This window comes from Colossoma macropomum, unplaced genomic scaffold, assembly GCF_904425465.1.
Source record: "Colossoma macropomum unplaced genomic scaffold, Colossoma_macropomum, whole genome shotgun sequence".
In the NCBI taxonomy this organism is placed as follows: Eukaryota; Metazoa; Chordata; class Actinopteri; order Characiformes; family Serrasalmidae; genus Colossoma; species Colossoma macropomum.
In genome coordinates this window covers 18,907,046-19,028,214 of record NW_023494790.1, presented here as the reverse complement: position 1 = coordinate 19,028,214, position 121,169 = coordinate 18,907,046, and the positions used below count along the sequence as shown (strand labels likewise).

At 38.6% G+C, this 121,169-nt stretch overlaps 9 protein-coding genes across 17 annotated transcripts; 4 read left to right on the top strand and 5 right to left on the bottom strand.

Moving 5' to 3' along the window:
• Positions 1–8,896: 8,896 nt before the first annotated feature.
• ascc1 (activating signal cointegrator 1 complex subunit 1) lies at positions 8,897–21,685 on the bottom strand. The gene is made up of 10 exons (XM_036572458.1): positions 20,269–21,685; positions 18,713–18,844; positions 18,512–18,611; positions 18,271–18,368; positions 17,805–17,983; positions 16,545–16,678; positions 15,136–15,255; positions 13,596–13,720; positions 11,377–11,450; positions 8,897–9,308 (listed from the first exon to the last, which is right to left on the bottom strand). Exons 2-10 carry the CDS (start codon positions 18,828–18,830, stop codon positions 9,192–9,194), a joined length of 1,065 nt encoding a protein of 354 aa, XP_036428351.1. The 5' UTR covers positions 18,831–18,844; positions 20,269–21,685; the 3' UTR covers positions 8,897–9,191.
• Positions 20,111–24,877, top strand: anapc16 (anaphase promoting complex subunit 16). The gene is made up of 4 exons (XM_036572459.1): positions 20,111–20,419; positions 21,681–21,852; positions 22,889–22,963; positions 24,526–24,877. The coding sequence occupies exons 2-4, from the start codon at positions 21,711–21,713 to the stop codon at positions 24,633–24,635; spliced, it is 327 nt and encodes a 108-aa protein (XP_036428352.1). The 5' UTR covers positions 20,111–20,419; positions 21,681–21,710; the 3' UTR covers positions 24,636–24,877.
• A 5,667-nt stretch (positions 24,878–30,544) lies between these two features.
• On the top strand, positions 30,545–32,872 carry ddit4 (DNA-damage-inducible transcript 4). The gene is made up of 3 exons (XM_036572457.1): positions 30,545–30,696; positions 31,080–31,279; positions 31,692–32,872. The coding sequence occupies exons 2-3, from the start codon at positions 31,135–31,137 to the stop codon at positions 32,180–32,182; spliced, it is 636 nt and encodes a 211-aa protein (XP_036428350.1). The 5' UTR covers positions 30,545–30,696; positions 31,080–31,134; the 3' UTR covers positions 32,183–32,872.
• Positions 32,873–34,064: 1,192 nt separating this feature from the next.
• On the bottom strand, positions 34,065–51,288 carry dnajb12b (DnaJ heat shock protein family (Hsp40) member B12b). The gene is made up of 9 exons (XM_036572456.1): positions 51,085–51,288; positions 48,876–49,041; positions 47,633–47,778; positions 45,854–46,027; positions 44,936–45,006; positions 42,955–43,064; positions 39,138–39,310; positions 36,709–36,855; positions 34,065–35,185 (listed from the first exon to the last, which is right to left on the bottom strand). Exons 1-8 carry the CDS (start codon positions 51,215–51,217, stop codon positions 36,734–36,736), a joined length of 1,095 nt encoding a protein of 364 aa, XP_036428349.1. The 5' UTR covers positions 51,218–51,288; the 3' UTR covers positions 34,065–35,185; positions 36,709–36,733.
• A 313-nt stretch (positions 51,289–51,601) lies between these two features.
• On the bottom strand, positions 51,602–57,818 carry LOC118809295 (cytochrome b-245 chaperone 1 homolog). Of its 3 annotated transcripts, none has more exons than XM_036572455.1 (7): positions 57,728–57,818; positions 56,047–56,134; positions 55,912–55,953; positions 55,744–55,817; positions 55,556–55,652; positions 55,293–55,437; positions 51,602–53,866 (listed from the first exon to the last, which is right to left on the bottom strand). In XM_036572455.1, the coding sequence occupies exons 2-7, from the start codon at positions 56,132–56,134 to the stop codon at positions 53,680–53,682; spliced, it is 633 nt and encodes a 210-aa protein (XP_036428348.1). In that variant the 5' UTR covers positions 57,728–57,818; the 3' UTR covers positions 51,602–53,679. The 3 variants fall into 3 exon arrangements, with proteins under 3 accessions (XP_036428348.1, XP_036428346.1, XP_036428347.1); XM_036572453.1 differs by having other exon boundaries at positions 57,656–57,774; XM_036572454.1 differs by lacking the exon at positions 57,728–57,818 and adding an exon at positions 56,608–56,769.
• narf (nuclear prelamin A recognition factor) lies at positions 56,836–67,208 on the top strand. The gene is made up of 12 exons (XM_036572451.1): positions 56,836–57,366; positions 59,298–59,368; positions 59,560–59,625; positions 59,866–60,003; positions 60,423–60,555; positions 60,828–60,962; positions 61,948–62,066; positions 62,377–62,506; positions 64,085–64,157; positions 64,657–64,794; positions 64,933–65,090; positions 66,451–67,208. The coding sequence occupies exons 2-12, from the start codon at positions 59,312–59,314 to the stop codon at positions 66,699–66,701; spliced, it is 1,398 nt and encodes a 465-aa protein (XP_036428344.1). The 5' UTR covers positions 56,836–57,366; positions 59,298–59,311; the 3' UTR covers positions 66,702–67,208.
• Positions 67,209–68,613: 1,405 nt separating this feature from the next.
• On the top strand, positions 68,614–93,934 carry slc9a3r1a (SLC9A3 regulator 1a). Its single transcript, XM_036572450.1, has 6 exons — positions 68,614–69,302; positions 80,832–81,002; positions 84,501–84,654; positions 86,855–86,901; positions 89,940–90,056; positions 92,502–93,934. Exons 1-6 carry the CDS (start codon positions 68,850–68,852, stop codon positions 92,661–92,663), a joined length of 1,104 nt encoding a protein of 367 aa, XP_036428343.1. The 5' UTR covers positions 68,614–68,849; the 3' UTR covers positions 92,664–93,934.
• Positions 93,935–95,421: 1,487 nt separating this feature from the next.
• Positions 95,422–108,325, bottom strand: mbtd1 (mbt domain containing 1). 2 transcript variants are annotated; one of them, XM_036572448.1, is made up of 17 exons: positions 108,127–108,325; positions 106,919–107,117; positions 106,016–106,149; positions 105,733–105,847; positions 105,127–105,209; positions 104,876–104,993; positions 104,637–104,771; positions 104,451–104,539; positions 103,966–104,200; positions 101,677–101,732; positions 101,477–101,581; positions 101,214–101,361; positions 101,039–101,121; positions 100,604–100,838; positions 100,185–100,256; positions 99,398–99,565; positions 95,422–97,610 (listed from the first exon to the last, which is right to left on the bottom strand). In XM_036572448.1, exons 1-17 carry the CDS (start codon positions 108,145–108,147, stop codon positions 97,492–97,494), a joined length of 2,115 nt encoding a protein of 704 aa, XP_036428341.1. In that variant the 5' UTR covers positions 108,148–108,325; the 3' UTR covers positions 95,422–97,491. The 2 variants fall into 2 exon arrangements, with proteins under 2 accessions (XP_036428341.1, XP_036428342.1); XM_036572449.1 differs by lacking the exon at positions 99,398–99,565.
• A 1,087-nt stretch (positions 108,326–109,412) lies between these two features.
• On the bottom strand, positions 109,413–120,611 carry tdrkh (tudor and KH domain containing). 6 transcript variants are annotated; one of them, XM_036572443.1, is made up of 15 exons: positions 120,501–120,611; positions 119,342–119,434; positions 118,478–118,635; positions 118,180–118,271; positions 116,766–116,958; positions 116,472–116,611; positions 115,894–116,203; positions 115,088–115,254; positions 114,791–114,966; positions 114,639–114,703; positions 114,381–114,532; positions 114,154–114,264; positions 113,116–113,170; positions 109,996–110,084; positions 109,413–109,850 (listed from the first exon to the last, which is right to left on the bottom strand). In XM_036572443.1, the coding sequence occupies exons 2-14, from the start codon at positions 119,404–119,406 to the stop codon at positions 110,029–110,031; spliced, it is 1,740 nt and encodes a 579-aa protein (XP_036428336.1). In that variant the 5' UTR covers positions 119,407–119,434; positions 120,501–120,611; the 3' UTR covers positions 109,413–109,850; positions 109,996–110,028. The 6 variants fall into 6 exon arrangements, with proteins under 6 accessions (XP_036428336.1, XP_036428335.1, XP_036428339.1 ...); XM_036572442.1 differs by having other exon boundaries at positions 120,497–120,604; XM_036572446.1 differs by lacking the exon at positions 119,342–119,434.
• Between the last annotated feature and the right edge of the window lie 558 nt (positions 120,612–121,169).

Sequence of the window (121,169 nt, the reverse complement as noted above, 5' to 3'; positions counted from 1 at the left end):
CATATCCAAGAGATTAAGCTAATGTGTGAGGAGTTTGAGCATATGAAGCTTCAGCGCTTGGCTTCTATAATCCAGATTATACTGTTACATCCTCTTTCCTAATGTATAAACGTGTGTGTGCTAGGGATGGCTGTGCATAAATCAGGCATGAGCCCCTACAGTCCAGTAGCCTAAGGATTCTCTCTAGAGTCTCACACATGCTACTGCTTAATCTAATCCTAAAGAAAGCAATATCAGTGCAATCATATCCTTCTTCTTTATCGACCCATGATCAATATGCAGCCTATCCGATAAATTTACATTTAAACTCCAGGGCCAGTTTTCCAGACTCTAATTAAGTTGTGAGGCTAAATTGCACTGTCAGCATTCTCTACTGAAAATCCTTGCAGTCTAGGAAAGTGGTATCCAGTCTCAGCTCTGAAGGGTCAGTAAGAGCCCAGGTTTCTGTATCAGAAAACCTATTTATTGTTTAATCAGTTGAGTTAGTGTTTCATAAGGCCAAAATCTTGGCCTCAGACAGAATGATTAGGCTAGTCATTGGTCTAGAACTAATCTATGACCAGAGAACCAGCCTCAAAGCATATAAATTGCAATGCTAATATGCTAGCAGGGGTGCCTCTGATGAACAAGCCAACTGGTTGAATTTAACATACAGCTAATGCCACTTTGGCCAGTGGAACTCAGTGCTGTCTTAAGTTGAGCCAAATGGTAGCTCACTACCTTCTACTTCCCAACCAATAGTATTACGTGAATGTTCCACATGCATCATGAACAATAATAAGAATTAATAAATAAACTAGCAGTACAGGTCTTCATCACAAAGATTATTCACTCTGAACAGGCAAGAATTCAAGTAAGCCACTGCTGCCATGCTGCAGACACTGAAGGATGGGTATTAGTGAGAAAGAAAAAAAAAACACATGAATGTTCTCATTATAGTCACATCTCATGGCCATGCTATGCATCCGATTTAGGACCACATGAGAAAGTGGCTCAGATCTACTTAAAAAAAACAAGTATTATGTTCACACAGCTCTAAAAACTCTGCGTCACATTAAGGAAAAAAATCTGATTTGCGCCACTTGAACCTGGGAATATTAACATAGCCACAAAGTCTGGGACATTAAAATAAACTGACCATTTTCACTTGTTTTGCAAGAAATAAGAATGGGCTCAGTGCATATTGAGGATATATGAAGGAATGATATAAATTACCCACTCAAATGTGACTTTAAGTCAAACAATCAATATCATCTACATATGGATTGTATAATTAAGACAGTCAATCAATTAAACATATCTTTTTTCAAGATCACTGACAGCAAATCAACCAAAGCTTCATAAATATTCATCAGAACACAGTAATGATCCTTCTAAATCCAAAGATACTGAGACATAAACCTGAAACAGCCATTAGAAGGGTAAAACACTTAAAAACGCAAAACGCATTTTCTACAGCAAAAAATCTATTTAAGTGCCAAATGAGGTTTATAAATAAGTGACAGTTTGTGAGAGTAATCAGGAAATGAAAGAACATGAGAACATTTCGGTCTTGAAGCTGCATTGTTGTAACCACAAGGTACCAGCAGGAGCTTGAGAAGATGGTGCTTGAAATCTTGAATGAATAATTCATGAAAAACAAGGGAAACAATCAGCTGAACCAAAGCTGACTGTGTTCTGTACATATAGTCAGTACATTTAGTTGGTACATTTACTGATTTACAAAGGTTCATACCTTTGTGACTGGTTTCCTGCATATAGAACATGCTTAGAATTTTGAAGATTGTTAGTTTCTTATTGGTAATCTTCCATAAGGGTCCTGTTTAGTTCAGGATCAGTATTTGAAAAACTGTCCCCTAGAGCTGTTTGTTTTGGGTAAAGTTTGCAACACACAGGAAATACGTTTGTCAAAAATATCCAGATGCCCCTTCTAATTAGTAGCAGTACTAATTACAGCAGTAATATTATACAGCAGTAACTGACAAAGGCATTGAATTGTGCCTGAACAGCTGGTATAATCTCCACAGAGAAGAACTGCCAGAGAATGGAATGCACTGGGATGCACTGGAGCAGCTGCACATGAATCTAAGGTCACCATTCCCAGTGCCAAGGGTCAGCTACAGTGGTATAAAGCCCCCAGCATTGTACTGTGGAGCAGTGGAATTGTGTTCTCTGGAGTGATAAACCACCATCCAATACCTATGGGAGCTGGAGAGGTGTATGTGATCCAAAACTAACCATCAAACATCAGTACTTGACTTCACTAATGCTCATTTGGCTGAATGCAATCAAATCCTCACAGCAATGTTCCAACATCTAGTGTAAAGTCTTTCCAGGAGATTAAGACTGTTACCACAACAAAGGGGGGAACAAACTCCCTTTGATTTCAGAAGAAATGTTGGATGAGCAGATGTCTCCAAACTTTTGGACATATAATGTATGTTAACTGAATCAACTACTACAGTCCCTTTAAAATTCTTAAATTCTTCTACAGTCGCAATGTTTAGCATTCAGCACACTCAACTGGTTCACCTATGACCCAGCAGAACACTGCAGGGAGCCTGGATTACGATTACAATAAGACATCAGAAATGCTCAGTGAGATTTGAAGAACTATGGCTCTTGTGAATGAGGCTTGAATGAACATGTAGATGAGGAGTAATTGATGGTGAAGGGTTGTGGGAGAGGAGCAGTACAGAGCAGGTGTTTCTGAGCAGAATATGCCTCTGGCTTTAACACTGTAGCTTATACTCATTTATTGAGTGGGCTGAGCACAGCACAGACTGCGTTACAGATAAAGCCATATCGCCTCTTCTTCACACAATAAAGCAGTTAAGCTGGCTACAAGCATTATCTATCTGAGTGTGTATTTGTGAGCTAATGTCCCTTAAAACATGTTGTGGTTAAATGATATTCATAATATGATCATTAATTATCACTTTTTACTGCAGCAGTAACACAAAGTATAATGTGTAAGTCCAGCATGTGGAGAGGCAGGTATAACTTTTAGCAGGACAGCAGTTAAATGTATGAATAAAATATAAGCCGGTCATTCTCCCCTCTCCAGTTTATATTCATCCTGGTCTCTCTGACAGCTGTCATTCATGAGAGCTGAAGCAGGACGTTATGCGAGGTCAGCAGCGGCCAGGCGCTGACAGCAGCTCTCGCCCCCGTCAGCTCCAGCTGCCTTTGGAACTGTCAGCACAGAGAGGACCAGCAGAATGCTCTGAATCTTTTTTAATCAGCCTGAACACTAACACTAAGAAGGCAAGCTAACAATATAGTTTGAAGCCTTATGAGAGTTAAGCTGGAATTAATTACTATCGGAAGCAGCTTTAAAAATGCAGTAATTCATCCACATGTTCCACTTGTGTAAGTATTACTAGTATTACATGTAGTGTTATTACTGATACATGTGGTAAGTACCATGTAATTACATGGTTAATCACAAGGACAACAATACAAATAGCTAGTACATGGTGCATTAGAGAGCTCAAGTATCCACATGATTGTTGTCACAGTGAACAAATTGGATCTGCAGTTGCATCTACTCTATTATTACAGAAAATGTTTCCATACTAAAATGTCAAAACATCACCTCATCTTAGGTTTGACAGCTAAGACCCTCCGGTTAGTCTTATTACACACTTGCATAACTAAAACACAACTCAGCCAGTTTACATTGCTTTCATTATAATTATAGAACAATACGCCTTAGGATGTCGTATGCCTGGAATTTTATGGGGTTAAAGGGTTAAATCATTGAAATGATCATTATCATTTATCATTAGGTCAAAAATTGAGGAGGACTGATGAACATACAGTGTTTTACACTCACATGAAACACTAGGAGGATTTTTTTTATTATTTTAAATGAAAATGGAGCATTAAGGTGCATTCATATAGAGAAACAGGTAATTATTTAGACCAGAGGCGATCAGTCCTGGTCCTGGAGATCCACTATCATGGAGAGTTCAGATCCAACACCCCTGTGTCTGATTTTCAGATGCCTATTAATTGGATGGTGTTATATAAGGGCTGGAGCTAAACTCTGCAGGCTGGTAGATCTCCAGGAACAAGACTGGGTACCCTTAAAAGATAAGGATTATAAAAAGATTCAGTTACTTGATTTCAACAACAATGGCAATTCAAGTCATGTTAAAAACTGTACTGCTTTTCAGGTATTTTGAAATATTTCTTTAAAATAACCTATTGCTTATCATACCAATGTCAACGAGTATGAAATTTGGCAAGCATCTCCTTTTAAGATCCTGCCTTAACAGTAATTATAAATAGAGGCCATTCTAAAAACTCACTTGTCATTTGTGTTCTATCTGCTGAAAGGCAAGGCCTATGCTGGCGCCATAAGACACACAGTGCTCGGACCCCTATGATCACCACTTGTGATGTAATTTGCACAAAACAAAAACGAAGTGGTACCTGACTGTCTTGGTTGCAAACAATGGTAATTTACTACATACTAGTCTTTTGCACCCACCACTCTAAAGCTATTGAAAAGACTAACTGCTCAAGAAACTTCCATTGCACAGAAGAGGTTTCATTTAGCAGTAGCATTAAAGCACTGATTACCAGTAACTCTAGCTAAGTTAATATTATCCAGCAGCACTCCTGAATCTCTTTCAATCTACACAATTCAAGTGATTATCATAGTCACCTTTCAAATCCAGGATTTTCAATGAAATGCGTTTACCAATGATGTGACTGGAGGTGGCTAGTGTCGGGAAGGGGGCCACTTAAGGGGCCAATCAGATTTCTCCTAGGGCCATTGCCCCTATGGCCTTGCCCACAGATCCACCCTTGGCTTCATGTCAGGCCACAGTTTTCAGTTGAGGTTAGAAAACTGAGATGGTCACTGCAAAAACTGTTATGAATGTTATGGTGAGTGAGCCATTTTTGTGGATCTGGAGGAATGGTCTGAATCACTACTGGAAGTGTTTACAGCCATTCAATGATTTATAAAGATAGACAACCATTTATCCTGTTTCATTTATTTATTCTCTAACCTTCCCTGCATTAACAACAGAGTTAAGCAGTTTATCATAGATTTATACTAGATCTAGATTTATACTATACTAGATTTATACTAGATCTTTTTTGCTATTTATCCAGCTGACAACAAAGACATTTTTATGGCTGTTTTTTCTTTTTACCAAAGATGTTAATAACTCTGTAGGACACTGTATTTATGCACATTTTTTTAAAACAATATCAGGAGCCACTTCACAAGTATGTAAGTGTTCCCTCATCATCCATCAGCAATAACAATAGGCACAGCTCTCTTCACACTCTCAGTCAATGTATTCCAACCTTCCTGGCAACATTCAGTGAGACAAACTCAGACAACAGTCTCAGAATAAGCAGCACTTTGAATAAAAATGAGAAACTAAGCATAGAATAGAATAGAATAGAATAGAAACAGCAGACCAATCAAGGCAGGTAATTGTCAAACACATTAAAACACACAATCCATCACACATCAATCACAATCAACAATAGGGAGATTCCATTTGGCCGTTGGTGCACTAAAACATCACCCTGAGGAGAGAGGCCCAAACTCTTCATAAGATGGAACAAATGGCCGTAGATTGACAACTTAAGTCCCAAAAAAAGAATGACTAAAACAGCTTTATGTTGAGAACCTGCCTGAGTTCAGCAAAGCATAGCAATGAATTCATATCTTGAACACAGATTTGAAGAGGGCCATTGATAAGAACACAACCAAACAGCTGGAGACCCATAGCAAGAGACTCAAGCATAGAAGAGAGATAAGACCACATCTCAGACAGAGTATTAGGAAATTAGATTAAATTAAATGACATTAAACTAGATTAAAAGTTAGTCAAGCCTCCCTTATCTCTTGCAAAGCAACACCTCCTCCAGCTCCCTGAGCTTTGAGCTGTGCACAGATGTTTGCAAAGCTGCATCTCTGTCTCAGGAGAAGAGTGAACCTGAGAGGCTTTTCCTCTGATCTCAGAAGTCACATGACAGCACTAAAGCTCCTGCTGGACTAGAAGACCTGACGAGGCTCCTTACAGTACTGATCACTATTTCTGGAGATTACTGCATGTATTGATTAATTTAAATGGCTTAGCCCTCATGTATATTTACTGCGTTTGTGCTGATCTCTTCAATTCTGTGTGGTCACAGTGTAAGTGGACCACTAATGTGCCAATAGATCATCAGCCAACGTGAAGAAATCTATAGTAAGCAGAGGGGGTGGCTGATATTACAATATTATCATAATACATTATTTGACAATACATTTTTCTAGGCATGTTATGGGCGCCATTAGTACTTCTAGAACATTAAACAACTGTATTTTCTAGAGGAGGGTCTATTGGGGCCCTGCTTAATTGGGTGTAGTCCAGTGTAGTAGGTGAAGCGCTTATTGCACTCTTGGTTTTATTAGCATTTTTAAAACGTGACCCTTTGGGGTGCTGCATTCCAACTTATCAAACCAAACGAAATACTGTAATACTTATAATACATAGTGAATGTCAGATATCATGATATATTTTGCCATATTAGGCAGATGGCTTGAGAATCCTCAGCAGTAGCATTCAAGCTAACAGTCCTGATGTCTTCAGTTTGCCAAACGAGCAGAAACCTAAGGCTTCCCAAGCAGCAAAAGAAAATCATGTCATGTCTCCTCCTACGCGACACCAACAACATGCAAGCTACAATATTAAACCTCAAACGTGGAACAGGAACGACCCAAGCTACTATTTGAACAGAAGCACAGAAACAGGGTTTTTTTTTTCGTGTTCAGTTTGCAGCAGCACAAGTGACTAGGCCTACAGCAAAGAGAGCTCATTAATCACGGCCTATTGGAGGAGACGCAAGATCAGACTGAATCCTCTTGGGGTGGGTGCTTCAGCCTTGGGAGGAAGAGAGCTGACTAATTAACCAGAGAGAGAGAGGGAGAGCGAGAGAGAGAGAGAGAGAGAGAGAGATGAAAGAGATTAAAAAGAGATGGAAGGCAGCAAACAGCACAAATGCCAAATGTCAGTTTAGTATATCTGAATTTGAAAGACATTATTATTTTGAGGACACAGAAGGAAGCAAGATCACAGAGCCAAAACTAGAAGATCGATTCCAAAAAGTTTAACATAGCCTAAAATGTCTGGTACAAAAAAAACAAACAAAAAACAAACAAACAAACAAACAAACAAAAAACCCAAACAAAAGTCCAAACATATCTTAACACCCCAACTAATTAGTGAATTCAGCTGCTTTAAGTGCAGCCATTGCTGACACAGGTGTTCTACTGTGTACACAGCTTGTATAACCTCAGAGGAAAAGCATTGTCAGTAGAATGGGATACTCTGGAGAAGCTGCATTTGAATCTAAGGTCATTATGCCCAAAGCCAAGCACCAGCTAGAGGGGTATAAAGCCCCTCCCACCCCACAGTATTTAGCTATTGAGCAGTGGCCTGTGCTCTCTGGAGTGATGGAGCACCATTGAACACCTTTGGGATGAGTTGGATTGGCGGTTGTATTCGAAGCTAATCATCCAACATCAGTACCTGGTCTCACAATGCTCTTGTGGCTGAATACAATCAAATCCTCACAGCAATGTTCCAACATCTAGTGTAAAGCAAAGAGTAAAGGCTGTTACTGCAGCAAATGGGGACAAACTCCCTACTAATACTCTTGATTCTGAAGAATCTTTGTATGAGCAGGTGTCTACAAACTTTTGGACATAGAAGGTATTTAACAATTTATATTCCCTGATTCACTTTGAGACACATAAATAACATCCTGTTAGCCTTGCTTTGCTTGTTGGTAATCAATTCAAACTCTGTCATTTTTGAATAGTGAGCTAGCATGAGCTTAACATTCTGTACTGTAATGTTTGCAGCACATTCTTGATTGATTTTGAGAGAGAGAGAGAGAGAGAGAGAGAGAGAGAGAGAGAGAGAGAGAGAGAGAGAGACCAGTACAAGATATACAGCCAACATGAAAAAGCACTGTCATGTCTTGATTCCACACTTGTACTACAGGCTCATGTGAGTGATGGGATGCAGTAAATAATGGAAGAACTGACAATGAGTTCTAGGAAAGATAGTAAGGTCATGCACTTTCTCACTGTCCACACAAATATGCCTTGTCCTTTTAAACACACACTAGACCTGACCAAGTGTATCAAAGGCCATATTATAAAAGTGTTTGTGCTAAACACCAAATAATGACAGCGCTTAAAACAACCAGTCCTGATTAATGCCAGTGCTAATACTTTCTGCAACATCTGCTTCATCTTCATCCTGCAATACAGAAGGCCAAAAATAGCTAATTTAACAAAACCAAAAACACAAATAAAGGTGAGCTGATTTAGCAGAATAGCACTGTGTAATAAGCCTCTAGACTCCACTAGCTATAGGATAATATTACTCCTGGTACAGACACCGGAGTGCTATTCCAGTGGTGATTCTCTTCTCTCTTACTGGACGGAGAAACTCTGGCTGAAATTACTCCCATCTGACACACAGTGAGCCATTTAAGACACAGCCTCTATCTCTCTCCTTAGTTTATCCATCTCTCTTTAAATTGCACAATGTTGCACAATGTTAGTTTTAAGCTCAATGAGGCCCCCTGCTGGCCACTAGCTTTCTTCCAGACATTTGTTCCTGCTTTGGCCTCCTTCAACACACTGAGTGTATCCATCTACTAAGTAGATGCTCACTCTTCATGACTAATTACATCTTAACCATTTCATTATGTAGAAATTTTGAAAAATCCCCTTTTAAGTCCTTGGGCTAAGGAAACACCTTTCTTCTCTATGCTGGTCAGAAGAACACTGGAGGTTTCTTGACACAGGCTTGTAAGGAAAACTCAAAACAAAATAAGGTGCATTTTTGCACAATACCAAAAAGGAAATAAGCACTGAAGATAGGATGATGAGGTTTTTTAATGTAATAACATTATATTGTTACTGATAGCATGCGACTCTAGTCTGCTACAGACACATCAGATATAAATGGTAAATTATCAGAAGAGACAAGTTTTTTTTCTCTCACTGATACCATGACTGTAACTCAGAGAAACATGTGCTTACTCTCCAGGCTTCCAAATCCCACAACAGTGGGAAATAAACTTCGTAATAAAAAAGACTCAGTATGAGTTTATCTTATTCCATAAGCATCTGTTTGCATTTGTACAGGGGCAGCAGGTCAGGAGAAGGTGACATGTCCAGCTGAACAGTAGTATCCTGTACAATCAGAGGAGAACCTCTGAGATAACTGCACAGAGTCCAACTTGCACGCTCCAAAATAAAATTCTCCAAACATCTGTGAGTGAGACATAGAGAGAGAGAGAGAGAGAGAGAGAGAGGAGAGAAAGAGAAAGAGAAAGAGAAAGAGAGAAAGCAAGAGAGAGAGATCAAGTATCACATTAAAACCAGGGACATAGGATGATAGAACATTTACTCACTAACAAACTCTGGCAACATGCAAGAATGTCTGCTGTGAATACTGGGCAGAACTTCTGTATCATGTAAGACAACAGATACAGCTTACTGCTTATACACAAACTCATATCTCAAAAATAAAGGATCAGTTTCAGGGTCCTGTACACACACACACACACACACACACAAAAAAAATGAATGCATGTTTGTGTTCTCTTTCCATGAATTTATACAAATTCCTCCCTCCAAAATCTGATTTAACTAGTCAAGTGATATTGACTAAATTCAATCTACTTTTATTCACCCTACAGTGCAAAGTGGATCTGAGAAAACTTAATTACAGGTTTCTGGAAAGGACGTCATACATCAAATTTTTAATAACTACGAACTGTGAGAGCACTGAATGGTAGTTTAACACTATGTGCTTGTTGAGCCCCGCAAAAAACAACTTGTAATTCTTTTATCGCCAGCAGGGGGCATTAGATGCAAATTAACCTGAAGTGTTTATCAGGAAGGTATTGCTAGTGACATTTTTCACCTAAAAGTACTGTAATACGCTTTTCAGTATGGAAAGGGAATAAAAGGTTAGAAGGCTGCTCTCAGTTTTAAGTGATCAGAATCTATAAAGTACACCAACCTGCAGAATTAAGTTGACTCTTATCTATCACACCACTGTATCTAACTAATCACTTTCTTCATAAGCTTCAGAATATTCAAGACAAGTCACGATAAAAAACGAGCACACTCAGTCAGCCTTGTTTAAACAGATTATGGTGACGCAGACAGCAAATATCAAACAGACAGAAAACGCCAGCTTTCTCTGTATGAGTGAGAGTGGACACTGCAGCATAATGCCTCTTGCTCAGTGAACAGTGTGCTCCTTTTATCTACAGTTATACTACACATTAAAGGCTTACACTGGCTGTGTAAAAACAGAAACTATATTTTTGGTGTTGTCTTGTTATACAGGTTAAAATCATGCAATCAAGTTTTTACAATATTTTGTTGTTTATTAAAGCAGGATAAGGAGGCTTACATAATCATGTAATCTGCCAGCTATGTTGACAATTAATTGAGTGACAGAGTTTTTAAAAAAAAGGTCAAACAACAAAAAATAGACTTGAATGAATAACAAACTATACATGGCCCTTTAAAAAAAATCTTTATTGGACAAACAAACAAGGACGCCTTTAAATTGCACTTAAGATACTGATATTTGATTCTCAACTACCTGCCAATAACAAGTCCCAATACTAAAAATCCCAAAGACTAGATAGTGGCCTAGAAATTCTGATATTTATACCATGCCACTTTTTTTAAATATTGTATTTTGGTAAAAGTAGAGTTCTGCGTTACAAATAAAACATATTGAGCATGAATGAAATGCATTTACCAGTTGGACAACCTCATATTTGAAGCTATGAAAAGTCACTGAGCTTTTCGACATGGTTTATCTTTAAATGCTTATTTAAATTTGATGTATTGAAAATCTTGCCAGTCATGCCTGATTCCAGATATTGCAATGAGAGTTTTTACTATTGCTTGTCTCAAGCATGAAATAATTCCACATCACTGACATGTTTGCCTTAGCTTCATCTACTGGCGCTCATGCAAGCATCAGTAGCTGGTGAGCATGACAGAAATTGCTTAGTATCAGTATTCTCAATTGCTGATACTGATACTGTATTTAAATGCCAATATCCGGGCCAATACAGATATGGTAAAGGTACAACACTGGGAGAAAAATTCATATAAATCTGTGTGCCTATTAGTCTCGGTTTCTCAGAATGTAAAATAAGCATTTTCATTACGCCAACTGCCAACTAATCACTGCTGATTCATTGAGAAGGAAATTTTAATCAATGTATCTTTTTTTAATTGGGTTTAACTAATTTATTTTGACAGCCATACTATTATTTGAGGGGAAAAGTTTAGCTATCAGTTCTCACCTCCAAAATATTTCTGGCATCAAAAGCTTCTCGATCCTTCATATTCTGCCTTCCTGGGCCTCCTTTATCCTCCACTGAGAAACAGAAAGACAAGCATCAGAGAACAGCAGAAACACATACTTCTGTTAAAGCATGTCACATTTCACATCGCTCCATAACCAAATAAACACATTTCTCTCTGTTTGTGTGTAATGTGTGGCACTGGAAGGCTTGGGAAGGTGAATGGATAACTGGGGTTATTGAGCTCTGTCAAACTGAAAACAGCACTGTTTCTCCTTAATGTCAACACAGATGCAGCCACCACAACAACAAATGAACAAAGCAAGCCTCTTGTTGAAACGGAGCCCTACGTCGCAGCCGGTAAACACGACCTGGCTTCCTTTAGAAAGCAACGTGGCTGTTAGAGCGCTACTGCGGCGCTGGCCACCTTCCACTCACAGCAGCTCAATGAGTTCTTTGTTACCGGAGCTGAAAAACACCCTGCACTGCTCACAAAAACACTTACTCACTCACTAACACACACACATACTCTCACCAAGCCAGCAGAATCAGGCAGGATTGCAGGCAAGAGCTCAGTATCACCACTGCAGCCACTGATACAGTCATAATTTTAAAGAATGTGGCTTTGCTGTCACTGCAGGTTACCTCTTCACTGTGGCATTTGGGTGACAGCTATTAGATTTAGGACTGCTGACAGCTCTTAAGTGCAGAGTGAGGTCACATATAGCTTCGTTGTTTTACTGCTGGATTCAACAAACCTGCTACAAAGGCAATTATTTCTTTAAAAAATAGACAGCCTTTTAAGCTCTCAAAACATGCCAGCTTAGTTTTAAACCAAGCTAATTAAAGTGGATGTATGAGTTTTAGGATGGCTATATGAGATTAGCTGGTGTGATTTACAGGTTGTGTAATGTAGGGAATATCTGGCAGCGAAGAGGAACACACTGTCCATCCACCATGACCACACACATCTAATATCAGCTGCTTGTGAAAAAAACAAGTGGCCAACTCCAAGTCTATTGAGGTCCTGTCTGCTCGGTCAGGAAAACTTGCTGTGCTCCTTCAGCAACACCTTTAAAGTGCTCAGATCATGAACAAGTTTCAAAAATATTAATTTAATAACACAGTTTGATGTAGTAAGTAAAATATATGAATTCTGTCAGTTTGAAATCATTATTCGTTCCTCAACTATATAATGGTCCTTTCAGAAATATTGGCCTTATGCCAAATAGGGCTATTTAGACTCAGCCTTCCTTGTTACAACACAAGTGCTTGGTTAAAAGACGTTAATTCCCCAAAATCACTTTAATTAGAAACCCATGGAATTAGGATGCTATCATGATCGTGGTTCTCTACATTTAACAACTCTAAATTTCACTTAAGTACTAAATGAAAACTACTTGTTTCAAAATATTATTCAATTTTGTTGTTGTTCTATTTGTTTTGGATATAAATTGATACATATGTATTAAAATAATATTTATACTTGTCTTAGTAACAACTTTGAAACTTTTAAGCATAAGCCTTACATAAAAATACCTTCAGGAAACTCAAGCATACAATCAAGTGTGGTAGTGTATATCTGCCTATTCAACCTATAGCAATTTAGCTCCGTCCATTCACAATGATGTTATAAAGAGTGTTCCAGCACAGACTGCTTTTTGATGGAGGCGCAATAACAGAGCAGCCTATCAAACGAGGTCTTTTACATATCAGTGTCAAAGGCATAGCTACAAACAGCATGTTTAACTGTAAGAAATAAAGACAGTTCGGAAAATGGTTATGTAGAAATTAAAATTGTTTGGTTATGATACATGAAACCTCAAAAATGTGACGTGGACATCAAGACGGATGAAGGCCTTACTAATGTCTTCACTGAAGTAGTGATCTAGCTCTATCTTTCCATGTACTGACATTAGTGCCACAGGTGCAATAAAAAATGTAAATGCAGCTATAAAAACTCCAGTGAGGTTGATTTTGACATTCCATGCACTGCAGAGACAAAGATCACAAAAACTCTGAACAGATAACTAATCTTGAGTTATATCATGCATGTGTGCCCTACTTTGGTGTGCCCTTGAAAGGAATGCCAAGTACCAGTGAAGGAACACTGAGAACATATTCTGATTCACAAACAGAACATGCGGTACGCTGTGGTGAAGGACAAACACTCTGATGATTAGACATGCTGAGTTAATGTGGGTATCGTGCACACATACCTGAAGGATCCTTTCTGAACAGTGTGTTCATGACAGTGGCGTGAAGCTTCACTCTGTCCCACTCTTTCACCATCAGCCCTGCTGCTACAAAACTCTCCACCAGCCTGTCTGCTATCTGCTGCAATCTGTACACACAGATTCATGAATGTACATGCAAGCAGCTATGTGTATATCAGAAATGCACAATCGAAACTGGCAAAGATCGGAATCAGCAGGTTTTTGCAAAAAAACACAAAATTGGATATTGGTCAGTTTATTGCTTTTATTTTGGCAGATCTGTGTTTCAGTTTTATGATGTAAATAATGTGGGGCCGGTATGTGCACTCACACTGTATCTGAATGCTGCTGCTACACCTGTACCAGAATGTTGAAGCATAATTATGTATGACTCATTTTGCTAAATAACCTGTTTCCAAATACTTTTGATGTAGCACTTTATTAGATTCATGTTAATTAAAGCAAATTATTTAAAATTGAAAAATATAAATATAAATAATTGCATACTTTATATTGCATGCTTGTCTAATGAATTTTATGCATTCATTTGTGCCCACAGTGTTAACTTAAAATAAAAAAAAAGGCTAATAAAAATCAATTGTGGATTGTGGATGGCCGATTACTGGAATCGTCTATAAACATTTATGATCAGTGCGTCCCTAGCATAACTGTTACATACATAACTGTTTTTCCTAGAATTACATACATAGTAATATACATAGCAAATAATATACATAGTAATATACATTTTGGTCAAATGTATATATTTCATTGATGCTAAAAATTAAAAACACATATTTAACTCTCATTTATTTTTCTGCTCGCGCAGACAGTTCTAATGGCATGATCAACAGCTATGTTTCCATCGATGCAAACTGCAATCAATAAAATGAAAAAGTGCAAAAAATGTTTGCGGTTTTGCTGCCCAGCTGCGTGTTTCCCTCAAACTGACCTTTAGCGATAAAAATTATTTACCTAATGATGTCATTTCCTGCAAAAAACTGACCGCATAAGTTTAGGCTTAAGTTATGTTTGACATGTTTCCTCTCTAATGTTATATATGCAGCAATTTGTGTACCTTTGGTTTCCTTGACATCCCTAAAACCAGCATTCCCTTTAAAAACACTGTCATCTCCTCCTCTATTTAGCTATAAGTCTGCGCCATGCTGTTTGTGTTTGTTTATGTTTGTTGTAAAAGGCACATGAGGGACACATGATGCTAAATCTATGTGTAAATGTGTTACTCCCCCCCCCCAAAGAAGTGCCCAACGTAGGTTTTCATAGCATTTGATGTCAACAAATTTATCCACTAAATTTCTTTAAAACATCTTTTGTAAAAAAAAAAACATTGGATGGAAACATAGCTATAGTGAAGTTTACCAGTGAAAAAGAAGAATGTGATACAAAAAAAAACTCCTCCACTAAAGTTTTTTTTTTAAAGACTTACCAGTTATTTGTTAGTTGTTAGCCTCTTTTCACAGCATAGTAAAGCATTAGAAGCAGCATTTGGAGACTTATGTAATTAACTGGCTATGTTTCTTACCTATCAGAGGCGTCCTGAGTGATGACCTTAGCGTACAAGACATCCACCATGGAGGGGTCATCGTTCATGTACTCAATCCCTCTTACCTCCAGAGCTAAGGGCTTCCCTTCTGTTACATCCCTGCACAAACACAGCACAAAAAGATGATTAATGTTTTTATAAAAAGATATTTTGCATCAACAAACACATTATATAGTCAAAAGTATTCAGATATCCCATCTAATTAAGAAATTCAGCTACTTTAACCTGCGACCTTTGCTGATGCAGGCATTCAACTGTGCATACATAGCTGGTATAACCTCTATTGAAAAACATCACCAATACCCTGTAGCAGCCACACGTGAGCCTAAGGTCACCATGCCAAATGACAAAATTGAATGCTTTTGTGGCTGAATGCAATCAAATCCTCACAACAATGTTGTAACATTTAGTGTAAAGCCCTCTCAGACGAGTAGAGGCTGTTACTACAGCAAAGCGAGAAACAAACTCCTTATTGACACCCTTGATTCTAAGTGAAAATAAGTTGACACACTTTCTACAGGGAACAAACTTAAATATGACACTGCAAATTTTAGAGAACAATGTCTATTTATTTGAGGTTAATTTATCATACAAAATAACATAAATACAAAATGTTTCATAACTTTTAATTTCATGTTTTATTTTTACCCAATATGTTAAATTCACCAAATCAACAGTAGTGCACTAAAAGTAGTGCAGAAGTGTGTTCTCTGTAGAGGAGGTGTATTTAAAATTCACAAATCCAAAAATCATTTGACCAGGGGTCCCCAAACTTTGTCATGGTCAGTTTCCTGGACAGTGATTAGGTTTTACCTGTTTCAGTGGAGAATCTCCTTTCAGGATGCTGTTTAGTAGGCCTTATCCCTGTCTGGAAAGCTTACCAATAGTGTATTAATTCTTACACATAACCTTAGAAATATTAACTTCCTACACCTGAGCTTTCAAGGCTATCAGTTATGACATGACACTGATTTTTTTTTTAGCAGGGCTTCAGTCTTATCACTTACAACATCGAAATATCAAAAATGGCAATGTTAGATAGTGAAAAACTATTTTCATCACTGAATATTAACACACAAACCCAATTATCCCTCTGCAAGTGATCATGTAAATAATGCAAGTAAATTACTGGTAGGAGGAAATTCTCATCCCAGCACAGATGCCAACCACTCTCTATGTGGACAGATTAAGGCATAATTACAAATGTTTCATTCTTTTATAACAGAGCTGTCTAAAATCTGTCAAGTAAATATTAAAGAGGTCCAGATGTGAAAAAATATGTAATTCTTTTCTAACACAAGAAGAGAATTCCCCACTGACAGTGTAACTTGGCTCACAACTAGACACAGTCAATGTTTATGAAACCAGACTGTGTCTCAGACACTCACCTGATAAAGCCCTGACACTGCTGCAGCAGCTCACATGCTCGCATCACTTCCTGTTCATTCAGCAGGGCAATAGTTCCTATGGTGAGGTGCAGTTTAGCTGGGTTTTGAAAGATGCTCTCATCCACTCCCAAATCCTGCAGAGAACATACAGATGCACCAAGTGAAAAAAGCTCACACTAGCGATAAAAGAGGAACATGCACATTTCAAAAAAACAGTCTTTAAAATTCATATAACATACATTCAGAATGACCTTTAACTCATGGTCTTGTCTGAAGTCTGTTAGCAAAAAGATAACAGTAATATTTTTTGTTTTGTACAAACAATACACTTCTTCACAGCATGTTCTGCTGGTGTTTTGTATGCTCTGACAAAGGAGCAGCATTATACTAAGGCCTTTTCACCATATTCCAGTTCCTCATGTACATGTTGGAAGCACATACTCTATAGTCACTACATGAGGTATAATATTAATTCTAATTAATAAATAAATAAATTAACTACAATATTAATATCATTCCTCTTCAGAAAACACACTTCTATTCATTTAATGCAATTTATCTGCAGAATTTAACATATTGTTTATATTTGTATACAATATATAAAATACATTGTACATATTACGTATTGTTTGTAACACTGTTATATTTAGCATAGTTTGCATTTTATTTTTTTCCAATATGTTAAACCCAACAAATACATAGAAACTGTGCACTACAATTTGCAGGAGGAAAAAAGGACAACACTGTTGAAAATGTAGGCTATAATTAAAACCGAAGTTTTTGCAATTTGAAAATTGCACCCTTTCAAACTGCAATTTTGATTTGGAAATGATAAATTAATAAATAATTAACCGATTCATCTTTTAGCCCTAGATGTAACGATTCACAAAATTCATAATTATTTAATACAATACAGTGGTGTCTCCATTCAATACCTTTTTCGATACAACAAATAAACAGTGGCTGAAAATGTGTCCTTACGCAAATGTGTCCCAATTTAACACTCCAGCCACAAGCTAATATGTTAGCCCAAAGCTAATACACTAGACACAAGCTGGTCATGATACAGTGATAAGATACAATTCAATATGCTGTGATATAATTCAATACAATATAATGCTGTATTGTTATAACCCTATTGTGAGCGCATATTCTATATTCAGCATGATATTAATTCATCAGTAAAATCTGAATAATAATTTGTGATACCACTGTTCAAAATTTTACCACAGCTTTCTTAAGTAGAGTCTGCCGGCCCACCTGAGAACAGTGCTCCAGTACTTCCTCCTTAAAGCGCTGGAACCCCTCCTGGACCTGGGGGTGGTTAAGCGCGAAGGACAGGAAATGGGTGAATGGTTGCTTCCTGCGGAAACTCTCTATCAAAACCTCTACACGAGTAACGGCTGATGCCACTGCAGACTTCTGAGGTCCTGTGATCACTGCAAAACCACAGAAAACACAGATGCACCTCCGTCTGTGCACACAGAACAAGAAGAGAACATACTGTACAAACCACTAACCAGATGTTCTTCACCACATGACAGTACAACACTCAAATATAACCGCACTGCTGCGTATGTGCAAACATCGAAATGAACATTGTGTGATGACAACAAGCCGAGTCCGGATGTATTTCTCCATGCTACATCTTGTTATGAACCTGAAAAGATTAATTTTAAATTTTAGCTTTAATGGAAGAATAAAACAGCACACAAAAATCTCTGACCTATCTGTCCCTCCACTCCTTGTTTGGGAATACTGATTGAAGTTTTGGTTTCTGATTCAAGCCGTTTCCGCGTCTCTCCTTTCTTTCCAATGATGTACCTTTGAAAATAGGAAATCAATGTGCAGAATAAATCATCTAAATGTGTGATACACCTGTCATTATGAAGAATGAACAAATTGTTCATTGGTAAAAATTGGAGACATTTCAACATGACATTAAAACACAGTCAATATTTACTGACTTGTAAAGAACACTTGGGACATCTATGGCACAACGAAAACCCTTTTCGGTCTGTTCAATATTAACACCGTCACAAGGTTCATCCATGCACTGATCTGCGACTGTAAAAACAGAAGAATCAGGATTAAGGTGCACCACTTGAAACAATGTTGTGCAAAGACTAATAGTTGTTGTAATGTAGCCATTTTGGGGGCTAGCAAACCTGGTCCAGAGTATGAGAAATCCTCCTCCTCTTCATCTTCATAATGTTCCTCTTTAACAGGATTTTTCCTGTAAATTCTCCCATTGATGTTAATAAGTGCAGGCCGCAAAATATCCATAATTATCTAGATCTCTTGAAAGAGAATAAAAGTCAATATAACATTATGTTAGTAATTATTCTCAACAACCTTGAACATAAATATTGGATAAATGGGAAAAGCACCATCAGCAGATACTTCCAAGTAGTATTAAGTCAAGTTTGGGAGATCTTGAACCACTCGTTAAGTTTAAGTATGAAGGGCAAATCAAGGACTCTCTTCAAGCCCCATCATATACATTTCATGCTGATTTTGAGGGATGTTGATCATCACTAACTTTCTAGAAGGTTTAGTTACAGCCAAGATTCAGCTGTCAAGCAGGTGCCACAAGGCTAAAGATCTGCAATTTGACACTTGTTGGAACTCATTTATTCACCGATTATTAAACAAGAGTTCAACTTTTTTTTAAAAGGTTCTACAAAATTATATCACTAAAATGTAGACAAAGTCATTCAGAGTGATCCGATGTGTAGCTCCATTCTAGAGAAACTCACCAATTCATAATTGTTTACAACATTAATGATGAGAACTAGACACCCAAAGTGTTTAATGCCTCAAAAATCTACCTCACAGAAAGTCACTACATGAAATGGTTAAGAATATCTTGCCTGATGCCCGAGACAGTGTTTTATTATAGTTCTATGCTTTTGGCCCAAAATGTATTTCTAATGTACATACAGGGCAGGTACATGCAGTGTTATCACTATTTTACTGTTATTGATATTACATATAGAAACATGTTCCGTGTTAAATGTTAAGTGGCTAATGTTTAAATATTTAGTGGGTAAATATTCTCTTAAAAATGTAAAAGTAACTGTATTCTGAATACTGTCTTTTCAAAATGTAACTTAAACTGAACACAGATACTTAGTGTCTGTATTCTGAATATGTTTTCCCAATAATTGTATTCTGTTACATCCCAACCCCGCTGACAGCTAAACAGCTGCAAACCACCAGTGATGCACCACCATCTCTGTAGGTAAAATGATGTACCCCATGATATGAATCCCTCTTTAGGCTCTCTACACACCTGGGATGTAAAGTTACATTACCAAAGCGTTTTTGGTCACATCTGATCGTAACAGCCTGTTCCTTCCACAGCTCCAATAACATAAACATTAGATTCTGCTGGTGTCTTGTGTCTTAAGTGACAACCAGGAATAAAGTGTCCACAGGTGTTAAAAAGCGTTTCTGTCCATGTAGCTAGTGGCTGTAAACGACTTCAAACGTCGTGACTTAGTAGCTGTAGTTCTCTCTGAATATCAGTTACTGAAACACAGCACCAGAACTCTGGCTAATATATCAGAACCACAGCCGAAGCAGGCGCACAACGCAGCCGTGCCAACATTTAAGCCACAGTAACATCGAGCTCTGCATGTTTTAAGTAAAGTAAGTTTAGGTAAACACGGTTTAGGCAACGCAAACGAGAAATACAACTTTAAACGTTAACGTTAAATACCTTCCGCAAGTTCACGACTGGAGCTGCTACGTCCGTTTGTTTACCGGATGTCCTCCACATCAGTAGATGGCGCTGAGTGGCTGAGTGTCTATTTTTAAAGAGCGTACTGAAATCATACGAGGTGAAGGACCAGCAGTTCGCAGCTGATAAGGTACAGTTTTAAAAATATACCGCCTAATATTTTAATGACATGCTTCTTATTGTTGTCTGTGGGTGAGCGGTGGTCCGATGTCTCATAAATAGAGAGCGAGTAATGATAAAATCAGCTGTAAAGTGGTGCTCTGGCCTGATTAGCTTTAGCTGCGTGCTTAGCTTGTCACAAAAGAGTTAAGCTAGCTAGGTAAGCAAATATATTCCCACCTGAGCAGCCCATTCTGATGAAGATTTGAGTCGAAATGTTAGTGAACTGCAGCAGATTTGTTTCCTGTTGCGGTAGTAACGTTTCTGAGTGGTAAAGGACCCGCTATGGTTACACTATATTTGCCAAAGTTTGTAAATAACACTTTAGTTAACGAATGTTGCTACTTTAAGGTGCACCCGTTGCTAACACAGGCGTTTAACTGCGTGTATAATCGCTGTAAAAATGAATGTGATGTAAATATTGTTTTTAAAAGTTAAAAAAAAGTTATTTAAAGTTTTCGTGACAAATTACATCACTATAGCAATATGCCTTTTTGAGTATATCGTTGATAACGTCAGTACTTAAAATTCACGTCCCAATAGCATATTTGATTAAAAAGAGAGCCTAATTAGACGTGTTTAATTAGATTTAGTGTAGTGCGTGAAATGCTATGTAAATAATTTGATTCAGAATTTGTGATGAGATTTTAAAAATGTGTCACTATTTATTCTGTTCTAACTTATCAGATGTACGAAAAAGAAATATTGTGACATATCTTGTATCGTTAAAAAAACCTCTCGAAGTATTGTGATATTATATCTTGCCGTATTGCCCACCTCTACTCCGGAGCAGTCGCTTGAGGGATGCAAGACCCCCCAGCATTTGGCTGTGGGACGGTGCATCTGTGAGTACCTTTAGAATGGGCTGGAGTGGCATTTGTGATCCAGAGCTAATCATCCAACAACACTACCTGATCTCACTAATGTTCTTGTGGCTAAATGCAATCAAATCCTCATAACAACATTCTGGCATCTAGTGTAAAGCCGTCCCAGATGAGTAGAGGCTATTACTGCTGTAATGGGGTGGGCAACTAGATGTTTACAAATTGTTGCAAAACATGAACTGTCTGTGCAAGTACACCATGTCGTGCCAGTAAGAGTCTCTGGGCAATACTCCTGACACTCCATATGTCTGCCTCTGTAACATGAGTAAATTGTAAGTCGCTCTGGATAAGAGCATCTGCCAAATGCATAAATGTATATGACAAACTAATGTGAACATTGTTTTAAAGCTCCTGTGTGCAGACACAGCTCAAGGCCAAATGGCCGCCTCATCTTCATCCTCCTCAGCAGGAGGCGTGAGCGGCAGCTCTGTTACCGGATCTGGCTTCAGCGCCTCAGAGCTCATTCCTCCAAGAAAAGTCCTCTACACGTACCCTAAAGGAGCCGGAGAGATGATGGAAGGTCTGTAAAATGTCACTTCTGTTGTATTTTGTTCTAATCAGAGAACTGAGACACACCAACACCTCAGGACAGGAATGATAAACGGTCACTGAATTGAGATGACCAATGTGAGTTCTTAACGTAAATTGGATAGAGGAGTCCAAAGCCATCCTTCAGTTGCTTTCAGTGAAATAATGACTCTTCACAGATATACTTACATAATTATACTAATATCCAATGTGCTTGTGAAGGTAGTAATGAAGTTACATTTTCAGACAGTAAGTCATTGATAAACTGCAGTAGTAATTCTTAAAATATATTATGAAAATATCCACTCCATTATATAAAAGGGTATTGCAAGGTCTGGGCTGACGGAAGTGTCACTGGGCGCCTAAATAGCTGCTGTCCTTTTGTTTTTGACTCCATTATGCGTCCGGGCGTCTGGGTCATTTGCCCACATGGGGACGTGCATTTCCACCAGCCTGCACCCTGCTTTGCGTGCCCACAGACGGACGGCTCTTGCCAGCCTTTGGCCTCCAGAAAGAACAGGAGCCATTAATGAGGATTTAAACCCATCTGTCCCCTAGTCCCAGTTCCGCCACCCCATTCAGCACATGCTCCAGTTAATGTGCTTAGCTGAGTGTGGGCTTGGAAACAGTGGGGGGTACACACAAAGAGAACACAGCAGAGAGACAAATAATGATCGATCACTACTTTTGTTGGACGTTGTCATGTTTTGTTGGCTGTTTGAGATGTTGAATGACTTATGTTTGATGGCTGGTGCTGTTTGGCCCGTCTCCACACTTTCCTGTCTGATTTTGGCACTGATTTCCGTTCAGTGATTGTTAGGTAATGTTTTTCCACTGTTTTTCATTGATAATTAAGCTGTTTTTGAGTGCAATAACACATCCTACCCATCCCAGTATGCAAACACAGGCTATTAGAGCACATACAGAGTCCTTTCAGATTATCTGTTCTATGTACAGTGTGTTCTTTAAGTGTGTATTTTACATCGATGTCTGCTATAAATCATAAAGTTTTGCTCTTTACTTTTCAGATGGCTCAGACAGATTTCTGTGTGAATCGGTATTCAGTTACCAAGTGGCATCAACTTTAAAACAAGTGAAGCATGGTAAGAGACACTGTTTCTCTGCATTTTCAAACACCTATAATATTTTTAAGAACTTTAAATAGATTTTCTGATTATTATGCCATTATTGACATTGCAAATGCCACCTTTGGGACTAACGGATTCCTCATTTTGATCATACTTGGTCAGTGTGTGCTGATGAGTAAGGCTACACTGCTATGAAGAAGTTTTTGCCCCTCCTGATTTCTTCTGTTTTTGCATATTTGTCACACTTACAGGCTTCAGATCTTCACGAAGATTTTAATATAAGACTAAGACAACCTGAACACACACAAATACAGTTTTTAAATGATAGTTTTATTCATTGAAGGAAAAAGTTATCCAACACCAGTTGGGAAAAAAGTAATTGCCCCCTTAGTTATTCAGTCATCCAAATGAACTACATATAGTAGATGATTGGGATCAATCAAACTAGATATGCCCAGGTTTGATTACGATTCTCGATATGATTCTCACACCTCTTTTATTTATATATTTCTTTAAAATATATCTATAGTTGAAACATCAGTCTGGAAATAGTTACAAAGGCATTTCTAAGGCTCTGGGACTCCATCAAACCACAGTAAGAGCCATTATCTCCAAACGGAGAAAACTTGGAACAGTAGCAGATCTTCACAGAAATGGCCAGCCTACCAAATGTCCTCCAAGAGGAAGGTGACAACCAGGAAGTCACAAATGAAACCAGACAAACATCTAAGATACTGCAGGCCTCACTCACCTCAGATAAGCTCAGCATTCATGATTTCACCGTTAGAAAGAGACTGGGCAAAAATGGTATCCATGGTAGTGCAGCAAAGAGAAAGCCACTCTTAAACAAGAGAAACATGACGCCTCGTCTCACATTTCATAAAAAAACATCTTGGTGACCCCCAGGCTTTTTATAATTGTGTTCTCTGGACTGATGAGTCAAAAATAGAACTTTCCTGGAGGATGTTTGGCCATCAGTCTGTGATCTGAAGCTCGAGTGCAATTGGTTTATGCAGCAACACAACGATCTGAAGCACAAGAGCAAGTCCACCTCTGAAATGGCCCAAAAGAAACAAAATTAGGGTTTGGAGTGGCCTAGTCAAAAGTCCTGATTCAAACACCACTGAGATTAAGTGGCAGGACCTTAAATGGGTGATTCATGCTTGAAAGCCCTCCAGTGTGGCTGAATTAAAGCAGTTCTGCAAAGAAGAGTGGTCCAAAAATCTTTCACAGTGATGTGAAAGAATGATCTCTAGTTAGGAAGCGTTCTGTTGCAGTTGTTGCTGCCTAAAGGTGGCACAGCCAGTTAAGTTTAGTGGGGCAATTACTTCTTCACATGGCATGACAAGACTTCCATAAATGAAAGGATCATTTAAAAAACTGTGCTTTGTGTACTCAGGTTGCCTTTGTCTTGTATTACTTTTTGTATGATGATCTGAAACCATTTAGTGTGACAAATATACAAAAATAGAGGAAATCAGGAAATACTTTTTCACAGCACTGTAACTGAGAAACAACATTGTTACTGTAAGCTGCTTTATGAATTCTGAATAAGCTGTGCTCTCATGCTTTTTCAGATCAGCAAGTATCTCGTATGGAGAAACTGGCCAGCCTGGTGGAGGAGTTGGAAGCCGACGAGTGGAAATATAAACCTATTGAACAGTTACTTGGCTTCACTACTTCATAACTAAATGCATATCCAAGCTTGTGTGAATTTGTCTGTTGTATTTTTATTTAATTTTTTTTTTACTTAAGCAAATTCAGAAAGCTTTTCATACCTTGTGTTTATACACATTTTTCACTTTTCAATTCAACATAGTACTGTAGCTATGCTGTGTATAACTATGGTCTTAAATTACACAGACAAATTTTTAATACAGTAAATGTAATTATGGAAATAAAGTTTTAATCTAACTTATATGATCAAAATGAGATCTGAGAGAAAAGTTATTCCATTGGTGTTTTCGAGGGGTGGGAAATACTTGAATAATGGTATTTTATCACTGTATGTATCACAAGTGTTATTTTAGAAGATTAGAACTTTAAGTATTATTGAAACTGAATACTTTTAGTTTTACATAATTACATTTCCAAGAAAAAAAACCCTACATACTTTTTTGCTCCTTACATTTTAACATAGACCTTCAAAGTACTTGTTACAAATGACAAAGGCCAGGCAGTTTCCCTCTTTACATCTTGCTAATCAGTCAGGTTTTTGCACATTTTAATTCATTGGGCCTCATTCACCAATATCTTCCTATGTTTTTTTTATTTGTTTTTGAAAAATAAAAAGTCTATGTCAGATTCATGATATGTTCTTAAACCTCAGAATTGTTGGCACCTATATGCTCTTAAGTGTGCGTAGATTCTGTTCTTACCTAAGAACAAATATCAAATAAGGAAACATTGGTGAATGTCAGAATCTTTGTGAAAACTGTAGGTTTTAAGAAGAAATTTATTCTTAAGAACAGTTGGTGAATGAGGCCCATTGATTTTATTAAACATCCAACCAAATTCATATTAAATGGAACAATCCACAACTATGTTCATTTGTTTTTGTGCTCAAACTAGTATGACTGATTAGTCTTCACACCACGCATCACCAAACAATGAACTTTAATATGTTTCCTTTTATGTACTATGTAAGTATTTACTTTAACTCAAGTATATTTTTGGCTGCATACTTCCCCTTTTAATAGAGTAAGATTTTGACATAGCACTCATACTTGAACTACAGTTTCTCTGTACTTTCTCCTCCTTTGGTATTTTCATCTATTTCAAAGAATAGGCTGATCTGGCTGCCAGATCTGCAGTTGTACCCTTTTCTCTAACATTTAATTTCAGGTTTTATTTCCAAGCCTGTATCATATCCTTCAGTTTTCTGCTGTGTCTCAAAGATCCAGTCTTGTTTAATTTATCAAATTCAAAGGACTCTTTTTACAACTTTTGGAACATCATTCCTTTGTTTAACCGAATGCAGTGTTGGTTTATCTGGGATACATATTTAGAACTTCCATTCAAAAGCCTCTCAACCAAATGCACCAGTTTGTTTTTGTCTTTAGTCTGTTGTGCAGCCTGCAGCGTCTAGCTTTAATATGCGTGGATGTAGGACAGAAAGGCTGGGCTTTGTTTTTCCACACGCCTGCACAGTCGCTATTAATTTTAGCGCTGCGGACTGTGAGCTTCTCCTCCCCCTCAATGAGAGAGAGAGAGAGAGCTCACAGCAGTGACTGAAGAAACAGGAGAAGACAAAGCAGGAGAGGGGGGTTGAGGGGAGATAGTAAAGAAAAGCAACATTCTTTGTCCTGAGCTGAACATGGTGACAGACATCACTAGATGATTCTGTTCAAAACAAACTCTCAGCACACAAACATCCTCAGACCTGCCACGGAGGGCTTCATCTTTATCAAGCATTCGAGGAAAAATTCATTCAAAGTCCTCCAGTGACTCTTGTGTAGGCTGTTTGGTTATGAGTGTTCTTCTCTGAGAGGAAAACACACTGACCCCTGTTTACAAGCCACTCCCTCCCTGAAACTTGGCATATGTGCTCTGTGGGCCGGCACGCTCCGATGGATGTTTTGCATCTGATTGAAAGCAGGATGAATGTACAGAATGTACTGTTCTGCTCTCTGAGCGATTGTCCACTCTGTGTTCCATAAAGGGGCGTAACCGTCCCAACAAAGTGAACTGCTGGGTCCTAAAGAATCCTGTTGCCCTGCTAATCCATCTACATGACTTGCTCACACTAAAGCCCTTTTTCAAGCATCTTATGAGTGTGCCACTTTGAAAAATGCCATCTGAAATAGTAATGTGCATTAATATGTATTTGTTCATTTTGGCCTAACATTTATTATTTTTAATGGTGAACTTTATGGGCTGGTTTGTTCACTGCAAAGATAAGCCTAGTCTAAAAAGCAGTTTTTAAATGAAAATCACCAATAATCATTTGAACAGCTGCTGATCGAGGCTTCATCTGAGTTTGTGTTGTATTCAGCAAGTGAAAGCAGATGCAGAACATACAGCATATACATCGAAGGCATACTGTATGGTATGAACATGGACAAAGAACACGTGCCATTGTTTTTTTCCCCCTCAATCCCTCACAGAGAACAGTTTGTCCAGCACTCACGTGTACTCTCAACACATCTGTGCAATCTGGCTACCTGCCAAAAAACTTCTGTGAGTTAATGCATATATAAGGATGTATGCATGCATTTGGCAAGCTGAGTGAAGTAACTCTCAGAGCTGCTCATATCTACAAGAACTTTCTTGGGCTTATTAACAAGCTTAATGTCTGTATGCATTATTTTACACTTTATCCTTTATGGGAACATTATTTTCCATTTTTACACAACAGTTTAACATGTTAAATGTGTGTCTGTTGTATTTTTTTTTGTCTAAATGGCTGAAATGTTTTAAAATCTGGTGTATGATATAACACAGAAATAAAGGGTTCAGGTACAAAACGTGAGGGCATAATAACTATAATAACAGACACACTGACACCCTAGACTAAAGTCTCAGTGGCTGTGTAATGTCCCTGTGGTCTGCTGGCGTGTTTAGTGTTGTTAACGAATAAACATTCATACACTTTCTACTACTACTTTATAGTTTTATAGGTGTTTATGTACCAGACGAGTCCTTTTAATTGCAACCTGGTCATTTGAGGACAGCAACAGATGAGGAGAACATTGTTTAACTATGCTTACACACACACACACACACACACACACACACACACACACACACACACATGTATATATACATATTACAAAGACAGTACCGAGCATTTAGACTCCTGAAAAAATTTAAGTTAAAAAGCTGTTTATCTGGTCAGTAAGCATTAGTTTGCTCACAGAACTCTAATATTACAATGAATAGAAATAACATTAATACAATAAGTGGTAGTTTCATGTATGTCAGTGTGTTTGTTTAAACATGTCCAGACCTCTCATTGAGCAAGCCCAGTATTAATTGTGATTATCATCCTTTGCCCGGTTTGACTAAATAATACTTCATTGTTATATCAGGTGTGCAGGTGATGGAATCTAACAAATCTGTGCGGGGGGGGTAAATGCGGGGACATCTGGAACCAAACTTTGGTTCTCAAATTAGCTCACAAAATACTCTGAAACAAAAAAGGTTACTTTTTGCTGTATTTATGATAGTTTGCATGATTCTACTGATACATGTGAGTTGTACAAGCTATAAGACTTACTGCAAAGATCAATGGTTTAAATAATATGTTTTATATTCACATAACTACATCAGAACATAAGGTGCCAATGACAAATTGATTAAAACTCAATACAATACAAATACAATAACCTTTAAAAATAAAGGTGGCAAAAAGAGCTCTTTGGAGCAATATTGTAGAAGGACCACTTTTGGTTGCCTAAGGAACCTTTAAATGGACAGTTCTTTAAAGAACCAGTTTAGTAAATGAGATTTAAGACTATGGAATTTGAAGAACGTCCACATAGTGTAAAGTTTCTATAGAACAATTTTTCCTAGAACCACATCTACATCTATTTTATTTATAAGAGCGTATGTGCAAACAACTATTCTTCATATGTGATTACTTGTATAACTCATTTTACTTTTTGCACCAGAGAAATCTGAATCGATCCTGCACGCCTCCAGCAACTGCAGGTCACTTATCTCAGGACTAGGCTTTCATCAGGAAGAACCGTATTTCTTGTAATGTCATCAGATGAACTGTGCTAGAATGCTAATCTATTTAGGACCATGCAATATTGCATCATGCTGCACACTGACACAAGAGGCGCTATACCCTGTCAAGTCAATGCAGAGTCCAACTCCTTTCATTCACTATTTGAAACATGTTGCAAGTACACTGAAAGTTACTACAAATGCAGTGGGCATTAAAGCCCCTTGTTTCATGGGTAAACTATAATAAAATTCAGGTGCTGGAGAAGCCGATACCTTAAGAGCAGGAATGGGTGATTCATGCCCAGTAACGTTTCATTGCATCACAGCCTGCTGTCTACAGTGCTGCTCCTTATTCTGCCTTTACAGCTTGTAGCTCCTCAGCCTGCAAGAATAACACAGTGAATTGTAATACATCTTAGGGCAGCACACAAAATTGTTTTTCTACTGTCCCTAAGATGACTTTTTATTGCTCTTATAAAAGTTACTGTTGTGTATGTAGAACTAACTTTATATCAGTGAAGTGAAAATTGCATGAGCTCCACTTATCACACTGATACACTGTTTTCTGTACTGTTAGGGCAGACAGGCTTGACCAGGCTGTAATTTGTGAGCTGTTGTATTGTCCATGCTGTTCCCTCCACCCATCCTCTTCCACCCTGTCTAGGGCAGAGGCCAAACAGCTCTCCCAAGTTATCTTGAAAAGGCCAACTGTGGTCTGTAGTATATATATGAATAAAAGTCTTCTAATTTATCTTTAAAAACTTGTTTCTTTTCCCTTTAGATATACAGTCACTAATTATTTCTCAATACAAATGCATTTTTAAGGATTTTATGTTTCACACATTCATACTACATTAAAACACACATAAAAAGGATTCTACCAAAAAGGTTGTATTCTATCAATTACTTTATCTATTATGTTACTGAACCCTTGAAGAACCATTTTTTAGGGTGAGTTTGTCCTATTTTGATCACATCTTTAACTATTAGAGGATAAAATAACACAAACCAAATGCCAAAAGACAAATATGTTGTCATATTACTGTTGTGTTAGCAAATTTTTTTTGTGGCCTATACATATGCAACCACAGCCACCACACAGTGATGGGTAGCAACTTTTTTGATGGATTATCATTTTTTTGATACATTTTCAAATCTTCTACTTCTACAGTGTATTTGTGAGTAATCTACTTTTTACTGGGTTGCATTTTAATCATTAACATCTACAAATTCCATTTTTGTGTTTATTTTCATATGTTGTGCTGCTTTGCTGTTGCTCACACCTCTTACTTTTAAGATTTTAGACCAAATTATTTCAAAAGGAGAATAATACAGCCTATCAGATTTCAGTTATGCTGAGATGTACTCCAAAAGTTTCAGTGCAGTTCAACAGGAAACGCTTTGAAGAGTTTTTGACTTGCCTTCTACTCAAATTGTGTTGGAAAGCTATTTTACTTCTAAGTGACTCAGTAACTGTACTTTTACTTGACTTACTGTGCCCACCTCTACTTCTTGTTCTCGTTTAGCCTACGCTTATGCAAATGTATACAAGATATTACATATAAACCAGCATATAAATGCTAGTGCCCTAATCAGTGTTACACCGATGAAGCACTAATGTCCACCCAAATGGTCTACGAACCTGCAGGACGTGAGATTTTGCCCCAACTTGTCCCGCAGTGAGACAAAAGGCTTCGGGGCTGTTTTTCATCTGCTCAGCTCACAGCCTGATGTTACCGGGCAGAGTGGAACGCTCGAGACGTGAGCTGAACGCTGATTGGCTGCTGAGTCTTCGCGAAGCCAGGCAGGCTCGGCTCTGGATCTGAAAGCTGATTGGTTGCCGGGTTGCCGAGGGGGGCGTGTACAGCTGCAGCTGGTGCGGAGCTATTTAAACAGCTTTGTTCGGATTCATGACATCAGTCTGTGGAGCAGGAACAGACGGGGAGGCGCAGACTGAAACAGCACTGAAAACCGCTCCTTTGTTACTTTCAGCACTTTGTTTTTTAAGGAGCATTAGCTGTATTATCCACAGCACTTTATTGGCATCGACAACGTACCTTAAGGACTCCATTTTGGTAAGTGTTGGACTTCAAAGCGGCTGTTTTTAATCATTTTAAACACTGGTTTTCTTTGTATTCATTCTGAGTTGTTGGTTATTCCGGGTAGTTAACGTTAACTTGCTAGTTTCAGCAAAATACACACCGCCTACAGCTTACCTCTTACTTAGTGTTGTAATTGTTGGTGTTTCCTGCAGAAAAAAACGAGCAAGACAGAAAAACAAGTGTAGTCACTCTCAGTTCTTTGTGTGCAGGCGTTATGCGTTACAGCTGGCTAACAGTTAACTACGGTTTCTCCGGCACTGTAGCTAACCCTATAAAGTTCTTTCCTGTTGGCTTAACAGCACTGCCTTTGTTCTGATCATCATATCAACCACTTTTGTATTTCTTTTCTCCTGCAGAAGTTGAAACAGACTTCAATTTCGAGTGAAGAAGCAAGTCTTGCCGGATAGAGCCATGCATAAAGAGCGAAGTGCTGGTGTTTGTGCAAGTGAGGCCTCAGCCAAGCGCCTGTCCTGGAGCTCCCTGGTGCAGAAACTGAGCCACAGCCTGGACTCCGACTCCGAGGGCAACAGCATTAGAGACGATGTGTCGGACTCTGGTACGTATCTCAGCTTTGTTTGTGACTGAAACTGAAATAATGTCCTCATGCAATGGGCTTTTAACAAGCTATAGAGGTGGATGGAGTAGCCAGATACATTTAAGTTAACATCAGTAAAATTACTAGAGTAGAAGTTTAAAAAAGCATCAAACTAAGACAAAAACCTATTTAAACATGAGCGAAAGGTACCAGGTTAAAGAACTTCCAGATTCTGAGTTGACCTACAGTAGAGCTTAGTACATCCAGCCCATCAGCATTGGAGCCTAGGTTTGTTACGTTACTTCTTGCTTTGGGATTACTTTGGTCCAAAATACAATGAGAATTAGTAACTAAATGTAACTGATGCAATAAATGTGAATTGATTTTTCTTCACAAATGTCTTGCAGAACTAACGGCTCATTTTCTCTTTCAGGTTCAATATCTCTGCCAGACTTGTCCACCCTTGATGGTGATATGTTTTATGACCCAATGGAAGAGAGCCTCTGTAAGGAAGTGGTGCAGCTGATTGCCCGCAGCCTGACTGAAGCAAAAGACTGCACTCTCCACTGCTCCAAGCTGCTCATCCCTGAGAAACTTCTGGAGCACATCGGCCAGGAGCTAGTACATTTGGCCGCGAGTGAGCCGTGTGGCCTGCGGGGGGCGCTGATTGACTTATGTGTGGAGCAGGGGGACACCTACAAGTGTGCTGGGCAGATAGCGGCCGACCCTTACCTTGTGCCCACCTTTCAGCTCACACTTGTACTCAGACTGGAGTCGGGAGGCATTTGGCCTAAAATCCAAGGCCTGTTTGCTACCAAGTCTTCAGCTCCAGTTGTGAAACATGCCCTGAAACTAAGCACTGGCTTCAGGGTGATCAAGAGGAAACTCTATAGCTCTGAGGAGCTGCTTATTGAAGAATGTTGAACACAAAAGACAAACTCTGTCTCCTCTTCCTCCAGCGGCTGTCTTATTCTCGGTGAAACTTGTCACTTTTTGGTGATCCAAGATGTTGCCAGCTGAGGACTTAAGTGACTGCCTTTTGATAACTGACTGCCAGAGGCAATAAACCTTGTATTCTGTAATGAAGTTGTATTACAATAGTGAAGATATTACCTGACAGCAGATCTCCATATCCTGTCATCACCAAGGTGTTTTATACAAAAGAACTTGAGTACACTGTTTGTCAAATTGACAAACATGCCTGTATTCAACGATTGCTGTATGTACAAGTTATGGATTACTGCATTCATATGTTGCACTTCTTTTAGGCAGTTTTCTAACCTGACAGGTGCTGTTCTGTTGACTGCTTTGAAATGTTTACCTCAGTTTCTGCGGAAACCTGCTGTGGCAGCTATTTTGTCTTGGAAACTTGATTTACTTGTTTCGTGGAAGATTGTTTTTAACGTTTTATTTAGTAAGTGCCATTTTGTGAACAGATGTTTTGGCCTTCAGTTAAAAAGGACCCATGCCTTTTTTTTATTTTTTTGCATATTTTTTATTTTTCCATGCATATTTTCCTGTGCATAATTATTTATTTGATATTCAAATACTCTGTTACATTTTGTACGTTCATTTAAGAAAATACAGAAAATAAATTTATTTTTGAAGAAATGCCTTAGTTGTGATGTGCTTTGTGTGTGAGGTGGTGGGGGGGGGTTAAATTCTGTTTTGAGACTTAAAATATGCATATGGCTAAGAACTCGGTTAATTAAGAGTCAATTAAGAGCTCAGCTGCATGCAAAACTACTACTTGGCCAGATTTGTGCAGAAAAGGTTGCCTACTTTAGTGAGAAGTATATAAGCTGAATTTGTTTCATTATGACCTTCACTATCAGAGTGAAGTTGGTATGAAAAATGGGATTGGTCAAAGTTAATTCTAGTTGTAATGGGAAGGCTTATAAAGATGAGACAGAGCTCTGAAACTCCACCCAAACTGCCCTCTGCCATAATATAATAGTTTAGAAGTACAATGAATCCCACCAAACTGTCTTGACATGATTTCAAAGCTTAAGACTTGTGGACTCTAACTTTTAAAATAAAAATGAAAACAAAAGAACCATACTTTCAAAAGCTATTTCAGGAACGGAAAGTAACTGTTTTATGGAACCCCTTTTTAAACCTTTATTTTTAGGAGTGAAGTAACCTTTTAGCCTGTCCATGATAGCTGTATCTTAGTTATGAACACTCTTGATCGGGCCATTCAGTGACCTACATGTTTGAAGACTGATGTTAATACATGGTTATCCATGCATTCATGGCACTTCATTGCTTCTTAAGCCTCTCCAGCATGCCTTTAATTATGTGGTCACAGAAGGAAATGCAAACACCACTCCATTACATAGAATGAACCAAAGTAACATATAAACTTCTCAAAATTAGTTAAACATACTCTGTTCAAAATAGATAAAAGGGTAAAAATTCTTAGAAGTGTAAAATAATGTATTCATGTGCTCTGATGAACTGCTACTTTGGTTTGTAAGGTTTTACCAATGTTGAAGGAGGAAAGAAAAAGAGAAAATAAGCAGCGTATTCATTAGAAGTGCAGATCCAGCAGAGACCAGTTCTAGTGAGCTGTGACTATCAGCACACATGAGCTGTTTGAACTACAGGCTGAGGATGAACGTGAGCCTCAGCATGTTTTAGCTTTCACTGGGAATGTAAACGCCTGCCAAAATCCGACAGCTAACATGACTCACGCACAGACATACGCAAACACACACTCTCACTCACACTGCTGCCTTTCCTGAAATATGCACACACACACGCTTCTTCGGTACAAACACAAAAAACACACTCACTCAAGCAGTGAAGAGTGGCACGTAGGATTTTTATTGTTTCTATTGTCCAGAGCAGAAACATTGCAATGTGACTCTCTTTGCCAGCAATGCAACAATTTCATAGGAGCTGAAAATATAAAACTTTATATTTTAAAAAAAGTCCAGATCTTTCAATAAATACTACCTAACTTTATACAGCAGCCAGCTTAAAAGGGAATTCCACCAATTTCTGCATAAATCAATCGTTGAGTCATTTAGAGTGATTTGATGTGAAAAGATTATAGAGAAAGCTACTGACGTATATTTCTTAAACATTGGTGATAGGTACCAGGGGATCACTATGTCTACAATGCAAATATAGCCATTTTATTTACTATTCAAAATGATAAGTGAACCTACATGTAGCTTTAGCTTTATATGTAATGTTGATGGTGGTAAAATAGTGGTAAATCTGAAAAAGTATTTTTCCTTCTCCGTACCCTGCATGTACCTCTCCAAACAATTCTGACTCTGTCAGAAGTCTCTCCAGAACAGAGCATTTCACATCAAACCACTCTGAATGAATTTTGTTTACTAGAATCATTTACTTGTGCAGAACTTTTGAAAAACTGGTGGAATTCCCCTTTAAATTTTAGTGTCCAAGATAAAAGTATGGAGTGCAAATCTTCATTAATTAAAGCTTAATAAATATATGTAACCTAATCAATAAAACCCCTGCATAGATAAATCTCAGATGTACAATTATAAATTAATACAAAGTGACTTTAGATCTACAATAAACATTCAAAAACTACCAACTACCAAACTACAGGAAAAAAAAACAAGATCTATGATAAACTGACCTGAAATGAAGATATGTAGTTTCATTCATCTGGGTAATAAACAGATAATCATTATTTCTTAACTGTTTGAATCCTTCTCTCGAGGTGTAGCTCAGGTCAAGGGAGCGGTCAGCTAGGGGGAAGATCCTCAGCCTTATATGACCATTACAGCAAGATAGCAACAGATCATCTCTAACTAACACTCACTCAGACACACACACACACATACACGCACACATACAATCAGTAGTCAGTCTGAAGTCTTTCCTTTGGCTGATTTTCTGCCACTGTTCCTTTTGCCATCTCCAAAGGGAAGATTCTTCTTAAATCTTTAAAAACAAAATAGATTCAAAGTTAAAATATGATCCAGATGGTCAGACATAATAAAATCCTGAAAACAGACATAAAAATGGCACACAAAAATGATTTTTAAATTACAGCTAAAAATAACATAAGAGAAGTGATTGCGCACATGGTCTCAGATGTCGAGAGAGTGATCATGACGGTGTGCCTGTTGGGGCTGCACATTTGTCTCACACTGACATGGGACAGGTGTAGATCATATAGTAACTGGGTCAAGCATTTCAGACCATTGAAAACACAGTTTAAAGGAGACTGTGAAAGAGGATACAGGACACAGAGGAAAGCAAAGAGACAGAGACTCTCAGCACTTGCTTGGTGCTGCTGGCTTTCTGTTTGCTCTCCTTTTGCTCGCTGAGGGCCGTTTTATTGAGCACTAAGTGTTTTAAGTGCTAAATAAACATGCTGTACACCTGGGCTTCTGTGCCCATGTCTCTATGGTTCATTTCCCTTGCCTTGAGTATATGCTCTACAATTGTAGCCATGATAATGCTATTGCAGAAAAAAACAGTTAAAGTCAATGTGAATCAGGAATGATTACGTATTTTCCTTTTCTAATTTAGCCATTTTTTGCTTGATAATAGTTGGTTAATATTATTTTTCCCGCCCACTGGTGTATTGTAATGCAATCAAAACTAAAACGCTGTTTTCAAGGTGAGCAAAAGTCCATTTTTTAATGGAAGTTTATGGAAAAACATTAATTTTGTCTTGTAACCTTTTTCTGCAGGCATCCTAGTAAGTATTCCTCTGGCAGAATACAATTCAACTTTGTATTTATAATTAATATAATCAAATAAAATTTTCCCCTGTATCTATGTTATCAGATTAAAAAGTACACTGTTGTCTCTTTGTGTGTAAAATGTTGTAATTATGTGTTGAGCTGCTAGCGAGCAATGATGGGTCAAAGTGGAGGAGTCAGAACCCTCTGCTGTGAAAATAATTCACACCTCCCCACAGAGTCAGATACCATGTGTAACTGCCCCAATAAAAATATTGAGACATATTCCATCAACATTATTGAAGGGAAAAAAAAATGCATCTATAGTTCAAATGAGGAACCTCTACCGAAACAGGAGGAAAGTGTACTTTATGGCTTCTGTGAAAAGGGGTTAAATGATCATCATTTTCTTGCATCAAAGGCAAACTTATCAGAGAATCTTTACCGTACAATCTGTCCCTGAAAAACCGCACATGGTACAGCAAACCTTCCTTTGCAGCACATGTAAACATAAAAGATATCTCACAGTCTGCCTCAGAATCTGGCCCGTATTTTACTGCCATTGTGTACAGTGCGACATGTAATAATCTTGCATCGTTATTACACAGTGTGCAGTGGGCTTTACTCAAACCACTGTAGCACCAACTTGCTGGTTAAAATATAGCTTAAATACCCTCTCCCATCAGACACTGAAGATTCAGCTAGAGTGATTTTTGTCTTTTGCTGACCAGACCCCTGATCAGCAAAAGACAAACTCAACCCTTATGCCCCCACCTGTTCTCGCAGCGATGGCATCAGTTTATCCATGGACAGAAGCCTGCATTTCCGATAGTCTGGAGCAGCTGGGAGTGTCCATCCTCTGAGCTCTGTGGTACAGGTCACTGTCCCCAAAATACCGCGCACGGTACAGCAAACCTTCCTCTGCAAACATACACACCACATGATATTCAATGCAAATAAACCATTGTTTACAACACATGGCAATGTCTCAGTAGAAAATAAAGTAAAAATCATATCTAGTATGGCAAACAGAAAAAACAGAATCCTCTATGCAGAGATCATAACCATACACACTGCACAATCCCATCATATTACATATGGATAATTCAATTACTTTGACACTAGGCTGAACTAAGAGGTGATAAAATGTTTACTCAGCTACAGAGCAAATATACACTGCTCTCATCAATACAGATAGAACAAGGCTGATAAGTGGCTCTTCTCTCAACGTAGATTTAGGGAAATGAAGACACTAGGCGTCTGCATCGTGCTTGTGTTGTAAGCCCGACTTTTTGATGAATAATTTGCTGAAGCAAATAAGTGACGCAAATTGCGAACCAAAGGAAGTGAATTAAGAGACACAGAGAGTAACCAGCTTGAACTAGCTCTAATGAATCACCAAAAGAATGACATGCCTACTGGAAATTACCAAGAACCCAGACGACACAACTGAAGGAAATGTTTCATGGTTTCTTTGCCTAGAGGAGCAGACAGCTGAATACTGATTATGCTGAGTCAAGGAACTACCTGCAATTCATATCCATATCACTATCAGATCTTTCTTGCGCAGTTATTCTGCTGAACCTGAACCTGTGGAAATGAAATGCATCTTAAGCAACCCGTAACACTACACTAGTAATCTAGGAGCTGTCAATGTGCTCATTTCACTCCCAGTTTAAGATGTTAAGCTGGTTAAGGCCAGTGTTCCAGGCTCAGACACTACTTGAATTCAACTTACAATGAGGGGATAGCAGAGCACAATCTAATGCATTTTGCTTTTTGCAAAAATAATTTAAAAGTATTCTACAAATTAATAATAAGATTTATTTTTACACAAGCAACCTAAACATCTCTGTTACAAATGAAAACATAAATTTTGTTTCCAGCACCTACCATTTATGAACAATTTAGCTGTTAGGCAGGTTTAAATGTTACAACTAATCCCAGAGACGGGGTAAATAGTAACAGATTGAGGGGCTGTCACAGCTGATAATATGAGTAATTCACAAGGGTCTGTTGCTCAAAGCAGATAAGCTTTCCAACCTAAATATATAAAAATATCTGCATCATGATTAATGTGGCAAATTTATTTTTGACCACAAAGTAGAACAGCAAATTTCAGCACAACAAAATTGAAATATATTTTATTTTACTTTACATCCATCAGTGTGTTTCTGATAAATCTGTGTGTAAAAAAACTACTAAACAATGGACTGTTTTACTGTTACTGAATTTATGTAGGAGGATACAGACTCCTCTCATGGCTTTCTGTAGGAGGCTTAGTTGTAACACTACTTTACAACTCCCAGTGCTGTGTGAAGGCTGCATTTTACCCTGGCTAGCTCTCACTCTGAGTTGTTCACATGCTTCAGAATAGAGCTATGTTACAGCTACGAAGAAGGAGATTAAAACAATGTAGTTGTGAATTGTGTGACTTAAAACTTGTGATAAAAAAGTAACTTTTATGGTCTGCAGATATATCTGTCTGTTTGCTGTAAAACTAGTAGATAATGTTGCTTTGAGAATATGAGAAGAAGACTAAAAGCACATTTTACTTAAATCTGTTTAACTACATAAAAATCCATGTACAGTTTACATAGCATTAGTTTGTGCTCTGCTCTTCCGTACACTGTGAATACTGTCTAAAATCCTTTTAGCATTTCTGCACAAATTATCCTAAGAGATGAATCTATAAGCCATCTCTGTGAAACACAATATTAAAACCTCTACTAATGCTATCAGAAGATTACATTTAATTTAGACTTAGAAACAACTTTCCACTAGTCTGCACTAGAAGTATTAGATACGACTTAAACATTAAGGAACAAACAACTAAATCTACTTTAGGGCAAATGCATCTGATGTAAATATACATAGATACAACATTTTCTAGTTAGGAGAATATTGAGTTGAGTGGACTTCAGCATCTTTCAAGTCATGCTGTACTTTCCAATGCATCAGCTGTAGGTTTTGTAAGAGGTGGTGTTGAGCCCTAATGACCAGGATCAGCCCCTATCATAAGATTTGGACATTATGCAAGCAAGAGGTCAAAGTTCTGAATTGAAACCGCAACAGGCAACACTTGGCCCTTCATCGGCTATTAAGTTTAATCAATAAATTGTAACTGTTCATTAAGCGTAAGTGTGCAGGTTTACTGAGCAGTGAGCTGGCATGCAGTGATATGCTGTGGAAGTGGATCATACTCTGCTGTTTCTCTCTCCAGCAGTTGTTTCGCAGAGCGGAGACGTAGTTGTCCTCCACGTTACGCTCCACCTGCCTCAGACTCACGCCGCTGTATTCTTGACTGAAGCGCTCGTTCACGTAGTATGGCACACGCAGCGTCTCCGTCAAACGCTTCTGTGTGTGACCAGCAGACCTGCACACCAAAGCAATGCACCAGAGTCTGTGTGAGAGGGCGTGTATCGACAAGTGACTAATGTATGAGTAAAGCTGTGTTGTGACAGAAGTCTCAATTCCTAGGTAGTTTCTAGGTAACAGGAAATTTGTTCTACCAAACTGAAGTCTACTAAACTTAATTTGGTAGATTATCATTATAATCATGATTTCTTTAAACTACATTTTTATTGCTTTCTTCTTTCAGTGTTTTTGCCCTCTTATGCTGTTTTTATTTATTTTTTCCACGTTTGGCCCAAAAAAATATTTGGACATTAGTGCCATAGCTAAAAATACATTAAGTTAATAGTGCTATATAAATAAAGCTTATTAAGTTTGTAAGGTTGATTAGCAGAGATGTAATGTTTTAAGATTTACTGCTCTCAGTCAAAATGTTTCCAGTGAATCAGATTCAATAATTAAGGTCTGTACAGAAGCCCAAACACCAACTTTCTCGTTTTTGCTGTTGTATTGAGAACATCCACAATAAGAACGACCAGCTAAATAAACCAGAGCGAACAGGGAGAGAACATTCTAAACAATAAACACATTCATGGCACACAAGCCAAATGTTGGTGTTTGTTTGGTGATCAGGGTGCTCTGGCCTTAAAACAGCATCAGATCTACATGGAAAGTGGGCCAGGAACTGTTCAGAGCATATCAGTGAGACAGACAGTGAATAACTGCCAGAGTAGTGGACAAAAAAGACAGATATATAAATAACTAAAGTCTCTGCACATTTTCTCATCCAACACGTGATAAGCAGTCAGGGTCAAAGGGAGGAGTGCACAGGTCATCAAGTCATACTGTGATCCAACTTTGGCCATTTTAAGCAAGATTTCTCTCTTTCACCATCACTATCACTATCACGCTCCACAGAGTGAAGAGTGGTGGAGATGGCCTGACTGAGGAATTATAGTGTGAGGTCCCACTGAAGTCCACTCTTAAAATGATAAGTCAGAGAAAGTTCAGGGGTCAATACCTTTCCATGGCTGTCAGTACAGACCCACATGACATGAAGCACTGCAAAGATAAAGCAATGTCCTAAGACAGGGGTTAAAGGTTTCTTTATGTGGACAATACTTCATTCCCTGATGTGATTGTATATGATCATCGGCATTAAAAGAATATTCCACAATTGTTCACTCCAATCTGCTGGGTACTGTAGTGTACAGTCAGTTACTAAAGGTACCAATTTTAACACACTTTCCGGTGCTTAGAACAGAACAGAAAACCTGTTGACTCAAAAAACATTTTCAATAGAATCCATTGGGCAGTTGCTGGATTCCACCAGTAAATCTTTATTTGAAACACATTTTTGTACACCGCTTTCATTAATTCTTCAGCCAAAAGTATTTATAAAGTTCAATAGACTTAATAAGAACAGCTCTGGTAAGACACTCTGTCATGTCTATTTAATCTCAAAAGGGAATTTCATCATTTTTTTTCCCAAAAATTTCTTCAGAATTCAATTGTTGACATATTAAAGTCACATGACTCTTTTTCTTTTTCTTTTATAGTGGTGGTGATAGGAACCAGGGGTCACAATGTATACAATGCAGTTATAGCCACTTAAACTGCTATTCAAAATGACCCAGTGAACTTACACGTCTTCTGAGTTTTCGCATGTAATGTTAATCATTGTAAAACAGTGGTCAATCAAAAAGAAAAAAGTATATGCCTTAGAGCACATTGCATGTAGCTCTCCAACCTGAAAGGATTTTGAAAAAAAATATTTTAGGCCAAAGGTCATCAAGAAACTTATTTGTAACCATTTCATTTAATAATAACTTTCTGTGGGGGACCTTTACAGGCATTAACTGCTGCAAACATCTGGTTTATATCACCACTGCTGTGAACTCTGACTACTTAAGTTTCTTTAGAATGAAGCATTTCATATCAAACCTTTCTACCGACTTTATATAAATCTTAATTACACAGACATTTTGAAAAATTCCCCACTCAAAATTCAAATTCCCTATTCCCTATTTTTCATTTCAGTTCAAAAGGTTTTCAGTCCTTTTCTAAGCACAGGTGTGGCAAATGTGTCAAAATTACAGTAATCAGAGTATGATATAGATTTGGCATATACAGATTACACTGCAAAAGCCTGCAATATTTGTTTGACTGTATTTGAAGCTTACAGTCTGCTTCTAAAATCACCAATATCTCCCACTACAACTGTAATGAGTAGCAGATAGAAAAGGTATAATGTGCGCATCAGTCCTCAATCTATCCTCATGTTCATCAGAAAGAGTGTAAGAATATATTTGCTAAAGGTCACAGCCTGCGGGGTATCAATAGGCTTTGCTTAGCACTTCACATCCTACAGATTAGATCCTACTAGGTGCTGTATGTGAGCAGCAGGCCTGGTCGGCTCTGCTCTAGCTGGAACAGGATGGTCACTGGCTAAATGAGATTAGCTATTGATTAGCAGGTTTGATGAGAATGGCATCAGCACACAAACCCTGAACTGACCGATAGCACCATACATCCACACAACCTTCACGTCCACACAGGCCTTACCACAGCTCCATGGAGTGAACAGGCAGGATCAATGAGTCTCAAGCTAATAGCTCAATCCTGCTGTACAATCCCCTGTGGAGTAGTTAGGGATGATTTCACCCCATTGCTCATACTTTTCTACTCTGGCTGAGAGCTCCTGTTATTTCTCTTGCTTTTTTACTTCTCAGCTTTCCAAGAAATAAGGTTGGCTAAAACAGAGCCAAACCAGCTGGACAACTTGCGACTGAATTAACGTATTCACATAAAGAGTGAGTGAGTGAGTATGTACATTTTTGTGAGTGACAGTAAGTGTGAGTCTGTGTGATTGTATGCAAATGGGGTTCGGTGTGAATGGCCAAACAGTAATATAAATATGCTGAGCACTAAAATAAACAGAAAATAAAGACATGAATAGGGTCTACAAAGAAGGTTGCAAGTGGACAGTATAATGGTAATAATAAATACTGTGGTAGTTTAAAACAATGACAGTAGAAAATTTGCATGAATAGAGTCGTAGCCAGAGATGAAAATCCAACCTGCGTTCCCATCTAAAAAATTAATCACCCTCTCATCGCTTCACTTCTTCGGCGCTGAGCCATCATGATCTAAACTTGTTTCAGTGATGTTTCCGTTATCCAGAACTGAACCTCTTTGATGGAACTGCTATCATGTTAGCTAAGCTAATGCTACCCAGCTCCTCTCTCCTAGTTAGCAGTTCCAATTTAGAAATTGTTCTTATATAAATGTCTTGACATTTATTAAATGATGGATTGAAAACCATGAACTGAATTTGGTGCAAATGAACTGAACTTATTTTAATTGTTTTCACTTTTGAAATGCAGGATGAGATGGCACAAAAGCAATGTAAAAGTTTTTGGGTTGCTTATGGCGGTGTTATGCATTTTACATTGTTTTTACACCATATACTGTAATAATATTTGGAGATGGGCTGAAGGTGGAAAAGGTGGATACCTCACAACATTGGCTGCTAGCATACAGACATTTTATATCAAACGATTTTAGAAGTATAATTAAACCTGTGGACTGAATGGAGTTGGTGGACTGTGTGTGTGTGTGTGTGTGTGTGTGTGTGTGTATGTGTGTGTGTGTGTGTGCACTTACGGTGTGAAGCTAAGGCTGTACGGAGGGTTCGTCACCATCATCTGGCTGAGAGCTGACACAATAACAAGTATAAGGATGGGCATGAGCTGGACAAAGAGAGCCAAGCCACCCTGTAATAAACCACATACACACACATACTTTTACTTGTGGAACCTCATTCTTAGTGCAACTAAATCTCTCTCACTCTAAACTTGAACCCCAGCATGACTTAGAGTCCAACTCTGACCTTTATGCTGACCCAGATCATAATCTTAAAACCTTAATGTGTATCACAATCTACCCAAAACCATAACTTTAGTCCCATACCCTTAACCATAACCAAAGACCCCAAAACAAATGTCTGAGCTTTAGTTTTGAAGACATAAAAAAGCTCAAATAAAAGAACTGAAAACTACACAAACTTTACACATCATCAAAATAATTCAGTTTAAATGAGAAACTCAGAATGGCGAAATGACAGGATACAAACCCACAAAGTGGAAAAATTCTATTTATTCACAAATATTCCTATCTTGAATAGCTGGCAAATTCCAAAAGTTGAATGCTAAAGTGTTTTTATCATCCCATTCATTAATTGTTAAGAAAGGACATGCATGCACAGTTGTATGCAAACGTTTTAAACACACCTGGGTCAAATTACAAGTTTTGTTGATTTTTTGAGCAAAAATATGTGCACATCCTCTACAGGGAACAGATGTAAATATGACATTTTCCTGCAAATCTGAATGCACAATCTTTTGGGGAAAAAAAACAAAACAATATAAAACGTGCCATAACACACAGGGCACATTTTTTAGTTTTCATTTAGAAAGTCAACAAAACATGTAATTTTACCAAGGTCGGCCAAACTTTTGCATACGACTTCGTATGTAACTGAGAGAGAACATGACTCTATTAAATCTTCATACACAACTTGGTTTAGTGGATCAGGCCTCCACAGCTCACTGCTGCCCTCTACAGTTAGACACCTGCCAAAATCCTGCTGCACGTTATGAAACAACACCTACAAATCCCGTTGATAATAATATTAAGAATGTCTCAAACAAATCCCACAATGCCCTAAATAGCCTGAACAAAAACATCAAGAGTGTACCTGAATTCTAAGAACCAGTGAAAAGCAGAGTTTTGGATTGCGTGCAAAAAAAACCTGTTGTGGTTTTGAAAAGAACAGCTTGTGGTATTTACAAATTATGTTGTGATTCCTAAGCATTTATACAAAATTCCTGTAAGTCTGGAACACTAGCCATGTTTTGAAATAAGCTGGGAGGTCTGAGGACTTTGCCATTGCAGTTTAGTAATTAACCAGGAAAAGCATCTGAGAGGGGCAAAAGTTACCACATTTTAAGCAAAGACTGCTAACAATTCTACCCACTGATCTTCTTTTACATAGTAATCAGATGTTTTAAACCAATTTTATCTTCTTTTATCCTACAGTAACAATCAAGTATAAATTATTTTTAATGAATATTAATTCCTCACATAAATATGTACTGAACTGTGCAAAAGCCTTAAGCAGCCAAGAAAAACATTTAAAACTAATTATCTCAGCAATAAGTGTGCTTCTGCTAGTAAAAACAATATACAGTGTTATAACAAATAAAATAAACATAAATACAATAAAACGTAATGTGTTTTTGTTTTTAAAAAGGTTATTATTAATATGGTTAGAGGAATACAGTTAGAAGAACAAAGATATTGTTTCTGACTTCTTGATGCCCTCCAGCCATGCATGAATTTGTTAATTTCCATCAGCAGCACGTGATTTAATTTAATAAAGGACTGATTATTAGATATTGGATGGTAACTGCAATACTGAGCTTCCTCGAGGAGAGCTCTGGAAAAGCTTAGGCCAGCACACTCACACCCACATCAACTGATTTAATTAAAAAAAAAAAGAAAAACTTCTATATATAGGTGTCATTTAGATGCGCTGTCCCAATGATACACACTGATAAACTCCAAAACTGGATGCCTGACTTACCCCTCTCGGCTCTCTTCTCTCACGCTGCTGGCTGAAGCGCGTTCGCCCGTTGCTGTACATGTGAACGTTACCTGAGAGAGGACAGGTTTCATTCATTTAGACACACACAACAAGCAAATACTCAACTGCATCGTGCCCACTATTACTTCATTAAAGACTGGTAGTTACTAGCATACTAAATATGAAAAACTGGAGAGATATAACAGTTACTGCAGAAGGAAATAGCAGCATTCATTTAAGCTAAGCTAGCAAAGTTATATTTGCACACATTCATCTTTTCCTGATGTCCACTTATAACATGTCTTGTGTCAAGAGGTTATAATAAATTTTTACATTTTATAACTTTCCAACCTCTCTTTATTCCTTAGAATCAAACAGGCTGTTTTTGTTACTGTCTTTAAGACTAATATATGTAAATGACCACTGTCCTGATTGGCCCTGCGTAGTGTCTTATTTAGAAAGCGTCTAGGCTGAAACACTTCTTATGACCTTTGTGTAACTGGGTGGGGCTGAATTGCTGTAGGCTGTATAGGTGGAAAACTGTGAATTCAAAATTTGAATTCAGAACTTAAAATGGGCTGCTTTTGCAGATTTGTTTCCATATATAGACTGTGTGGACTGGGATGTGAAAGGTATGTTTTGAAAATGTAACAACATTTTACATATTGTACCAAAGGGGAATTTGTTTTTTAATGATATGATCCCTTTATTGTATTCTATTTTAATAGTGACACCAGAATTAAAAATTAGCCCTCGCTCTAGTTCTGGAAGACTCAGTGATTATTATTGTCATAGTTCTCATTTTCTTCCAGGAGACTAGACTCACTTTCTGATAAAGCTGATAATTATCTGTGGTGTCCAGTTTGAGTTCAGATTTAAAGGGCCACTATCAGTGACTATACACACAGAAAAACTCACTAGAGGGAAATCCTCCTCCGAAGAACATGTTGAAGAGATCCTCTGGGGTGATATCAGGCTGGAAGTCTGCATTAGCGTGGCTGTGTCTGCTGGCACTGCCTCTCACCTGCCCGTACTGATCATATTGACGCCTCTTCTCTGGGTTAGACAATACTGCATACGCGTTCCCTATGGCTGCACACAACAAACATTCACTATATGGCCAAAAACATGTGGACACCCCTCCTAATTTTTGAGTTCAGGTGTTTCAGCCACACCCACTGTTAAGAGGTATATATAATCAAGCACATAGTCTTGCAATCTCCACAGACAAACACTGGCAGTAGAATGGGTAATACTGAAGAGCTCAATGACTTTAAACGTGGCGACGTCATAGGATCAGTTTGTGAAATTTCAGCCCTACTAGATCTGCGCTGGTCAACTGTGTGCTAAAAAGAAGTGTCTAGGAGCTACAACACCACAGCTATGAAGCGGTAGACCACGCAAACTAACACAGCTGGGCTGCAGCGCATGGCACGTAAAAACAGCCTATTTTCTGTAGCATCATTAATTACAGGCATCCAAACTGCTTCTGGAAGCAACATCAGCACAATAACTGTGCGTCAGGAGTTTCATAAAATGTGTTTCCATGGCTGAGCAGCTGCACAAAGACCTAAAATCACTATGTGCAGAGTGGTGTAAAGTAGTGTTTCTGCTTTTCCTGCTTTCCCTGGCCCCCGAGGCCCACTGTCCTGTACATTTCAGTGTTTTTCTTGCTTCAATACAGCCACTTCAGCTCCTAAGGGGCTGTTAATGAGCTGATCAGCTTAATCAGTTGTGTTGGGAGCAGTGAAAAACTAAAAGGTGCAGAGCAGCTGGCCTCCAGGACCAGGGTTGATGAACACTGGTGTAAAGCACGCCATCACTGGACTCTGGGGCAGTGGAAACGTTGTCTATGGAGTGATGATTCACGAATCTCTGTCTGACAGTGTGATGGAGGAATCTGGGTTTGGTGGATGCCAGGAGAACGCTACCTACCAGAATGCACACTGCCAACAGTACAGTTTGGAGGAGGAAGGATAATAATCTGGGGCTGTTTTTCAGGGTTTGGGCTCGGCCCCTTAGTTCCAGTGAATGGTACTGTTAACGCTACAGCACACGAAGACATTTTAGACAGTTATATGCCTCTAACTAATGTTTGGCGAAGCCCCTTTTCTGTTCCAACATGACTGTGCCCCTGAAAACAAAGTGAGGACCATAAACGCATGGTTTTACAAGTTTGGTGTAGAGGAACACATGGAGTGAACTGCATGGAGCCCTGACCTCAACCCCACTGAACACAACTAGAATGAAATGGAACATCAATTGTAAGCCAGGCCTTCTTGTCCAACTCTTTTGACTGAATGGGCACAAAATCTTGTGGAAAGCCTTTCCAGAAAAGTGGAGGCTGATACAGATACAAAGGCGGGCAACACCGTATTAATATCCAATGGTTTTGGAAAGGGATGTCCAACAAGCGCATATGTGATGGTCAGGTGTTCACATACTTTCGGCCATATAGTGTTCAACCAGAGCATTAAAAGCATTAATAGTCAGAGGTCAGGACAAGTCAAATTTGCCAACTTCCAGCTAATAAAATATTCTAGCACCGTGTCTTGCTGAGAAACAGGTTTGAAAAAATACACAAAAATATTATTCAAATACGACATTTGTTAAGCATACATTTATGTAGGGAACAGAAGGTTTGCACTGCTCTGCAATAAGGAGATTATTAAAGCACAGTAAGCATGTTATGCATACCTTTAAAAGCTTCTGTAGCCCCCGGTGCATGATTCTTATCAGGATGGAACTTGAGTGCTAGTTTCCTGTATGCTTTTTTAAGGTCATCGTCTGATGCATCTTTCTGGACTCCAAGTATCTCATAGTAGTTCTTACATTGTTTTATTCTGCCAAAAACAGAACAGAATAGCTGAAAACAAGTATACATTTGTATTTGAATTTGGCTAATATAATCTACAAGTTCTACAAATAATTTAGAAGTGCGAAAAGCCTCTATATGAGTTGTGATTTAGATTCAGCTCTGCCCCTCACCACACAGGCACTCCCCCTTTTAAAGTTCTTATACATATCACATAACCACTGTTATTTCACTGTGAAAAAACAATCGTTCATATTACTGATGACACTTAAGTTCAGCACAAACAAACAGCACCCACGATTATCACAGCTTTAGCTGTTGTAATACTCATATTGCAAAGGGGTGCAATGTAAATGAGTCCTCCGACAAGGCTACTACATTTTTACTGTGTGCTGAGGGCGTTCTGCCCAACCTCTGACGTTTGAGATGATTCTGTTGGTTTTTTTATGAATCAAGGCATTTCCATTACCCAGAAAATGCAAAACAAAACAATGTTAATCTTTTATGTCATAATATTAAGGGTGTTTATATAGTCACAATGTGGAATATTGCTCATATTGTACAGTCCTATTCCTGATGTTCACCCAGAAGACATGGCAAAATATCTTAGTGTGACTGAATTGAAATCTGTACAAAATGTTTGATCAAAATGCATAAATAAGAAATGTGGATGGTTTAAAGAGTTAGGATTTTAAATGTGAAACAATTTCAACATATAAAAAAAGAAAATATATATTTCAAAATATGATAATAGAGTCTCTACAAGGAACAAACTTAAATATGGTATTTTGTTGCAAATTTTAGTGCATGATTTCTATTTATCTGCTGAGTTTGACATACTGTAAAAATTACATCATAAAATCTAAAATATGACAATGTTTTTTTTCTTCTAATATGTTAAATTCATGAAATAAACAGTAATTGTGCATTAAAATGTGCAAAACTGTGTTCCCGTTTGTGAGCCCAGGGGCGGTCAGGCATATATATATATATATATGTGTGTGTGTATAGCGCCCCACACACTTTAACAAATAAAATATTTAAAATCGAATTGAATCTAAAATAATGCTGAACAGTTTTATCAAGGGGAGTATCAACTGTAATAAAACAATCCACTGGCAGCACCTTTTGACAGCATCCACTTGGTCCTTAGTGAATGCTTTTGCTGAGTCAGAGCTTCTATCCTCTTCAGCTTTGTGGTTTTCGGACCTGATTTCCGAAGCCTCTGTTTCTTCTGAAGATCCATTCTGAGTGGAAGCATGTTCATTCTGCTGCAGTGACTCCAACAATGCTGTAAACACCATAAGTTCAATAAGATTAATACTAGCTGTCAATCTGATCTCCAAAAGCGAGCCTTAAACTAAATTAACCTAGTGAAACAAGCTAAAGCAGCCCAACAGCTACAGTGCTATCTTCCACTAAGATTAGTCTTTCTAACTTAAATTGCTTAATATGACTCTGTAAGCTTTAGAATTAGATGTAAATTTCTGGATACGCAGTGCCTCTGCACAGTAAAGCTGTCAACTGTGACCAGAAATTCAAACAGAATTGTCTCTACGTTTGTGGTCAAATATTGGAATATATTTGAATTTTAAATATGGTATTTTTAAAATATGTATATATGACATACAGTGCTGTATGTCCAGTTCACATATGTACTGTGTGTCGCTGTAGACTGCTTTGGACATTGTAATGTAGATTTTCTACATTTCAATGTGCACTTTTCATTGAATTTCACAAATATTTGACTATACATTTTTATCCTGACTTCCCAGATTTGTGTTACTCCAAGGCTCATATTTGTGAAGAGTAACAGTGCTGATCTAGGACCTGTTCCTGTAGTTCAGTTCAATGTACGTAAGAGAGAAATCTGATACTACATCAGCACTCCTTACTTCAAGAATCTTTATGAATACAGGTCCTGGTCTTACTCACTTGACTCAGCTCAGGATTTAGCTCACTGTGCAGTGCAGGTGGACTACATGACACCTTAACCCAGCAAAGCAGGTGGGTCCAGGTGCATTTGAATAGTAATGTCTGATTCGCTAGATCAGGGCTGGACTTAAATCAGGGCTGGGTGATACTGATAAAATTCAATATCATGATGTTTTCTGGATACATTTTTCTATTACATTATCAGATAACATTTTAGCTTGCATTAATAAAGTTGCTGAGCCCAAATTTTCTGAGTAGCTAGCCTATGCTAAGAGAATGTCTTACAAACCTAAGACAGCTAGTTTTGATTTGAATGTTTCTTATAATATTCAACAAAATATGCACTAAAAATCTTGGTGTGTTGCTATAGTTTATTCTCCACCACTGTGCAAAGAGTTCACATTTGTGGGTTTAGTGTATTTTGTTGAAATACGTCTGAATCATGTCAAAATAATCAAACTGAATTGTGGTGAAATTTGAGATGATGCACCAAATTTACACCCCTCATGGTAAGGGGTACAGTGCAGCCTGGATAAGTAACTAGGAGGAGGTGCAGTGTAAATAAATGACTGAGGGTGCACATCTGTTCCTTATTCACACCATCTATATATACACCCTGCTTGGAGACCAGAGAGGAAGCCTTTACCTGCGTGCTGAGTGTGTGAGAACCTGCAAAGAGAGTAAAGTGCTGCTGAAAAGCTCTTGGATTATTCCTTCACGTTTCTGTCACCCCTCATCTCTCAAAATAACTGTTCAGACTGTCCTGTGTGTCAGCTCTCCAAGCCTCTCCAGCTCCTTTTGGCCATGTGTCCAGTCCTAGTCCTAGGTCAGGACGTGCCCCTGCATATCTTTCTTCTTTACCTACTTCACAAAACCACTTCACACTGATAATCTGACGGTAATGTATGTCAAAACGAGAAATGCGTTGAGCTGTGCAGAACACTGGGACACTGGGACACACGGAACACTGCTCTAATCCTTAAGGGCCTGATGACAATAATACTAATTCACGCTTGTACATTATAACCCACGTAGCACTGAATCATTCAGCCATGCATTGCGAGACACAAACTTGCCTGCATTTTAGACCCAGACCTGACTTTACACTGACATCGTTATCCTACATAGACAGAATCAGTCAACTGTACACTTCACACCACTGCGGCGCAGCCTATATTAGAAGTACGTCAGAACACGCTTCTAAAATGCCTCTAAGATAGTCAAATAATTACAATATCCGCATCGTAAACACTATCAAGGGCTGGGCAGCAAGAATATCCACGTTATACGGACTGTCAGAAAGAGCGCAGGCCGTTATGTGCTCCACTGTAGCAGATTATCCTGAAGCTATCCGGCTAACCGATACGGCAGTAACGCTAGTGGGTTTATCTCCTCTTACCTTCTGCCTTGTCGGTTGGAAAGAGTCTCTGTGCTTTTTGTAGAAACCGCCGAGCTTTGTCAGCTTGGTTATTTCTTATTGCGTTGACTGCAATCTCGATACAGCGCTCGGCTTCGTCCTTATTTCCTTCCATTGCGGAGCGTAACAGTCACCGTTAAAACAGGAGCTACACGAAAAAACATACGCTACCTAAGAACGCACCCCCCTCAGCGCCTACTGATGACGTAGAGCCAAGGCAGAGAATTTGATGCTGCTGAACTGATAAGAACCCGCTATATTTATTTTCTTATCCCATCACAAATGAAGTTATTATTATTATTACTATTATTATTATTTACTTTAACTTTGGTTTATGTTTATGTAACTCTCTGTTGTTATAAGTCTGCACGCTGTCATTTTGAGTGGTCATTTGTATCTCTGTAAGGCTTAGCTAAATAATACCAAATCCTCCTTTATTTGTATGTACATTTGAAGCTAAAAGTATGGAGACATTATGGACTGGTCTTTCACTTTTTGTCTTGTTTATTTTTGTCATAGCATATACATTTACTATATACTGACCCAAGAAAAGGTTAAACATTTCTATGAACATCATGGGGTAGGAAGGGTTCAGTGAGTACAAGTTAATATAACAACTGTGTGATACCACAAATTTTCTTTTTGATTTGATAGTACGTAATACCAAAGACCAATACCAATATTTATAATAGATTCTGTGGGAAGATAAAAAAGAGAATTATTTGTGATGTCTAGAGTGAAACACAGTAAATGTGGCATAAGAAGTATATTTGAAAGCCTTTGTATTAGTATTAAATAAACCAGCAAATAAACAGACAGTGTAGTAGAGTGAAATAACCCCATATGATCTGCCATCATAGAGCATTCTCTCTGTCTTGTGTGGCGGCCTGGGTGCGCGTATAGGAGAAGCAGAGAGAGAAGGTGCAAAAAGGTAATTCCTATCCTACACATTTGTTTCCTACAATATTTTTCCCCACTTTTACTGCATTAACAACACATTCAGTTTTATAAAAGACAGATATGCAGTTTACCGCTTAATGAAAACACAGCAGGGACACAGGAAGTGGTGCTGCTAAGGGGGCTGCAGCACCCCCTGATTTCAGGACTGCAGTTGTTAAAAATAATAATAATCATAACAAAACGTTCTGAACTTTATAAAAATCTGAGCATAGTAAAGACCCATATGTGCTGTTTAAGAGCGGAGTTTGTATTTTTTATATTTTGAAAAACATATCTGATTTACTTAAAAAAATTAAAAACAAAAAATCAAATAAAAAAAGAAATCATTTTGCATGACATCATTGCTCAAGTCACACACACTCTGCTTAAAATTTCAGCACCACAACTTAAAACACTTTACCATGTCCCTGACTCTTAGTATCAATATTTTCATGTGAGAATTGATTACAAAATGTCAGAATCAGGTCTGCACGATACGCTCATCCTGACCCATCAGATGATTAATGGTGAAGACTTTGTAATTTCACTCCATAAAATTTTTTTTTTAGTTTGTTTTACTTTACTTTTGTTGTGATGGTGTTAATAATTACCATATGCTGTCACAAGAAAAGGTTTAGCATTTTATTGACGTCTTCTGGTGGGTACGGTTCAGTGAATACAAGTTACTGTAATTACTGTGGGCCAGAAAATAAGAAAAGGGAAATGTATGACCATGCACATTTCCCTGATATATACTTTCACTTTCACAAAGAAGCAGTAATTCAGATAAACATCATCTGGTTTGGTCCATGCATGCTCTCAGTAGTAAAGGCCATTCAATAGTAATATTGCAACACCTCCACTGGGTGGCTGATGCCTGGTTTATATGTCAGCAACTTAATAGGTTACATTCATATTTTTTGATGAAACTGAGCCAGGTCAGCTGAGCTGAAGTCTGACTAGAACCTGTTTAGTTTGCCTAAAAAAGTTGGATCTAGCTTTAAAAAAAAAAAAAATCAAGTAATTGCGCCATAAATGTAAGTACATTCCATGAAGACAAACATTACTTTTACTTATTTGTATATACTAACATGCAACAAACATTTTATGGCATCACATGATTAGTTGAGTTTTGCTAATTGTTATAATTACAATTATGAGTCATTATTTTGAGTTATAAAATTAACAGTGCTGTAATATTTCAAAAGGTTTAGCACCTACATCTCAGAGTGCTTGAAAGACTGTGTTCCAAACAGATTTTAAGATCATGCAGTACTGCAACACTAATATAACACCCTGAGTGTAAAACAAAAAAAACAGTGAGGAGTTTGCTTTATGCACCAAAGATTCTGAACTCAATATCCATATTGTTAGTTTCATTATTATTACTAGTAGTAATAGTCATTGTAGTACGCCATCTTAGACATGCTCGCTACTTATTGTAGCTTATTGTCTTGGTAATGCCTCTTTACTGAGGTATACGGAAAGGCCACTTTAAGACGGATGGCAGCGTATTATTCAGGCACTGAAAGAAAGAGGAAATGTTTTCAGGTAGTGGGTTGTTCTTAAGACTGGAAGATTTGGTTGGTTAATTAGAGTCTGAGTGCAGCGTCCTCTATATATTCACAGGACCAGTGGTCAGTGAGGTGTCAGTTCACTTTCATCCCTTGAATCACTGCTTTCGTCATCCCCCTCCATACCCAGCTGCTCAAAGTCCTCCTCGTCTTCATCGCCAAAATCATCTTCATCTTCCTGAGCTGGCTGCTGCTCTGATGTTTCAAGCCCCAAAAATCGCTTTAGAAGGGCAGCAAGCGCCTCCACGTCACTGAGAGAAGAAACAAGATTGTGAATTCATTTTCACAAAATGACGTATGTTTTCATGCTCCCAGCCATGCTTGGCTTGTTTGATCATATAAAATGATAAAGGTTTTATAGCTTAATCCTCTGTCCTTTTCCCTTCTTGTGTAAAAGCAAAAACAACAACAAAGCAAAATGACAGAATTCAACTGCAGGTATAGAATGCAAAGTGAAGAGATCTGGGGAAAACAAGAAAACAGTTTGATGCATTATTCTACATTTGTGTCCAAAGAGAATCTTAAAAGAAAATCCCACTGATTTCTCAAAATTTCTGTATAATTCAATTGTTGAGATGTAAACCAATTCATGGTCATTTATACTGGTTTTATGTGAAATGGTTCATTGTACAGAAACTTATTAAGTCTTATTTCTTCACCGTAGAGGTGACAGGAACCCATGGTCACAAAGTTTACAGAGCAAGTATAGCCATTTATTTACTATCCAAAATGAACAATGAACTAACGTGTCCTCTACCATGAGTTATATGTAATGTTGATTATTGTTAAATAGTGGTAAAAAATGGATCCATGAATGGATCTTAAAAAATACATTTAGGCCAAAATTTTTATCTCAGAAGAACCATCATAAAACATTGTCTCAGACATGGGATTCTTCACTGTTTCATGTGATAACTCTCCATGATGTAGATTTAGAGGCAGAAACGTTTCAGATTTTGGCACCTATTACTACCACTATAAACAATTTTAGCTCATTAAGTTTCTCTAGAACTGTGCTTTTCATACCAAACCACTCTGAATGACTTTGCGTATATCTTAACCATTTAATTATGCAGAAACTATTTCATTATGCACAGATTTTCCCTGTATATAATTCCATTGTTCCATTGATGTAAACAAAGTCATTCAGAGTGATTAGATGTGAAGAGACTCATTGTGGAGAAACTTACAGATTTCTTTACAGTGGAGGTGATAGGAATCAGGGGTCAAAAATGGTAAAAGTGATAAATCTGTTTTCTGTGGATACTATTTTGCATGTACCCCTCTGCCATGAATGGATTTAAAAATATATACCTTCTAGGCCAAGATCTTAACTCAAAATTCGTAATTCGTAAAACAACGTATCAGGCATCAAGTAGCCTATTTATAACCATTTCATGTAAATGCATTAATGCTTTTAGAGGCATTAAATGCTCCAGATGCTCCAGCCTGGTTCCTATCACCACCCCTGTGAAAAATTCTGACTCAGTAAGTTTCTCAAGAATGGTACATTTGACATCAGACCACACTAAATGACTTTGTTTATATCTTTACCATTTACTTATGCTGAAATTTTAGAAAATCAGTGGAATTCCCTTTTAAGTTATTTGTGCAGCAGTTGACGCTGGCAGTGCACATGGTTTTAACATGAACAGAAGTGTGTGTTTAAATGCTAACCTGCGGTCCCCAAGAGTGGCGTTCTGTGTGAGAGGATGAGAGAATCCAGTGGCCATTCGCAGCACCAGCACATAACCCTTCCCCAGATAGCGCACCTTCTCCTCCTGAATGCATATGTCCCGCAAGTGCCGCAAATCCAGAAGCACTGATGGAAATACAACTAAAGCTATGTTTTCCAAAGCTCTGACAATATTCTTAACATTATTTGAAGAGAAAAGGTGACAGATAGGAAAGATTATGGATATGCAAAACAGAATGCTTACCTTTTTCATGACCTTTTCTCCACAGGGTGAGTATCCTTGCATATAGACTGAAGGTTTTCAGCTCTATCTTTCCCTTGGATTTGTCAAAAACAGCCTCCTGTAGATTAAGAAAAAAGGCATTTCTTAAAGAATACGTTGGAATGAGAGCACTGGAAGTGTGTGAAAGGGAAAAAGAGAGATGTACATACTTCCCACTCCTCCATGTTTTGTAAGGCGACAAATAAGCAGCCCGTAACATAGAACAGCTTCCATAACACACTGTCTACAACGCACAGACAAAAACATAATTACAGAAGAATTCAATAATGAAATGTTTCTGTGCCAAATATCACTGCTTTAGGGAACACCATATTCACCTGAACTGTAATATGCAGCTGCCAGGCCTATAGAGGCAATGCCTGGAGAAAGGAAAGAGGAAGCATCATTTAAAAATAGAGAAGAGAAGCTCCCTGTAAGTTAGCCATATAAACTTATTTGATCTTCTGTCATACCAACGAGTAGAGACCAGGACCGAATCCCAGGTGTTCTCTTCAGATGGAGAACATCAGCAGTGTGCTTCTCAATCACCATATACACCATCTGGGGGGAAAAACATGAGAATCATTATTGTTTTAAACATCCATTGTTTAGGTCTCTAAATTAACGTAGAAAATCACGGCTGAACGACAGTTTAAGTGAATCTCTTTTACCACAAAGCAGTGATAGCGACGCCTAGATAAAACTGCATTAAGACATACGAAGCTGAAGTTGGCTTCCTATTCGCCAGCTGCTTGCTCTAATTTCCCGTTCCACCTTAAATGCCGCAGTTACAGTGTGGCGCCTGAGGAAACTAAATGCCTAAGGCGCCAGAATGTAACTGCTGCACCATTTAAGGTGGAACGGGAAAATTCGAACACTGGCGAACAGGAAGCCACCTTCAGCCTCGTTTAAGACATGATGAAAATATGAACAGTTATTATTAATATGAGACTGAAGCCCCCACCCACACATGGACTGATCATCTCGGATGGAGCTCATCAGTCAGCCGGGCTGCGCTGCAAGTGTAAGCTCACCTTATCAGATCGCTGAAGTTCCTCCGCGTCTAAATGTCAGAATCCACCTTTTATTTTTACCACAATGTCATTTACTGGACAGTGTTTTGATCAAGTCCATACGTTTCACTCACACCTTCTGGTTTTTCCAACTTCCTCCAAAGCCCTCTCCATTCTGATTGGCTAACGGCGTCACTAAGCCCCGCCTCTAATGGCCCCTCCTCAAAAGACTTCGGACTCGAAAACACTTATACGCTAATGAAGTGAATTGAGTGTGTTTTTTATCTCCGAGACCTCCATATTTCGTGGATATCCTGCTTTTATGAATGCGTGATAAAAAAGTAAAGCAGCTCTTTTTATCTTGGCTCAAAAAACGCACGGACAAGGTGACGTAACCGCGCGGTAGAGCCGACCGTTGCGGGGTTTTTGCGCATGCGCGCTGGCTCAGCTGAAGGACAATGAAGGCTGCTGTGGTGTCGAGTAGCCGAGGAGCTTTTCTTCAACATTTCTTCTGCGTTTTTGGTTTCAGAATGGGTCGTGTTGTACGTGGCGACAGACTTGTTGCTGTCAGCTGTAGGTCGTGTGAGTGTGAGCGCATCTGCACTGTTTTCTGATGAACATTTGGACCTCAAGAGTCAAAACCGAGCAGCCTGCCCGTGGTGTCAGTCGCTTTCGTTTTTCAGTGGAAACACTCTTTTCTCCGAAGCTGGACTAACGTTAACTGCTTTCAAGTCAGGAGAGCAGCCTATAGCCTTTTTAGTTCAGGAGCAGCCGCCATAGGTAAGGACACGAGAAAGTAGGGTTCTAGCCGGTTCTAGTGAATCTAACCATACACATATTCACAGTTTCGATACTGTTTCGTTTCCGTGCTCAAAATTCGTTGTTCGATGCGATTTTCGATGTCATGTGCTGTGTAAACAGAGCTTTAATCATATACTACATAGATTTTTTGAGCTCAGTAAACGATTTTGCTGCTTAACAAGAGACTGAAGAGTAGCATGTCCTGTAAAATCGTGGTATTATAAAACAGTGCAACTGAGCTATAAGCAGTGGAAAAACTGGAACTTACCTTGATCATCCATAACGTTAAAACCACCTGCTTGTTCCTACACTCATTGTCTATTTTATCAGCTCCACTTACCGTATAAGTGCACTACAGTTATACAATCACCGACTGTAGCCCATCTGCTTCTCTGCATGCATTGTTAGCCCCCTTTTACCCTGTTCTTCCACAGGACCATGACAGAGCAGTTATTTTTTGGGTGGTGGATCATTCTCAGCACTGCAGTGACACCTGATTTAGTGGTGGTATGTTAGTGTGTGTTGTGTTGGTACGAGTGGATCGGACACAGCAGTTCTACTGGAGTTTTTAAACACTCTGTCCACTCTGTTGTTGGTCCACCTTGGGGGTGTGAAGTCAGAGACAGTAGCCCATCTGTTGCTGCACAGTTTGTGTTGGTTATCCTCTAGGCCGACATCAGTGGTCACATGATGCTGCCCACAGGACGCTGTTGGATGGATATTTTTGGTTAGTGGACTGTTTTCGGTCCAGCAGTGATACTGAGCTGTTTTAAAAACTCTAGCAGCACTGCTGTGTCTGATCCACTCGTATTGGTAACTAGTAAAGATACTTTCTCTAGATAGACAAAGCCCTTTGGTAAGTCGCTCTGGATAAGAGCGTCTGCTAAATGCTGTAAATGTAAAATGTAAATGTACCAGCACAACACACTAAAACCACCACCACGTCAGGGTCACTGCGGTACTCAGAATGATCTACCACCCAAATAACGCCTGTTCTGTGGTGGGCCTGTGGGGGTCCTGACCTTTTGAATAACAGTGTAAAACAGGGCTAATATAGTATGCAGAGCATCAGATGGACTACAGTCTGTAATTGTAGAACAACAAAGTGCACCTACATGGTAATTGGAACTGATAAAATGGACAAAGAGTGTAGATACAAGGAGATGGTTTTAATGTTATGGCTGATCAGTGTAAGCAGTACAGAAACCTGAACTGACAAAAATAAAATGTAGCTTTTTTTATAGAATTGTATATTACGACTTTCAAATTCAGGTGAAAACCCGTCAGAAGAGAATGATAGTTTTAAATTTCACTACACTGTTTTGAACATTTTTAAAATACTGTGTCAACATTGTTTCACCCTTGCAAAAAAGCGTATTGCATGGCTCCCAGTAAGTGAGCTATCTTACTTCTGGACTTCGTGTTTAATTACTAAGTCGTCACTGTTTCCACTGTTGCTTCTGTCCTAATAATAGAGGTCTAGCTAGAAATTGTACAGTAATCTGTCATCTTAGAAGATAAAATGAGAAGACCCATAACCCGCTACTCTGCTGTCCTTGTTTCTAAAGAACTATTATGCTCTCAAAACAGCAATCATGTACAGATGTGTCGTGGGAACCTTCAATTACCACCTACTTTCTGTTGAGTTTGTCTTCATCTGTGTTTTATGTGATGGCAGTGGGTTTCAGGGTACCACTTTCTCCTCACTGTAATCTGTAATTACAGTATTAGTTTACAGGCCTGAGATTCTGATTGGATGTTCAGGATTTCTTATAACTCAACAAATCTATCTCAAGTTCATTTGAGTTCTGACATTGGTCTACGCTGCATGGAAATATATTTGACGTTTTTCAGCATTGACGTGTCGACTGCTGCAAGAAATCATTTCTGCCATTGTTTATGTTTTGCAGGAATTTATTGTATAATGTCTGAAGTTAACATTGCAAGGAAAAAAGAGAAGTGTGAAAATTGCACTAAACAGGTAATTACTTGCCAAAGTCATTCAAATGTGCTAAGATTGTGAATTATTTATATACACATAAGTAGTGTGTGTATTTTATTAGACTAGTAGAATTTCTTTATGTAATTACAGTTACATACTTGTCCTAATAGTTACATGAATGATGTCTTTGTAGTAGCTTGATATTGTTTTGCCTTCATTTTATCTCATAGTGCAATAAGAAACAGAGTGATGATGCTCTAAGCTCACTGCAGGAGAAAGGCGTTGCCAATGGAGAGGTAGCTCCAGTCTTTTAATGATCTTACTCTGATGCACTGATACGCCACAACAAGCTGCATACAAAAAGGTCGCTTTTAATAATGTATGTTCTGTTGCATTTTTTGCATGTTTGTGAGAGAGGGAGTAGGGAGACAGAGGGGAAATATTTGTATTATTTGAATGTCTACATCTGATTGCCCGTCTAAGAAGCGCAGTAAGAGGTTGTTTCTCAAAGCTATTTGTTTTTATTTGCTCCTCAGGTGAGCGGACATACTCCAGCCCAACCAGTGCTCCTGAGTGCATGCCTCTCTTGTGATGGCTGTGTGTCTGAAGAAGAGAACAACAGAATCTCTCAACAGAACCTGCAAGAAATCTACCGTGTCCTTGCCCTCAATAAGGTAATGTGAAGCCTGGTGGTCAGCAGTTGAGCTAATGTCTGTCCACAAAACCATCTCACCTGAAGAGAAAGTTTGTCTCTCTGTCCCAAAGTGCACACTTGCGGTTTTGTGTACCTTCTTAAACATGCAAACATACAGTGTTGAAGACCACAGAAAACACACCCCAATACCGCCAAGTGTATGTCCCACAGTTCAACACATTAGGAAAGTTCCAACATTTTGCAGAAATATTGTGAAAGGATGTTAAAATCATAAGAATCTCTGCAATATCTGTCCTGTAAAGATAGGATACATATCAGCATACCTTCACACTTTTGCAGAACAACAAATTTCAAGCATGGACTTTGGAACAGGCATTGTGTTTCATACAATGTGAGTGTGTCTCATACTGTTTGTTTGTTTGTGTTTGCGGGTGACAGAAGTGTGATGCCTCCAAGCACAAAGTGCTAGTGGTGTCTGTGTGTCCCCAGTCCTTGCCGTTTTTCGCTGTCAAATTTCATCTGGATATCCCAGAGGCTGCACAAAAGCTCTGTGGCTTCCTGAAGAGTGTGGGTGAGTCTACCACCAAGCTCGACAAACATGTCCTCTCAGTCTGCCTCCAGATGCCTGTGATATTACACATGCTTGTTTCCTTTCCCCTTTTTGCCCCTCTGCTTTGATTTATACCTGTGTTTATTTTTGGTAGGAAATGCAGTGCATGAAAGGCCTAAAGGACTGTTGCACCTGTGTATTACGTCTATAATGAAATGCTTGGCTCAGTGATATGTTCTCCCTTTCATATGGGAAAGGAAATTCAGTCACAGATGTCTTGTCTTTGTCCTCAGGAATGAAACATGTGTTTGACACCACACTGGCTGCTAGTTTTAGTATATTGGAGAGCCAAAAGGAGTTTGTACAGAGATATCGCCGCAGGCATCATGACACACACGCTATGCCAATGTTCACCTCCTCTTGTCCAGGTAAGCTGATCCTGATGCATATGCTTGATTTCGAGGGCTGCTTAAACGAAGTATAGGTGGGCAATATGTCCATATTTTAATGTATTGTGATTATTATGTTACAGTATGCAGGAGTGTGCTTTTCTGAGCGCATTGTGGATATCATCAGTGCTTAAAGAGCACTGACCAAGATCATGTTTAATTACAAAGTTCCAATCAAATCTCAGAAAAATTAAATATCTTGCATATTGTGTATTGTCTTCAAGTATTGTGATATTGTGTTTTAGCCATATCGCCCACCCCTAATCCTTACCTTTAGTGCTTTAGCTAACCTTAAGCAAGATGAAGCTTACAATATATTATTCAAGTATCGAAGTCATTGCATCCTTGAATCTTTTTTTCCTTACCTTCATGGCTTCTGAAATACTTTAGTGTCATTTAGCATGACCACTAAATAAGTGTTAGAATGAGCATTTTTTTCTTAGTGAGTGTGCATACGAATGTGTGTATGTGTGAAAGAGCACATGTTGTGCCTGGAGGGTGTGACTGAATTAAGATAGCCAAAGCATCCTGCTCTTGTGAGATAGGCTAGTGTGGATAACCTCACACCCTTCCTTGGAGATAAACTGCATTTTCCTTCTTCCTCCAACCTTTTTTCCCTTTTCCAATGTTCCAATGAAATATCGAGAAAAAATCACCTAAGTACAATGAGCTAGCAGACCTAGTCAGGTCTTTAGGAGATCATTTAATGGTACCAACCAGTCATCAATTCGTACATACTTTTATAGTGACAAGCGGCAAAAAACAGTCAGTGAAAATGAACAGAAATGGAGAGGCCTTTGTTTATAAATGGCTCTTCTGTTGATTTTCTCTTCTTATTCCATTTGTCTTGTTGAAAAAGGGGATAATTACTAATTTGACATAGCATGTGCCAGTATTGTGTTGTAATTTTATTTGACTATAGAAGTAAGCGTTTGAGCATGCATGTGCTTGTTTGTCTGCTTAGGATGGATCCGCTATGCAGAGCATGTGCTTGGAAGTCTGGTTACTCCACACATCTGTACAGCAAGGTCACCTCAGCAGGTCATGGGTTCTCTCGTCAAAGACTACTTCACCAGGCAGCAGGTCAGCTTCTTTAGAATCTCTGTAAGCTGTATGTGTGCAGCTGAAGCTCAGAGAATCTCCTCTGTGGCTTAAATAATCCAGCAGAAGACAGTGTTGATTCTTAAGATGGCTTATGGTGGAAAGCTAATTCTTGCATCCTTTTTTTAAAATTAAAGTGAAGGCAAAGCTGTTTCCAGTACATTCTCACACTTGTGCTATTTTGAAACGATTTAGCCTGAAATGCTGTGGTATGTGTATATGGTCAGCTTATATGAGCATTAGTAGTGGCAGGCTGAAGGAAAAGCATTTATCTCATATTTTGTCTTGGCAGAAGCTGACCCCGGAGCAGGTATACCATATGGTGGTGGCTCCCTGCTTTGATAAGAAGCTGGAAGCCGTGAGAGAGGAATTCTACAGCAGCCTGCTAGAGAGCAGCGATGTGGACTGTGTGCTTACCTCAGGTATGAGCTTGAGTCACCACCACACCTGTGGTATTTTATATAATGCCTTTCTCAAGCTCAGGGTCTGTTACAGAACAATAATAGAACGTGTACTGGGGTAAAAAAAAATCACAATAGGGCTCAGTTTCATTATTTTTTTTAGCATCGCTTGCCAGCTTTGACTCACCACTCAGAAGTGCATTATACCTACATTACACAAGTGGCCACTCTCAGCACAAGAAGAGGATTGGACAGCGAAGAGAAGTCTAAACATGCATTGTGAATAATTGCTTTGTCTGGCTGTAGACTGATTTAGATTCTGTGGTGTATTGCCTTCATTTGTTTGTTGTTACTAACTGTGTAGCCTTTTGCTTGCTAGTTACCATAGCAATGAAGTTCTTCATGAAGTATCAGCAGCCACATATATAACAGATTGAGTTATACTAACAGATGTAGTTATATGGAGGTCTGCTACCTAAAAACATTCTCAACATTACAAATTGAATGTTATGGGTTTGTCATTGTATTGTATTGTATTTTTTTTGTTATGGCTTGTAGACAGCCTTCCGAGGGCTCATCTGACACAGAGCTAATACTGTAAGGGAACAGCCCCTAAGATGGTGTCAGGGATTCCCCCAAGGGGAAATGGTGAGGCGAAGCTGACAATTGCATTTTAAAAATAGTATTTAAAGGGTAGTAGGAAAGGGTAATAGCTATCGATATAAAGCAACAAAAATGCGGCCGTTCAACAGAAAAGAAACATAAGAGCACCTCCAATTGGAAAAAAAAACAGGAAAGTATCATGTATAATGCAGGGAAAAGATTACAGAAGATTACAAAAGGTATCTTTAGCTGGGATTTGAAGACTGTGTTGGAGGGATTCTATGGAAGTTCTGTAGAAGTTTATTCTAAAGGTTATGTGCTACTACACTAAAACCTGTTACCCATGGAAGAGAGCTGAAACTTGAAAAATACAAATTAATCATGACTAGACTGAGAATAAAGGTCAAGGTGTAGAGTTTCTGATGTATCTAGAGTATCTGTTGTCTTTGTGCTTTGTGTGTTTGTCTTTCCCTGTGAAATAGTCTTGTTTAAGTCTTTTTGTCTGTGTAATTCAAGAATGATGGACTGGTTGACTCTATAGTAGCACCAACAAGGAGATGCTAAGATAAAAACACATCAGCAATGCAGTCCATTATGTAATATTGGAGTTAGATTTTGTTGTACAGTTTTTTTTAATATTAATCAGGCGTAGGCCCTTCAGGAAGTATATTTTGAACAAAGGTTTCATTTCACTGAATCACAACTAACTAACTACACTAACGTAACCGACAGGTGCACGCTTCAGTGTTTTCCTGATACTAGAGCCAGATGGAACAGAGCCAGTCAGATTCTATTCTCATGCTGAAGTGAGACTTAATTGTTTTCTGATGTCTTTGCAGACCACAAGTCTGGTTTCACAGCATGAGACTTTACATTGCCTTTGTTGAAGTGTGCCAGTAAAGGTGTAATAAAAACCCTGGAGGGTACTAGCAGACATTTGTTTAAAGTTTTGGGGTGTTTTGTTTAAAATGAATGTTGTCCATTGGGTTGTTTCAGGAGAAATACTGCACATGATGGAGCAGAGTAATGTCTCCATGGAGGACATTGACCCTGTTCCACTGGATCACGTGTAAGTTAGATTTCCACCATTTTACTGTGGTTAATGCTGGAACTCAGGAAGTCATAAAGTCTCAGGAAATGAGAGACAGAGACTGGAGTATTCTCTTCTTCAGCTAATTTAAATCATTAGGGCTGGGGAGATAAGTGCACTTTATCGTTTAACAAGCAGCAGTTACACAGATCAATATAACATGTAAATGCTAAGCAGAAAAATGAAAATATTGTGAGGCAATTTGAGACCACACGGGTTTCCTGTTGCTGGGTGGTGCTGCCATTTTTTCTGACAATTAGAGATGATCTTATCCATACAGGAGTCCATTGAATGCAAATGTTGTTTTTAGGCTTGACTTTGAAGATGACCACACGCTGTGTCAGGCTTTGTGTACTCATGACCATCACCAGTGCTATTTTCGTTTGGTTTGTTTTGTCTCAGACTAGTCTTTGTTTTGGTCTCAATGGGGGTGATTATGATCTGCATTTGGTGTGGTTTGTTTGTATGTGTATGACAGGTTTGGTGAGATCAATGATCCAAGCTTAATGAGGCATGATGGTCGAGGCTCTGAAGGCTTTCTTGAGCACATTTTCAAATATGCAGCTAAAGAGCTATTTGGTCTGGATGTTCAAGAGATTGTATACAAGACACTCAGGTGAGTTGAACAATCCAAGAAAATACGTGTAAAAAATAGTCAATGAATTGTTAGAATATTTTTTTCCGTAGAAGTGTTGACATAATCATATTCAGATATATTACAATTATGACATTGTAAGTAAATTGTTTCTGCTAGGAACCGAGACTTCCAGGAGGTGGTGCTAGAGCGTGATGGAGAGACACTGCTCCAGTTTGCTGCAGTCTATGGCTTCCGGAACATTCAGACACTCGTACACCGCATGCGGAAAGGCAGAGTGCCCTACCAGCTAGTAGAAGTTCTGTCCTGTCCTGGAGGTATAACTGCAGCAAGTGATCAAACTTGCAGTGATAGATATCTTGTGCCTGTTATTCTTTACGTGAAATACTGTTGAATTTGCTCTGTTGCACATTTTATTTTCTTGGGTTCCGAAATTTTTTAGTTTTTTTTTTTTTCTATTTTGCAAATAATTTTGCTAAATTTGTAGCTTTTTTAACCTCTACTTTTGTTAGTCACATTCACTGTTTTGTATCCTAGTCAAACATTGTTTAATGTGTTGGGTAATGTTAAACCTCTGGTCTGTGCACATTAGACTGACATCTAAATGAGCTGGGGCTAGATTCACAAAAAATGTCTTAAAAAAAAAAGAAAATCTTGTTAAACATTCTTGATAATTTAGAAGAAAGTTGTGCGTATTTTTTTTAAGTCTTTTTAAAAATATATTTTTATAATTTCCTTCTTAACTTTTCCCTTAAGAGCAGTTCTAAGAGGGAAAAAAATAGACCTAGGACCACCTTTTTTCCTGTTTGCTACTCCATTGCTACTTTTAATTTTTTTTTTGTTGTTGTTGTTTTGTTCACTATTTTGCACAGAGCAGATTAAACAGAATATCTGTTTATTGGAAAAATTGTGCAAATTCACAATGTATCTCTTTCATGTGAAAAGTCACATATGTCACATGTGAAGTTTACAAAAACCATGAGATTACAAGTAATCATGTTTTTTGACAGGCAAACACGTTTTTACGTGTGACCGCAGAGTAATAACACATTTTTAACATGTAAAGTGTGCTAAAACCACATCTGTTTTATTCACTTGAAAGTCAGGTGACTTTTATTTAAGGGATCATTTTTTAATTTTCTTTTGTTTATTAATTAATGTAATGAACTAATTTATTTTTCAATTATTTCTTTATTTTGTTTTTTTCTTTATTTTCTTTTTTTTCGTTTTGCTCAGACACTGAGCAGATTAAACTGAATAACTGGTTAATGGAAATAATATTGTTCATTTAAATGTAAAGTCTTTCATGGTAACCTGTAAAATGTAACAATATTGATAGTCTGCATTTAAAAATTTAGAACTTCTTACATTTTTCGAGAATTGAAAGCCTTTGAACCTCTCAGTGTTTGTCCTAAGGGCCTTTTGTAAGGTTTTTTTTCCCTCTCTCTCTCAGGAAAGCTTTTGTGAATTTGGCTCAAACCACTTAATGAAAATATCTTACATGATTAAGCATCTTGTACCTCTGGCATCTTGCCATACACCGCAAGTTCCAGTTCAGTTCATCCAAGCAATTTGAAATTGATTGACTTTTGCAAACTCCTCAGTTCATAGAGGGAGTTGTCCTGATTGGTTCTACATGATTATATTGTCACTGACTGTCCTTGTTACTCCCTACAGGCTGTTTGAGTGGCCGTGGCCAGGCAGAGGGAGAAGGAGGCAAGCCTGACCGTGCCCTGGTCCAGCAGATGGAGGAAGCATATAGTAGTCTGCCCGTCCGTCTCCCTGAGACCAACCTTGAAGTCCAGCGACTTTACCAGGACTGGCTGGAGGGCCAGGACTCTCCACGTGCCCAGCAGACCCTACACACAAAATACAGCAACCACACACAGCCCCCCTCACAAACTCTGATCCCTGATATACAGTGGTGAAGAACTAAAGGACATTTCAAGGGACCATTTATTTCCTGTATGTCTGGAGAGATGCAGCAGTGCTTAGTGAGGAGCAAACAAAAAGTTCCAGGCGGAAATCGGGATCATACTGTGATCACGCCGGCCACAGCAAGACAACAATGCCTGTTATAAGAGACCCATCGCATGACCTGAAAGCAGCCAATCCAGGCCTTTTTTTAAGTTATGTAGTTTATTTGCTCGTAAACCTTCTTCCACTGCTTATAAAAGATGTCATGAATGACCAGAGAAGTGTTAATCTTAGTGATGCGTGTACAATAGGACAATATGGACAAGGACAATAGCAATAACATAGGGCATTGACCAGTTAAAAATAATATGACCATCAATGAAATGAATTATAGGTTTGTATTCGTGGACTATCAGTGTTTGCCTGGGATGGTCCTTAAAATAACAAGGAACAAAAACAAAAAATTGCTAAAACCTGATTATGGATGCCAAAATATAATAAAAGTAACCAATCACTGACCACTCTGACAGTGCAAATAATTTCTGTAAACTATTTTAGCAATTGTTCATGCTATATATGTGTGTATGTATGTGTGTGTGTGTGTGTGTGTGTGTAGTATATATATATATATATATATATATATATATATATATATATATATATATATATATATATATAAAATGTGTGTGTGTGTGTGTGTGTGTGTGTGTGTGTGGGGAATATCTTGTTGTTGAAAATGCTGTAAAACTGAGCCACTGGTAATGCTACTTGATGCCACAAGATGGAAATGTACATCAGTTGAAGGCAGCTGGCAGGCTGTCTTGAAGATGGTCATAAACTTTCATATATTGATCTTCATGGAATTTGTAATAGAGGGAGCGTTAGTACTACCTGTGTTATATGATATACTTTGGAACATTTAACACTTTTTCGAGTTTATGCTGCCCGATCAGCGCTCGCTGGTGTACCCTGTAGTACTGATCAGTGCATACCTATAGTTACACATATCTGTGAAAAAGCATGAACTATTCATTTATTCATATTCACTCCAGCTTACATTGAATAATGCTTCCTGTTTTGTTTCAGTATTTTTGCCAACAGGTGCACCAAATAACAGGTTAGTGTAATGTGCACAAGGTGTCTGGTTATATGATATGTTCTCTTATGGTAGATCAGTGCAGGATTATAATCTGTGATGTGTGGGTGTTGTCCTGACCCTGCACAGTGGTGAGATTCAAGATAATGTGCATGCACTATCAGCAGCTCATGAATTTATCTCTGTCTGTCATACCTGCATGGACCACAATCACATAGTGATAGATGAACTATGTAAGTGGAAAAAATGTCATGGGTGCAACTTTTATTACAGCATCAAAATTGTCTTATTTTATAATCAGTATCTTTAATGAGTCTGTTGCGATAAACCTCAAGACACAGACCAGGGCTGGTTACGTAATAGTCAAATGGCCTTCAAAAGTATGAGGAATATGAAGTATCAGCTGTTTTTGTTCCTCCCTTTTTTATGAAAGTGCGTGTTTAACCACTTACTGTAGTTTTAATACAGTAAGTTAACCTTTTCATGTTCTGACATCTAAATTCAGTAGGACGGGAAAACGCCACTTGTTTTGATTGGTCTAAAGTGATGAAAGTTTGTGTACTTATCCCCTGGATGAACATATGTTAGTGTCAATTTGAATATATTTGATCATATGTAAATTTCACACTTCTATTAAGTCAGATTTGTACTGGTTAGACAAGTTTAATAGATGAATTCCAGTTTTTCAAGTGCTCATGTGAGTTCGGTAGGCGGGCTATAGTTTTAACGGGTGGCTATTGGCTGAGAAAGAGGGCCCCGTCTTCGAATCTCGGTTAATGATTGGTCCGTTCACGTGTCAGTCAGGTCACGTCATGTCACTTTTAAGCTGAGCTGGGTCTTGACTAAACTCGATACTTCTTAAGACTTTGGGGACGAGGGAGTGTCAGTGTACCTCAGAGGGAAAGCAGCTTACTTGTGAAGTTACTTCGAAGAAACTTACCTAATACAGCTTCTAGGTCACTTTCTCTTCTGGCTGGGCCAAGTTTAAGTTTTAATTCTGGACTTTGTTGTGTAAATCTGTGTAAGCGCAGTTCTGCACGCTGACTCCTGAAAGTTAGACAGCATGTCAGGCGACCTCAGGCCCAGGCTGTGTGTTTTGGAAAAGGGCAGCGATGGCTACGGTTTCCATCTTCATGGGGAGAAGGGGAAGGCGGGTCAGTTTATCCGGCTGGTGGAGCCCGGTTCTCCGGCTGATAGCGCGGGTCTCCAGGCCGGGGACAGAGTGGCGTTCGTGAACGGGGAGAGCGTGGAGGGAGAGAGCCACCAACAGGTCGTCTCCCGTATCCGAGCTGTGACCGGCAAGCTGGAGCTCGTCGTGGTGGACGACGAGACTCAGGAGCTGCTGGCGAAGCTCAACCTGAAGTGCCAAAAGGAGTTCGTCACTGATGGTATTCCTTCAGCGGACGGTGAGCCGGAGCCCTGCGCAGAGCTGGAGAACGGCACGCCGAGACAGGAGAGCCCCGCGCCGGACACGAACGGAGACTCTGCCGCCCACAGGCTGAGTGTCAGCTCCAAGGTAAACCTAACGAAATGCTGGACACGTAATGTCCATCCATACTGGACAATTTACAGTTCCTTTGGACCACGTTTCTAATCTAAAACATTTTAAAATCACTCAAAACATATGGCTAAGTGAGTTTTTATCACGTCATTTACCATATTAAATACATATTATTACATTCTTACGGTCACAAGGGACCACTGAATTTTAATGAAACAATAGAGACTCATATTTTGGCTGTGAATAAATAAATGAGATGAATGAATGTTTTGAAATGAATGACAGTTTAAGTGGGTCCTGTTATATGTTAATCCACGGTAACTATAAAGTTTCATCACTTCAGTCAGAATCTGTAGAGTGTTTCTTAATAATACTAAATGTAGGTCTAGTTGATGGAGACGAATGGGTTAAAGGAGAACTTCCAATTTTTCAAAATTTCTACATAATTCATAAGTCATTAAGATGTGATCGAAGTCACCCAGAGCGTTTTGATGCAAAATGCATCATCTTACAGCGAGAGTTTCTCATGTAATGGTTATTGATATGCTGTGTGATGCTTGAGATATTGTTTTATTGTAGTTATGCTATAAGGATTTGGCCAATAACACGATTACAGTCCATTCATGGCAGAGAGGGTGTTGTAAGGCAAAATAGTCCCCAAAGAAAAACTTATTCTTTGGATTTACCTCTGTTTTACCATCAACGTAACATATATATAAACTCAAACGACAGGTGTAGATTCACTGGTGATTTTGGATACTTACGTTTGTGTGGTGGGACATTGTGAGCCCTGGTTCATGTCACTACCACTGTAAATAAATCTGATACGTTTCTCTACAATGAACAGTTTCACATCAAACCGCTCTGAATGACTCTGTTTACATCTCAACCACTGAATTATGCAGCAATTTTGAAAAATTGGTAGAGTTCCCCTTTAAGTCTTCTCAGGTTAGACCACCCCCCTACACACAGGCGTCATAATGCTTCATAGCGCACTCAGGCCTTTACTGAAGGATGTTAAATGAAGAAAACTCATGTAAACAGAGCAAAAAGTTATTCAGTGTAAGCTGTGACATTAAACTCAATATCCTGTTGCTCACTGCTGAAAGGAAATCTGAGATTCTGAATTCGTTTAATGAGATTTCAGCATAAAAGAGTTTTTCAAAAGTTCAGTGGAAGTAGTGAGTACCGGTCAAAATATGTGTTAATGCAGTCAGTCGACGTTCATGCTGAACTCCTTGTCCAGCCAAGTCGTTATCGTTGTTTGAAAGCTTACTGTTATTCAGATGACGTTTCGCTACATATTACTTACTACTTTCATTTTTTTTACCTGTTGCCAGTCTGAGCAGTGACAATATGGGGCCTGTTGTTTGCATAAGCTACATTACTCAGCAGCTAAAGCCAAAAAGTGTTTATTATGTTCACCAACCACTGATATGTTCCCCAGTCTCCAGTTCTCTTCCAGAGGAACATGCACAGAGAGAATGGCCACATGCAGACAAAAAAAATGAACAGAGATTACAAAGATAAAAGTAATGATATAAGTAATGATATTTCACCTTTGGGCCCTCCATAAAGATGTCTGTTTCTGTTTGATAAGTGTTCAGCCTCCTCATGCAGTGGTATTACGTAGCAAAAGGTCAAATGTTTTGCACAAATTGTGCACTGTGTGGAAAATGCCAGCAGCCTTTTTGGCAAGGACCATGTACGATGTACCCACTGATCTTCAGTTTAGCAATGCCTTCAGTTTAATCCCTCACATCTCTGAGCATTGGACAAAATTACTTTTAATTTGGGACTAAAAGGATGACACAGAAGCTGTTTTTAATTTAAAGCCTTATTGACACAGTATGTGTCCCAGCTGTGGCACCTTTAAAGTGGCTAATTAGGCTTTTCCTAAACCATTGTAGCAGTGCAGTAACATACTGCATGAACACATATACGCAGGACATAGAAATTCTTGTTTAGTTTGTAATTTCCTGTCCAAAAATGGTCTTAGGTGGCAACCAGATCAGATTGATGGTGGTTTTTTAAATGACACAGCTTCAGTCAGTGCCAGCTCTGCACTTTTTTAATGCACAGTATTGGTTACTCTTTTACAGGTTGGTTTAGGTACGTGTTCAGACTGTGAGTGAACTGAATTATTGACCTTAGGAGCCGTAGTCATAGGATCACAAACTGGAGCCTTTATTGTTGATGATCCTAACATTTCAGTAGACATTCCTTTTTTATTAAAGCTGTTAAATTATAGTTTGGCACAGATTAACTAAATGTGCAGAACGTAGTAGTTCATTTATAGTAACCAAACATTAGTGCAGTATGTTAACAGTAACGACTGATCTGCTGTTGGCGTATTATAGTGACCCAAAAATGTTCCCAGCCCATCTGCTGATTATTTCCATTAGTAGAGTGGAGACTAAAATAGCCTTTCACTTTGTTAAGATTTTGCTTAGAAGCTTTGGGCAAATATGGATTATAATCACATTTCATCCAAGCAATTATCAGAGTGTTTTTGAAGCCCTGGTCATCCATGAATGACTCCTCTGTCCCTCTGGAAGAGTCTCCATCAGACTCATGCATTTCACGCTTCCTCTCTCCAATCATTCAGAAGCAGTGCCATTGAATGGAAGATCCTCTGAGTGGCTGTCCAGTTGGCTAAGACTAAGCACCCTTTGTTCATGGCCAAACCCAGAGGGGTGTTATTTGCAAACTGAGATGAGTTTTTGGAATGGATTACTCATACAGAGGGTTGATTGTTTTTCAGCCATTCTCCTGGACAGCTTTGAAGGATTTGCAGAATAAATATGACAGTAATAGACCTATAATAATGTAGTGTTGTAACAGGACTTGTATCATCATGTTTTGTTGTATCATTAAATGAGATTACAACTGGAAAAACCTCAACCTCAACTTCGAAGACTTTGCTGCTTGTCTTTTATATTTCTTTATTTGAAGAAAACTTTCTCTTTATAGTAGATAATAGCATATGGTTAAATTATTACGTCATGGAGTGTGTACCAAGATAGTTGTCATATTACATGTTAAGTGTATCATTATAGGCCAAGAAAGCGTGGAGAACAACGTGCTGGAAACTCCCCCATGTTGCAACAGTGTGAGTCATGATGCAGACTTATGTAGACTGATTAGTAAAGCTGGGGCTTATTGTAGCCTCAGTGAAATTCCTCATAGTGTGCATGTAGTTACAAAGGTTGAGAGAAGCCTTCCCTTCACCTGTCTTGTGATCTTAGTCATGTTGTGCAGCCTGTGTGGAACGAATGCACAGTTCCTGTGTCAATACTGTAATTCATATAAAGCTGGAAAACAATGCTGAAGTGGCTGTTGAAGGCCAGTATAGAAAACACATGGTCCTTCATGATATTTTGAGTGTCATGTTTACTTGATGAAATTTGTGTGCTGTTAAGTAAACAGAATTTTTGTTAGATTGTAATAATCACTAAGGGGATTTCATTGCAGTATCGAAAAATCTGAAAAAGAATGAATGTTTGAAATGGTTTATTGTAATTTAGACCTGTAATGCCAGTATGCTGCTTGCTCTCTCTGTTATCTCATTTGCTGTCTTTTAAACCATTGTCAATGATCAGAACTATATATCTAAATGCGTTCTATCTGAGTATATGGGTAAGGATGGGGGGAGGGGCTTATGCTAGTTATTTCTGGAGTCACTTTGGAATTATGACTCACTTTGTATTACAAATTGTGTTAAACCTTAAAATATGTGTATTGTTACATCTCTGTTAATCACTATATAAGCCATAAAATGTATTTTCAGTTGTACGTCTAGCACTGGATCCAGCAGTGTGAAGCATTGTGTGTCTGTGGCTACTCCCATTGACACATTTACTGTGTGATGGGTCAGACGCAGAGGTTTTCCGTTATGTGGCCTTAGCACTAAAGACATACTGTGCTGTGCAAAGACCTCAGAAACCACCTTTCATTTATTTAATTTCAAGTCAAAATATTCATTAAATGCAAGTTATTTTTCTTTCAGAGTCATAATGCATAATAACATAAAATAATATCATAAAATATTTTTTGAGTTTTAATGTGTCCACCCTTTACCTTTATTACAGCTTCCATTCTTTTTAGGAATCCTGCATTCAGTTTTTCAAAGAAATCTGCAGGGATGTTTTTCCAGACCTCCAAGGTTCAGTCTTAGAAGTTGGTTGCATTTTCTGCTTCTCACAATTTAAGTAATCCCAAACACATTCAGTGATGTTGAGGTCTGGACTCTGTGGTGATTGTCCTGAGACCACTAGCAGCTTCTTTTCTTGATTTGCACATTTTCTTTTTTGTCAAATTCGTTTGTCATTAAGGGCTGCGATCATAAATTTGCTCATGCAAATGCCTGGGTCTGATGTGTCTGTGTAGTGATGCTCATGACAGCGCCACTGACTAGATTGAGGTTCTTAATGTTCATGTTGCGGCCACATGTAAATTTCAAAACTAAACAGCAGTGCAGATGTCAGTTTGAGTATGTAACAGCTGCTGATGGTGAAAGGTTGCATGTAGATGTGAGAGAGGGAGAGGTGAATGCACATTTGAATAAACCACTTCCTGTGTTACATGCTGTTGTTTTCCTGCTGAAGAAGTCTTTGTTTTGAAAGACAGAAAAAGGACAAAAGGAAGCAGCGCAGTTTGTGAAATGTATCTTCATATTGAAGAGATCAATGGCCTTTTATGACATCTGTTTTGTGTGTCCCTGTAGGTTGATCATTATCTTTGTAAGTTCACGTGGTCGGTTCAAGGCCTCCACATGGAGCCTATAAAAGCGCCAGATTCTCCTTACAGTCAAAACTCAATAATCCTGCATGTGTCGCTTGGTGACGCCACCAAAGAAAACAGTATGTTGGATATGCTGAAGTGTTTTGTTGCTTTTAGATGAAAATTGTGACAGTGATGCGTAAAGATCAACTGCTTTTACTGCACCCCATCTCCAGTTCTCTTACTTAACTCTCCTCTTAAGCAAACCATAGGCAGGATCATGAGTAATATAAGTGAGCTATAAAGTCATTAACCTTTGGGATGTTGCGTGTGATAATGGCTGCTGATTGACTTGTGAGCTTGGTTTCTGTTGAATAGTGAATGGGGACTATGCCTTGTCTGAACGTGGCTGTTCCCTAAAACTCTGTATAAATGGCTTGTATGTTTCTATAGCTAGACATTATTTAGCTTACTTATGCTAGTATGAAGTAGTTGCACAAGTAATGTCATATTTAAATAGAGGTCATATTGTTTCTGAGCGACAGGGAAAAGTGGTAGAGATCATTTTAATGGTCAGGTGAAACCTTGGGTTGCTAACAGACTTATCTTTTTCTGCAGGCATGTGGCCAAAGGCTTCATTCAGAGGAATTCTTATGAAAGTGTTTTTATGTCTGTGTTTGCACTGTGGTTACCAAGAAAATTAGCCAAGTAGGGAAATGTTAGTCACTCTTAAAAACAAAGGTGCCAGAAAGCGTTATATGGAGTGATGTCATAGAAGAACCACTTTTGATTCCCTAAAGAACCTTTTTTGGATGGTTCTCCAAAGAACCATTTTTGTAAATGCGGTGTGTTGAGTGTTATGAGCTCTTACAAAGTTCAAAGAACCTCCACATAATGCCAAATATGCACTACTGCACTATGTACGATTTCTTTGGGTAAAGTTGAAAGGAGTAGCATTACTGGGTCAGGAGGAAACAAAAAACATGCTAAAAATATGCTGTGGGTGCGCTGCTGCGAGTCATCCTGTTAAGCCTGAAATAAACATTTAAAAGTCAGAGATGTTGGGTCGAATTTCATGGGAGTTTTTGAACCACATCATATGTCTTTACATGTTAACATCACACGTACAGACTCAAAAAGAAGGTTATGCTTAATGTTTAGGCCTCAAGTCAGAAGTAAACATTATACTGAAGATATGATGACAATAGATGATTCACGTAAATCCTCCAAAGACCAAGTCTGAACTGAGTTCTGTTTGAATACTCTTTCAACGTACTCGCAATCATCAGATTCATCCACACGGGGAAGGGGTCAGAAGCACAGCTGACATTACCAAATGTTCTTCCGCAGATTGTGTGCAATTCCATATTTTCACCAGAGAGGACTTTAAAAATAATAATAAAATAAAACTTCAGTCATCTCTGGTGGTCATGGAATTGCACCCAACCTACGGCAGAACATTTTGTATTGTCTGGTCATCAGAGGTTCCTAAATGGTTCTTGGTTTGGATGAACCGTTGTAGAAAAAAAACTGGAATTGCTATAGGACCTTTACATTATGTGGAGGTTCTTTAAATTTCAAAAAGGTTCCTCACACTCACACATTTAGTAACATGATTCTCAAATCACTCATCCATTGAAAGGTTCTTTAGGGAACCAAAAATGGTTGTTCTGTGGCATTACTCCAAACAGCCCTTCCTGGTTTCATTTGGCACCCATTACTTTTAAGAATGGTGAAGAATGTATTACTGAGTTGGAAGGTCGGAACGGTCTTAGTGCTTCAGTGATGAATAAGCGGAAAATAGTTGTTCGTTTGAAGCCTTTAGCCACATTATCTCTTACCAGCTGTACAAAACTTATTTTCAGAAGCTTTTGTCATACACTGTAGCGCTGGTCAGACTGGTTCTCGGCTGGCGGGAAAGAGAGCACAGGGATCAGAGAACGTCTGCTCCACTCTACTCTGCTCCTGATTGGACGTTGTTAGATACAATGAGGACAGGAATGACCATTATGGTCAGAAACTGCTGCAAAATGGAGGATGATTCATTCTAATGAATTCATGAACAAACCTTATTGTATATTTTGTATGTTTGAATAATTCTGCTGTATAGAAATTTTGGAAACATAATCCATTCTTTGCAATCATATTAGTCCATGTATCACTATGCACACAGATTTACTTCCACATATCAGCATATTCACCAAACCTAATAAAAAACTGTGTTGATAGAGTATAAGCAAAGTCTTTTTTTAATGGTTATTTCTTAAAGAATGTCTTGTCCTTTTGGTTTTAAAGGCCACTTTTTTTTTTAAACCTGGTTTCTCTTCCGTTCTTTTTCTTTCAGTACCAGGAGTTCCACATTCCAGGAGCACTGGAGTTTATTTTGGAATTTTATTTCCTATGTAGATAAGAACTTTCACAGAATCATTTGAAAATATTTCTAAGCCTGAGTTATTCCTGCTGTAACCTTGACCCCACACATCAAGCAGACCTTTTACACCAGTGTTCCCCAGTTCTCCAGTGATCTGTATGAAGCCGTTTGTGATATGATGACCGATTAAGACATCAAAAAGTTCTCTTATAGTTTCTCTTCCCTGTTTTGTTTGCTCTGGGTGGCTATTCTTCTAGCTGGTTAACTGGGATTAAAACCACAGAGGAAATCCTCTCACGTGACGCTTCTTTTCACTGCAGTGCTTCTACAGCAGGATCACAGACCCAGGACAGACAATGTCTCATCAGACTCTCTGTCTCTAAAGCCCATTATAAATCAGGCCTCCTCTCTTACACACTAGAGCAAAGCAGCCTTTAGATTGCAAAAGTCCAACCTGAGGCTATGCAAACTAAAGCCTAACGTGATGTAACTGTCCCACTAAAAAAGTTAATATTGACATCTGACTGATCTGTGTTAAGCTCTCTGTTTTTTCACTGGCACAGACCTGTGGTCACTAGGACTGCACAAACCAGAAAACATAACCATATTGTAGTTTTATTAAAACATTTAAATTTACACTTACAGTACCAGTCGAACGTTTGGACACACTAGATTGTTTTTCATTATCTTAAACACATTTGGATGTAAAAGCATATGCTTAAACATTTCAGAGATAATGCCTATGTATGAATTTATGTCTAAAATTCAACTTTAAACACTGCTTTTGTTTTTAAATGGGACTTTAGTGAAATTGTGAGTTGGAAAATGTATAGTTGGAACCACAATCACTGGCTACGTCCAAGACTGCATACTACTATAATAAATAACATATCAAAGAAGTACATCTCTATTAGTTGTGGGTTCATTAGTGTTGTATATAAAGTATAGTACATTGTGGTGTTGGAGCCATAATCTCATCATAATTACTAAATGTTCTTGTTAAGTCCACGTTAGTGTTGTGATGAGTAAGGGCGTGGTCCATACAGCCCTGTTTGGTAGAAGGCCAGTAATTCCGACTGGAATAATATTTCACATAATACTTTTACTATTTCCTGGTTTTTGTGTCTTTATTGTATTAAGATTAATATTAATATTAAGACACTGACCAAAAATAGGCATATTTGTTTGATCACATGATCACTTTGATTGATCCAAGCTTTGTAAGGTGGCGTCTGTGATATCAGTACTGCAGTGATGATCATTATAATAACAATTAACAAACGATATACTGTGCAGTTCTGGTGATTACTCAAGTTACGTTTTTACAGGGTGTTTAATAGCTGCAGTGTCTTTTTTCCTTTTTTCTGTCTTGTTAGCGATCATATTATACCCTGACTGTGTTTATGGTTTGCATGCTACTACAGTCAGCAGTCTTCCACTCCCTTAGGCACTCATTCACTCCGGTGCTGCCCCTCTTTCTCAAGCATACCTGAAGAGACACGTGTTTGATTTATCAGCCCACTACACCCATGTCCATCCATTGTGTTTCATCATGGAATAACCCAAGGAGTGGAAAGCTGAAAGCTGTTTTATGATATATGCTGCATTTCTACCACACAGCTCACCACCTAAAAACATAATCAATATGTGGCATCAAAAAGGAGTCTAATTTTTGTGTCCTTTTAGTGAAAACAATGTTGTCAGGGTGGGGCTGCATGTGAATGTCTTTCTTTAAAAGCATATCACAATCAAGCAGGAGCGATAAGGGTGCTGGGCTTTATCTCAGAGGGCAGTGTAATCTTATCATTGCCTGGATGCGGTGTGGACTATCAGTGCATTTATTGTGGTAAGAGTGCAATAGTTCCTTTCTTACTTACTCTGAGAGTGAATGGTTGCCTGACATCTGCAGCAACTTCTGCCCAGTTTTTGTCTTTCTTTAACCCTTAGAAGTCGCACTTCCTACGAGCAATAACAAAAATGTGGTGGAATTTTATGACCGTTATTTCTCACTCATAAATCATTAATTAACTAATTGATACAAGCAAGGAAAATCTCGTGGAAGTGCGGACTGTAAAACTTCAATCAATACCTAGTGTTTGTAAGTAGAGTAAGTTATTTTCTGTGAGCACAGTTGTGATTTGCAGAAAGAAGAACCATCCCTTGCAGTTTTGATGTTTTTGGCATATCTTGATATCAGAACAAGCAGGAAAAAATGCAGTCTAGAACCTCTAAATACAAAACTCATACATATGTAATTGCCACACTCATTCACACTCATAATTCATTAACGCATGTGGAGAAATTCTGTTGAAAGTGAGGACATGTAAAGTCATATACAAGACAAAAAGTTTGAGTTATTTTCACTTAGAAAATGAATAAAACATATTTTAACTTTTTGATCAGAGGTACCCAAACTTTGAATACAGCTGTAATTACACGTGAATAGTATAACAAAAGTAATAACTCCTGAGTTCTGAAAGTTTATTTCTGACAAGATTGAACTTTTTAGGTGATGAAGATGATATATTTTATATAAGCAGCAAAAGCGCATAGATTAGGTCAGCCTGAATTCAATACGTCTTGTATGAAGCTAGTTCTGTGTTCATCTAAAGGCAGTCTGTGTCTGTTATTCTTTAGATCGGAATTATTATTTCTTCTGATAAGCGTTTCTGAGTTCCTCAAAAGCATTTGTGGTGTCAATTGTGAAATCATTTGCCAGAGGCAGTGAGGCATTTCCCAAAACAACCGCATCTGCCTTTGTGTTCAACTTCGATGATGGTATTCAAATATTACTATGATGTAATATTACATGCATTAGTTTGTGGGATACATGCTTTGGCCAAAGCCTAGCTGGTGTCAGACTACCTTCTATCAGCACACCCAGCTCCTCCCCAGCAGTAACCTAATGCTCTGTGGCTATGGGATTAAGCTCTTACCACAGCATATGGCCTCTGCTGGATTAGGCTGTTGTAAACACTGGTGCACAAAGTGGCCTCTCACTTCCTCCACATCCTCACTGTAAGAGTGTTTAGTTTCTAGAGCAACTACAGCTAGTTATAATGACGTGGTTTGATCAGTGACACTTTTAGCCACTGTAGAACACTCCCTGTGCTATGCTTTACATTTACAGCAGTTCCATTTGTCATTTCAGAGTGTGAGTGCTCCCCATGAAGGAGAGTGGAGATTGGTAATCTTGGTTAAGCCTTTACACTGATGCTAACACTAACCCTGTTGTCCAAGTCCACTATCACTTTTACATATAAAGAGGCCTGCTTAGACCAGATCCACTGTGTCGTCCTGATAAGGTTATAAGGTTAAACTTTGGTATAAGTGCTAAAAACACCAGTGTAATGTGAAGTCATAATTGTATCAGCGTGATCAGTGTTGCTAGTCTCTCACAGCGCCTTTTTTATATATATATATATATAATATGTGTGTGTGTGTGTATGTATATATATATATAAAGCTTGCTAAAGTGAAATTACATCATAATTGGAAAAAAACAACAAGAGATACAAGATACAGGATATCTTTATTGTCACTGTACAAGGACGATGAGTTGTCTTTTGGAGCCTGTAGATGCTTAATTAAAGATAAGACTATAAAGTATGAAAGTATAAGCACACATATAGACTACAAGATAAAAATTATAGAACAAATAAAGTGTAACAGTGTAAATATATATATATATATATATATATATATATATATAGAATAAGAATAAAGTGTCCATAAAAAGACAGCTGACACTTGCTGGAATAAGCCTTTATTAATAGGTAGGTTTATGGTAGTTGTCATGAAGGGCTTATGTAGGTGTCATGTAGCCTTATGAATTATTCATTATGAATTTGGTATCGTTTTTTTTAGACACAAACACAAATATTGTTTGCCGTTAGAAGAAAAAGTTGATATCTTCCGTCCAGTGTAGTATATTTTGTTTGGACAGCTTTGCTGGGTTGTGTAAAACTGTGCTCATATATTATCATGCAATGCAATGAAAAAGGAAGTAGAAGTGACAAGGCATCATCAGTTCTCATCAGATCTCTTGTAAGCAGTACACAAAGACAGAAGGTGACCTGCTGAATTTCCATCGATTTAATGGTATAACGTTTTCTTTCTGCATTTTAATGTCTCTTAATCATTTCTGTTTAACAGTGCTGGAATTTTCAGTGTAAAATTCTAATATCAGTGATGTTTATTGTGCTGGCATTGCTTTAGCTGATCTCTACTTCTTCAGTAAGTGCAAAGAGTGAGGCATATGGGTGATCTTTTTGTGTAAGAGACTTTTTATTACATGAGCTTTCACTATTTACAGTTCACAGCCTATTCTCAACTGAAATGTGACACGCTGTCCGTGTCATACTTTCCATTTCCCATTGTCATCTATCGCTCCTTAATCATGACTCAATGCATTTTTTACATGTCTCACATATTTTTCATTTCTGTTGAAGGACTCGAAGAATGAGCTTCGTCCCCGTCTCTGCCACATGAAGAAGGGAGCCACAGGCTATGGCTTCAACCTCCACAGCGAAAAGTCCAAACCGGGCCAGTATATCAGGGCAGTGGACGAGGACTCCCCTGCCGAGAAATCTGGACTTCGACCCCAAGATAAAGTGGTGCAGGTACAGTACCTCTATCTCCTTCATACAGCTCTGAAAAAGCTCAGGTGTGTGCACCCTCCTGGATTCTAACCAGCCCACACGCTCTGGGTTAGATAATTGTGATTCTGCTGAAAATAAGATTTGAGGCTAGCAGTCTAAAGGGTTTTAGGTACGTTGAGTACGTCGATTCTTTTCTCTTGGAACTTGAGAAGTACCAGTTTTCAGCTTTGTTAGAACATTGCATTCATGGCACATTAAACAGTAAAAGCTCAACTTTCAGTATATCCAACCCAGCCTACTGAAGTATTAAAACAGTGTTCATGAGTTAATCCCATTACCCATCAGAGCAGGAGTGGTCAGTGTAATTATTGGCTCTTTTGAAGTACAGAGATTAGAGCACACATCTCCAAGGGTCAGAGAGCGCTGATTTTGTTTTCCAGCCTTCCCACAGTGTGTGTGGTGAAACGTGGTCGGGCTTAATCCACTTATTGTCTCCTGGATGGAGTTACAGAGTTCAGATGGCACTAGGGCAGCTCGGCAGTTCAGTAAGGCAGAGAGAGAAAACTCAGTGTGTACCATGCTGTAAGACTGTGCCCACAAGAGCTCTAATCAAGGCTGTCTGTTCTCTTTTTACACATTTAAAGGGTCTATATCATGGGAAGCAGATGTTTACTTGCTTTTTTAAATAAAAGAGCTGGATGTACTGTGTAGACTAGTGATGCTCGGGTCCAGCACTTCTATTCTGACGCACTCACACTTTGTTAAGAGGGCTTTTATTTTGGCACACTGCTGCGTTTTTTTTAGAAAAACAGGACACATTTCACATTTGCAAAGAAACACTTGTTTAACAAACGCGGTAATGTGATCATTCGTAAGTATTATTTGTATGTGGAACATTTCATTTCATTAAGAAAAAACAAAGTGAGAATTTGATGTGTATTGCATTTTGCATTTTGTCAACAGATGAAAAGAGGTTTGAAAATGATCATGTTATGTAAATGTTATAATTATATATAATAGGGGGAAAATAAAATCAATGAGAACATATATAATAGGCCTTTTAAAGCTGTTGCCATATGGCTGGTGAACAGTTTTTCAGGAGTACAGAACTGGAGTAGGGATTAGGAGGCGCAGGGTGCAGTGGACTCAGACGTAGTCAGAAACTTCAGAGATTTTTCTTAAGGGCATTGTGCCAGTGTTCAGGTTCATGGAGATTTGAAGAGACTATAGCCGTCTGGTACTGTCCCACCCTGGATTTGTGCCTTCTGCCTCCTCTGTGCAGCTCTGACTCACTGATCTACCGCTCTGCCTGGCTACAGCGCAGTTACACATTAAAAAAAAAACTGTTGAGAGAACCTAAAATTTTAAGGCAATATGATGCATTTCGATTTTTCCATTTTCTCATCAACTTTTGTAGGAATCCTTACTAATGTTCATTTGTTTAATCTACTTAGATTTGTTTGTCCAACATTAGGCTGGCAATTAAATCAGAATTCTTCAGAAAAAACATAAAAGCCTATATTACAGCATTTGGCAGACACTCTTATCCAGAATGGCTTCCAGTCTAATCATGTTAGAGAGGAAAGCTAATGTAGCATTAGGAGTCTTACTCACAGACGCTTATTGGTACAGCATGATGTTCTTGCCTGGGCAGTGAATCAAACCCCAGTCTGCTGTGTGGAGGGAAGAGGTGTTACCTGCTGTGCTATACAAACTGCAAGCAAAAAAACTAGATGGTGATGTTTTTACAATCACACACTCCTCGTCTCAACAGATATTAATAAGTAAGTTCTTGCCTTTAGCTAAAAGTTGGAATGTTGTAGTGGGTAACACTGTTGCCCTCCACCCAGCAGACTGAAGTTCAGTTCTCCTTAGATAAGACTCCTAATGCTGTGTTACGTACCTCGGTAACATAGTTAGGCTGTAAGTCAATCTGGATGTTGGTGTCTTCCAGGAGACATAAATATAAAGTATTATATTATTATAAAATATTATAAAATATAAAGCGGCTGTTTTCCCTTTTAAAAAATGTTGTTTTATTGGCAGCCTAATGTTAGATGAACAAATAAGTCTAGCTAAGATAAACAAATTAACCTTAGTAAGGGTGACTGCAAAATCTGCTGTTGAGACAACTCAAAAATTTAGTGCATCATGTTACTTTGAAATTTTGAGTTGTCTCAGCACTTTCTGTTTTACAGTGTACCTTCTCTAATCTGAAGGAGGTTTCATTTCATGTTGGGATGAGTAATGGTCTAGCCTGTTCAACCAAAGATCTTGAATAGTTTATTTGTTGAGCACTTTGATGAGTTCCTGTTGTGCTTTGTAGTGTCAGGCTGTTCTACAGCCTCTCACAGAAGGGATTTACATTTTAAAGGCACTTCTCTGCCCCACTAGGCTGGAATAGCATTGAGGCTGAGCAGAATTTAAATGTTGGCAGTCATTAAAGGCAAAGCAAGCTTTCATAGTATGGATTACGTTTTCTCTTCTGCTTCCAGCAAAGCTCTGCTTTGCTTCTGGCCATCAATACTCAGAGTATTCAGACATTTAAATGCCATAAATGGGGGTTTTCCCACACTAGAACATGAAACTGAACATACTGCATACTTTGCCAGCACATTCTCACCTTTCTGGAGCCATTGTTTCCTGTGTTGGTGTATAAGAAAGTATTTGTGTTTCTATGTGTATTTGTATTTGTGAGCTGTGAGAAGAGTAGGGATATCTCCTGTGTTGACTAGGAGACACAGAAGGGGGCTGTTGTTTGCCTGCTGTTCTTTAATTGCCTGCAGAATGGGAGGCTGGGATAAGCATTCCTTAAAGCCCACTCCTGCCCTGGCTCTCCTACACACATTCCTCAGCCTCGCAAGCACTGACACAGACCCCCAGTGTTTCCCCAGGTGTCTCTACACCAACCGATAAATCATTTCACCAATAAAATCAGCTGATATTAAATGTTTAACAGATTCATTGGTTCAGAGGACTGTAATCAACAAACACTTCTAATTTACAGGGAATTGTATGTTTCTGAGCATAATAAATTTGTTGAGGTCCAGAGACTGTTATCATTTGTCCACTGTTATTAGAGCAATATAGGCAGAACTTGTACACAAAACATCATTGTAGTTAACATAGCAAAATCTAAGCTTTAGCATGAGGATATCATCACCAGTAGGAACGCCTTGACTTTTGGCTTAATTTCTGACCAACTGGGAAATCCAGCTTTGTGTAGTACTCGACATACCACCCCCATCCACCTGCAGAGAGCTCTCTGTTTTTTTTTTTTCCTTTGCTGATGCTCTTTATTTATGCCTTCGAGCTCTTTGTGTATGCCTTCAAGCAGTTATGTGGGAAATGTCATATTAACAATGAACTGGAGTCATGTTGTGGACCTGCCAGCTCTGTTATGCTGAACTTCCTGACCTCTTTGCTGACACATTCTGTATTCAGTACAGACAAAATGACATGCTTCTGTATTTCTCACAGCCCTGACTGATCTGGCTGGCTCTCTGTGCTGTTTGGCAGGTGAATGGCGTGTCTGTGCAGAGCATGCAGCACTCGGAGGTGGTGGCTGCAATCAAGGCAGGAGGAGATGAGCTCCGGCTGCTGGTGGTTGACCCCGACGCAGATGCATTCTTCAGCAGCTGCGGGGTTCTCCCCACTGAGGAACACCTCACAGGTGAGTCAGAGCCAATTAAACACTGTATTGCCAATAAACATAATGCATGAACACATAATGAACATTCATTTCGGTGTATAATTCCTCCATTTAATTTGGGAGAGAAGACATTCTTCGACCTTTGTGAACCTTAAAGTGACAATTTGGCCAAAACATTACTCCGTATGTAGTCAATTAGCCAAAGCCTGTTTGCTGTCCAGAAGCTTTTTCAGTTTGGCACAGCTACTGCAAAGTTAAAGTAGATAACTACCGTTATCTATAAAAATAGACAAAAAGAAAATTCAAGCTTCAAGTTGGCTGCTAATGGTTTTTAGCTATGTGAAGTACTCTTGTGCATTTTTGGATATCAGTATTCCATGCAGTGTCAGAAATAAAATAAGCAAGCCTATTTGAAATTACTTATTAATTTGTTGTGGTTTGATGAGGGGGTGTGATGATTGAGGCATGCTGTTTGCACAATACCAGTATAATAAGCAAGACTTCTGTCTATCAACAGAGATCCTGGTGTTTCAGAGCTTACCCTGGCCAAGAACCATATACTTTGACGGGAAAGGGTTATTCGTCTGATGTAGAGACGATGGGGTTGGGGTTACAGCATGTACACACCCTCGTGAGATAAACTGGGATGCCTGTTGGCAAATATAGAAGATCTTGCTTAAGAGCTTCAAAGCAGTCAACTTTTAAAAATCTCCAAAGGACTCACTTTAATGCAAAGCAGACAACTGCTTGGAAAAGTGTGTTTCCTCGACTGAGAAGACCCACTGAGTGGAACTATGTGCACATGGCAGTGTGGCTAGCCAATAGCCTTGGGGCAATAATTGATATTTTTGAATATTACGATAATTGTACTACATGCCAATAGTTTGCATTTTGTTACAATTTTGTCCTCTTTCACATTCTCTTTCAGAATGTTCTCTTGACAGGTGATCTTTCCGGTTGTATAATTATTGTAATCTATGGTTAGTTCAAAAATGAGCAGTAGAAAAGATTGCACTTAATTAAAAGCTTTAAAAGCCAACCAAACAAACTAATTGACTACACACAGATTTTCAGTCAGCCTAAGCCTGCTGGGGTGCAAGCAAATGAAAAGCTAAAATGCAAGCTGTAGAGTAAGCATCTGTAAAGTTCATGTGTGGTACTTGAGAACTGAATTTGTATCACGATGATATTGTTTTATCACTGTAATTCCGAAGACGATAATCATTTGTGTCAAAGCTTAAATGCCAATCAGAATGAAAATGACAAAAACCCAGTAGTTAAATAGTAACTTAGCATTCTGTAGTGGGCAGAGCATCTGAATCTTAGGCAAGCATGATGCTAATTGGTTGGATATAAGCATCCATTACTTGCTAGCTACATTAGCCTTCAATGCCAAACTAGCCTTCAGTGCAAAACTAAGGAAGACTTCGGACGCTAACCATGTCTTGGCTCATGAACTGCAACTTCTTGCCAAACTATAGCTTTAAAACTCAGTTCTGTTCATGGGTTTGAGTGCCCACACTCTGACCAACACACACAGACACACACACACAGCGAGTATGATCAGGCAACTGTTTAAACATTAACTCGCAGCCTTCACAGCCTCTATCTTGACATGAGAGTATTAGTCAAAGTCAACAGAGTTCTTCCAGCTGGTAGTCCTGGCAACCATGACCATAGCAACAGCACGGGGTCGGACAGGAGAATAGACAAATCCTGAATATATCAGGCGTGGCAGATGCTCACGCCAGCAACCTGGCCATCACTAAAATTACTATCTCCAGCCCAGTTTTGTAGCTTTTCAGCATTTTCAGTCATCCACCAAACCAAGTTCTCCTACGACATCAATCATTCCTTGAGATGAGGCAACATCACAAGTGACCAGCTGTTAATACAGAGTCCATAATTTTGGACTTTGCTTATTGACCTTTTAGTTAATAGTTGTCTGTTTTTGCATTGTCATACAGATACTGAATGTTTAACTTGGAAGAAGTCACTCATTTATTCACCAGCACTTCCTTCCTCACTATTGACTATATTGTCACTTGTTCCTAGTGCAGAATGAACATTTCGAGGTTTACACATTTATAACTACAAGATACCTCAGAAGAATATTTGACCGCATCTAAAATGAATGTTTGTTCGTGATGTACTTGTGTGAGAGCAAGAGTGACATGACAGGCGTCTTATTGGATAACCTCTTTCCTCTTTCTGTTCTTAGGCCCACTGCCTGAACCTGCTGCCAGTGGAGAGAGTGCAGAGGTAGAGGTAAGATTTTTTTCTTTTAGGCCCTTTTTCAGATTTTTAATGAACATTATTACTTACATCCCCAACAACAAGCACAGCACCACACATTTTTGTTTGTTTACATGTAACTCACAGGGTAATTATCAAACCCCTCAAAACTCTTAAGGAATATACAGTGCAGTAGATCTCCAAGACTGGGGCTGAGAAACTCTTTTCTGCACACTAACTAAGTCTTGGATTAAATTACACTGTTAAAAGTGATTTTCTGTAGAGAATCAGACCAGCACTCAGCTTAATCTCCATCCTAGAAACCAGTCATTAAAGTCCTTTTGTGCCTTTACAGCGGGTTTTAAACCTGAACCAACTGCTTTGGCATTCCTTTTCGAATCAAACACGTTGAAAGGCTGTTAGTATCCATTTTTTAACGTTTCACTGTAAGTTCGTTGTTGACTTAGATGGCCAAAATGTGTAACATTAAGGATAAGACAGGCTGGGTTAAACTGAAGAGAAAGCAGCGGTGCACCACGGACCCCCCATGAGGTTCTGCTTTCTCTCACACAACATTTCTCTATCAACCACAGTCAGATTACACTGAGGAGCAGAGATGAAAGGGGTGAGACAGAGACAGAAGGAGAATCTGCGCTTGCTCCTTTATATTAGTGGAGGCTTCTTAGGCAGATAAAGCTGCACTGGGAATGAGGAGATGGGTCTGGGTTTTGTATCTGTAGTAGAGATATCTGTACTTTGTACAACTAACGATGCCACTCCAGTAAGGTTGCTTAGTATGAACAAAACACTACACTGTATGGTGTAGATTTTACAGTCAACAACTGGCATCAGGGTTCCTGGCTGTTTGTTGTAATGTTACAGGGACACTACTGCAATTGCTAAGTACAGAATCTATGTTAAAATACTGGCAGCAGAGTTCCCATCCTGTAAATGTCCAACAACCTTACTGTTAATAAATGTTGTAAGGAATTATTACACATTGTTTATGCTAATTTTGTCATATTTAATTATAGCTTTTTAAAGCCAACAGTATGATCATGCTATTAAGTACCACACCTTTATAATGTGTTGCAGTCTCACTCTTGCACAAGACACTGTAAGAGTTATATACATGTTATGCTAGTCTTTAACACGGACAAACTGGCAGCAACTGAATGTCTGTTTTAATATGTCACTTCGGGATGAACTAGTTAACCAAAACACCATTATGGTTGGAAAAATGAAACGCATAAAATGAATTTTAATATTTTTTTGGGGCAAGAGTAACGTATTAAGCAAAAATAAAACCCTCATGCGAAAGAAACTGTAGATGAAATAAAAGCTAAGTAATCAAAATGTACCAAACTGCAATAGATGCTGGGAAGCCAACCCTCCTGTACTTTAAATTATGAGTCATTTTCTCAATATGCTCTGCAAATGACATCTATTTACTATAAAATCTGACATTTAAACCTCTTTGACTAGAAGCTTGACCTGCACCTCCCAGAATTACATTGCTGCAGGACTATTTGCTGTAAATTTACAGCCGTTTTTTAATAGTGCAATATTACACTTACATTGCTACAAATTGCAAGTGCAAGATATTAAAGTCATTGATGAATCCGTAATCTAATGTTTGAATATCAGCTTGTGTTTTTATTAGATTGCATGAACACCTTGATTCATCAAAACACCCACAGAAAGATTTGCATATAACTCTAGGTTAACATACTAAGAATACATTGTGATTGATTGGAGTGTTTGTTTGCATACAGTGGGAATTTGTAATATCAGTACTGCAAAGCCTGATATCATGATAACATTTAAAAAACAATGTATGGCATAGCCCTGCTCTTCCAAATGGTTTTGAGACTCCTCATAATAATAGTAATAAGTGAGTAATCTTATCTATACTGAAAGAAGACACGGCATACGCACGGCTATTAAACAATGAGCTTATCCTCAGCTGAGTGAATGTGCCATTGTGCATCTGAACTTGTTTTTGTAGGAACATCTCTTTGGCAGTGACGTCAGTCAGTGAAAAGACAGTCTAGTTAGCATGCTTGAGATCAAATCTTGAAGATGGTGGTGGTTAGTCAAAGAACTTCTGTTAGGATTAATGCTGACTCACAGTCAGCTTCATAACCTCTTCCAGTTCCTGCCAGTTGTCCTACAGTTTGCTGCTTACACCAATTTTGAGTCCATTTGAGTCCAGTAAAAGGTGTAGTGATATTTGTGTTAATTAGATTTTTAATAGTAAGACTGATAATTAAGTATGATAATTAAGTTGTAATTATAAAAGATGCAGGGGTAGGATTTTAAGGTCAAACACCATTCAGAGATCAAGAGTTAGAAGTCAGTTAAATATGTGAAACAAGTGTAAGTGACCATTATTTGTCACCAAAGCTCAGGTTGTGCTTTCAACAGCTTTAAAAAAGCTCTGCCCCGGACCAGCTGTGGTCAAGTGTTGAAGAGTGAAGCGGAAAACCACTAGATTGTGTTTAAAAGAAGACACATCTGGGTGGGGTTGCACAACAACTACACATGGTTGGTTGAGCAGACAGCATTATGTATTGCTCTCTTAGGACTATTTTTGAAGACCCAGATTGATATTAAAACTGAATTGCAAAGATTTTTCATTTTTTCATTGATTCACTGTTGGCACCTGCAGTTCAGTCTAAGACTAAATCCACATCTGGGAAATTGTCCTAAATAGAAAATGCAAAAGGTTGTACTACCTTAACGTTTTAATATTATGCAGTTAGTTAGCTTTATATTTTCTTATTTCAAAAGCAGCACAATGAACATCTCAGGGTTCATCTCAGGGGTCGCTCTGTTGTGGACAGAGATGAAGAAAATGTAGTTGTTCCTATGACACAAGACAACACTCATGATCGATCACTTGAGTACTTTGCACGCAAGATATGACCAGTGAGCTTACTCTTGGCAAAGACGCTATCAGTTGAATTATCATTTAATCCTGTTTTTCGATATATTAAACTGCGTTATCTGCTGATATAACCTCAGCGCTGATATCAGTCTGAAGCCTGTTTTGACTGTTTATTGCTCAGGTGAAGGAGGAGGAAGCTCAGGAAGCCAAACCCAAAATATCAGCGAGCCCTTCTACGTCCAGCACTTCCTCCACCGCGTCCATCCCTGCTGCTACGGTCAGCAGTCCACCCCCTGAGGTCTGTCTAAACACACACACAATCTCTTGTACTGCATAGTGTTTCTTTTGTAACTGGTGTGCTCCCTCTTGTGGCTCCTAACTGTAAGATGATGAGATATGAATATGTACAGAAGGGTCAGTAAGTCTGAGACCACATTGAAAAAGGTTTCTTTTCTGTTTTTTTTTCCACTTCAACTGGAAATAGACAGACATTTTTGAATTAAAATAAAATTTGCAATTAAAGGCATCATTGGGAGATCGCAAGTTCAGTGCCTGGTGATGCCACAGCCATCCTTGGCTGTGAGTCCACCCTCTGGGTAGGATGGCCACCCTCTCCCCCAGTCACTCAGACAGATCCTAGCCAATGCAAACGTATTGTCAGTAAGTGTTGTCCTCCAGGTGTGTTGCGCTGTCCAGTGATGTGTTAGAGGCAGTTTAACAAAAAGCGGTGATGCTCCTCTTGTCTTGGAGAAAGCATGTGCTAGCCTTCATCATTCCACCTTCCTAGCACTGTGTCATAGGGGGAGACCTAGCTAGCGACTGAAATTGTCAGTGACTACATTGGGGAGGAAATTGGTTAAAAAAATTGGTAACACTTTTTTTGGATGGTCCACTGTAGATCCTTTGTAAATGTTCAGTATATATTTAAGTAACATTCAACTAAATAGTCATTAAATGCAACTAAACATGAAGTTGAGTGTTACTTGGATGGTCCAATATAGATGCTTTGTGTCTTTAAGTAACATTCAACTAAATATCCATTAAATTCAGCTGAACTTAAAGTTCAGTGTGAAAGACTTTATTAAATCTATCCCCGACCCTAAACCTAACCCTAACCTTGACCTCAAGGCAAAACCTACATCTACTCCTAACCCTAACTCTAACCATAATGTTATTGATAATCAACTGAACATCACCAGAAAGTTTGTTAATGATTTAAATATCTGTAGAGGACCATCCAAATGAAGTGTGACCAAAAAATTCCGCACTCTGCCTAGGTCACTATTCAAATTTAAGCAAATTTGGGAAACAGACCATGTTAATGCCTTTGTACAAAAAGTTCAGGTTTATTTTGAGTCTTCTTCCTTTTATTGAAGCCAATGTTCAGATGACACTCAAGCAGTTTTAATCTATTTTTTTAGAGGTCTGCTTGATTAAGTTAAGCTGGATCTAAACTACATGATTTTTAAAATCCTAACAGATTTCAAAAACTGAGAGCACCGCACTGTTTGTGCTTGTAGCACACACAGGACAGAGTTAGTCTTTTATGCACTGTATTGTGACAGTGGCATCTGACTAATAATAAGTGGTATGTGACAGTTATTACAGTGGCATGTTCTAAATGACAGTGGTACATGACAGTATGTGGCGCTTGGCATGCGACATCACTGTATAGTCATTCCTGATCCTGTCATTTTCTTGCTTTTACTATAGCTTGGACCATTTAACAAACAGACTCCATTTGAAATCTTGTAGATAATTCCAGCAAGAGGTGTGATATCCAATTTTAATTTTATGGGATTTTGCAAGTAGAAAAACAAGATTTATCATAAAGTACTTTACATATCTTCATACCAAAATACCAAATAAATACCAAAATGTCAATGTGAAAATGTCAGAAGGGGCAAATCTGGGTTGAAATTGGGCTTAAAATTGTTTAGTATAGGCCCAGCTTTGATCAGCGTGCAGGCATTGTTTAACTTGCACACCGTCATTAAAGCAAAAAGCAGAAAAACCAAATACTAAGAAATTCTGAAATTCATGTAAATATTTCAAAGATTATACTGTTCACTCAAATTCTAAAAACACTATATAACATTAGAATGGTTATACCTTAAATGCAGTAAAACATGATTAGATTTTTTTTTGTTAAAAAAGTAAATGTTTACTAAATGACTTCTCATTTCCTCAGAAAAGGTTTGCACAGTACCGTATCGTCTACACTTGTGTGCTGTGATCTTGACATCAGTTTTAGCTCGATTTTTAAGATTTGATAGTTAGTGTGTACTATATCGATGTCCCCGTTGCCATGACGTTTGTTTGAGGTTTTTAATTCTATTTTGTTTATTTCTGTTTTTTATTTCCTTATTTCACTTCAAGATTTCACAGTTAACTACAATGTCTGACTTCTGTGAGCTTAAAATAGTTTTAAAACAGCAGTTTAAAATACATAAAACAAAGTAAATTGTAAGTTTACTTTTTGGAAAATACTGCGTTTTCTGTTTGATTAACAATTACAACACTGTGTAAGGAGCCTTTTGGCATAATTTGTAAAAGAAGCAGAACAGAACAAAACAGTCAAAACAAAACGGCTTATGTCAGATTTACAGGAATCTTAGGGGAGTCTGCAAAAATATTTGGTAGAAATCATGATATTAAAATGCATCAACGCTAGTAACATTAAACATGCAGAGTTCTGCTGTGAAAGTCCCAGTATGACAGATGCTGCTAATTTGTGTAACAGGAGAAACCAGAGGAGAAGCGTTTGAGTGGAGATGCCAGTTTGGATCTGGATCTGAACATGTCCCTGCAGCAGGCTAAGGAGCGCGCTCACCAGAAACGCTCCAACAAGAGAGCGCCCCCTATGGACTGGAGCAAGAGAAGTGAGCTGTTCAGCAACCTGTAAAGCAGAGACACCCCTCCCTCTCTGTTTTTCTTCTCAATTATCATTTTTCTTTTTATTTCATTTATTTATAAAGTTCACAAACGTCTGTCAGGCTCATGAGCCCAATTCCTGAGATTCTGTAATCAATCATTAAAGCAAAAGGGCTATAGGAAAAAAGGGAGAAACAAAACCTACATTTACTGCTCTTATGAGAGAGAAACTCTCTTTCACTGTACTTTCACTGTAATGAAATGATTGTAGGACCTTCTTGTTTTTTTTTCCCTCATCATTCTGTCTCTTCCCTCATTTGTTGTTGTTTATCTCATCCTACCCTTTCACACCACTCAGATGAACATTTCAAGCCAGTGTTATTTTGCCACTTATGATTTTATATCAAACACGTTGGTGTGATTTGCATGTGTTTATTCCAGCTTTACATTTATTGATCACCTTAATAGAAATTAGCTCATCAGATTTAATGTTACTATATTATGTACAGTGTAGAGTTTAATAATTAAGTGGGGAACACATTTTTTTCCTGAATATCTGTATTCACTTGTTCAGAGACAAGTACTTGCCCTTGTGAGATACTAATAATATAATAAGTCAATAATGCAGTAAAATGTATTGCGACACCACTGACCACTCAGTACACTGTACAGGCATCTATAGTATCTAAATTTGAAGACTTTGATAGCAACTGTAACTCTTTAGAGGGCCAAAACGTCATTACAAAGTGTGATGGAAAAGATACATAATAGATCCTTAATGAAAGCATACAGAAAGGCTGTTTTTTTAATATCTGTAAAGCTGAGCCACTTTTTCAGATTTAGTTTGTTGCTATAAAGCAGGGGACAATATCCCTGACTAACAAGAACGATGCTGGCTCTCTGTCTGTAAAATCTTCCAACTGAAAGTATTTGTAGAGGTACTTATTTTTAAATAACATTTTGATGAGATTTGTGTAAATTAGTCTGAAAATCAGATACACTGTTATACAGTCACCCAAAGTTTATTTAATATGTCAAATATGCTCTCTTAATTAATTAGCTTTGATTTTTACTTTTAAGCACAATGCTATTGTTTCAATATTTAGTGTTTTGTAATGTTTAATTTGTGTTGGGTTGAAAATCATTTTAGGCTGTTGACAGCAATTTTTTTAAATGAACATTCCTGAACAAATGCCCACTTTTGTCATCACTGTATACTGTTTAGCTATGTGACAATTAAGTTGTGGTTGTTATTACTGATGAATATATGAAGATAAATAAAAATAGATTTTCATGTATGTTTATGGTTGTCGGTGGTGCTTGTTTGAATCACCTCATTAGTGTGAACACCTTATTGTAAAGCATGCAGATTGGTAGCAGGACATCATGTTTTGACAAACAACTGAGGGTTCAAACACAGTGCCTTCAAACATCGGCGCCTTTCAAAATTTGTCCTGCCTAATATTCAGAAAAAACAAAACTGTTTATTAAGAACACATACTAACAAAACAGATAATCTGACTGTTTTCCTTTTTTAAATTTGGACAAAAAGTGGTTTAAAACATAATCTGGAAGAGATTACATCATCCTTTAATTCAGTGTAAAATTTCTTTTTTTATTCCCCAAAATCAACAGATACATTTTCACAGCCATGCGGAAACAGTTTGCAATGCTTGTAAACAAATGAACATTCTCAACCAACAACAGCCCCCCCCCTTCCCCCCCACAGACATTTGAAGTATATACACTATAAGCTATCAAACCCTATTATCACGGCACAAATGATCATATAGGAAACAGAGGAAAGAACATGTACAGACTATCAAAAAGTTACAAACCCAAAAACCCTCACCTCTATGTACCATGAGGGTTAACGTTAGTTCAGTTTTTATTATTACAAATCATTCAGCTACTTGTATCCAAAATACAAATTTTAATTTTAATATATTTCACTTTTATATTTCAGTCTCCACCTTAAAATTACGGATTTGATTTCCTCTCATAGATCAAATGAATGCGTTATCAAATATATAGCACCATGATGTAATTACTAAGGACAGGGAAAATATCACAAAAAACCCGTGTTAGTATTCAAGACCAGAGCAGCGCTGGCCTTCATCGGATTCTCACATTGCTGCATGCACTGATGATTATCAATCTACTACACTTTTTTTCCTTTTGAAATCCCTTAATTTTGTGTCTAATATTGAAAAAAGAGGATAAGGCATCAAATTCGCTGACAAGAAAGATTTTGCTTTAAAGGTGAAGTTGTGCGTTAGGGTGTGTTAAGATTCATTTGAGGGTAGCAGCAAAAATCTCATGCCTCGAAACAGTCGCGTCTTAATATATGCAAACAATTAGGTGATTTTGGTCGTAAGAAAAGTAATACCAAAGTGAGCTGACATCAAAACCAGTGTTGACCTTAATCCTGATGCAATGATTTGGAGGAATAGCCTATATAGAAAACTCAGACTGGTTTAGAAGACCACAAGTGAACAGTCTAATGGAAGTAAAGGAACTTATTTTCACAAATGTACATTTTCAAAAGCAAACCAGTCACAAACCAAAAATGATTCAATATGACAACATTGTAGCAGAGAATGTTATTGCTTCAACAGATGTCATATGTGGCTATATAAAGTGTTGAACAGAAAATAATACCAAAGTTTATCCAAAAATAATAATAATAATATATATATATATATATATATATATATATATATATAATATATATATATATATATATATATATATAGATATGTTTTGAATTTTGAAATAATTTTGAATAATCCTTTTAAACTCTACATAACAGTGAGGTGTAAATGGGTCCATATCAGTTATTCATCAGTGTTCAAGAAAGTCCAGGTTACTGCACACTTTGGAGATTTCCACATTCCACATGATTCAAGGCCTTCATGACCTAAATCAGGTGTAAGAGAGCAGGAAAAAACATCCAACTATGCAGTGCTTTGGTCTTTCAGGACTCGAGTAATAGGGATTTATGATAAGTACAGACTAAAAAAAATCTGATTAGCTTCTGAGTTCTGCATTATTCCATGAGGTACTGCAAGTGAAAGTAAATATAGAAAAAAAAGATATTCACATCAATCGTCAATATGAAGAAAACTTGATTCAATAATATAACAAAGCAAAAGACTCCAAATAAAAAGCCAATGAAATGCAAGATTTCCTGAGAATTCACCAACAGCCTTACTGGTACTAGATAGAGATTATAATTATATTATGATAAATCACTATGCAAACAATATTGGTTGTTTTCTATATAACAGTTAGGTTGTATACACTCAACATATGCCATAACAGGGAAAGCTCAAGTCTAGCTTCTATAAAATTGTCACAGTTTTGCAATATATTGTAAGAATATCTGATTTAGATCTATAGAATGTAAGCATATATTTATGTGTTGTGTCTTTTTTTTTGTTTTAAGAATAAGACATCGTAAAACATAGAATTACTGTATTATTGCATATCTTTTCTTTCATTTTAAGGACTCTGTCAATAACATGCTATGTTACAAATATAAATGTTTGGTAACTTGTAAAGTGTAATATATGGTTTGCCCAAGTGCATGTGAACTTATTAACTCTTATTTTGCATATGGTGAATTATAGTCCTTCCAATGGTACGTGAAAACTATCTATTGTAATAAGGTATAGTTAGAGAACCAACAAAACCAACTCGATTACACAAGAACCCTTAACCTATGTATATTTAAAACTGATTTAAGAGGTAGTAAAAACCTTTATTCTGGAATGAATGTTATGGTTAAAATACATCAGACTGATGATTGCTCTCAGGATAGGCTTAATCGCTCATTGGTTTGGTACACAAGCAGAGAGGCTGGTAAACTGGCATCATAATGATCAGAGATTAACTCAAATCTCACATTATACAAAAACAGCATGATCAGAAGTCTCATTCCAAAGTTCCTCTGCTGTGCTACTTTATCAAACATAATGGCAAGGTAGTGTTTTGTTGGTAATCATGTAATTTACTTATGCTTTATTCTGTGGCTCATTGAATACTTAAACCAGATTATAAAAAATGGCTCCAGGAGATTAATACATAATCAGCATTGGCTTCATATCAAACAAATGATCTTGCATATCATAATGCTGAGTAGAGCAAATATTCCCTCTCTCAATTTTGTAGTTTTCAGCCACTATACATCTTGTACGTTTGCCACTTACTACGATAAAGCTGTAACTTCAACATTTTCACAGGCTGATACACATTTAAATTTTACATCCCTGTAGTGCAAAATGTGACAGTGTTTTCCATTAGGCTATACCTCTTCTTACCAGGAAAGTTTATGACCAATATGTAATATTAACCCTTGCTCCACTATTCTACTATTTAGTTAATATGTCATAGATATATGGTTATACTTTATCAATATAGATCAATATAGATTTTTACTGCTCTTATAGAATGCACACCCATCCAAATAAAAGGGCTTTTGAAATAAATCAGCGCATGAGACACATGGTCTTGAAAATGTTACTGAAAATGTTACAAGAAAAAACAAAACAAAAATAACAAAAAATAATAAAAATAAACTTCAAGTACAATGAACACTGAGGAAAAAGTCCATCTGGCAAATTGATCAAAGTCAGGAAATCAAGAATATCCTCATTCCAAAGAAAATCCCCATTATATCGATCTTGCAAAACTGTTACTGAACTGTCTTTTCGTCAGCTTTTCTTACCTGAAAAGAAAAAGACCTGGTGTGGAAGAGGAAAAAAGTGACCCTGTTCTCCCAGGTCCTGTGTGCATCGCTCTGAATGGGCTCTTCCAGTGCTGTTGGCAGTGAGGTAAGGCTCCATCAGGGCCGGGGCTCATGGATCTTGTTTGATGTAATAACTGCCAGAGCCGTTGCTCTCTTGGTCCGAGATGCCCTGCGAGAAAGTGAACTCGTCCACCTCTGGAGTCTCCTCCTTTAGCTGCAGCGAGGCCTCTGAAAGAAACAAAGGAGAATCAGTTCAGTCCAATTGTCTTCACACTTATACACAACTGCTCAGTACACAACAAAATAGTTCACGTTAATCCAGTGTCATATAATAAACAGTAAATATAAAACAATAAAAACAATAAAAGAATAAGTAAATCAATGAAAAATTAACATTGCTCTAGCTAAAACTTTTGCATCAGCTAAATATATAATATTTTGTATATTAACTGGGGTGGGTGATATCGCAAAAAATATATCACAATACTTAAAGACGTTTTCAGGATAAATGGTACACATCATACTATTTTTTTTACACACAGGCACAAAGCACTAGTAGTGCCATATTTAAAAGACAGCAATAAAAAATTCTGGGGACAATGATTTTTTTTTTTTTTTGTTTCACATACCCTGTTGCACTACATACAATTAAACAGTCCTACTTATGCTCTCCTTGCAATGAAACATTAAGCTGGTCAATGTTCTTTACATATGGGCAATATCCACAATATTAAGATTAAGTGACCCTTATTAGTCCCACAATGGGGAAATTTCACCTCCGCAATCTAACCCATCTGTGCAGTGAAACACCACATGTGAAACACACTAGTGAAGACACACACTAGGGGGCAGTGAGCACACTTGCCCACAGCGGTGGGCAGCCCTATCCACAGCGCCCGGATAGGGATTAGGTGTAGGGGTTAGGTGTCTTGCTCAAGGGCACCTCAGTCATGTACTGTCGGCTCAGGGGATCGAACCGGCGACCTTCCGGTTACAAGGCTGATTCCCTAATTATTACGATAACAAAATTGATCACAGTAATGATAAAATATTGTCATACTGCTCACCTTTAATTTTAATAATAAAAATTATAAATCCTAGAGTGAGAACTTTTGACATTTAGGTATACAAAACGGAAATAAACGCAGCAGTGTAAAACAATGTTTCAAAGAAAAACAACATCTATTCCGCTAAAAGGGCGCAGTGATTTAAGTAAGCATGGTGCAGTGCGCGCTACTCGCTAAACAGAACTCCTAATCACTGTCATTTGTTCTGAGACCTCCTGCTGGCTGTGACTGGTCCTAATCAGTGCATCATTTGTTCTGAGACCACCTATACTGTGACTGGTCCTAATCAGCATGTTGTTTGTTATGAGACCTCCCCCTGACACTGATTGGTCCCAATCAGCGCTTTGGTTGTTCTGACACCTCCTCCTTGACTGTTATTAGTCATAATCAGCATGTCTTTCATTCTGACCTCCCCCTGACTATGATTGGCCCACTGCATAATGCAGGTTTCTAGTGGTGCTTAGACATACACCAAGTTCTTTTTAAATATATTTACAACAGCATGTTTGGTGGGAGTTTGTGTGTAGTTCTTTCATCATTTAAAGTATGATGCCAGCTTAACAATAAAGCTAGATCTTAAAACTTCCTGTCCATGACAATTATCCTAAACAAAATAAGCAGTCTATATGTTTCTTTATAATGAAAATCATCCAAACGATCCAAGCTATTACCTACCAAACGTTTTTCATTCCTAAACACCTTTTTACAATCTCAGTCTAAATTTTGTATCTTCAACTCACCATGACAGCCTCCCCACATTCTCTGAAGACAAATCTTCAGAAATGCCTTTCCTTTTAATTGCATGCACTTCCCAGCATAATGTAAACAACCAGCGAATCTAACAAATATGCCTGTGTGTGTTCTTTCTATCGCACACCCTGGCATGTCTCCCGTCTAATGCGGAGAACACCAAAGAACCTGGCCCTAAGGGATTAAGAATGAATTTACCTGAGTTGAGAGAGCAATCACGCCCCACACCTGAGGTGAGAGGTCGCCTGGACCCAGATGGGTGTGGCACGTAATGGGGTCGAGTCTGCTCTTCATCGTCTGAGAAACTGCTCCTCCTCAGAGACCCACCAAACCCGACCGGCCTCCTCCCAACTGGAATCTTCCTCTCTAAACACCAAGCCAGACTGGTCAAGTTAACTGCATCACCCAAGCTACGGAGTTCCACTCCTCACAACCACCCTGCACACCACCTTCCTTCCCTTCTTTTACCAAGTTAGATTCTGGTTTCTGCACACTGCCCTAACCCACTTCACTTCTCCACCAAGTGACCATGCTCTTTCTCTCAGATCCATCCTTAGAATCCATCACCCATGAAAGGACTGCCACCCTGCTAATTATCATTTTATCAAGACACCATCGATTTGTGACACCTCTGCCACCAACTTTGAACACGCGAACCAGACCCGAACCAGACCCAAACCAGAGCAAGAGACCACCCCAATGGATAAGCACTGCCCCGTAGGCCAGACATGTCAAACTGGGGACCTTCCGGGCCAAAGTGCTGCAGAGACTAGCGTTTACCCTCATCTAACGTTCTGAATTCAGTTAATGAAGGCTTTGCTTATTAGCTGATGAGCTGAATCAGGTGTGGTTAATGAGGCAGTGTGCTGAAGTTTGCAGTGTTTTGGCCCACGAGGACTGGAGCTTGACACATGTGCCATAGGCTGTGGCAGGTAAATGGAAAGAGGAAGTGGAAGGAAAGTTTGCTGAAAATAAAGTGCCTTACTTTTCTTTTGTCCTTTGTACTGCTGAGCTTTCTTTTTCTGCTTTGTCACATTAGGAGGTGTTTCTCTTGTGGCTGAAAAATAACATTTCAAAATGGAATTAATTATTCATTGATGAACAGTTAGAGTCACAACGACTTCTAACAATGCCACCACTACATCACAAAGTTTAACACTGTTACATACTTAACCATCATTTTAAAATTGTCAAAGCATGTGAAAACATTAGGACTACAACTATTGATTATTTCTATAATTTAGTAATCATGAACTATCATTTGATTCATTGCTTTCTACCATTTACTCTTACTTTGACTGATAAAGCATCATCATAATTTAATGATCTGTCTGTGCAATAAGTAAAAATAGTAAAGAGCATTACAGAACACATTTGCAGTGATATTCTAGAACATTCACTCACTTTGTGCAGCAGGTGGTTGTAGCTGGTAGCCAGTGAGTTGACACCAGCCCACTGGATAAAGGTCAGGAGACTCACAGTCCACCCACTGGTCATATTCATCTTCCCAGCCATCAAAGTGGATGCGCAGGAGTCTGTGAATGATCCTGGTCACAGTGGCAACACACACCAAGCGTGGCTCCATCAGGTCTACTGCCTCCAGCTTCATCCCTTCACGGAAGCCATGATTTGGGACCTCCTATAAATACACAGCAAACAGCTTACAGGCATGTTATAGACAACATAGAGATGTCCACAAAATAAACGGCAGAAAAGGTCAAACTTACAGGACATTTCTGAAATCACTTAAAGTTGTTTTAGAACATAACATCAAAATAGACACGAAAGATGTTTAATATTACCCAGCCTGTTTTCCCCATTTTATTTAGGACAACTTACATGGTTAAAGAGCTTCACAGGGGCTGCTATTGAACCTGTTTCTCTGAGGTAGTCAAACCATTTGAATGGCAGTTTGTTGTACCCTGTGGATCAGGTCAAGATTCACAATTTAAGTAATTGAGTCAATAATTTGTGCCAGTAATGTGTGAATACTAAAGGGAAAAACATTCATTACCTCTCGGGGGTGTGAGCTCAATGTGGTTGATTTCACAGAATCCTACAGGGAAGATGGAAGGAGAGGTGGAGTGATAGCAGAACCAATCGGACCCATCTGCTGCCTCTGAGCCATCGATCCCAATCATGAGGTAACCATCTGCTAACACCTGGGAGAAGGAAAAGAGTCAACTCAAGAATTTAACAAATTTTGTTTTCATTTACACATTTATTTCATAATGTAAGTGTACATTCACTTACACTGTCATTTCTGTGTGACATTACCTTTCTTACAGTAGCAACACATATAGCTGAAAGATTAAGAGGGTCTATTGCCTCCAACTTCATGCCATCTTTATACCATTCCCCACTCTGGTCCACATCCTTCACCTGAGAATTTTAAAAGTTGGCAAATAAACATCTGACAGAAACCCACCAGGAAACTGAAGTTTATTGCTTGTAAGGAAAAAAAGAGATCAAATTACCTTCATAAATAACTGTGAGGGGGCATCTGCCAGGCCTTCTATTTTCTTTGACACATCTAGATGAAAAAGGTTTACAATTATTACAATTCATAAAACAAAAACATTTTTAAGGCTTTCCACATATCTAAACACTGCTGTAAATAGTTACTTATTTACAGTTTACATTGCTAAAAGCACTGGAACAAGTCACATCATACCCTGGCAGAAGATTCAGGGCCATCAAAACCAGCACAGCCAGACATGCTAACAGCTTTTTCACCTCATACTTTAAACTTTAAACCTCCTTACTGTATTACAGTAATTCCTGTGTAACATAATGCTATTTGCACAACTTTACAGATGTTAAATTCCGACAAATATCATTCTGTATATAATATACTATAAAGAGTATGTCATCAGACTATCATACAGTCCTGCTCACCATTATTGGCACCCCTTCCTTTTTTGCATAACCTGTACAATATCTTCAGAAATAAATGTAAATGTACCAAAGTTATATCTTCAGGATTTTTTAATTGGAGGTCCAAAGTAATACACCAAAAAAAACATTGTTTTTCAACTTGCATGTTGCAATTTTAAAGAAGAAACAGAATAAACAGCATGTGCAGCAATAAAGGCACCCCTTGTTAATATTTGGTTGCACACCCTTTGGCTGTGATGACAGCCTCCAAACGTTTCTTGTAGCCATCTATAAGCTTCTTGCACTTCTCAGCTGGTATTTTTTCCCACTCTTCCTTTGCAGTTTGTTCAAGCTCTTGAATGTTTGCAGGATTCTTTTTCCCCAATGGCAGATTTCAACTCACCCCACCCCAAAGATTTTCAATGGGACTGAGGTCAGGACTCATTGCTGGCCATTTTAAAACAGTCCATTTTTTCCTTTTAAACCATTCCCGTGTACTTTTGGATGTGTGCTTTGGGTCATTGTCTTGCTGGAATACCCATGATCTTTGGCTCAAACCAAGTTTTCTTACACTGGGTAGGACATTTCGCTCTAAAATCTCTTGATAATTCTCTGATTTCATGATTCCTGTGATACGGTCAAGGCCTCCAGTACCAGACGCAGCAAAGCAACCCCACAGCATTATGGATCCTCCACCATGCTTAACTGTTGGTAGGGTGTTCTTTTCCTTATAAGCTTCATTGCGCCGTCTGTAAACAAACTGTTGCTTTGCATTGCCAAAAAGCTCTATTTTTGTTTCATCTGTCCACAAAACATTGTCCCAGAATGATTGTGGTTTGTCAAGGTACTCTTTGGCAAAGATCAGTCGTTCCTTTTTACGTCTTTTCTTTAGCACTGGTTTCTTCCTTGGCCTTCGCCCATAAAGCTCTGCATGGTTTAGTGTGCGGCGTATGGTACTTGTTGAAACCATGACCCCAGACTGTTCCAGGTTGGCCTTCAGTCCTTTGGATGTTTGCCTTGGTGTTTTTTCCACCATTCGCACCAACCTTCGAAGACTTCTCTTGTCAATTTTCCTCTTTCCCCCACGTCCAGGGAGGTTCTTGACAGTTCCATGCTTGGCAAACTTCTTAATAACATTGCACACTGTTGAAACTGGGATACCAAGGTCTTTGGAGATGGTCTTATACCCTTTGGAAGTCTTGTGTTTGCTAATAATAGCACTTCTGATGTCCTCAGACAGCTCCTTTGTCTTCACCATTGTAACAAATGAACATGGCCCAACGTATGGCTTTTTAAAACCCTGAAGTCATCATTCATTGGCTAATTCATGTCACATGGGCACTGAATTTGTCACAGGTGATTATCATTTGCGATTTACCACAGGTGAGTGAAAATGTGTTTCCATACTAATTTAATGTAAAGGGTGCCAATACCAGTGTCACAGCAAGCTTTAGGTTTCTTCTGTTTTTCCCTCACATTGTTTTTTGTTTTAAATTGTTGTTTATAGTTTGCTCTTTTGTTTTAAATATGAGTGCTCTATACAAAAAAAACTGTTTCAGTTGATTAATTTTTTCAGGGGATATTCCACCATATGTACTTAAACTTCATGGGTGCCAATAATGATGAGCAGGACTGTATATATAGGTACTCTTATCTGCATATGTACAGATATTCAAACATCTCTTTAGCTCCTCTCCATGGCTCTTTATTATTCATTATTCTATTTAGCGTATTATTGCTTTCATTTTCCCTTAGCTAAATACTTGTTAACAGCCTGTTTTCTTGTCTGGTCTGTTTAGCATATTACATGTGTGCACACAGCCAGACCAACTCCTTGTATGTTTAACATATAGGGCGAAATAAAGTGATTCTGATTCTGATTCACTGACCAGATCTTTTGAAGCGATGTCCAATACTCCTCGACCAGCCAATAGAATGGATGAGTGGGCTGTACATGTGACACCAGAAGTCATCTGTGCCGTCCTGGCTCTCCTCATAGACCAGTCGCAAACGACCGCCGATCACCTGCTCCACCAGGGCCACACGTGTCCGGCAGAGGTGAGTCTTATCAACCACCTCTACTCGCATTAGCTTCTTAAATGGGTACTGCATGCTCTCCTGAACCTGCCAATCAAACAATAAGATAGGCATGTATAAAAGAAATACTGTCAGTGCTTCTTTTACAACTCTCTTTTTTAGGAGATGCATTTCTTTAAAACTGACAGACTCTGTTGAGAGGGGCATCTTTTAACATTTTACCCTTAAGGATTTCACTTGTTCAAGTCTGATCTTTGCTGATATGAGAAACAGCATAGTGTAAATCTCCTGGGGAAAATGGTGTTCCTATGCAGAATGTATGACAGAGCCTGCTTACCTTAGTAGCAAAATCAGGTGGGAGAGTTTTGGCTCCAGTGAGTCGCTTCACAAGAAATGCTTTCCAGTTAGAGCACTTATGTTGGATTGCTACAAAGGAAAAAAAAGGAATGCATCACATCCATGTCAGCCAATTCAGCTTAGCTCCCAAATGAACTACACTTGTATAGCTCTTTTGACTGCTCACATTTGGGAGGTACCAGGGGTTTTCCATTTGAGGCACACCATCCAACAGGATGGACTTCTGGTATACAGAGATTACACCAGAAGTCATGGCTCGAGTCGTTATCAAATCCCTCATATCGTAGAAGTGCTTTAAAACCTAGAAAGAACAATGAAGAATATAATTCTCACTTTTGAAATAACTTGCTCTGCATTAGAATATTGCTATGATAACACTTGGTTAGGATCAAAATATAGCTTTACCTGCCAATTTAACAATCCCTGCTATCCAGTAAACTTTGGTAGAGAGGTGTGTGTCAGAATTGAGGACCTCTACCCTCACACCCTCAGTGATGTCACCCCAAAAAGTACCCATGGGTACCTGGAGAACAAAATGTACAAACACTCATGCTGTGAAAATTACAAAGAATTTTACTGATTAAAAAAAAATAAAATACACAAGCAAGCAAAGGGAGTGCATGTGGCTCTTACACTTGTTTTTGGATAATACTTACATGCTTAAAACAGCTTACTGGCGCTCCGACCAGGTTATTGCTACAAATGTATTGACCCCAGTCAAAGCCCTCAACAGGAACCACTGCAGGAAGTGAAAAATGCATAAATACATATTTTAAATTCACTCCACATGTTATCTGTATGCTCTAAGATGTAGAATATCTGTCTCTACTACAATTTTTTTTTTCATAAGTAAAATCATCTTAAATGTAGTCAAATACCTAGTCTTATTCCACTAGTAAGCAACAGTGCCTTCGTCAAGGAACAATCCTTGAAGCGGTAGGATTACTAGACGTTTGTGTCAGTTTCCCAAACAGCGATTGAGCCCAGTACTGAACCGAACCTGACTGAACTACACTTTCCTTTCAATGGAAAATCTCCATACAGAATGCTGTGTAGTCCAGAACTAGGTTTAATCCCTGTCTGGGTAACCGGCCTAAAATTGCTTGAAGTAAAAATGTCTAGAAATAAGTTTAATAATTTTATAATATTCTTAAAATAACGTAATAATAAGTAATATTACAGGTACTATCTTGATTTAAGGTGATTACACATGTCAAGATATTCTTTTGCATCTTGTATGATTTGCATCATGGTAGTCTTACCTGATTTTGATTTAGATTGGCTCTGCTGATTTGCTTGATACTGTGCATAAGCTGCCAACTTTGCCATTAGAGGCTGTTTTTGTAAGACCTTTGCCTTTTTCGTTGGTGGTTTACCCTTAGGGAGACACAAGTAGCACACATACACAGCATTAAATGTAAAATCCAAAGGCATAATGACTGATGAATGACTTACACCTCAAAATGCTCCAAAACAACAACAAAAAGGCAGATACCTGGTTTAGAGTGGAAAGAAAGTATAGATAAAAGGTTAGAAAGAAGGTACCTGAAGTCTTGCCAGTATACTGGCTTTTTTAGAATTGGAGGAGTAGCTTCTGGAGCAGGACACACTACAGAACCTCTTTGTTTTTGAGTAGAAAGCATCTCGTACTCCAACCATCCCGCACATCTCACACGTCGCTTTAAGGGTGAAAGAAAGAGAACACTGCGATCAGCATACAGGTAATGTACAGCCTTCACAATAAGTGCACATTATTCGCTAAAGCAGGGGTCTCCTGGAGAGCCACAGTCACCTTGTTTTTCGTTCGCCTACATGTATTTTCACGTCCATGTTTTTTTTTTTTTAATTACACATTTTAAGATAAATTCTGCACCTATAAATGTGTTATAAACAAGGCCCATAAATGAGTAGATGGATATGTAATCTATAAAGCACTCTGCACTAATGAGGTGGCTGATTTAACTCAACAGTTTTAGTCGGTGTGTCTGAGCAGGAAATTGGGGATGCACAATATTATGTAAATCATATTATTATTATCAAAAAATGTTTTTAAAAAATGCATTGGCTTCAGACCAAACCTTACATTTGGCTAAAATTTCGAACTGATATGTGATTACACATTTATCGAATTTCGGAAAAGAAGAACATTTAAGTGATGTTGGGTTATTGTGCTACAATGCCCCTATTCTATTCATATTACTGCATTTGTAACCCTCTACAAATAAGCATCTTCGCATAATGCTAATCAAAGTGGATCTAGTCCAAATTTCTCCATTTTATAAATATTTATGTATTGGCATCAGCATTTACAGATATGTATATAAAAAATATGGAATACTGGCATAGGGTCACAATAGATGCATCTCTAGAAATAATAAACTCTGCTTCACTCCAGCCCTGCAGGACTTGCTCTAAGGTATGTAATGAAATATAAAAAACTTCACTGACCCATCCCAGCCTTTCCATCTGGGTAGGTGTACACCTGGCCATTGTTCTTGATGATGGGCAGGCTGGCAGGGATGCTGCGCACTTCATCCTCACTGTCCTCTGAGCTGGAGCTGCTGCTCGACTCCTCGCTGCTCTCATAGCCATCAAACATCCCGAACGAGTCTCTCCTCTTGCGCTCCGGGCGCGAACTGCGCTCCGCCTGCACACAAACAGTAAAGCGAGTTAGTCAAAAACCAGAAACTGAACATAACGTGAGGTCACGCTACGTGGGAGCCCATTCTCGCCACTTAAAATAAAAAAAATCATTTTAAAGTCAACTGTTATTCTGAGATACTGTCTCTTTATTTGGAGATGCTTTCGCATTACATATAAAAAACGACTTAATATCGCAAAATAATCGCACAGAAATTCACTCAATACACAATAAAAAAAAAAAACAATGACAAAAAATAATTATTAGGTGCTGGATTTTTTTTTTATTTTATGTGGCAGGAACTGGGCTTCCATAGATTAAGCTGAAGTAACACCGAGTCAGAGAAATTACAGACAGCATTCAACCTTTCAAAGTACAGGGTCATGAAAAAAATTATTACGATCAGAAATACATAAGGCGTGAATCACCTTGTATTTTAAAACTGGTTTTTAAAAGGATGGATCAGCAGCCGCTAATGTAGCTACTGTGTAAGACACTGCAGTATTGTGCAGCTCAGAAATAATATGGCTACAAGCTACAGTCCTTCACAGCACATCTCATGAAACATAAGTTAACAGGAACAACCTAGCCAGCTAGTGGCATAAAAACGAGGAAGCATTTAATTCTAAACCCCGATACCACAACACAACAGATGTAATTCATCCAACAGGTCAGCAGCGCCTCTGTTTTGTTGTGAACACTGCTGGATTAGAGCCAGTTAGCTTTGGAGCTAGCTGCAGATTAGCGAGCTCTGTAATGGGCCTCGGCTTTCACAAAACACTAAATAAAGGTCCGGAGTGAGTAGGAAATATTCGCTGTAAGGTTGTCAGAGTGTAAATAAATCCTTCTAGCTGCTTTTACTACCAGAACACAGCCGAGTAAGTGAGGAAGCTAACATTAGCTTTGCTGGGGACTGACAACCAAAACAAAGGGGATTGTATGGAGCAGGCTAGCAGGCTAGCAGGCTAACTGCTGCTTCACAACCGAAACAAGGAAGCAAATTTTATTCTCTTACCAAATCCCGAGCGTCTTCCATTAGCCCTTCATGTAAGATCGTCACCTAATGCTAGTTACGCTGTATTTCAGTACCCCAGAACTCGGGGCTTCGGTGTGGAATATTTCGCAGAAAGCACAAACAAAATAAAAAACAAAATAAAATACTTAACTCCAGCTGATTATCAACAATTGTTATTGAATAAGTGCGCATGCGCTTCCGTGCCTGTTTACTATTGGTGCGGAAGCGATGTCGTCATCATCGGATAATACAAGAATAAGGCGAGAGTTTAGAGACGAGTGGAGCCGAATGGAGCCGAGCTGAACCCAGAATGGACTCGGCTTAAAAACTCTGTGGCCAAATTTAATGGCTATTTTTTATGTAATCATAATGATTGTCCTAGCCTAAACCATACTCACGTAAAAGTATTGTTACTTCTGTGAAACATGTGACTCAAGAAAAATACCTTTTCAACAAACAACCTGAGTAGAAGTATAAAAGAGCTGGGTAAAAACCCCCTACTGAGTCCTGGGTATCATATGAAAATACTCAAGAAAGTACAAATACGTCAAAAAGTTCACGTGAGTGTATGTAACGGTTACTACCAACTTCTGCTGATGATGATGGTGATCATGATGTTCATTTATTCAGAATGTGGTTAGGGGTAACCCTAATCCAAGATGCTACAATCTACAATCATATTACCACACAATAATGTAATAAGCCTTAATATATGAGAGCACAGCTGGAAGCAAACCATAGATTTACCTTAGTTCAGTGATCTGGTGGGCAAATCACTTAACATGCAGCCTTTTGTGCGTCTTAGATTACATACACCAACATGCATTCATCAGGCTATTAAAATACCCAGTTCAGGATTTACAAAGCTTTTCAGGGTAGATGTGCTGATCTAAAGTTAAATTCCCCTCTTACTGGCTATGACTTTAATGACAGGGACAAACAATATATGTGTGCTCCTACTCTAAAAAGCTTTATAAATACAGGCAATGAAGTTTTATTCTTGGGGTATTTTAGATTACAGTCAGATTCTACAAGAGTCTAGCACTTCAGGAAGACATCTATCTGCCCTGCTTTAATGTTACCCTATTTTAGCCACCAGAATCCTCTCATGGATTAGATAGGGTAAAGTGGGCAAAACACTAAACTGAGTGCCACTGCCCTTCACCCCTGATTTTTTTTTTTGCTTTTTTTGCTTTGTTACTCTGACTGATTGCTGAAGCTTTCTTAGTTTAGTTGCTGTCTATAAAAGGAACAATAAGGTATGAAACAAAAAACAATGAAAATAATTCAATAGAACAATACTCTTTAATTTATTTAATCCTCTTTGCAACATATTTGTTTGAGAGCACATAAAACTGAAATGCACAACATAAATAACAATATTGCAGTGAAAGAAATACTAACAGTACCAAAACAACAGAACCAGTTTTATACTCACAGAACCTAAGTGCAGAATTTTGCTAATACTGAGGTTTCTTTCTGTATCTCATACCATCAAATTCCCTGAGCACTGCTCCTCATCTGGTCACCAGTTAACTGTTCTCAAGCAGCTTGGTGCAAAGCAAAGATGAGCTGGCAAAAGATTAACTATAACATTGACAATATATCTCCAATAGACAGAAAAAACAGAAAGACAGACAGAACATGTAGCACAGTCAAGTAAGGCTCCCACTACACAGGGGGAAGCATGGGCTTCATGCCAGCTTGGTGGTCACAGATGGTCTCTAGGATAAAAAAGACAAAGGAAATACATGTAATTCATATTACAAACTAATGAAAGCCCTTTTTATTTCAGGTAAACCCTTCAGACATGCTTATGGGTATCAGAAATGAAGTTACACAGACCACAAAAAACAGATCTTTACTTACCAATATGAAGGCATACTTGTCTTTGGTCTCTTATCAGTTAAATTCCTCTTCAAGAACATCATCCACACTTCCAGATATTGAGGCGACTTCTTCAAAAGATGAAATAAATACATGGTAAAAATTGGACAGACAGCAGCTTATATTCACTCACATCAGCACCTTTTCAAAACAGAGCAGGGTAAAAAGATGCCTAAAAAGGATCACCTTTCACATAAAACATCAGTGAACGCTCTGCACCCAATGCTTCTCTGTGTTGTGTGATTTATAATATTCACCACATATGACATATTTTAGGGCTGCAACTAGTGCTTACTTCTATATGTTGACTATTATACTATGACATCCTGTAAGTGTACTGGAATCAGAATGGCCACATGCATCATATTAAAGGGCCCATATCCTACATTCTTCTTGTATTTTAGCTTTTTCCTTGAGGTCCACATATAACATTTCTGTGGTCATATGCACCAAAAATTAATTTTTACATTTTACATCCATTCTGCAACCTCTCTTTATCTTTATCTCTTTATAAGAATTGAACAGGTTGTTTTTATTGCTGTGCCTCATGTGCCTTAAGACACTAGAAATTACCTTTGTTCTGACTGGCTGCTCTGTGTTGCACCTTCTTCAAAAAGAACTTAGTGGTGCAACACTGCTTAGAACTTCGATATGGGTGGGTGGTGCTGAACTGCTGTAGGCTGGACAGGTGGATACATGTAAATGAGTTGGTTCTTATGACATCACAGAAACAATGAATTCAAAACTGGCTGTTTTTGCAGCACAGTTACCATATATGGACTGGTTAATGAATGGTATGTTTTGAACTTAGACAATGTTTACATTTTACTTTACAGGGAGATAAATTTGGTTTCTATGATATGGGCTCTTTAACACTATAGAGCACTACAGAGTGCTTTTGTATGAAAAGGTTTTTTTTTTTTTATTTATTTTTAGTAATTGACATTGTCAATGACTATTGTTGCAGCCCTAACATACCTTTGCACCATTCTATATAGGCCCTTAAAACAGTACATTTCGGTGATGTGAACAGTGAGTTTTGCATGTTCTTGTAAGAAATAACCACCTCTCCCATACACAGCTTTAAATTTTCTTTAAAAATCAGCCACTCCCACAGTGCTCCAGTAGACAGCAGTACTATCATGAGCAGCACCTCTTAATATGTCTCCACTTCTGCTCATCTTGTTTTCAGCTTGTTCACAAACCTCCTCCTCCTTCTTCTCATCACTTAAGCATCCAGCACGGCCCATATCATTTTCACCAACAGCCTGAGAATCACCGTTTCCCTTAGCACAAGGGTCAGACACCGACTTGACAGAGCCAACATAGATCAGGTCACTCCCAGTACTGCTGCAATCACTCGAGTCAGGCACACAGGTAACACTGCCACTATATCGCTTTCGGTGCATTAGGCTGGGTCTTGTTAGTTTAGGTTTCCCCTCCTCAGTCATTTCAGCATCATGGACACTCTCTGAAGTGTTGGAGCTCAGGGAGATAATGGAGGGAGAGGTCTCAGTGGTTGTGTCCTCTGAGGATGATATATGATCTAAAGACGAGGAAGATGAAGAAGTGGTGGACGATGCAGGCATGGTGGTGTTGAGTGATGTCATGGAGGAATCCTGAGACGAAGTGAGGTAATACCATACACCTCTTATTCCATCACTACTGTTGCTGGTGGTATAACTACACGCACTTCCACTGTAAGCACTAAGAGAAGATTCCAGGCCCCCTGGCTCTGAAGAAGAAGCAGTTACATTGCTGATGCTGCCACATGTCTCAAGGAAGACATCATCACTGAGTGTAACAGAACCCATTGCTGATGTCATTACATTTACAGAGGATGAAGAGCATGTTACGGGTGACGAGAAGTATGGCCCAGACTGTACTGGTGTTCCTGACAGAATATTGGAGCAGCTTGGTGGGCTCAGGACTGAACTGGACGACTCTATGACGTGGCTGACCAGCTCACTTAAGGTCTGAGATGGTGTGGAGTGGATGAGGGAGAAAGAAGAGGGCACAAGCCCGTCTGAGGGATTCCGGTCCACATCAGCCCGCTCAACTTCCACAGAGCTTGGGCAGCTCACAGAAGACCATGCCAATTGCCTTCTCTCCCATGGATGTGCCGGACCTTAACACATGTCATCTAAATAGTTGTTATTTATATAGAGCCACAGGTAATCTAACAACAGTGATTATTCACTAAGTGAATAGGTGGTAATGGCCAGCAGTAACCATGCATCCAAGGCTAAGACAGTCTTTCACATTCTCCTGACTGTGGTCGAAGTTTCCAACCCTGGTCGTAGAGTAGCCTTGCCCATCACATTAGTGTTCTCTCTTTTCCTGACAAACCTGATCCAACTAATCAGCCAATTAACATGGGCTGTGATCTGATGACGAGAAAACACGTGGGGACAACTCACTAAACTTACGGTGGTGTAATTTGCTGAATTCTGCTGCCAACAAAGGAACGCCCTCTTTAAAATCCACCCCAAAATTCCTCTAGTCCATGTTTTTTTTTAAATTCACAATCAATAACAAACAAAACAAGCTAGCTAGAGAAATGCTACTGTTGGCTAACAATGCTTTTTTCTTTTGCAGGAGGTAATGTTTACTTTTACTGCATGTAATGTCTTCTCATGTAATGTGTTATCTACATGCTTAACAAAGTTTTAGGGAAGATTCTTAAGTCATGCTAACTTATGTTACATCCATGGGTTAGCCACACAATAAGCTTGTAGTGCATTGAAAAAAGTTAAAGGCACCATCGCTCCCTACTCTGAGCTCCACCTTCACAAGTTTGACTGGATTCGAAATTTCTCTCTCAGTTTGTTTCCACCCTACTAAGTCTGCATTCCCACCAACATTTTGCCAAAAAAAAATCAAATAAATAATAATCTCAGTTGTCCCCAGACGTTTTCATAACCAGATCAGGTCTGGGCCCACAAGACTACTACTTAACAAGCCTTTCTTGAGTAAGCTGCAACGAGTGTGTGAGATCAGGGAAAACACTAAAATGTGCAGGGTAGCGTACATACTCCAGAACTTGTGGACTAAGGAAAGTTTCTACACACTCAAGTCCTTAAGTGCCCTTCTGGAACGTACCTGATAAGCTTATGCAAGACAAGCTCAACTCTGATGTTGCCCCAGTCATGTCATCCTGTAGACAAGCAACAAGACACATTATGAGTTCCACTCTTAAGGCACATTCTAACATTTTACAGATACAGGAAGATGCAATCCATAATGATTGTGGTAGCTTGATAAAATCTATGAAATCTTCACTGGCAGTCAAAAAGAACTGCTCACATTCACATCATTCACTAATGTTAGCAAATGTATTGATGTGTTTATCCTGTGTGTTAACTTAAAGGAGACAAAAACCAAAACAAATCATGGATATTCCAGCAAGGCAATGCAAAATACCACACAGCATGTTAAGTAAAATTTAGGCATGTATTAAACCCAGCAAAATCTTGTTGGGCTATGTTGGCAAATGTGTGAATGCTAAGGCTAATGACACACCGCACTCACTAAAGACAGCCATCAGGGTAGATGTTTAGTATAAGACAAATTATAATAAATGTTAGGACAAATTCTATGCATTGGAATTTTGGCAACAATGTGTAAACCGACTAATAATTAGTAATAATTTACATAGAGATCTTGTAAGAATTGCTCATAAACATTACAGATGTCACGCAGTAACAGAACTTCACAGACAGAGTACTGTGCAAAAGTTGGAGACGCCTGAGAAACTTAGAATTATAATGCACTTCAGTTGCGCAGTAAACATTTAGTTGCTCAGATCAAACAGTAATGTTAGTATAAACAGTGTGCAGTAATTTTACATGTCAAAGTGTTTGTTCACCATTTCCAAACCTCTCCTTGTGGAACCCAGTGTTACTAATTTAAACTCGTCACTTTTTGTTGTTAAAGTCACTTTGTACTGTATTTATGTTTATTCGCATTTACTCTAAAATATTCAGTGTTTTTACAAGTAAAAACACAAAATTGTTTTTCAACAATGTGCTTAGGTTCCCAAGATGTTTGCACAGTACTGTATGTCAGGAAATCGCATTCCGTCCTAACAGGACTTGAGATTAGACACTAGGACAATTAGGCTAATCAGCATTCTCTTACCAACATCTTTTGCAGAGATCTGGGCTCATCCCCATCTCTCAGCCCACTGCCCTCATCTTGGCAGCTAACAGCATGGCCAAGGTGAATCAACTCTTCACCGAGGTCCACAATCTTGCAGGCACACAGTGAGAGAGAAAAGCAGTTTTCATATCAGTAAGATTAGAATGGCTACAGCTCACTAGGATGTTGAGCTGTGAGTATAAGTGTTGTAATGCCAGTGCTCAGACCTTTCCCTGTCTGTTATCATACAGCTTCACACTTGGCCAGGAGGACATCTCTGAGTGAGAGTAACTGCACAGTTTGGCCAGTAAAGGCTTCCACTCTGCACAGTATGTCATTCGATCAAAGTCATCCAGAGCCTCCTCTGTCCAGACCTCTCCTGCAACAAGGATCAGTAATAAAAAATTAGATTTAAATTTGAATATTGATATTTAGCTTTACATAACTGCAATTTTGATTTCATAAACATTAAGACAAGTGCTCACCTGCAGGATGCACTCCTGCCAGACTACATTCTATGGCTTGAAATGGCAAGCTTAAGAAATCACTCCTAGAGAAAAACAGTGAGAAGTTAAAATGTCTCAGCACAATTTAGTACAAACAGAACATTTCAAGTGTTATGATGTCACTCACTGACCTCATGCTGCGTAGCTGATCTCGTGGCAGCTCTCCATTGTCCCCAAAGTCTACATAGTACAGGTCAACCAGACCAGAGCCCAGGATCCCCAGCACTCGCGCCCGGTTCCATGTGCCATAGTCCCGATAAGGAGCAGCTACAATGTCCCCTACAACTATAGCCTCCACTCTGTGCTCCTGTGCAGTATGAACAACAGTTTCTAAATCATGTGTCAAGCATGTTTTTCTACAGATGTTGCAAGAGGATGATTCATATGCTGTGTGGCATACAAAGTAATAAGAAATTAATTGGTCTCACATGCAACGTGTCGCCATTATAGAAACGGCTCATCTCAGTGGTCAATTTGTCCAGCTGAAGTGATCGGACACCTACGATCTGGATCCAGAAGTGTTGGGGATTTTCTGATGCGGACACATATACTTCAAAATGCTCACCAGGCTGGAAGCTGAGATCTGGACTGGGAACTGGCAAGAGGAAGCAGAGTAACTTGAATTCAGGACAGATACCACAACATTCTCCCTGCACACATCAGGATACACAGAGAAGTGCTCTGGTCATTAAGGTAGCTTAAACTTTACTGAAATATAGTCAGAAAAAAATCTCTATATCTTAGAGCAGAGCATTTTGGTCATTTCAGCAGTTGATAATTGTGTAAAAGATTATTATTCCAGATAGTTATTCCATTCTAGCTCACATCTTTTTTTCTACATGTGTTCAGCCTCTTTTGCCAATGACTATGGTTTCTTCTTTCAGTCATAAATCAGTTCAGGTCACTGCTTTTCCTGCCAGAGCACATAAAACTAGCAGGTAGCCTGTACTATGTAGTTTCACAGGGGAAAATACATCACTCAGGTTGAAGAGCATATAAGTTCATAAATTAAACATGTAAATGAAAAAAGGCTAGTTTTTAATATTTGTATGCAACTGACATATCTACATAGTATTGTAATTGATAAACTGTATTTGTAATAGCTGAGTGCAATCAATTTTTCTTATTTGTGCTTTATAGCCAGTGTCTTCCCACCAAAGTATATATCAAATCTGTGTGCAAGTTGCTTTAGGTGATGTTCTGTTAAGTTTTACATATTTGACCACGAACTTACTTTCAAATTTTGAGACTTCTAATGGGGACAGAGGTGACAGAATGTCATCCTCTGATTTAAGGGAATTTTCCGCTGTTTGGTCACCACTGCTTGCAAACCCATTGGAGCCACTGGTCTGAAGAAGCCTCACTTCAGACAGAGGGGACAGCAGATCCTCTCCATTTATTTTTTGCATGAGCTCACTCTCTGGGCCCTGAGTTTTGTGGACTAGCTCCAGTTCTGGGGGTTTCCTTTTCTGCCGCAGAGCTGAGGACTGACTTATACGCTTCCGTACAGTCTCGCTTTCCAGCACCTTCTCCATGATCAGCTCCTAATGGAAGCAGAACAGGGCCAATCTTTCAGACTACCTCATAAATTAATTAAAATGTGCTGAAGTGTGTTCTCTGTAGAGGATGTGGAAACTTATGTTCACTTAGAAAATCAACAAAACATTTTATTTGACCTAGGACACTCTTTTACATACAACCAAGAGTATGATAACAGTTCAGTGAAGGAAGCATAAATGCAATATCTTCGGTGTGATTATGCCTACTGTCTAGACTTCTGTTGTTCATTATATCACATAACAATGTCCTCACCTTTGCACGCTGTACTTCTTGACGTGTTCCCATGATTGTGACCTTGCCCTTCTCCTCTATGCTGCGGCCACGGTCCCGTGAACAATTCACCCGAGCTCCTGATGTCCGGTTAATTAACTTCAGTGTCTCACCCCCACGACCTGTTGCACCAAAAGGATTTTTTGTTTATTTATTCCAGCCATTTTTTTAAAACAATGTCTACAGAAGAGGCAGAAGTCAAATAATTAAATAATAAATCTCACGAAAACTTGGACAATGCCACTGCACTGCTTCAGAAAACAGACAATGTAATACCTATAATTCGCCCAAAAGCAGTCTGTGGCACATCAATCACATCAGAGATAACCTCAGAGTCATTGGCCAGTTTCTCCAGAGCAAACTTAGCTAAGAGAATCTGTTCAGCTGTGCCCTGGAGCAGGAAGCAGACAGAGCTCTGATCCTCCCCATCCGGCAGCACATTCACTTGAGCCCCAGACTTCTGATTCACCTATACAAAAAAAAACAAAAAAAAACTAACCATTAGAACACATGACTCAGGCTCATGTGAGAACCAGAGCACAGCACAGTGTACTGCTCTCTCTCATTAAACACACCTGATTTAAATCATAAGCTAATTAGCAAGGCCTTCATGAGATGAATTCAGAGTGTTAGAAGAGGGAAAATGCTAATCTCTGCAGAGCTGTGGCCTTCCAGGAACAATGTGTGTTCCTGTGTAGTGTTTCTTGAGTACTATTTGTACAGGATTAGTTTTACATAGGGAGGTGGGGTAATGTAACCATTGCTGGTGTATTTTAATGATTTCAGCACCTATCACTTACTAGAACCATAGAAATAACCCCAAGTTCTATTAGTCCCATTGCCATGTTGGTAAATATTCCATCATATCCTGTGGAAAAGGAGTTTTGTGGTATTTTTTTTTGGTATGGTGAATTTCTTACTTCTCTAGTACTTCTCTGTGCACTCCTCTAACAGCAGCAGAGCTCGGCCATCACATTTTAGTGAGTTTTTTTTCCCCTCCTGACTTAGTAATGGTACTTCATTTAGTTTTAACAAAAAGTCTTACCGCAGCTTTAGGTTGTAACACTCCTAACATGAAAAATGACACAAAAAAGTGATGCAGTGATGTTGACTGTTGGCTGTAAATTTCCAAGCAAATGGCAGTGCTAATGTCATACTGCATTCACTTAAGACAACTAGGAAGATGATTTGGCTAAACGAAATTTCAATTAATTGAAATGCTCTGACGTGTTTTTTACTTGTAAACAGCAGAACATTTTGTTTGTGCAACTTTATTGTTGTGTTGGCAGTGTGTAAATCTAGCAGCCACTCCCATCTGTGCAATTCATACCAAGATTTCTTATCTTGTGTGAATCGGTCTTCAACATTACAGATGTCCTGTGGTAAAAATTTCATTAGCACACCTCCTCAAGTTGCTGTTGTGAAGTGACTTGGTTTGAAAAATGTGCTATACAACTTCAACTCTTCAACATCAGCATCATCCTTATTACTATAATTATTATTATTATTATTATTATTATTATTATTATTATTGTTAAATCTGTTAAGGACAACAAGGTAAACCCAGCCAAGGAATCCAAACCATGCCTTGCTTGGTAGATAAAATGGCCCTAAAATACAAAAAATACCTGCTACTTACATACATAAAAAACACTCACAGTGATAAGAGTCATGAAATGCAAACACTTACCAGGTCCAGGAAGGTGCTCTGATGCCTTGCAATAGATCTGTACACATCAAGGGGCATAGAAAGCCTGGACTGCTCTGTTCTTTGGCGTTCTGCTACAGAGTGAAAAAAAGAAACCGACAGTTATTACTGGACAGCATTATCACAACTCAAACCAAATAAGTTATGGCTGGCTGGCCTATGAAGGACAGTAAGTTATAGCCACTGACACTGAGGTCCAATGTGTAGATAGACATCAACAGTGAGCTGGAGTCATCACATCATTCCACGATCACAATGAAAGCAGTTAAACGTCTCTTACCACTGCAGTTCCTAATGTGACGGTAAACGATGTAACCCACTGTGGCTCCCACAGACAGGCCTGCAGCCAGAGCAACTTTCTTTCCTGAGCTCAGGCTCTTCCACGGCCCCTCTCGTACCGCTGCCATCAGCTGTGCTGAGCCAAGGGCCTGACCCCACCTGGAAAAACAAAGATTACATAAAGTGCTTATTAATTTAACATAGCAAAATTTCACTAAAGGACTGTTCATATCAGTTTGCGCCATGTATTGTCTGACATGGGCCTCTGAAACTGTGCCATGCAAGTAAGAATGAAAGCATGAACGCGTAAAAACATGTCATGGGCAAATGTGGAAACAGCAGTAGTATTTTATCATTTTCTAAAGCTTTTGTTTTAATAAAAGATTGTTCAGTAACTGCCATTTAGGCTGTTTTTTGTAGCCTAAATGGCACTTGTTTACCCTTTGCTGAAAATGAAAGGTACAAAACGTTACAAGGGAACTCCTGTGCTGGCAGTACAAAACTGCATAATATCAGAAAAACAACCACAGAACAAACACAACAACTTGGTTGTTTTGGCTTAGGCCTCAATTCATGCGGGTAAAGCTCTTTGGGAATCCACTTGGGCTCATACCTTAATGCTGCCACTACACAAGCTCTAATGTCTGCCTTTTCTTAAAGCACAGGCTAATTTTACACACATAGAACATTCAATAAACAAGAGAGGCTTTGTTATATTAGATTAGCTACTTAAAATTACAAGCATACAGCAAAGTGGTTTAAATGGCTTTGCTGTCCCACTCCCCCATAGCATAATGTATGGGGTCATGGAGCTCTCACACACTTAAAGCACTTAAAGACTCACACCATGCAAAATGGTTCTCACTGTGAGAGGAGGGCTGTAGGACTGTAGCTGAGAAGCACATGGGACTTAGAAACTCCACCGTCCATCTCAGTTCTCTTAATCTGCTCTCCCTCTCTTGAGCAACAAAAACATGTACAAATGTAACACAATTAGCTACACGGGGATCACAGAAACCGAGGATGTGGTGTAACAAATTTTCAATATCACATGAACGGGAAAGTTATATTTTTAATAACGGGAATGAAATGTTAGTACACTAACAGCTAAAACAGAATTAAACATTTCTTCCGGCTCATAATTAAATCAGTAAGATATAAACAGTCATTCAGAGTGGTTTAATGTAAAGTATTCTATTCTATATAAACACACAAGCTTAAATGACCTGTATAGTAGATATCACGACCCCAGGTTACTATGACCAGTGTAAAGACAACCAAATCGGTGAGTATCTCTGCAACAACCATTTCACATCTAAGTACTCTGACTGACTTCACATCAACACTTGGAATATGCAGAAATTTTGAAATATCGGTGTAATTCCCCTTTAACTAGAAGCGAATCCGTCTTCTTACGTGTACGCACCGCTGTTTAGGACAGACTAATGTCTCTGCAGCGAAGAGCGCTGGAGCAGACTGGACAAACCTCATGCATCCTCTTTTACAAACTAGGTTACCGTTAGTTCACCTGAAAATCCTCAGTTCTCTAAGCAGGAGTTACATCTCATTTTACCAGCTGACCCGACTACGGCTGAACTTAGTAGCGTATCTAGGTCGTGCTAACTAGCTGCTTTCTTTAAACTACATATTGAAAAGGAACCGTGTACTTGTGCTGAGCTTCCACCAAAAAGTAAACAACTAACGTAAAAATTAACGTTTGCAAAATACGGCTGACAGCTGTTAGTGTGAAAGTAAAGCAAGCTACGTTAGCTGTTGGCTAGCTTCTCGTCTTGTGAAGCAGGCAGAGCTAGGCTCCTGTGCTCCACTGCGAGCCAGCAGACAGAAAAAAAACAAACCAGTGTTGTTAGTTAGCGATGCACCAGCCTCAGGAAGGTCACACCAGTGTCCAGCAACAGCTGTAGCCAAACACGGCCGGGCGGAGTAGTCATTAAAGGACTGTAGCTAGCTGGCTAGCAAACACTGTTTACAACCACAAATACCTGCCTCCATCATCGTTTACCTACTGAACGCGAATGAAGATGCAAAGCGGGTCTTCCGAGCGAGCTCCAGCAACACCAACACGCCTTCTAACCGTGAGTCAAACCAACGTGCTCGCTATCTCTGCAGCAGCAGTGTCCGACTGACCGAATCCTTCGTGTTGAACCGATTCTCTTCAATACATCGTTTGAACTGATTAAAACCTTTGTATAGCAGCCTTTGCGTCAGTATTATAGGCGTAAGACCTCTGAAAAAGTTTTAATAATAATGTTTTATAACTCTTCCTTTTCTGATAAATCACATACTAATAACGACCTTTTTTAATTTGTTTCCCTGTATCAGTTTCCCTTTTCATGCTGTGTTTCATACATTGTGCATCGTGAGGTTGACTCCATTAGTGTGCAGACGAAGCGACATCTCATTACTCAGGGAGGAAGTGAGAATAAAATGAAATCAGAAATCAAATGAATCGGACACATGGAAATATTGACTCGTGAATCGAGGCATGGAAATATTCAGTTCAAAAGAATCGGTTCGACAAACTGAATCGCACTTACTATTACGACTATGTCGGGTGTGCGGTTCGCTATGAAAGCAACATTTCATTGGCCGCGGTCTGGAAGGTCAGTCACCTGCTACAGCCAATCACGACCAGGGCTGCTGTATTTTTTTTAAGAAAAGCCCACCGCCTGAGA

Coding starts and splice junctions, on each gene's coding strand:
- ddit4 (XM_036572457.1), top strand. CDS start 31,135: ATGCATAAAGAGCGAAGTGCTGGTGTTTGTGCAAGTGAGGCCTCAGCC. Junction 31,280..31,691: donor AGACGATGTGTCGGACTCTG/GTACGTATCTCA, acceptor TTTCTCTTTCAG/GTTCAATATCTCTGCCAGAC.
- ascc1 (XM_036572458.1), bottom strand. CDS start 18,830: ATGGATATTTTGCGGCCTGCACTTATTAACATCAATGGGAGAATTTAC. Junction 17,984..18,270: donor AGGAGTGGAGGGACAGATAG/GTCAGAGATTTT, acceptor GTGGTTTTGCAG/TGATCACAGGACCTCAGAAG. Junction 15,256..16,544: donor CAGTGTCAGGGCTTTATCAG/GTGAGTGTCTGA, acceptor GTGTTTGTGCAG/GGATGTAACAGAAGGGAAGC.
- tdrkh (XM_036572443.1), bottom strand. CDS start 119,406: ATGGACGGTGGAGTTTCTAAGTCCCATGTGCTTCTCAGCTACAGTCCT. Junction 116,204..116,471: donor AAGAAGTACAGCGTGCAAAG/GTGAGGACATTG, acceptor TGCTTCCATTAG/GAGCTGATCATGGAGAAGGT. Junction 114,265..114,380: donor ATGATAACAGACAGGGAAAG/GTCTGAGCACTG, acceptor TGTGCCTGCAAG/ATTGTGGACCTCGGTGAAGA.
- narf (XM_036572451.1), top strand. CDS start 59,312: ATGTCTGAAGTTAACATTGCAAGGAAAAAAGAGAAGTGTGAAAATTGC. Junction 60,004..60,422: donor GTGTCCTTGCCCTCAATAAG/GTAATGTGAAGC, acceptor TGCGGGTGACAG/AAGTGTGATGCCTCCAAGCA. Junction 64,158..64,656: donor CCTGTTCCACTGGATCACGT/GTAAGTTAGATT, acceptor TGTGTATGACAG/GTTTGGTGAGATCAATGATC.
- mbtd1 (XM_036572448.1), bottom strand. CDS start 108,147: ATGGAAGACGCTCGGGATTTG. Junction 107,118..108,126: donor TGGAAGACGCTCGGGATTTG/GTAAGAGAATAA, acceptor GTTTGTGTGCAG/GCGGAGCGCAGTTCGCGCCC. Junction 101,582..101,676: donor CCTCACAGTTATTTATGAAG/GTAATTTGATCT, acceptor TAAAATTCTCAG/GTGAAGGATGTGGACCAGAG.
- anapc16 (XM_036572459.1), top strand. CDS start 21,711: ATGGCCGCCTCATCTTCATCCTCCTCAGCAGGAGGCGTGAGCGGCAGC. Junction 21,853..22,888: donor AGCCGGAGAGATGATGGAAG/GTCTGTAAAATG, acceptor TTTACTTTTCAG/ATGGCTCAGACAGATTTCTG. Junction 22,964..24,525: donor TTTAAAACAAGTGAAGCATG/GTAAGAGACACT, acceptor ATGCTTTTTCAG/ATCAGCAAGTATCTCGTATG.
- slc9a3r1a (XM_036572450.1), top strand. CDS start 68,850: ATGTCAGGCGACCTCAGGCCCAGGCTGTGTGTTTTGGAAAAGGGCAGC. Junction 69,303..80,831: donor GGCTGAGTGTCAGCTCCAAG/GTAAACCTAACG, acceptor TTTCTGTTGAAG/GACTCGAAGAATGAGCTTCG. Junction 90,057..92,501: donor TCAGCAGTCCACCCCCTGAG/GTCTGTCTAAAC, acceptor TTTGTGTAACAG/GAGAAACCAGAGGAGAAGCG.
- dnajb12b (XM_036572456.1), bottom strand. CDS start 51,217: ATGGAAGGAAATAAGGACGAAGCCGAGCGCTGTATCGAGATTGCAGTC. Junction 43,065..44,935: donor AGAGAAGAGAGCCGAGAGGG/GTAAGTCAGGCA, acceptor GGTTTATTACAG/GGTGGCTTGGCTCTCTTTGT. Junction 39,311..42,954: donor TACAGCCTTAGCTTCACACC/GTAAGTGCACAC, acceptor TTTGGTGTGCAG/GTCTGCTGGTCACACACAGA.
- LOC118809295 (XM_036572453.1), bottom strand. Junction 55,653..55,743: donor AAAACATGGAGGAGTGGGAA/GTATGTACATCT, acceptor CTTAATCTACAG/GAGGCTGTTTTTGACAAATC. Junction 53,867..55,292: donor GCCACTCTTGGGGACCGCAG/GTTAGCATTTAA, acceptor TTCTTCTCTCAG/TGACGTGGAGGCGCTTGCTG.